Genomic DNA, 144,179 nt, shown 5'->3' with positions numbered 1-144,179 from the left:
CCTGCCGATCGGACCCCAGGACAGATCTTGGTAGAAAATCAGCTATTCAACGATATGGGGGGGGGGGGGGAGATTATGGGTACAGACTCTCTTTAAGTTGGGCCTCTATCATGACTGAATAGCCTAGCTGTAAATTTCAACACTGGTCTATAGGCTGCATTATTTATAATTATGTTTAATTCATTGATTAATTAATTAATTAATAATTAATTAACTATAGAAATGAATGCTTGTGTATTATATTGTATTAAACCGAATGTATCAATTCGCTTAGTGATTTTGTTTTTCTTACATTACCTAGTCAGTGCCGGCACGGGTAGCACGCTCCCTTTTTCTAAACGCCACCTAGTTTCCATGTTTTCTTCATGTGCACCGGCCCGCGCTATGCACTGAAGACGAGCCCGGGACCAGTGTAACAATATCCCCTTCCTTCTGTAAAGTGGCCAGACTTGATTCTAATGGAGGCGCCAAATAGGTCATGTTAAAAAAAAAATATTGGTACATTCGCTTTTAAATAGTTGGCAACATTTCAATGGAATAAGATACACTACAATTTTAGATACATACTGAAGGAATCTTACAATAGCCCCCATTTAGCTAAGATCCAGATTTAAATAAATGATACAGTGCATATATATGTATATATATATATATATATATATATATATATATATATATATATATATCTTCAGGCAGCAATATCAGTCTGGGTTCTTTTATATCGAATAGCAGCTAGTATGCAAAATGTAAAAGCCTGTTAAACTGAAATTGGAAATCTTTTATTTTGGCATAGAGCCTTCTAAGTTTGATGCCAGAGGATGTAAAAATGTGTGATAATTTCTAATTTTGAAAGTATGAAGTACAATGATAATCTTGGCCGGCAACAAAAACAAGTGAGTCACTTCTGACAGACAGAAGATGTCGATTGCAATTGCTTTGCTTGTTAGCTGTATAGTTCTCATCCATTCCGTTCTCCCTCCTCTGTGCTTCTCGCTGCAGCTATACATATAAAGTCTAATTCCTTCATTGTTTCACTGCTGTAAGCTGTGTTATACCAGCTTGGCTAGGGGAATAATAACTAGGTGGTCTATTTAATAGTGTTTTTGTGGAACCGGAGGCTTATATGCAGTAGGAATATAAACCGCCAATCCAATGAGGTTCGGTGTAATAAAGGACTAGTCGTGCAATCACCCTGTGACACTTGTAGAAAATCAGATTGTTTCTTAGGTTTGAGTACTGACTGCTGCTGCACACAATAGGTTAGCACTCAATTTCAGAGTGAATTTTCTTTTCAACAACTTCCCTGTGGATTGAGGATAACATCACCTGGTTTGCACTATGACACTATAACAACTTCAAATAATTTAATGCTGTAATACTGAATGATATACCACAGTACCAAATATAGGATAGAATTAATATACACTATAACATATTTTTATATAGAACTTGGCATAAGCAGGATTATGCTATTTAGGAGAAGATAAGCAGTAAAGATTTCTCTGACCTCTTGAATCGCTGTCCCCAATTTTGAGTGTAGGGGGATAATGTCAATTAATTTTATAGTGCAACGATATATTTCATTGGTAGGTATAAAATGGGAGAGAATCGGCCAAAATAGAAATTTACATAGTACAAAAAAATCAATGCATAACAAGAATATTGCACTGGTCTAAAATAAGGATAATAGTGTTAGGAAAATAGAAAGCGTTCACCCTGAATCTGGCTACCTTGAATACCTACTGTAGATACATCAAATACTTGAATGGATACTAACTTTTTACTCTACTTTAAGGGAACTCGGAAACCTGGATGGAATACAGTGATGGACAGAGTGAGCCCTAACGCTAGCCCCCCCAAGAACTTGTCCACTGGCCAGCCCGACCCCTGGACGTTGGTGACAACTGGGCAATGGTCTCTGAGCTGAGTAAGGTAAACTAAGAAAAACAAGACAGTTCTGGCAGGCCAAACCAGAGATAGCGGAGCAGTACAAAACATCAGGCAAAAACAGAGGTAAGAAGGATAGGCAAAGAGGTCCGAATACCAAGCAATCCAATACAAAACACCAGCTCTAGCTACATAGGACTATCGCAAACAATGTCCAAGAGCACAAGGTTACTTCTTATCATCCAGATCACACAGTACACAGATTAGCAGGGAGGGGAGATGAGTACAGAAGGCAACTGTCCATCTGCCGCCCAGCTAGGGCTAGTAGAAGAAACCAGACAGGTGTGGTGGAACCTGTCAATCATCATACAGCAAGTACTGGAATGAAAGCTTAGACTGGTAGCAAATTTGCACACTGAATCATGACCAAAAGCGTCTCGGAGGTACCTTATGGGCAGAGGACTCCCCTGAGGTCTGAACAGGCACTTCTAAGATATGCCTAAAAATTTGCCCACTAGGGTTCACGCTTCCACTGAATTTGCTGCTTACTGCCTATTTTTTAGACTTTGTCTCTAGCAATAAATAGAGACACCAAACTGGATTTCGGGATGTGGGGCAATTGTTATCACAGGCTGCTCCTGTCTACTCATTTAGACAGTGCCTCAGCTATATATTATAGGCCATTTTTTTAGCTGGAAGTCAATTAGATCTTACTTTATTGTTGTCACATAGCTTTTTGAATAGTTAGGTACATTTATCCATGCTCATTTACTTTGTGCTCTGGACAAAATGGAGTTTCTGTGGAGAATACAAACTGCATTCTATCTAGACCTCTCAGAGCTAATTATAGAAAGTGAAAAGAGGTGGAAGCTAGAAAAAAACACAACAGAACAACTCTACGGCCCTAGACTCTTGACTATGGTCACTTATGTAGTGGTAGGTATGCTGGATATTTGTCCTTCACTGACATGGATTGTGGGATCTGATCACATAGCACTGAGGCTTGAGCATCCTTTGTCTGGCAGTGTACAGAGTTTATATTAAGGAGAATCCCCTTGAAAAAAATCTCTATACAGTACAGCATGGTACAGTGTAGGCACCATATTATGGATCCATACAATGTATGTAGTCTTCATAAAGACTGCATAGATGAGTTAACAGTATCTAAAAGAGACATCTTCTGCTCTTATTATAGGGCTCGGTTATATAATTTTTAGTGTGTGAAGTCAGCAAAATTTTGATGGTCAATGAAAATGGGCATATTATTTTTACATGATCTAACCTTTAGCACTGTAGATTATTAAAGGCAGATAAATTATTAAATTCAAGGCTGACATCACACCAGCAGTCTTTTTTGTTGTTGAATAAGCTATTGGGTGGCACTGGCAGACAGGTTTAAGTTTTCGGAAGTACTGCAGAAACTTTAGATTTTAGAAACCAAGTGAGCTGACTGACAAGTTATATTTGTCCCTATGTAGGTGTGGATGAAAGCTTTTTGTGAAAAGTATGTAGGACTGAATAATGCAAGAAACGATAAATCTTGCATAGCGGGAGACATACAACATAAAACAGGGATAACATTTTATACTTATAGACAACTAGTCTAATTGGTTATATTTTATTAAGTATGCTGCAATTCAAAATGGCAGAATTATTGAATTTCTCTGTAAATGGGAGTTGTGTGCTGTATCTAGCCTAGGTGTTAAGATAGGCTCACTTCTAAGGAGTAAGGGCCCTATTACAAAAATCGATTATCTTCCCACTCGACCAAGACGACGATCATCGGCTTATCATTGTCTTTTAACGTTTAAAAATAATTGGCCACAGATCTTCTATTGCTATGTCTAAAAGCGTTGCCCGGCCAGCGGTTGATGACACGGTAAAGTAATATAATAAAGATCATACTTACCTGTCCACACTTACTGCAGTCCTCCTGGCTGCAGTTGCCCCTGAAGCTCATGAGTCCACCTGTGCAGTGACAGGCCGCTAAGCCAATCACTGGCCATGGTGTTGTCTCATCTTGGCCGGTGATTGGCGGAACCTGTCATTTCAGAGACAGATTCGGTACATATAAAACTTTATTACTTTCTATATACAGTAAGGGCTGCACAGACATCGCTAACGATGGGGCAGTCCCAGATCTAAGTTTTAGCAATCATGCTAAAAATAAAAAAATAATAATTTAAGAAGCTGCAGCCAAATACCATTACAATATCACAGCAAGGGCCCTATTACACGGAGCGATGATTGGCTGAATTGTCCCAATTCGTCTGATTATCGCTCAGTGTAATAGACACAACAATCAGCCAATAAAACAATCATCGAGTGAGGAGCAAACTGATAGCAAATGTATCACCTTTTTTTTTAATGATCCGTTTGCATTTTGGCTTTAAAAAACTGATTTTGTACCTTCATTTGCTTCAGTTGTCATCTGTTTGCATATCACTCTTCTGCTTAGTGAAAAAAACTGTTGATGTCGGATAACTTGGAAATACTTTTTGTTTAGATCCATCATCACTAACTATAATGTTAAAAAAAAAAACCACTGGGCTCCGGGATCTCGGGTGCCGACAGGTTATAACCTTGGTGATGGACAAGCCGCTCAGCCAGTCAGTGACTGGGGTGGAATGTCACTCCAGTCACTGATTGGCTGAGTGGCCAGACCATCAGCTGGGAGAGGCCTTTCCCCCAAATCGTGACTGTATCACTACTTGGTGGAAAATGCCTTCCAGTAGGGGTCCCAAGGCCGGTCCTGCCGCTCACTGCGGGCATGAAGAGAGGTAAGTTCGTACTCCTGATCAATTTCCCCCCTGCCCCTGCTGGCTGCCAGATTTTAAAAATGGCCGACTTCTCCTTTAATGGAAAGTATGATGAATCCGCTAGGTTCTGTTTCTCTTTTATCGAAACGGAAATGAGAAAAAGAATTGTGGTGGAGGGTAAAACGCTGATGTGAACCTCATTGGATGAAATGACACACTTTATCATTGAGCTCACCATCCATATACACAAAGTCCTTGTTCTGAACCACCTTGTTTTCTCTTATACTTCTTCAACAAGTAAGGGAAGGTGACAATGACATCAGGCTTGTGTTACAGCCATTCATTTGTAGACTTATAGATCGGTAATACCAAAGCAACACAGTTGACAGTGATCAGTACTGAAGCATGATACAAAACTTTTCCCTAAGGTGCAGTGGAATATCTACTGTATGAGACATATTTTGCTTCTATGGCTCATTATTGAGATGTACGTTGTTTGGAACAGGGGCCATCCACCTTTTTCTCGAGTATTATATAATTATCTGTGTGTTTGATGGGCACACATTATGCATGAGGAGTTCATCTCTTATTCAGCATATCTGACAGGGTGGCAGTAGACTTGTGATATTAGGTTTGACGGGAATGGTACAAAATAAGTGCAGTAGCCCAGCAAAGATTTACCACAAATGAGAATCTTGTAGCTGATGATAGAGAGTGACTGATCAGCCACACTCACAGAGGAGAAGCCTTTTCAGCAATTCAGTTTACCTAGAGCAGTAATTCAGCCTCTGATATAGAATTTTGTGTTTATTTGTCACATCTATCAGGTTTAAAATAAACACGGTTTTTGGTTTCTTTATATTTTATCATCGTATTTCAAAACTTTGTTTTCAAACTTTTGCTGTAAATACAATAAGGATAAAAATTTCATATACAAATGTATACAGAACCACCCAGTACATATGAACACAGAAAGAGAGATAGAGAAAACACAGAGGATAAATAAATGAGGACAAGCTAACAGCATCATAATAATTTTTAATAAACTTCTTCCCATCCATCCTATTAATTCTTATACATTTTCCACTTTTTCAGGACCAGTCCACTGTCACGACTGAGGTCACAGAGAGATGCAGGAGAGACATGGACAGTGGACTATAAGCTCAGCCCCACCCACTTGCTGCTCTCTGCCCTAAGCAGCAGTGGGCAACTGGGCGGTGGTCCCTGGCCTTAATACGTGAAACAGAAGACAAGATGCACAAACACACTAGAGCTGAGTGGACAATTTGGGTTCTCAACAGCGGGCAGCAAAAATACCAAATCATAAGTCAGAGAGTGTTCAAAAGTCAAGCAGAAGGTCAAAGGCAGGCGGAAAACACTGATAGTCAGGGTACAGGCAATAGGTCAGAATCAGATAGGGAATAGCAGTGGTAAAGCAGCAGACAAGAGACTAACGCTTAATAAACGACAAGGTAGTGGCATACACAGAGACCTTAAATGGAAACCAGGAACCCAGTCAAGAAGGCGACTGTACCACAGACAGAACAGAAACACAAAGGGAATGGAGACAACAAATGTCAATCAAAACCAAAACAGCGGTTAACCATAAGGTGGCCAGAAGGGAACTCAGCAGAGCAGAGACAGGTGAGGCAAGGAAAACAATTAGCAGAACAGAAGGAGTAAAGGCCCTATTACACAAAGCGATTATTGGCCGTATCCGGCCGATACCAACCATTATGGCCCATATTTGTTTAGTGTAATAGAAGACAACGATCAGCAGACATGCACAATGTCAGCTGATTGTTGTCTTTCAACAGGCTGAATCGGCAACAATCAGCCTGTTAACGTGTAATAGGAGCGGCAGCAGCAGACCACTGCTGTCTCCTATGGGCTGCCCGGACAATTTGACGATCGCTTGGGCAGCGGGTGAGGGAACAAGAAGCAAGCGAGCTCTGACCTGACAGCTCTACACATCGCCCTGTGTAATAAGGGCTTAACACAGAGTTCAGACACAGCTCAGAATGTAAAGACAAAATTAACACAATTTATGACCAAAAGTAGATTTCTACCGTATGCCCCAAGATCTGCATCAATATCCCGACAGGTGTAGTTACTACATACAACTTCTCATAAGTCTGTACTTTTTTGACAAATTAATCCATTGTTATATCGGGGATGGGGGATAAAGGCGTGACCCCCAGATCTAAGTATCATCAGTCTTGCTAAAAATAACAATTTAAGGTTATGTTCACACAACATCAAAAGAAGAGAAAAAGGCATCCACCTTTTCTATTATAAAAGACGTTTGCTATTGCCGCAATTGACTGAAATGCAACACATTGAAGTCAATGGAATGACGGATATCCAATGCACACATTGTATAAAATCATGGATTTTGTCTGCGCAGACGTCAAAATAATAATTAATGATGAGCCAATAGTGAAATATTCGAATATTCGATATTCGTACCAATATCTCCCTGATATTCTACTATTCGATCGAATATTCGATCCCATTAAAGTCTATGGGAACAAGTATTTGATTATTGAAAAACATCTATTCGACCACTTGGAGGTTCACCAAGTCCACAATGACACCTCAGGAAATGATGCCAACACCACTGGAATGCAACTGGGACGACAGGGGAAGCATCTACCACCCCAAAATCTCAGTGAGCCCCCCAAAAAATTGCATGTAGGTGCATTAGGTGAATTACCTGGTTATTAAAGGGTGTATGAATATTTTATAGGTACAGCTGGAAGGCTGTATTATGTAGCACGTAGCACTTGGTAAACAGAGTGCCTTTTAGTAGCACAGCAGCCTGCTTGTACCACCCAGTGTATTTATGTATGACGTAGCAGCACGTAGCACTGGAGGAACACACGTACTACTCTTTTTTTCAGATCTAGCACTCTAGCACCTATGAGCAGCACAAAGCACTTGGTGAGCAGAGTGCCTTATAGTAGCAAAGCAGCATGCTTTTGTATTTATGTATGACGTAGCAGAACGTAGCACTGGATGAACACTGGATGTGTATATATGTTAGTGGGTCATGTGACTATGCCATCTAATCATTGTTATTCTCGTTTCTTGCGATGCTACGTACACCAAGGGGCTTTGAACGCTTATGGAATATTTATCGAATATTTTATCGTACTATTCGATAATATTCGATACTATCGAATACCTTACTATTTGATCGAATATCTATTCGATCGAACAGTATTCACTCATCACTAATATTGATCATGGTAATTATTTTTGGAAGTCTGTTGTTTTTTTATTTTTCACACACAGTTTTTCTTTTTACACAGTCCTATCATCATTTAATTATTAAATTCAGTGGACTTTTCAATTAAAGGCTAATTAGTCCACCTAAACTAGAATAATGTACCAACAACCGTGATTGACTTAATTTTGAAATCAAAATGGTGGACATCATTTTTTCTTTTCTAAAACAGAGAAGAAAAAAAGGTAGTGGGAACGTAGCCTAAGAATGGTCATTGACTCATTTTATTTTTTTTTATATTTTTCCAAATTAGTTGCACAGCCCAAGACTACAGATACTTCACTATATGGAATAATAATCCCTAACTTTGTTCTGGAAGCTCACAGGCTCTAGGCCTGAAGCAGCCATGTGAATGAAGCAATGAACTGCCCTACCATTATGTACGGCTGCATCTGCAGATCGCGTTAGGAGTGGCAGTTGCCTGGAGATCTGGCTTGTGTACCGAATTCCTGTTTGAATAGAACTTATTGACAATGGAATCCCTATAGCTCTGTATATAGGCAGTCCGTATGCTCCCGTACAGTGATTTCACACAACATTACAGAACTATCTCTATAATAGAGCCTTCCACATTTTTCTTTTTTATACTTAACCCATCTTTATTCCTCTATATGAAATTAGAAGCATGCAGAGGTACAGTATGATTCTATAGATTTGTATGGTTTCTATATTACAGGGTTCGTATTTAAAGCCATGGGGTTTCTTTTTCTCTTTAGGAGAAGAATTAGTGCACTTGAGCCCCGGGGTGTGAAAAGGAGTAGGCCAATTAGGTGGATGCCCAGGGCGACATTGAGAGAGAAGGTGCAATTCTTAGATAAAAAAAACTAAAAAAAAAAAAAAACAACAAACAACAAAAATAAACCCCAGTGCATTAATGCCGTATAAAGAAAAGAGGAAAAGTTGAACAAATCGGGACTTGTTTTTATATACAAACAGAAGATTGTCAGCAGAAAAAGAACACCTGGTCCATCTAGTCCAACTTTTTATAATTTCCTTTCTTATTATCTCAGGAGAAATGTATATAATAGCTCCAAAAAATAAAAGGAACACTAAACGACCACATCTTAAATCTCAATGAATTAAATATTCTAGTTGCAAATCTTTATTAATTACATAGAGGAATGTGTTGAGAGCAGTAAAACCTTAAAAGGATCAATGTAAATCAGAATGAATGTCCCATGAAGGTCCTTCCTTTAGAGATGATGATCGAACAGGGCCGAGGTTCAGGTTCATACGAACCTGAACCATCGGCATTTGACTTTAAATGTTTTTATTAATGAATAGTGAGAAACAGACGGCTACAGAAATAAATGCAAAAATGTTTTCGGGACACAGCCTATGTAAACGGTCAGGTACAGTCAACAAGCCAATCATGATAACAATTGTGGCATATATAGCGATAAAAGAAGAGGAATCCAATACCCACGAGCCATGTAGCCATAACATGTTGACCTTGTTAATACAATTTCCAGGAAAACCTGATAAGTGAAACAAGAGAGATAATAGGTAAAAAGGAGAAGGAATAAAATATGGCAACAAGAGGAGAGAAAAAAGAAGGGGGGGGGGATGGGGGTGAAGAGGAAGGGGAGGCATGGGGGGACAGGTAACGGGAAAAGTGTTTGAATCCTTGTGGCACTGGAATGACACAGCTTCACATCTGCTTTATTACAGTTCCACAGAGATTCAAAAACTTCCCCCATTACCGACATCATATTACTACATTATGCTGGGTGGAGAAGAGTCCACTACAAGGCTTCCCTATCTGTAGGGTCTGTGTTATATGGAACATGGGATTAAAGGAAAGCTTTCACCACGGCACCCCAGGCTGTGCCCACCTGCCCCCAGGTAGAGCCCCAAGTCCTACTCTAGAAGCCGGTTACACCTCACCCAACGGTCTGTGTGCGCGATATGTAAATGACAAGGGCTCAGTCTGATAGGAATTTATGGACTCATCTCTTGTCATTTACATATCGCACATGCAGACTGTCGGACAGCGATTTCTCCTGGAGCGGAACTTGCAGGACGGGGTATCTGGGGCTCCACCAGGGGGTCGGGCAGGCTCTACTCCAAGTGCCAGGGTGAAAGGTATCCTTAAAGTTCTTGATATTTTTTTTTTACAAACCCTTCTATATCTTCATGTACTTACCATGTTCTCCAGTACTTTGTGCAGCCAGGCAGCTGGATGTGTCTTCTCACTCACTGCAATCATCTCTTGATTTTTGTACAAACGTCTTTAAATCACTCTTTATCTTATATTGTTGGTTTAGTAAATATCTCGCTCTCCAGGACGTTGGTAAGTAATGTAAGCATAGACGCGATACATTCACACTTTGGCAACCAGATTACTGAATCCATAATAATCAATGATATATGAGTAGCTTGTTGTGATGCCTGAGGATACAGTCAGACGCAGATCCAGCAGCGAGTTGGTATTAATGTAATTTCAGATTGATTGCTCCTAACTATGTAATAGAATGAGGAAAAACAAACATTTGTTAGTAGAGTTTTTGTATAAATGGGATTTATGTCAACAACTGATGTTTTTTAAAGCTGTGAAATTGACTACCGCACAATGGTTGCTTAGTTCTTTGTCCGTATATGCATTATTGAAGCTGTTCACTAAGTTTTTTCCACTGTTGACCTTTATGGCATGCCAATCAAACATATCATAAAAGTTAAATTGGTTGGATCAGACAGGTATGACCCCTACCGGTCTTGATAACAGATAGGCCCTGGGCCTTTTATTATTTGACAGTTGCGCAGAGCTCTGTGAATAGAACATATTGACAATGGAATCCCTATAGCTCTGTATATAGGCAGTCCGTGTGCTTCCGTACAGTGATTTTGCACAACATTACAGAACTATCTCTATAATAGAGCCTTCCACATTTTTCTCTTTCATACCTAACCCATCTTTATTCCTCCATATAAAATGAGAAGCATGCAGAGGTACACTATGATTCTATAGATTTGTATGGTTTCTATATTGCAGTATTCATACTTGAAGCCATGGGGTTTCTTTCTCTCTTCAGGAGAAGAATTAGTGCACTTGAGCCCCGGGGTGTGAAAGGGAGTCGAAAGATTAGGTGGTTGCCCAGGGCGACATTGAGAGAGAAGGCGCAATTCTTAGATAAAAAAACAAACAGGAAAAAAAAAAACTGTGCATTCATAGAATATAAAGAAAAGAGGACAAGTTGAACAAATCGACAAATCGGGACTTGTTTTTATATACAAACAGAAGATTGTCAGCAGAGAAAGAACAGCGGGTCCATCTAATCCAACCTTATATAATTTCCTCTCTCATTATCTTAGGATATATATATATATATATATATATATATATATATATATATATATATAAAATAGCTCCAAAAAATAAAAGGAACACTAAAAGACCACATCCTGGATCTCAATGAATGAAACATTCTAGTTGCAAATCTTTATTAATTACATAGAGGAATGTGTTGAAAGCAGTAAAACATAAAAATGATCAATGTAAATCAAAATGAATGTCCCATGAAGGTCTGGATTTGGAAAGAAAAATCAAAGTGAAAAATCTATTTATAGGCTGATCCAACTTCAGTGGAAATGCCTCAAGGCATGCTTCTGATGAGGTGGTGGATGGTCTCCTGTGGGATCGCCTCCCAGACCTGAATGAAAACATCAGTCAACTCCTGGACAGTCTGTGGGGCAACGAGGTGTTGGTGGATGGAACGAGACAATCCATAGCATCAATGCCTTCATCATGCAGGAACTTCTGACAAGCTTCAGAGACTAGAGATGATAGAACATCGGAAAATCTTAGGTTCTATAGAACTCGAACCTTGTCGAACCTTCCGCATTTGATTCCTGATGCCTTCTTGGTCCGTGGAGTAGGAGGAGACAGCCCGGGTACCACCTTAGTAATAGGCTGAATCCTTCTGCCTGCAACAACCTCGAGCAGTGGGTCAGTAATGGTGTGGGGTGGCATTTCTATGGAATAACGCACAACCCTTCATTTGCTCGCCAGAGGCAGCCTGACTGCCATTAGCTATTGAGATGAGATCTTCAGACCCACATTTGATTCCCGATGCCTTCCCGATACGTGGGGAAGGAGGAGACAACCCCGATACCGCCTGAAATTTCGGGATTCAGCCTATTACTAAGGCGGTACCCGGGCTGTCTCCTCCTTCCCCACGTACCGGGAAGGCATCAGGAATCAAAGTGGAAGGTTCAACAAGGTTCGAGTTATAGCTATAGAACCGAAGATTTTCCGATGTTCGATCATCTCTATCAGCCACATGAGGCCTGGCATTGTCATGCATCAAAAGGAACCCAGGGCCAACTGCACCAGCATATGGTCTCATAATGGGTCTGGAGATCTCATCTCAATAGCTAATGGCAGTCAGGCTGCCTCTGGCGAGCAAATGAAGGGTTGTGCGTTACTCCATAGAAATGCCACTCCACACCATTACTGACCCACTGCTCGAGGTTGTTGCAGGCAGAAGAACATTCTTCTTGGTGTCTCCAGACTCTGTCATGTCTGTTACATGTGCTCAGTGTGAACCTGCTCTTATCAGTGAAAAGCAAAGGGCACCATTGTCGAATCTAAAAGGCAAATCGTCCTGCACAGTGTTGGGCTGTAAGCACAACACCAACTTGTCAGGCCCTCATACCACTCTCATGGGGTCTGTTCCCGACAGTTTGAGCAGACACATGGAGATTAGTGTCCTGCTGGAGGTCATTTTGCAGGGCTCTGGCACCTATTTCTCCTTGCACAAAGGAGGAGGTGACAGACCTGCTGCTGGTCCTACCTTCTATGACCTCCTTCACGTCTCCTGGGGTACTGACCTGTCTCCTGGTATGTCCTGCTCCATGAACTGGACACTGTGCTGACAGACACAGCTTACCTTCTTGCCACAGCTTGCATTGATGTGCCATGCTGGATGAGCTGCACTACCCGAGCAACTTCTCATGCTACCTTTAGGGGTGAGATTATTGACTTTGTAAAATATGTGATTGTATTGACTGATGGTGGTCTTTCAGGAAGACCTTTTCCTTCTACAATGCTAAAGGCGTTATCTGGTTAGGTAAAATACATGCTGAATGACCTCCACCCTCCTGGACACTAACAATTCATTCCATACTTATTATTATCTTTTCAGTCTCCTTCCCCCAGTTTTCAGGCTTTCTTCTAAAGACACAGAAAACTGTGTGTTAGCTGTTCAATCCATCTCCTCTCTGAACTGCCCCCTCCCTCCTTTTCGGGCTGGATGGCTGTCTCTGCACTCAGTAATGCTGGGAGGGTTAATCACAGTGAGGTCTTTAGCAACTTGATCGCAGATTAACCCTCCCGTCATTACAAGTTGCAGAGACAGACAACCAGGGGATCTGTTTATTTAAGCTGTCTCAGAAGGGAGGGGGTAAGAGGAGTTCAGTTTTCTGTGTCTTCAGCACAAAACAATAGACTCAGAGGTGGAGGAAGGAGACTGAAAAGGTAAAAACAAATATGGCACGAATTGTTAGTCTCCAGAACAGGGGATGATTCAACATGTATTTAACTTACTGGAATACACCATTAATTTATTTACCGAAAGCTTCTGCCGCTTGTCAGTGGAGGTAATAGCTACATGTACCATTGATTGTACATTCAATAAGCTTGGTGGTTTTTCCCTTCGAGTGATAGAGTAGATCTGGCTTTATATTTATACACCAGAAAGCTAGGGATGTATGATCCTGACATATAAGTGTAGATGTAAAGTGCAACGAATTGTGAATGTAAAGTGTACACTAAACACCTGATTATTTTCTGCCACTACAACCTACGTCCCTTTAAGTACAAGTCTATAATAAAATTACACTTTCCTTGTCAGATAATTTATCTATTTCACAGCCCTTGCAATTTCGATAAAATTGTAAACTGTTTATATGTGTTCCAGAGTATAGAGAGTCACAACATTGCTGACTGGAACAGTTACATTGATGTACAAGTGCTGCAGCATCACCATAGAAACACATCCATCACACAAATGATACTAGTTACAGGCTCCTCATAATGGACCTTGTTTAGTCTTACAGTCACACACACATTTCTGGGATAGAATCCATCGTTCCATACTGTTGCGTATTATTTTTGCGTATACAGAGAGGAATTGTTGTAATATACAATTTGTAGAATTCTTGCATATAAAATCCATCCTCATATTATCTATCTATCTATCTATCTATCTATCTATCTATCTATCTATCCATATTCTATCTATATTCTATCTATCTATCTCCTATCTATCTATCTATCTATCTATCTATCTATCTATCTATCTATCTATCTATCCATATTCTATCTATTTTATATCTATCTATCTATCTATCTATCTATCTATCTATCTATCTATCTATCATCTATCCATCCATCCATATTCTATCTATCTATCTATCTATCTATCTATCTATCTATCTATCTATCTATCTCCTATCTATCTAAAAAAAAGGTGCAACAGCAACCTACAAATACAAGTGCTTAATGTAGATACTCCCCCCGGCATACACATGAAAAAAACCCTGCTCTATAGATATTAAAAACTGAGGATCTTAGAAAACCATTTGATCAAACAGAGTGTACCATGTCACCATGTTAAGGTGTGGAGGGTGTGGCTGCCTCTTGTTGGCTTGCACTCCACCCATGGCCTGTGGGTGCTATAAATAGAGATTAGAGATCCTATCTGCCCAGTTTGTAGGCTTAAAGTGTCACTGTCGTTATAACTTTCAAAATCTAAATCAACAGTAGATATGATATAAGGCAAGTTTGCAATGTACATTCAACATTTTTTGTTGTTGTTATCATGCTGTAAAACAAAGCTGTACTTACCAGAAATCCAGGTCCAGTCTCCTGAAGGAAGATTTTTAGACTTGTGCTGGTTGAAAAAAAACAAACTAAACACAGGAAAAAAAGAGTCAGAAAACAGGAAGTGCCGTGTTCTCCATTATAACTAAAAAAAAAAAAAAATAATGAATGTTAATTGCAAACTTGCTTTATGTCACATCTACTGTTGATTTAGATTTTGAAAGTTATAACGACAGTGATGCTTAAAGCCTACAAATGGGGCAGGTAGGATCCAACTAATCTCTATAGCACCCACTGGACATGGGTGGAGTGCAAGCCAACCAGAGGAAGCCACACCCGACACACCTCAGGTAGAGGTAAAAAAAAATGAACCTTCTGCAGACGCATATAGCATTACTTACCTATTTATCCCAGTTTTGAGACTACCAAAAATCCATTTGTTTTTGTTTTTTTTTGGTCTGGATTGTGTTTCTGTACTTCCTGGTTGAGCAGTTCTACAAAGTACTACTGTCAGGATCGGGCAATACAGACAGGACAAGACAGTGGGCCCTAGGTCTGAACCCACCCACTGTCACCTGCCTACTTGCCTCAATCGGCCCTAGGCGGCCGTGGACAACCACGAAGACGTTCCCTACACTGATAAAGTGCACACAGAACGAGACGGACGAACAAACATAAAAGAATGGTGAACAAGCTGGGTCAAATCCACACAGGCAGCGCAGTAAAAAATCAGCAGGCAAAGGGATCGTCAAATAGGCAGGCAGAAGGTCAGATAACAAGTCGAGCAACACAGAGGGATTAGGAGAGGGGTTCGCAGGAATAGACAGGGGAGTTGGGACCAGGAGTTAACCTAATTAGCCAGCGCTGGGACTCTGCTTTGCTTTTATGCTGACCAAGAGCTCGGTCTGGATCCTCATTGGACCGGCGCTCTGATCTTCCAGGTACAGACAGGCAGAGAAACCTGTCAATCACAGCAACAACACAGGTGTAAAATCAAGTCCAGGAGCTTCTCAGCTTAACTCCTGCATAGCCAGAAGCTGAGAAGCAATCGGGTGTGGCACACAAAAGCAAAACACCAGGTCCAGTTCACACAGGATACTGCAGATTCCTGACAACTACAAGTTCCAGAGTGCAATGCTTTCCCTCAGCTGTTCATCACAGTCCCCCACCCTGCCCCTCCCGACCAAATCTGTTGCAGAACATCTAGGCGGTGTTCACACATTGCAGTTTTACTGAATTATTTGCAGTACTTTATCATTTCATTGGGGTCTGATATTATCTTACATGGGATATACTGTTTATGCCTCGTTTTTTGTGCAGGTGGGATTGGCAGTGCCGGTTTCTATCTTCTGTGCCGTTTAGCATAATTAAATTGTGTTACTGCATCATTTATGTGACTACTCTGCAGTACTGCAATGAAACTCCAGCATGTGTGAACATAGCCCTAATGTCACGGCAGAGTTTTGCAGTGAAGTTTCAGCAGCTGCTTCTGGCCGGTCAGACATGGTGAATCACTCAGGGGATTGGGTGATCCAGCCAAGCCTCCTGTGAGAGCACGTTTGTTCCGCTGTCTGCATCATCAGCCTGTGCTCAGCAAACACACAAAATGTGAGACAGAGGCATGTAATCTTTGTCTCCTAAGGTGGGAGAGCAGTGGGAGCAGGAGACAATGTGGATTTGCACAGAGGCCATTTTTCTTCACTTCCTGGATTTCAATCAGCTACCAGTGTGGCAGAAATGTACAGATGTGGTAATACTTTGTATAGACACATCTATGTAACTTTTAATCTACTTTTAATAGAAAGCAAGTTTTTCTTATGTGGAGTTCCCCTTTAACCCCTTAGTGACCGCCATGCTGCCTTTTTACGGCGGCCACTAATGGGCTTTATTCCGATGCGTACGCCTTTTAACGGCGGGCGCAACGTAATAAATTACCGCCCGCCGGCGGCTGCAGGACGGGTGATCAGCGGTCAGTGTGACCGCTGACACCCTCCTGTAACTGCCCGGAGCGTGAACATGACAGCGGCATCTAACGGGTCCCGGTGGATCCCGGACGGCGCCGTGGGTCACTTACGTGATCGCGATGTCCCGCGGCGCCGTCCGGTCCTCCGATGTCTCCATGGTGATCCCGGGGTCCTAATGAAGGTCCCCGGGGTCACCATGGAGATGCCTGATGCTGACAGGGGTGGCCGCGGCTATTGCCTGTCAGCATGAGGCATGATACAATACACTGCAGTACATTAGGTACTGCAGTGTATTGTATCAGTGATCAAAGTATTTTACACTAGTGTACAGTAATGTACACTAGTGTAAAAGTAAAAAAAAGTGAAAAAAATGTGCACCAAACACAACACAGCCCCCCCCCCAGCCCCCCCAATAATAAAGATGCATTATATTCCCTATACCCAATAAAACATGACATAAAAGTGATCAAAAACACAAATCATATACATATTTGGTATCGTTACGTCCATAACGACCCAATCTATAAAACTATATCAATAATTATATCGCACGACACACGCTGTAAAAAAAAAATAAAAAAAACAGTACCAGAATAGCTGTATTTTATCAATCCACTTTAGAAAATACATCATAAAAGAGATCAAAAAGTCATATACATATAAAACTTGGTATCAATAGAAACTACAGATCTTCCCGCAGAAAATAAGCCCAAAACCAGCTCTGTCGCGCAAAAGATGAGAACGCTATGGATCTTGCAATGCGGCGACAGGTTTTGTGGGTTTTTGCTAGGAAGAGAGTTTCTATTGCGCCAAAGCGGTAATAGTTAAAAAAACCTACACAAATGTGGTATCACCGTAACCGTAGCGACCCAGAGAATACGTGTATTATGTTATTAGTGACCGCCGATACGGATTTTTACGGCGATCACTAATGGGCTCTATTCTACTGCCATCAGCTCTTTATGGCGATGGTGCAGAATAGTGCAGCGGCGCCGGTAATGCCCGCAGCCCCCTCCTCTCAGCTACCGGAGGTAGCTGAGGGGTTGGGGCAGAGTGTGGGGTCAGTCCCGGCAAGTCCCCTCACAGGCGATCGCCGTTATTACCAGTATAACAGCGGCCACCGGTAACGGGCATTGCCAGCTCAGCTGAACGCTTTCATCTCTTCTCACCGTGCATCCACGGTGAGAGGAGATGAGAACATGTCCCCCCCTTCCCCAGAATTAACCCTAGTGACCTGGTCACTGACCCCCCCCCCTCCCATGGCGGCCATCTGATCCAAGATGGCCGCCGCCATCTCTGTGAACAGACTCTGTTCACAGTGATGGATTCCTAAAAATGATCAAAGCTTCATTCTCTCCACCACCGGAGGTGACGGAGAGCATGGGGCAATGATCGGTGTCCACCCGGTGGGGTCCCAGTACAAGTGATCAGCGGTTTATACTATATACCACTGATCGCTTGTTCCAAATGGTGCCGGCACTTTTTTACGCCTGTCACCAAAGTCAAGTGCCCAGATTGCCCGTAACCACCCTGGATTACCTGTAACCACCCCAGATTACCTGTCACCACCCCAGATTGCCCGTCACCACCCTAGATTGCCTGTAATCTCCCCAGATTGCCCGTATACACCCCAGATTGCCCGTATACACCCCAGATTGCCCGTATACACCCCAGATTGCCCGTATACATCCCAGATAGCCCATAACCATCCCAGACAGCCCATAACCACCCCAGATTGCCCGTAACCACCCCAGATTGCCACAGACTGCCTGTAACTACCCCAAAATGCCTGTAACCACCCCAGATTGCTCGCAACCACCCCAGATTGCTCGCAACCACCAGATTGCCCGTCACCACCCCAGATTTCCCGTCACCACCCCAGATTACCCCCATAACCCCAGATAGTCAGTGAACACCACCAGATTGCCCGTCACCACCCCAGAAAGCCAGTGAACACCCCCAGATTGCCCATCACCACCCCAGATAGCCAGTAAACACCCTTAGATTGCCCATAACCATCCAATATAGCCAGTAAACACCCCAAGATTGCCCATAACCACCCCATACAGCCAGTAAACACCCCCAGATTATCCGTAACCACCCCAGATTGCCCGTGACCACCCCAGATTGACCGTAACCACCCCAGATTGGCACAGACTGCTCGTAACCACCCCAGATTGCCCATACCCCACCAGATTGCCTGTTGCCACCTCAGATAGCCAGTAAACACCCCAAGATTGTCCATTACCACCCCAGATAACCAGTAAACACCCACATAATGCCTGTAACTAAAATGACACTCCTTCTCTTCTGAGCCCTGCTGTGTGCCCATACAGTGGTTTATGCCCACATATGGGGTACCATTTTACTCAGGAGAACCTCCGTTACAAATTTTGGGGTGCTTTTTCTCCCCTGTTCCTAGTGAAATTGAGAAATTTTAAACTAAACAAACATGTTATTGGAAAAATTCAATTTTTTTCATTTTTACGGTCTAGTTTTGAATACTTTCCTCCAATACCTGTGGGGTCAAAATGCTCACTGCACCCCAAGATGAATTCCTTGAGGGGTGTACTTTCCAAAATGGGGTGACTTTTGGAGGAAGGTTATTCTGCTGACACTACAGGGGCACTGCAAACGCACCTGGCCCTCAGAAACTTCTTCAGAAAAATCATGCACTGAAAATGCTAATTGGCACTCCCTTCCTTCCGAGGCCCGCTGTGTGCCCACACAGTGGTTTATAACCATGTTTGGGGTACCGTTCTACTCAGGAGAACCTGCGTTACATATATTGGGGTGAGTTTTCTCCCCTGTTCCTCGTGAAATTGAGAAATTTCAAACTAAACAAACATGTTATTGGAAAAATTCTATTTTTTCATTTTTACTGTCTTCTTTTGAATACTTTCCTCTAATACCTGTGGGGTCAAAATGCTCACCACACCCCAAGATGAATTCCTTGAGGGGTGTACTTTCCAAAATGGGGTGACTTTTGGAGGGGGGTTATTCTGCTGACACTACAGGGGCACTGCAAACGCACCTGGCCCTCAGAAAATTCTTCAAAAAAATCATGCACTGAAAATGCTAATTGGCGCTCCCTTCCTTCTGAGGCCGGCTGTGTGCCCATACAGTGGTTTATACCCATGTTTGGGGTACCGTTCTACTCAGGAGAACCTGCTTTACATATATTGGGGTGAGTTTTCTCCCCTGTTCCTCTTGAAAATGAGAAATTTCAAACTAAACAAACATGTTATTGGAAAAATTCTATTTTTTCATTTTTACTGTCTTCTTTTGAATACTTTCCTCTAATACCTGTGGGGTCAAAATGGTCACCAAACCCCAAGATGAATTCTTTGAGGGGTGCACTTTCCAAAATGGGGTGACTTTTGGGGGAGTTCTATTCTGCGGACACTACAGGGGCTCTGCAAACGCACCTGGCGCTCAGAAACTTCTTCAGAAAAATCTGCACTGAAAATGCTAATTGGCGCTCCTTCCCTTCTGAGCCCCGCTGTGTGCCTATACAGTGGTTTACGCCCCCATATGGGGTACCGTTCTACTCAGGAGAACCTGCATTACAAAATTTGGGGTGCATTTTCTCTCATGTTTATTATGAAAATGAGATACTCTAATCTTAACAAATATATTATTGGAAAATTTCTATTTTCCATTTTTTTCCGGCCTAATTGTGATTACTTTCCTCCAGCCCGTGTAGGGTTAAAATGCTCATTATACCCCTAGATTAATTCTTTAAGGTGTCTAGTTTCCAAAATGGGGTCACTTATGGGGGTTTCCAGTATACAAGCCTCCTAATTCAACTTAAAAAAAGAACTGGTCCCTAAAAAAATCAGTTTTGGAAATTTCATGAAAATGTGATAATTTGCTGATACATTTCTAAGCCCCGTAACACCCTATAAAATTTAAACATGTTTACAAAATGATGCCAGAATAAAGAGGACATATTGATAATGTGACTTACTAACTAATTTTTGTCATGTGACTTTCTTTTTTTAGAAGCAAAGAATTTAAAAGTTCGTAAAGTGCAAAATTTTCAAATTTTTCATGATATTTTGATGTTTTTCACAAAAAACACACAAGACAGTGACCAAATTTTGCCACTAACATAAAGTGCCATATGTTAAAAAAAAACAATCTCAGAATCGCTAGCATACATTAAAGCATCACTGAGCTATAAGCGCATAAAGTGAGACAGGTCAGATTTTTAAAAATGAGCCTGGTCATTAAGGCTCAAATAGGCTTGGTCCCTAAGGGGTTAACATAGTGACATGGTACACTCTGTTTGATCAAATGGTTTGCTAAGATCCTAATTTTTTAATATCTATAGAGCAGGTTTATATCGTGTGTACGCCGGGGAGGAGTATGTACGGTAAGTACTGGTACCTGTAGGTTGCTGTTGCACTTTTAGTTTTTTTGTCTGTATTTTAGCCACATGTGGTGAGCAACCTAGAGTGTGAACAGGGGCATAGGAGTGCTACTATTTTTAGTTTTTTATCTATCTATCTATCTAAGTAGAATCACTGCGGCACTCCGATGGAAAGTCAAACGTGAATTTATTTTTCCCACATCAAGCAAGCAACGTTTCAGTCCTACGTTAGGACCTTTTCCAAGCTAAAGGTAATGTAGGACTGAAACATTGCTTGCTGGATGTGGGAACAATAGGTTCACGTTTGACTTTCCATCAGAGTGCTTGGTTGATTCTACTTCTATATCTATATTGCTTTGCAACTGTGGTTCTAAACTGCACGTCGCTGGCACCCATCTTTATTTGATTCCTGAGTGCTGTTCCCGTTCCACAATATCTATCTATCTATCTATCTATCTATCTATCTATCTATCTATCTATCTATCTATCTATCTTTCATCTCTTATTCCCTTTTTATGTCTGTTACCCACCCATCAGTCTGCCTACCCATTGTATCCATCCATTTTTCCTCCCCACGCATAGCAGTTCTAAAATCCCCAGTGTAGCGACTTTCACCTATTTTTAAAGTGCTGGATTTTCCTTCCACTGTGATGCATGACAGGCCATCACAACTAATGAACTCAGCAGCAGGATTAAGGCAAGAATTTAACAGCATTGGTAGATTCATGATATCATCACAGGTTTCTTGTCACTTCATAAAGCCTACCGCTTGATAAATTGTAATGTCACTACAAAAACATCTCCAGTGTATGGGTGTTAGTACAGTCACTCAGGGCATTATTAAAGTGCCTGCCAGTGGCAAATATTTAAGATTTTATTATTATGGTTTAGCTAAAATAAAAAAAAAGAGGGGAAGAGTCCCTGTAAATGTGTAAGGCTTAGAGGAGTTCTGTACAGAGGAAAATGTCAGAAAATGTGAACTATATCAGGCATTCCGAATAATACCTGCGGGAAAGTGAGTAAAAAAAATAAATTATATATATATGTCACAAAAAGTCAGAACAGAATAAGCTTTAGAATAGGGTCTAGTAATAGGCTTTCTTGAGAAACGTGTTTTTGTAACATGTTTTTTTTGCCCTTCAAATATACCACAAAAAAGGTACTTTCCTGTTACTCCATTATTCAGCTTACTCGGTATTTGATTAGCTGGGGCTGCTGAACTTGGATACAGCTCTAAGGTTGTCTGGAAAACATGGATACAGCCAATGACTATATCCATGTTTTCCACATAGCCATAGGGCTTTATCCAACTTCAGCAGCCACCGCTAATCAAATGCCGAAAGTTCGGGTTCGGATCGACTCGAGCATGCTCCAGGTTCGCTCATCTGTAGTTGCAAGTCATATGATTTTCTTTTAATTCAGTCATTGTCACTCTAGGATTTCTATTGAAGAATGGGAGGAAAAATGCCAGGAAAACTGCACACTTTTTAATTTTTTTTATTTTTTTTATTTAATTTAATTTTTTACCTATAGGTCCATGGGAGGAAAAACACCACTGACTATGTTTAAGAAAAACTTTACTTGACCCAAAAAGACAAAGATGCATTGAAGATGTAGTGTTCTACAACCCTATTTAAAATATAAAGAAATGGGTGGGCACTACTACTGAAGTGACAGTCTTTATGTAGAAACAAACCTACTACAACACCCAGGCACATAGAATTAGACACATCCATTATCATCATTTCATTAATGCAAAAGTCAATAGACGATAAAGAAGACGAAAAGGGCAAACACTGCACACATATTATACAAATATATAAATGGAAAAAAAATTACCCAACACAATTCATCTATGGAGAGTGTGGGGTGGGTTGGCAAACTGAGGGATAAAGGTGATAAAAACACAGATACAGAGACTGCTTTCTCACTGTAGTTCTGGATTAGACTGCTTAAGTACTACTTTATAATGTCCTCCATGCTGTTGCTACTTCTGAGGGTTTGTTAGAGAGGTAAAAGAGCAGGAACCCATTTTCTGTGTGTAATGTATTCAAGCCGTTTTAGAAGTTAGACCCCATTCACTCTGCAGCTGACACTTACAGATGGCACCTGGGGGAACCTTTACCCTAAACAAGTTATATAATTACCAGAAATAGTACTGCTCTTCATGTACATACACTTGACAGTGTATCTGAAAGGTCACCTAAAACAACTAGTACTTATTGCAGATCCATACGGAGCCTTTATGTTGCCAAACCTGGAGCAGCAGTTCTACAGAACCAGAGAAATACACTGGTGATCGATTGATCCCCACATTTAGGCCAAGGTAACCTCTTTACTGATGACTTCTGGTGTTTGATAATAGATGGAAGCTCATTTAGCAGTGCAGTAGTTTTACACATTGTCACCAGATATTCAGTGATGGCCAAAGAACTGGTAATGAGCCTCAGGAGACAATTTATTTTCAGTGTTCAAAACACAGAACCTTGTTGATAGAGTATGTTCCTAGTGAGTGCAATGTTACTGCTGGCTGCCTGCATCATTTTCACTGGCAGACAAAAAGACGACATGTTCTCCCGCTGGGCCGTGCTATCCTGGTAATTTAAGCTCTTTCAAAGCCATTTGCTGACAAATTATTTATTTTTAGTCCAATATTTTTTGTTACAATGAAAGATGAGAAAAGACGCCAAAATTCAGAGGCACTACCGCATTAATTGTCATTTATTATGGTTATCTCATCAACGTACATGCAGGATGAATTGAGAATTATTAGCTACAGTGCATACAGTATACTCTGTGTATTCCATTTTTACTAGCTACTATACCTAAATGTGATATATATATATATATATACTGTATATATATATATATATATACACATAATGGGAACCAGCCCTCAAGATCCTATTAATTTCTTTCATCTCCTTCTTAATTGTTAATCATTAATCATCTCCTATGGAAGTGGACATGCACTTATGATGATGATGCAAGACTCAAACACAAAGGGGGGATTTATCAAGACCGGAGCACTTGTATGCCAGTCTTAAATTAGACCCTACCCCCTTTCCCCAGCTAAATTTGTAAGAGGCGCTCACCTCTTGGTGAGGCCAGGCGCTGGACCCTGTGCCCTCCATTCCCAATGTACACCTGGCTGGCATAAATCATGACAAATGGCCCGCGGGATGTGGCCACGCCTCCTCTCTGCCTTACCGCACCCCCCCCCCCAGTTCCCCCTGTCCATCCATCAGACAAGTGGAGGATACTGCAGGCATACACCAGGGAAAAGGGGTGAATCTGCACCTTCTCCCTGGCGTACGCCCCTGCCGCCACATTGATAAATGTCCCCCAGAGAGTAAATGCAGAACAATAAACTTTACTTGAAAGTGTGTGTGCAATACACAATAGAGGAGTAGCTTGGGATTAGGTCTGTCAGTAGCTCCCCTCTGAAGAATACTTTGGTCTTTGCAGGTACTGCGGATCACAGAACGCGACTGAAGACTTCAGAAAATGACTCTTTCAGCGTGTACAGGCTCGATCCCTCTGACGGTAGTCGCACCTCTGGTGACTTAGCAATCCATGCACAGCAGACACAGGAACATGTGAGCTGGAGCAGTCAGTACAGCAGTTCAGACTATTATGAGTGCTAATTTTGATATTCTACCATCCATCTCATTGCTCCTTTAAAAGTGAAGTTGTGTCCCTTAGCTACTTGGCCCCATAGTGTGTGCTATGCTTTTATATACACACATATACACTTTCAACTTTGCTTATAAAGGATAAATGGAAATATATGGGCACAATACAAGTATGGTATATTGCTATTATTGGTCGATCCAAATGTTGTAAAGGATTTGTGGAAGATGGATGTATTCTGGTAGAGCTTTGCTGCAGTGCGGGTTCCTTTACTCTAATAACATGCTAGTGCTCAGTACTAGTTGTTTGTCACACATCGGTACCTACACTGTGTCATCATCTCATTCTTTGGCTAATAACAGAGAATAAAGTCCTAGATTTCTCTCATCATCTATCATAACCTATCTCTTTGACCCTATACACAGTAATCTACTGCAGACCTCAGTATAATGAGCTTAGAATGGATTCTTTATATGCCCTCAGCCCTTTTCATATAAATACACAATCATTTTCATTCACACTCTATCCTCTCTTGACCTAATGGTGTCCTCTGATCAGTTTATCTTTTTGTTAGATCTATATTGATGAGATTTCCGTCTACCTTAAAGGAGAAGTCCCACCAAAATTCAAATAAAGCAGGCAGGCAAGCAGGCAGGCAGTGGGGTGCGGGAAATTAGTAAACAAGTAAACTTACCCATCCCCATGCCTCTGTAGCACTACTTCTGGTTCCCACTTATGGTCGCTAGATGTAATTTTCTGCAGGAAGTAGTGTATTCTTTCTGGTCTGACACAGTCCTGTCTGCTGCCACCTCTTTCCACGACAGGAACTGTCTAAAGCAGTAGCAAATCCCTAAAGAAAACCTCTCCTGCTATGGACAGTTCCTGACATGGACAGAGGTGGCAGCAGATAGTACTGTGTCAGACTGGAAAGAAAACACCACTTCCTGCAGGACATACAGCAGCTGATAGGTACTGGAATACTTAAGATTTTTTAAATAGAAGTAAATTACAAATCTATATAACTTTCTCACACCAGTTAAATTGAAAGAAGGAAAGAAATTGTCAAAGTACCCCTTTAAAGCAACTCTGTACTCACAATCTGTCCCCCCCCAAACCACTTGTACCTTTGGATAGCTGCTTTTAATCCAAGATCTGTCCTGGGGTCCGGTCGGCAGGTGATGCAGTTATTGTCCTAAAAAACTACTTTTAAACTTGTAGCCCTGTGCCAAACTGACGTGGCCTAGAGTATCTGTGCCCTTACTTTGCACCACCCCTCCGTCCCTCCTCCCCACCCTCCTTATTATTAGGAATGCCACCGGCAGGATTTTTTCTATTCCTCTGCGGTGAAAACTGCACAGGTGCCTTAACGATCCAGCCTATGCACCCGGTTCACACAGCTGATGAATAGGAAAATACCTGCGTGGAGCACTCCTAATGATGAAGAGGGCGGGGAGGAGGGATGGAGAGGGTGTGCCAGCCCAATGCATAGTCACTGTAGGCCACGGCAGTTTAGCACAGGGCTGCAAGTTTAAAAGTTGTTTTTTAGGACAATAACTGCATCACCTGCCGAACGGACCCCAGGACAGATCTTGGATTAAAAGCAGCTATCTGATGGTACAAGCGGTTTGGGGGGTCAGATTGTGGGTACAGAGTGGCTTTAAGGAAATATTCCTAGAATACAATTGGAGCATGTCTGACTGCTATATTACACAGATGAAGGGGCTCTGTTTTTCTGGACACAGTTTCACAACTCAGCTTTGTGTATTGGACATGGACACACAAAAGAAAGTGAATCTAATCTATGGAGGGAGATTTATCAACCATGGTGTAAAGTGAAACTGGCTCAGTTGCCCCTAGCAACCAATCAGATTCCAACTTTCATTCCTCACAGACTCTTTAGAAAATGAAAGGTGGAATCTGATTGGTTGCTAGGGGAAACTGAGCCAGTCTCACTTTACACCATGTTTGATAAATCTCCCCCTAGGTCTGGTTTAGTTCATGTGATTGGTAGGAATGCCACTGGCCAGATCCACATCCATCACATAATAACGGCTTCTCTTAGGAATAGGCCATTCATCTTAAACGTATAGAACCAGTCTAATGTTCATTTTTCTTGCCAAGGTATAGACAAGGGTTACTTTTCAATTATACCATTGCTCAATATTTCCACTAATTTTCCCCATGAATTGTGAAGACCCATCGCTAAAAAACCGTCCTATTTAGGCACATAGAATATACTGTACTGATAATATACTGCACAACGCCTTTAAGTTCAAAGCACAAGAAACACAAAAAGAAAAAATAACAAAAGAAAAAAAGAATTATCTGTATTTGTGCTGACTTTCCTTATCGACACCGTCAGCAGTTTGTAGGCGCAAAAAAAAAAAAGGCAGAGCATAAACAATCATACAGTGAGTTAAATATTATGTGATGAATATCTCTGTTGAATCAGTAAGATTCAATAAATACACAGTCGTAATATATTTTGTTTTGGAACTTTCATTTCTTTCTTGGATATAACAGAAGCAGCAATATGCATTAAATCAAGCTTCTCGGCTGTTATATACCGGAGCCCAATATTTAAGGACATACACAAAGACGAGGTATGTAAAAGTACAACCTAAAACGTACATAGACTATAAAGGCGCAAAGGGCTTCACAGTAATAGTAACACAAAACAAATCATGGACGTAAAGATTTTGAATGTAACCTTTATTTTCAGCCCAATGTAATGCGTAGCGGGGAATATGTGGTCCCCAAAGATGTCTGCTCTCGTCGGAGAAGCGAATTAAATTGGACACATTTCAAGGGCAAATGCGGGTCTATAAATGAAAGTGTTTCAAAGTGAATAGGCGCCTACTATAGACAGCAAAATTCCCATCTTTCTTTATACATCCTTGAATATATGCACTTTGTTTTCATTCTAGATGTACTACATCTACATTGTTATGGAGAAAGTCATCCTGGTACATCCTTGGGGATGTACGGTCTAGTGTCAGAGTATTTAAAGGGGTTATTCAAGAGAAAAAAAAAGGAAAAACAGCTGCTTTCTTTCAGAAACAGCACCACCCCTCAATTTGGCTATGTTCACACAATGTCAAAAATAGAGAAAAGGCAGCCAATTTTCACATTTTTTAAAAAAACGTCCGTTTTTGCTGAGAATTAACTGACTGAAATGATAATGGGAAGATGGACGGCCAATGTACAGTGTATTGAACAACGGGCGTTTTTGTGGCGGGCGTCAAAATAATGAACATGATCATTATTTTCGGACTTCTTTTGCAAATGGCGGACGTCTTTTATTTGTAGCTCACACACTGTTTTTCTTTTGTCACCGTTCTTTCTCCGTTTTTATTATTAAATTCGATGGGCTTTTTTAATTAAGCCGCAGCCAAAGGCCAATTAATAATCCCAAACTAAAATAATGTGCAAACACCAGGGGAGACCAGACAACTAAATGACGTCTGTTTTTTTGGACTCAAAATAACGGACGTCATTTTAAACAGAGCTGAAAAAACGGGTGAACATAGCCTTTGTGTGTGGTATTGCAGCTCGGTCTCATTCAAGGGAATGGAGCCAAGTTGTAATACCATAAACATTACAACTCGAGGACAGGTGTAGGGCTGTTTTTGGAAGAAATCGGGTATGTGTTTTTTTTTTTTTTTTTTTTTTTAATCCTAGATAACCATTAAATGCTGAGCATCTGTAGAAGTATAGGGTAATAAAAGGGTTAACACTGATACTCATCCATTATAGTCGAGAGTTGACAAATAATATCCTTGGAGTTCGATGGAGAGCTGGAGGTTAATATAGTACATACAACGGCCAAGTCAAGTGGCACCAGAAGTGTCTGTCATGCGCTCCACTTGACTCTCCTCTAAAAGTTAATATGCAGGTTTGTGCACGCATGGGTGGAATAATTGCCACACATAACTGTAGGCTAAGCAATTTTATGGATATAATCCTTCCAATATGCTTTTAGCAAAAATCATACACAATTTTTTTTTTTAAATAAAATACATTTATTTAGTATACAATTATATTTAAAGTATTCACTTTAATACATTAATATAAGAATTTGAAAGCATTAAACCTTTGGTAGCCTAAACTCGGCCCAAGCACCCAAACCAGCTGCTTTTCCTTCATTTGTGAAATTGATTTTGCAAAAAACAAAAAAAAAAAAAAAAACTACAACAAACATTATAGTTTCAAAAACATTGAAAAGCAAAAGAAAAAGTATCTGCTTCTTAGCTTAGACATTGTACAGACATAGGCTATGTTTCCACACTCTCTTTTTTATAAAAATAACGGCCGTTTTCAGTCTTCAAAGACTTCCATCGACGTCTATGGAATCAATGTCTATTACTTCACACAATGCATAGAACAAAGGGTGTTGTTCGCTGCAGCAGCTATCAAATTAAAGGGGTTATCCAGCGCTACAAAAACATGGCCACTTTTCCCCTACTGTTGTCTCCAGTTTGGGTGGGGTTTTGAAACTCAGTTCCATTGAAGTAAATGGAGCTTAATTGCAAATCGCACCTGAACTGGAGACAACAGTAGGGTGAAAAGTGGCCATGTTTTTGTAGCGCTGGATAACCCCTTTAATGTTCAGGACATGTATTGGCAGCTATTATTTAGTGAACAACGGCCGTTATGTTAAGTTGTTAACACAGTTATTGTTTGCACCGTCCTTTCAATGTTATTTATGTAACATTAAATGTGTGTTGTTTTCAGGTAACACTTTTGTAAGAATTTTTTTCAATTTGTGTGAAAATAGAATTTTAGAAATGTTTACAAATTAATTAAGAAGAAAACTTTAATATGTCACATGGACATATGTATCCAGATACTTTTTCCTATGACACTTAAATGGTACAAAAAAAAATTCTGCCTCACTGAAAGTTTTCAAGAACAAAGTGGCCTCCATAATTCTTGAATGGAAGATGTTTAGAAAAATCAGAACTCATCCCACCAAACTATAGGCCCTATTCCACGGGCCAACGGAGAGGAGCAAACAAGAGCTATTCCACGCGGCAGTAGTTAGCGGGTGAGTCCGGGGGGGGGCTGCCTGGGTGATCGCTAGATCGTCCGGGCAGCCCATAGAGCATAGCGGCGGTCTGCTGCCGCTCCTGTTCCACAGAGTGACTGCAGCAGATCGCTGCTATATCAGTCACTTGTTTTTCAACATTTTTGAAAAACAAGCAACGCAACGATCAGCCGACGTGAACGATGTCGGCTGATCATTGCCCTCTATTCCACGGGACAATTATCGGCTGCAACGGCCGATAGCGGCCGAATACGGCTGATAATCGTTCTGTGGAATGGGGCCTTAAGTAACCAGGGAAGAATGGCTGGGGTAAGAAAGGTGACCAAGAATCCAATAGTCTCTCTGGCTCCAATGATCCTTGTGCAGATGGAAGAAGGTTGTAGAAAGTCAACCATGACTGTCGCATTCCATCAATCTGAGCTTTATGGCAAAGTGGTTAGAAAGAAGCCTGCAAAACAGCTCGAAAGGTCGCTCAGACAGTAAGAAATAACATTCTCTTATTTCAGGAAACCAAGGCTAAACTATTCGGCCATAATTATAAGCACTATGGGGGAGATTTATCAATCATGGTGTAAACCAGCGCTTCTCAAACTGTGAGGCACGCTCTTCCTCCAGCCGCCCGCTCAGCCCACCTCGCAGCTATTTTTTTTTTCAATCTGGTGCACTGAGGCTCCGTACAGCCTCAGCGCACCGCTGCTCGTGATTGGCCTGCCCACCTGTCCATCACTGCAGGCGCCCTTCCGGCTCCTATCCTCCTGTCACTGTGACTGTTCGTCACTCGGAACCCAGGGGGAGAGCGCGGCGTCGGTGGTGATGGACAGGTGGTCAGGCCAATCATGAGCTGTGGTGCGCTGAGGTCGTATGGAGCCTCAGTGCACCAGATTAAAGCGGGCGGCTGGAGGAAGAACGCGGGGCCTCCCTGTCAACTAAGTGGCCGAAGGTTAGGGGACATGTGTGTGGAAAATGGAGAGGGGGACATGTGTATGGAAAACAGGGGGAGAGGGGGACATATGGAAAACAGAGGGAGAGGGGGACATATGGAAAACAGAGGGAGAGGGGGACATATGGAAAACAGAGGGAGAGGGGGACATATGGAAAACAGAGGGAGAGGGGGACATATGGAAAACAGAGGGAGAGGGGGACATGTGTATAGAAAACAGAGGGAGAGGGGGACATATGGAAAACGAGGATTCCCCTGAGGATACACTACAGTCATGGCCAAAAGTTTTGAGAATGACGCAAATATTTTATTTTCACATGATTTGCTGCGCTCTGGTTTTTATGTGTGTTTGTCAGATGTTTTTTTTATCACATACAGAAATATAATTGCAATCATATTATGAGTAATAAAAGCTTATATTGACAGAATGAGTTAATGCAGCAAGTCAATATTTGCAGTGTTGACCCTTTTACTTCAGGACCTCTGCAATTCTCCCTGGCATGCGATCAATCAACTTCTGGACCAAATCCTGACTGATAGCAGTCCATTCTTGCACAATCAAGGCTTGCATTTTGTCAGAATTTGTTGGTTTTTGTTTGTCCACCCGCCGCTTGATGATTGACCACAAGTTCTCAATGGGATTAAGATCTGGGAAGTTTCCAGGCCATGGACCCAAAATCTCTATGTTTTGTTTCCTGAGCCATTTAGTTATCACCTTTGCTTTATGGCGCTTTAAGGTGCTCCATCATGCTGGAAAATACACTGTTGATCGCCAAACTTCTCTTGGACGGTTGGGAGAAGTTGCTCTTGGAGGACATTCTGGTACTATTCTTTATTCATTACTGGGTTTTTAGGCAAGACTGTGAGAGAGCCGATTCCCTTAGCTGAGAAGCAACCCCACACATGAATGGTTTCAGGATGCTTTACAGTTGGCATGAGACAAGACTGGTGGTAGCTCTTACCTCGTCTTCTCCGAATAAGCTGTTTTCCAGATGTCCCAAACAATCGAAAAAGGGGATTCATCACAGTAAATTACTTTACCCCAGTTCTCAGCAGTCCACTCTCTGTACCTTTTGCAGAATATTAGTCTGTCCCTGATGTTTTTTCTGGAGAGAAGTGGCTTCTTTGCTGCCCTCCTTGAGACCAGGCCTTGCTCCAAGAGTCTTCGCCTCACAGTGCATGCAGATGCACTCACACCGGCCTGCTGCCATTGCCGAGCAAGCTCTGCACTGCTGGTAGCCCAATCCCGCAGCTGAAACACTTTTAAGAGACGGTCCTGGCGATTGCTGGTCTTTCTTGGGCGCTCTGGAGCCTTTTTGGCAACAATAGAACCTCTGTCCTTGAAGTTCTTGATGATACGATAGATTGTTGACTGAGGTTCAATCTTTCTAGCTGCGATACTCTTCCCTGTTAGGCCATTTTTGTGCAGTGCAATGATGACTGCACATGTTTCTTTAGAGATAACCATGGTTTACAGAAGAGAAACAATGATGCCAAGCACCAGCCTCCTTTTAAAGTGTCCAGTGGTGTCAATCTTACTTAATCATGATAGATTGATCTCCAACCCTGTCCTCATCAACACCACCTGTGTTAAGCTGTGTGGAGCAATCACTGAAACAATGTTAGCTGGTCATTTTAAGGCAGGGCTGCAATGATGTTGAAATGTGTTTTGGGGGATAAAGTTAATTTTCTAGGCAAATATTGACTTTGCAAAGTAATTGCTGTTAAGCTGATCACTCTTTATAACATTCTGGAGTATATGCAAATTGCCATTTTAAAAACTGAAGCAGTAGACTTTGTAAAAATTAATATTTGCATAATTCTTAAAACTTTTGGCCATGACTGTACGTGTGAAGCTACCCTTATGCAATATTTTTTTTTTCTAAAGCGATTTATATAATTCATTTTTTACTTTTGGCCTGAAAGTGATGACTTTCAGAATGCATTGTAAACATTTTGTAGTAATGAACCTATATGGAGTATAGTACTAGATAGGCATTTTGCAGCCATGAACATTTTGGGCTCCATAGGGAGCTCTATATTGATTAAATGTACAGGTAAATGTAAGACAGTTTGTTGTTTTTTTTTTTTTTTTATAAATTATCCTTTATTTGTTCAGTCCCTTAGGTGGTAACAAATAAACCAGCATGGATATCTCCCTACTTCAGAAATTTGAAAGGGGAATAAGGGACGTTCCTATATCTCTTATTGATATTTTGAGCATCTGGGATTTTTTTTTTTATTAACAGAAAAAAGAAGAAAAAAAACAAAAAAACATATTGGCGTTATTAAGAACGATCTATAAGTAAGTTCTCACAGTTACTATGTACTAAGTAATTTTATGTAATGAACATGTAACAAAATGGCTCATTAGGAAAATATAATTTTTCAGAATTTGGGCACCGATTCTAAAAAAGCCACTTGTTAAAAAAAAAAGAAAAACAACAACTAAAAGATTTTTCAAACGTTGCACCCAACGTCACTTTGGAGACAAATGACCAATTTTACAAAAATCGGATTCTTCTTGCTGTGGTTAATCAATTACAATCTCATTACTGATGCAGTGGCTCGAGGAGAGATGAAATCTCTTCTAATTTAGATGAGGCTTTCCATTGCAATCAGTTTGGATTCTGGCAGAGGCGTTGCCAAGGATACAAATCCGAGGGAAATAGGGACATTGGGGGCAGATCAGCTTTTCTGAATTTGGAGGCTTTAATGTGGTTAGACAACTAGTGAAATTATATGATAAAGGTTTGTCACAGTCTTGCAGACGAGATTAGTATATGTGAGGCGGTGTGCGTGCTTGTACTATGATACCGAAAATCAAGCAATCTGCTTGCCTAACGTGATCATAGCTAACAATGAGAAAATGAAAAGAAATTAAGAAGTATAGTGTAGGCTTATCAGTCACAGCTGAACTCCCGGGCTAAACGTGCTCTATAGAAAAACAGGTTATGTTGATAACATGATGACACCGATCCAGGATTTTTTTCTTTTTTTATTGTCCAGGGAGAGGAAATGCAGCTAGGAAAATGTGCAATATTTTTTATTTCACACGACTGTATATAAAAGAAATATAGCTGATATTTATTACTGGGACTGTGAACAGAAATAGGTTTTACACAGTACAATATCTTTATTTCCCAACATTACAAATGGCTAAAATAAGGTGAGTATATACAGAGAGGGCACAAACTGAACATATTGCAAATACATCAATATACAGTATATATATATATATATATATATATATATATATGGCACTGCTACCTATTAAAGTATACTACAGAAAAAATAATGAGAATGATAGGCAGCGCAACTCAAGTCTATATCCACAACCTCATAATTGAGAGAAAAAAGTAGGTGTTTAAAAGTGCCAAGAAATTACGACCTATCCCTCCCGAATCAGTGATATACATCAGACAGTAACAGTAAACACTATTGGGCCATGTTCACACTATGTATTTTTGCAATAAACAATGGCCGATGTTGTAGGTTGCAACAGTGGCTGCTGTTTATTGACACTAGTCTGGAACAGCAGCCGTAGTGTATACATGCCTTATACACTGTGGCTGTTGTTCCACGTGGCAGCACAAAATAATTGACAATTCTATTTTGTGCTCCCAGACGTACTTTACGTTGTGCTCTATGGCTTACTGGAGTGTGGGCACACAAGAATATGCCCTCATTGCAATTAAAATGAAGTGTTGTTAACCGGGCCAATACTGCAGTATCGGCCGGCTGAACATCTGAGACATCTGCCATTGGTTGACACATTGAACACCAGCTGTGTCAAACAGAGACCGATGTTCGTACAGCATGTGAACATGGCCTAAGGTGCTTTAAAAGCAGTACAGTTAACCCTTAGGGCCTATATATTCATCTCTTGTCTGTAACTGCATACTCGCAACTATGGGCAGAAATTGTGTGTATATCTATCCCAGTATGCATTTACACTGACCGATTGATTATAATGGGTGTTCCATGCCACAACTACGGCCTGTAAAATGGCTTGCCAGTATTTTCTTGTGGCATGGATCGCAAGTCCTCTTATGGATCCGTAGCAAGAACAGATGTGCAAAAGGGTCCATTCTAATCAATAGGTATTATACTATGCACATTTACTGATCTGTAATTGCAGACAGTCTAAGGCTATGTTCACACTGCATATATTTCAGGCCGTAATGCGAACCGCGAATATACGCACGTAGTTTTGAGGTTGATGGGTTTGCTTGAAAGTCTACGATATACGGTCGCACAATGCACACTAAGCATGAACTTACAGGTGGATCGTATACGGCGCCGTGAAAAATCACAACCATTGTTTGAGGATGGAAATGTTCAAATTCACGGCCGTGGATTTCCATGCGGTCCCGTACGAAGTACTTATTTCAGCCAAATTGAACTTGATTTTTCGATCCAAAAGGTTCTGTGAGTTTTATTGGGCTGGGCGAAGATTTCCAAGTAAATGACCTGCTTCAGATCGCTTTGAAACAAGCTAGGGAAGCATAACTGTACTACGGGCGTATGTTCGCGGTTCGTACGCATCTGGCCGCATGTTGATTTTTCCCACGCCCATAGTTTCAGCCGCACATGTACGGCGGCGTACGAAATGCGGCCGGAATCGTACGCAGTGTGAACATAGCCTTATACTGATTCGTGAAAGGGGCCCTTATCTATAAGGGTTTAACAGGCAAGTAATGTTTGGGGATGCCACCACCCTCGAGGATGGTATCTAGAGTAGACGTTGAGGAGAAGAGGATAACCCAGACAACAGGGCATAACTGGATATTTTTAAGAAACAAACACCAGCATTAAAAATGGTAGCAAAATTCTGAGCAGGATGCAAATCTGGGATGATGTTTATTGAGATGTCATTCCAAAGCTCTATTGAATATATGGGGGCTGGAAGAGGCTCACATACATGAGCCCTATGAAGTTTGACTAACCATGGAAATCCTTGAAAGTTACCCAGTTACTTGAAGACTCTCTGAAGTCAGAAAAAGAGGCGAGAAATGACACAACTGGACCGTTTTACTCCGTTAATTGCGCAGTTGCGTACGTTTTTGTCTAGAGTTACGCACATGCGTACAGATCATCAGGTGCAAAGCGTAAATTGCGCTGTTGCGTACATTGCGAGATAAACGCCCGCAAGTTCGAACATGTTTGAAAAAGATCGTTATAACCATTCTGATCATCGAACAAATTGTTTGTGATTGTTGAACATGAACAATTAGCGTCATGTTCGTAAGAATGTACGAACATTTACGAACATGTTCGCTCATCCCTAGTTGTATCCTTTACCGCCATGTGTTTAAAATCCAAGCCAATAGATTATACAATATATCGTTGGATAAAAAAGGAAAAAAAGAGGTTGGAAGAATAACGACATACAGTAATATAACAATAAGAAGACCTCTGTCCATAGTTGACTTATTCGATGTGTTATGTTAGATAAGATACCTACAAAGCCACACTCTTGTTACCCTGGGGAAGAGTCAGGTTCTCCTGCTTAGTCTATCATATAGGAGGTGGTAGGAAGTGGTCCTTAGGTTAATCCTAACACCACAATTATTCTACCATTGAGCGAGGTTAGGTTAACTGACTAGATTCACACTCAGGCATAATGATATCTATTTTGAGCAAACCACTATAAGAAGCATCGGTGGTTTATCATTGGGGTGAGCGGTGAAATGATAGATTTCCAATTTTTGAAAGCAAACAACACATCTAACTCTCATTATATTCGACTGGGATGTGACCTTGTGTTTGAATTGCTTACTACTGAAGCAATAAAAAATAACCTGGAACAAAGATCCAATGACTTGGTAATGCACGGTAGAGATACTGACCTCGGAATAACTAAGGAAAAACTCCAAACCCCTCTAAACCCTTTCTCAAATCTCCTACCAGCTCTAGGGAAATATTGTACAATTTATGACTTTCCATTTGACATGAATGGATGTTTCTAGAACATCCGAGAGATTCTAGGCTGATTACTTTTTATCCCTTTTCATCTGAAATTGGCCATTAGGAAATGGAGCTAGCTTTCCTAAATGTACACATGACAGCATACTTACAGATATATTCACCTATTATAATCACAGTGGATCTGAGCGGAAAGAGGAGGTAACTGCATTATCTTGAATTTTCATTTTTATTGTATTCATCTGAGTTGGTTCCATACAGTATGATAGATTTGATCCAACAAATGAATACCCAGAGGGTGTTACTTATTGTTGTCCATTATATCTTAGGAAATGGCACATAATACAATACTGAATAAAAGGCCCAGGGTACTGTAATTTACAGAACGTGGTATTTGTGTGTCATTCACTTATTTAGATTTTTTTAAACAAGTCCTTCCAATCCCATGAATGTGTGTTTAACATGTGACATACCTTTAAAGGGAACCTGTCACCCCTGGATACCCCCCCAAACACACCCTACCCCTGGATATGGCCCTTTATACTTACCCCATCCTACCAGTCCAGAGTAAGTATGAGGGGCTGTATCCAGGGGTAGGGTGGGTTCAGGGAGTCGTCCAGGGGTGACAGGTTCCCTTTAAAGGGATCCAGTCGGCTCGACTGTGCTGATATGGTTTCCAGCTGCACACTAAAGATCTAGTGTGCAGCTCCCTGAGGCTACAAGCCGCGTCTTCAGGGGTAGCTTTACATTGGGGAAAAAGGTGTTTTATATCAGCGCACAACGCCGGGAGAGTGGCGGCAACTAGTCATCTGGATGGGGAACCAAAACACAGCTTTCCCCCATGTAAAGTTACCGCTGCAGACACAGCTGATTTGTTAGGAGAGCTGCACACTTCATTGGACGCTGTCATAAAGTAATTTTTGACATGTCATAAAGTGCTGATCGTGTCAGGTTTCACTCCTGGGACCCATTGCAATCCCAAGATCTAGCTGAGGGGAGTGAATGGCAGCATATCTTTTCCCACCTGTCAATCAGGTCAAACTCTTTCACTTTTTTACTGTCTATGAAGCCAAAGAGTCAGATGTTTGGCAGACTGGGGAGAGGAGTACACTGTCACGCATTGCCCCGGACTGTATCTTGGGATTGTAGCTGGTCTCAGGCATGAGACTGCATTAGTAATGCAAATGGCTCAATTTTTCGGGCACATGGTTAAATTAACACCCCCAAATTTATTATTTTTAGTAACTGGATAAAAATTGGTAATACCTAAAAAAGTCTGATTGAGCTCACAGAGATTCACAAAAAGTAGAGGATAACCCATCTCAATGGTTTGTATCCACCTTACAATGCATTCAGAATTAATTTCCACATAAGACCTCATAATGATGAAGTGAAATCAGCATATTAGAAATGTTTGCTAATTTTTCAAAAATGGAAAAACTAAAATCTTGCTTTGGCAGACCCTTTACAGACCCTTTACTCAGTGCTTAGATGACAGACCTCTGGAAGTGATTAAATCCATCAGTCTTCTTGAGTATGAGGTTGCAAGGTTTGTACACCTGGATTATGGGATTTTTTACCATTGTCACCTGTAGATCTTCTCAAGCTCTGTCAGCTCTAACCGAGCCAGAGGGACCATTGGCTTCTTGGTCTTCCCCTTTCTTACCAATGCCCTTATGCCTTCATTACTTACTGTAGTCTGATGGGACAGCCTGGATGTCCTAAACTTCTTTCATATAAGAATTATGGAGGCCTCTTTGGAGCTTTCAGTGCAGCTGAAATGTATTCTACTCTTCCTAAGATCTGTGCCTCCATTGTGTCCTCTGAGCTTTACAGGCAGTTCTTCTCCCCTTATAGGCTTGCTTTTTTGCTCTGATATGTATTGTCAGCTGTCAACTGAATTGTAGTGATTCCAATCAAGGTGTAGAAACATCTTGAAGACCATGAAGAGAAATTAGGAAAATGTCATAGCTAAGGGCCTGAAAAAGTTCATGGAAATTTTAGTTTTTTTTCTTTTAAATAAAAGCTGACAATCGTGAAGTAGCAGGGGTACTATGCGGTACTAGGCTATGTTCACACTGCGTAACAGACTGGCCGTTCTGTGACCCCGGCTGGGTCAGGGAACAGCCGGTCTGTGCCGGGATCATCGTGGCCGGTACTTAAGTACCGGCCGGATGATCTGTTCGGCCGCAGAGCTATGATGCGGGCGCATCAGCGCGCACCCGCATCAGAGCTTCCCATTGCCCACAGTGAAGCAAGCGGCTGGAGCCGCTTGCTTCACTGTGTGAACTCACAGGTCTTTCTGCGGCTGGAATTCACTGAATCTACGAGAACTAGCGAGAACTACGGCTGTAGTTTTACGTAGTGTGAACATAGCGCTATAGCGGGGGAATGAGGTAATGAAGAATGGGAGCTGAGTTGCAGATACCTGGCCAATCACCCCCTGGCCCAATGAACCAGGCAGAGCTTCTAGTCAATTTCACTGTGTAGTGCGACGTACCAATCATCTTGTAGATAGGCCATCAATCATAGAAGCCCAGTCTCTTTTAAGGCTGTAGTCTCCAGCCTTGTGATGTTTCATTATAGCTAAAAAAAGTCGTATGTGGGACTCTGCTATTGTAAGATGTAGGCAGTCAACGTGTTTGGCAATCACTTGACTTTATGACCCCAGTTTCAGTACAGATAACATAGGCCAGGTACTTGTGCTGTAAAGTTTCTTATTTTTTTATTCTATATAAATGAATATATGAATACATTGTTCTAGTAATTATATCATTTTAGGAAAAATCAAACAATCATTGAAATACTGCAGGGACGAAGCAGTTTGTATGTTATGTCCTACTCTAGTACTAGAAATGAGGATTGAAGAGGAATATTTTGTAAAACTGGAGGGCATGAAAAGCAAGTACTGTATGTGTTTAAGACATGACCTTTCCTGGTAGTATACAAGGAACTCGAAATAGTATTCTCAGTATCAGTAGGGTTGGTAGTCCCCATAGTGCCACCCATATTCTGTACTTTTATTAAAGACTAGGTGGTCTTATGGTCTCTTACCTTCTTATATAATACAAGGCTTCTAGACTAGCTAAGCTAATAGTAATGAACAACTTTTCCATGGGAGCCCTGTGGGTATACAGTATGTCATGTCTGCCCTGATTTTTCAATGCTCATGGCCTGAATGCCTTTGGACTAGAAGCCATGTTTCTAGGCATCTCAGTTTAAAAATGTAAATCTCCTACTATTCACTTGTACTTTACAGAACAGTGATCTTTAAAGCCCATCAGCAATCTGCAACCCTGTCAGCAATGTCCATTTTCAATAATCTTATTCCCTCCAGGAACGGCTAAAGATATGTTTCATTGCCGGACAGCGAATAAATGAGACCGCCTCAGTGATTTTCTGTCACACTGTAAATGAACAGATATTACTACATTTAGCAGCACCTACCTTACCCCGCCATCTGAAGATGTTAGAGTCTGACAAATTTTCTCATTCCTCCGTTCTCCTCTTCCAAATGCAGAATGTGCTACATCTATGGCTTTTGAAAGATACTGTAGGCTATCTATACTTCTGTTCAGGTGGGATACTTCTCTGTATGTGCACATTTAAATAATTCCTGGTAAATAGTCTGATAAGCTATCTATAGGATAAGACATCAGTCACTGATCGGTGGGGTGCCAACACCCAGTGCCCCCTGATGATCAGCTGATCAGTACCCGCACTACACAGTTATTATATATTTATGTTTTTCTTTATGGCCTCATGCCAGCTTTTTTTAAGGGTTTCCATGATCCTATGGCCGCCACTCTGACAATACACAGTAATCCTACACTATCTAGCTGTGTATTACCAAGTGTTCCTATTATAAAAGTTTGTGTCCCTTACTGTATTTATAAAGATACAGACTACCTTTGCAGTCTGTATCTAATACTTCACCTATTTCTCTCCAATCCACCGCCATCAACAACACCAAGATGATGGCGCCCAATGTTACAGCATCGGGAGAGAGAAATAGGTGAAGTATAAGATACAGACGGCAAAGGTAGTCTTTATTTTTATAAATGCACATAAACCTTTATAATAGGGACACATAAAATGAGATGATAGGTTTTCTTTAAGGTTTTTTTTAGGAGTTGATATGCCTTCTTCATTAAAACTGAAAATAGAGGTCACCGGCACTACTCTTTATTAATGGCTTGTGTGTATTATGCCGCCATTCATTGAGGACTATGATGGAATTGCCTATGGGGTGCTCCTTTACATAGATATATGAGTAATCCAAGTGTGCAAGAAGGGAAAAAAAGATGAGGGCACTCACCCATGTATGGCAAAATTCTTCTTTATTCAAAAGATGTGCAATTTAAATGTCCGTGCAGACATCTCTCATGCGGGCAGACGCCAAACCACCCTCACGGCGTTGGATTCTTCATTAAAACCTCCATTAAGATTTTTCAGCTGGTTTATATGGTCATTATTAGGATTTATAATTAGAGATGAGCGAACCGGGTTCGGGTTCGAGTCCATCCGAACCCGAACGATCGACATTTGATTAGCGGCGGCTGCTGAACTTGGATAAAGCTCTAAGGTTGTCTGGAAAACATGGATACAGCCAATGACTATATCCATGTTTTCCACATAGCCTTAGGGCTTTATCCACCGCTAATCAAATGCCAAAAGTTCGGGTTCGGATGGACTCGAGCATGCTCCAGGTTCGCTCATCTCTATTTATAATGCTTTCCCAATAGACATACCAAACTGTTTAAGAGAATATAGTGCTCTGGGTGACACCTACCATACCTAGTTTGGTATATGACTATCCAATAGCACAATTTAAGTTACTTTAAGGGTGCATTCACACGTACAGGATCCGCAGCAGATGTGATGGCGCAGATTTGAAGTTGGAGATTCAAAGCAAAACAAATCTGGGCCATCAAATCTGCTGCAGATCCTGTACATGTAAACATACCCTAAAGGGGTTATCCAGTGTTAGAAAAATATGTCCACTTTCTTCCAGAAACAACCAGACTCTTGTCTCCAGTTCAGGTGCGGTTTGCTATTAAGCTCCATTCACTTCAATGAAATTGAGTTGCAAAACCTGCACCCAAACTGGAGACAAGAGTGGTGTTGTCTCTGGAAGAAAGTGGCCATGTTTTTTCTAATGCTGGATAACCCCTTTAAGTTATGAGGAAAACAAACACCACATCTGTCCCATATTAAGTTTTTTATGTAGCCGCCATACTACGTGATAAGTCCAACATACAGATTCTGGATAGTCAGCAGAAAAATCCTTCTCTGACCACCACTTATAGATATTCACCAATAAAGATGGAAATTTCTTTCTAATCATATTAACAATTCTGAATGTACTTTTCTATTAGGATGCAGGATGAGATTATATGTTTGCAGTTCTTTGGTTGTATGATACATAATCTACCAGAAACAGGCCTGGGACTATTCATGCAATCGGTACTTGCTCACTTTCAGCAGATAACTGACTTCACAATGACATGTATTGACTTTTAAGCTGAGACTGATTTAAATCAGGTTGCTTTGTAATATATGTCAATGACTTAATTAGCTCAGCGAGTGCTGGAAAGCCGCTTATGGTTTGCAATGTAAATGAGAATAATTACTTACATATTTTAATATTATAACGGCCTTTAACACTTTCAGGTATTTTATTTGCGAGTCTAATTTGTTCTAATGTAAACAATAATAAAGTTTTTACCCCATATTGCAGTATTATAAGATCATGAAAAGCAAGGTCCTCATTCTCCTGATGAGCGCCATTCATAGCAGTAAAACCTACACCTTCAGCATTTATGGATTCTGTGGATGGGAAATACTTCAGATCTTTACTTGTCCAACACAGTAGTATACTCACCGTGAAGGCAGACCACTCCATCACTATGGGGGCCTTAAAGGGGTATTCCACCCAAGAGTTAAAAAATGAACTGCTCCCAAACTTAGCTGGTCAAGTCTTCCTCAGTATTTTGAGCCACCTCCCGTCTTTCTAGCTGCTGCCATTCCTGGGTTTCAACGTTTTTATAAAAGCTGGTCTATATCCAAGATGAAGCCATCTGGGAAACTACATCTCCCAGCATGCATTGCACCTTAGAGCCAACTGCCATGTATCCACCTCATCTTGGAGTATCTGCTGGCTCAATCTGCTTCTGCTTTATACCGTACACAAATTATCTATCTACATAGATTAGAAAAAGAGAGATAGATGAAACAAACGTGTTTCCTTTTCCCTACACTGCTCAGCAGGCTGCCACGGTTTTGTTGTTTCCCCTTGCGCACCGGACACCTTTTCATTGGCTGGATCGCATCACATGGCTTCAAGCTTTCTCAGCCAATCAGGGCTGAGCAATCTTGAAGCCATGTGATGCGCTCCAGCCAATGAAAAGGCTGCTGTAGTCACACCAGTAGCCTTCTCTCTCCCATTTACTTTACTGGAAGACGCTGAAGAGGAAGAAGATCAGACCCCCCTCCTCGGTCTGACGACACCGACACAAGATGGCGCTGGGTGAAGAGGACGTGGTTCATAGTTATTAGGCATGTATTCTCTCACTTCTGGGATTGGGGGGAGGGGGGGGCAGATAGCTTATTAACATACATTACAAAGTTATATAACTATGTAATGTGTGTAAATTATACAAAGAACACTGAACGCTGGAGTTGTCCTTTAATACAGTTAAACCTTACAGTATTTCAACATGGTAGCTTTCTTCATACAGTAAGAAACTGCATTCATCATAAGAAAACCACTTGCCCTCTTCCAGTCCCCGACATTCAATCTAAGCCAATTTCTGCAATGAAAGCGTTAAGGTCCTGACATAAATACCTGAATAACTACAGCAGATTAATGATCAAAGCCTTTATGCAGAGGTTATAAACTCCGAGAATACAAAGTAACACAGAAAATGGAGGTAGATGAAAAGAATCCAGAAGACAATATGTCAGGGTGATATTTTAATGATAGCTCAATTAAGTCCTGCTATTTAGATAATAAAATGAGTACATTTTTTTAGAATTATCTTAAAGGGCAGCTTCTGTGGCATAGCTAAAAATAAATACCAAAAAGTTATGCTCCATTAATTTATATGTGAACAGGTCAATATTCTTATAAATCTCCTTCCTCCAGTGTAGAAGATAAATCATAGACTGTCAGGAGTGGATGCAGCCCCGGAGAAATAGTAACAATAACTGTTATTTCCTACACCCCGCTGACAAAGCAGTAACCGATTCCACTGTTGGTGTCAGTGCTCTTAAAACATTATGATGTAAATATGGGATGGATGCGAGCTCCAAATTCTGGGGTCTTGACCAATTGATGCCATTCAAAACGCGTTATTTCGAGACCCTCTACTTTTTCAAGGACTTTAAAAATAGCTATTTGTGAAGGACATATATATATATATATATATATAATAGAAGCAGATCTTGAAGCTCATAGGCCTAGTATGAATTATAGGGGGCAATATTACAGGGTTTCCTACCTAATATGTGTGTATTATTTATAACATCAAGGTTATAAGGTTAGGCTATGTTTATACATAGTAAGATACTGGCCGTTCCGTGACCCAGCCTGGTCACGGAACAACCGGTCTCTGAAAAGATCATCCCGGCCAGTACTGCAGTACGGGCCAGATGATCTTAAGGGCCACAGGGTTCTGATGCAGGCGCATCTGTGCGCACCCGCATCAGAACTCCCCACGGCACACTATGGAGCAGCCAAAGCCGCTCGCTCCATAGTGTGCACTGACAGGGTTTTCTGCGGCCGCTATTCACTGAATAGCGGCTGCAGAAAACTGACATGTCAGTTGTTTGCGGCACCGCTAGGGATCCCGGTCGGAGCATAGACTATGGGGGACATTTATGAAGTCTGACGTTTTTTTACATCGGGCTTACAAATGTCCCCGCAGTTCAGGGAATTTATGTAGAGGCGCATTGTCTCTACATAAATCCCGATCCCACGGGAATGCAGATGTAGGGAATTGTGAAATCAGGAGTCAGAGAGTTGGATCCAGATGATCAAAATGAGTAGCTAACATAACGTGTTAGTAAGAATTTCCTATAGGGAAACATATTCTTATATTTAAATCAGGGTTGTGTGGAGACCCCCAAGTTTTGCACCTATAAGTCATTCTCTAGAGATCTTGACTTCTCTGTTGGCTCAGTTGTAGCTTTCTGCACTTTTTTTCCCCCCTCCAAAGGGAACCAAGTACAAGAAAAGAGACCAAACCACAGAATATACTTCTACAGCTATTCCCCAGCAAGTCTAATTTATTAAAGAAAATCATATTTTTTTTATTCAAATGCAGTACATCTTCCCAATTAAGGTGCCTTTTCACTGGGTCCTTCCATTAATCTATGCACTGTAGCTGTCCTCCATCAGAGCGCTACCTATATTAGCATTAAACTTCATGGTTTATGAATCTATTGCCATAACTAGCCTGGCACTTACACCACACAAACAGCAGGAAAAATGGAACATGGGGGAGTATAACGGCTCAGCAATTCAACTTTATATGTCATTTAAGGTATGGGAAAAGCTTGGTGACAACCCCGATGGGTGCCGTAAAAGTTGTGATTAGTGGAAATCCAACATCTGTTATAGTTCAAGATAGCACTAAATTGCCGAATAAAATAAAAAAGGGATTCACTGAAGTATCTATTTCAAACAACAACTTATGTTTCTAGGTATTTTATTTCCTTATTTTATCATGGGTAACAAAAATGTTAATGCAAACACCAGCGCTGTCTTTCTTCTTCTATGTAAATATGTCCAATACACTATATACTATATATATTCCTTAGAATGTCCTGTATCGCATTGTAACCAAAACTCTTCCACTATAGCGTTGGATAGCATATTAAAGGAGAAGTCCGGTGAAAATTTTTATTAAAGTATTGTATTGCTCCCCAAAAGTTATACAAATTCCCAATATACACTTATTACGGGAAATGCTTTTAAAGTGCTTTTTTCCCTGCACTTACTACTGCATCAAGGCTTCACTTCCTGGATAACATGGTGATGTCACTTCCTGGATAATATGGTGATGTCACTTCCTGGATAATATGGTGATGTCACTTTCTGGATAACATGGTGATGTCACTTCCTCGATAAAATGGTGATGTCAGGACCCGACTCCCAGAGCTGTGCGGGCTGTGGCGGCTGGAGAGGATGAGGGCAGGGGGATGCTCAGTGTCCCTCCACTGCCCTGTTTCCCTCAGTGTCCCTCTGCCATCATCCTCTCCAGCAGCAACAGCCCGCACAGCTCTGGTAGTTGGGTCGTGACTAGAGATGAGCGAAGCAGCCGGATTTCTGGTTCGTATAAATCAGAAATCTCGGCGGCTGACTCCAGCTGCCTCCTTCCTCCGTGCAGCAGGTGGATACATCGTAAGGAACGCCTGGAAAAATGTGATACAGCTATTGGCATTGGCTGTATCCCAGTTTTCCAAGCGTTCCTTACGATGTATCCACCCGCTGCATGGAGGGAGCAGGCAGCTGGAGTCAGCCGCCTAGATTTCTGATTTATACGAACCAGAAATCTGGCTGGTTCGCTCATCTCTAGTCGTGACATCACCATTTTATCCAGGAAGTGAAGCCTTGATGCAGTAGTAAGTGCAGGCAAAAAAGCACTTTATAAGCATTTCCCGTAATAAGTGTATATTGGGGATTTGTGTAACTTTTGGGGGGAAATACAATAATTCAATAAAAGTTTTCGACGGACTTCTCCTTTAAGGTATATAGACTTATCACCTTCCAACTATAAGAAGAACTTTTTAGCAAGAAGTATCTGCATCTTATAATGCACAGTCAGGGCGCTCCAATAGTTTTAAACCGCCATGCCTGACTGCTTCCAAAGTGATCGGTGAAGCGCTAATTTATCCTTACACCAAGCACTGGAGAAGAGTGCAGCCATTCATAGCTGTACAGTTTTCCCCCTTATTCTGCCGTAGATTTACTGCGGAATATTTGTTGCAGATTTTGTTTCCTTTTGACTTGAATGGGTCTGCAGCATATCCTCAAATACACTACAGTGCCAGATTTGTTGAGACCCATTGAAGTCAACGGGGGAGATTTATGAAACCTAGGGGGAGATTTATCAAACATGGTGTAAAGTGAAACTGGCTCAGTTGCCCCTATCAACCAATCAGATTCCACCTTTCATTTTCCAAAGAGTCTGTGAGGAATGAAAGGTGGAATCTGATTGGTTGATAGGGGCAACTGAGCCAGTTTCACTTTACACCATGTTTGATAAATTTTCCCCTATAGTGTAAAGTAAAACTGGTTCAGTTGCCCCTAGCAACCAATCAGATTCCACTTTTCATTCCTCACAGACTCTTTGGAAAATGAAAGGTGGAATCTGATTGGTTGCTAGGGGCAACTAAGCCAGTTTCACTTTACACCATGTTTGCTAAATCTTCCCATAGAGTTTATGCTTGACAGAGACCCTATGGCATGGGTCTCCAAACTGCGGCCCTCCAGCTGTTGCGAAACCACAACTCCCATCATGCCCGGACAGCTAAAGTTTTGGATTTGGCTGTCCAGGCATGATGGGAAATGTAGTTTTGCAACAGCTGCAGGGCCGCAATTTGGAGACCCATTACCTATGGGTTGAAATGTTACTGTGGTATGCTCAATTATGGAATAAAAATATAACACCCTTGAAGTATATTGATGCTTTTTCACTCCTTTTCCTTTATATAATAGAGATAGGTCAAAAATTTTGATCAGTTGAGGTCTGGGTTATGAGACCCCCCGCACCCCCCCCCCCCCCAACCACCACCAATTTCTAGACCGACTAAAGAAATCGGCTTTCCTCATCTTTCTTTTGGAGCAGATGGATTCTATATAAAGTTTAAGAAGCCTGTGTCCTGCAGTAAGGAATGAGATGGAGAGAGAAGTGCTTAGGAAAGCTCTTCTCCCTGTTTATTTTAGGGATCAGTTGGGGACCTAAGGGCCCTATTCCACAGGTCGATTATCGTTTAGATTATCGTTAAGTCGTTCGAATCTAAACGATAATCGTTCGTTTGAATAGCAGTTAACGAATAACGACCGAATGAGAAATTGTTGATCGTTTAATAAGACCTGGACTTATTTTTATCGTTGCTTGTTCCAAATCGTTCGCATTGAATAAGAAGTCGTTTGGTCGTTCGCAGTATTGACGAATGCAATAGCGACGACAAGACGACCCCAAGAACGATCATAAGTAACGATTATCTTTCCATGTAAATGGGCGAACGATTTCAGGTCTTTCGTAATAGCGGTCGTTTGGATCGTTTATCGTTAACGATTATGCGAACGATAATCGTCCGGTGGAATAGGGCCCTAAGGGTCCATTTATACAGAATGATTATCTGACAGATTATCTGTCAAAGATTTGAAGCCAAAGCCAGAAACAGACTATAAATAGAGATCAGGTGATAAAGGAAAGCCTGAGATTTCTCCTCTTTTCAAATCCATTCCTGGCTTTGGCTTCAAATCTTTGGCTGATAATCTGTCAGATAATCTTTATTTCTAAAAGGACCCTTAGTAATACATTATAAATATGTTTAATTTCAATGAATCAATTTAGACCTAGTTTTCTTAATAACACAATCCCTTTAAGGAAGATGCATTTTCTTTTACTGTCACTATCTACTAATTTAGCATAAGAAGACCTTGTCATTATCTGATCTATAGAGCCCATTTGCCTTCTGTCTTTGGAAAGTTCAAGTTACCACATTGCCCATGTAAGAAAGGAAAAAAAAAAAAGGAAATGACTGCTATGCCCTGAAGCTTATGCAGACTAATGCATGTCCTCCTTTATTGCTGTCTATAGTTATAGCAGATGTGGTGACGAATAACACAGAGTCTATGTGCTGTAGGTTGGTGATAAACACAGTTACTTATATGGCTTTAATGAGGTCAGAGTTCACATGAAAAATTAATAATGCTCACCACTTCACATATGTTTTTCAGAAATACAGCTGTGTTTTAAGAACCTCATGTATGTGCAGGCCAGAATGAGTCTGTTGGGACACAATATTTTGTATTTGTATACATAAGTACACTACAGTGTGTACCAGGGATGGGGAACTTTCGGCTCTTACAGCTGTTGCAAAACCACAATTTCCATCATGCTTGGACAGCCAAAGCTAAAACTTTGGCTGTCCAGGCATGATGGGAATTGTAGTTTTGCAACAGTTGTATGCCGAGGGTTCCCGATCTCTGGTATTAAAAAAACCTATATTAAAAATTTGTGATGAGCAAACATCCCGATGTTTGGTTCGGATCCCAAACAAAAACAGAAAAAAAAATTATCATGATCGGTTCGTGTTGGCCGAAAATTCACAAACAAATAACAAATAGTACAGTAGAAACTTATGTTTTGGTCTACACACATGCGTACAGTATGTCAGGTGCAAAGTGTAAATTGCGCAGTTGCGTACGTTTTGGTCTAGAGTTACGAATATGCGTACAGATTATGGCTATGTTCACACAACATCAAAAATAGAGAAAATGCTGACTATTTTGCTATTTAAAATAACGTCCATTTTTGCCGCGATTTAACTGACTGCAATGGTAATATATTAAAGTCAATGGAAAGAAGGACGCCCAATGTACACAATGTATTGAATAATAAACGTTCTTACCACGGACGTCAAAATAATGAACATGATCATTATTTTCTGAGGTCTTTTGCAAACAGCGGACGTTTTTTATTAGCTGTTTACACGCAGTTTTTCTTTTGTCACCGTTCTTTCTCCGTTTTACTATTACATTTTTAGATACAAAATTTCGCTCATCATTATTAAAAATACAGGTTATGCTACAAATTAGTATATAGCGAGACCGACTATTGGTTTACTACCTGTCTAATATTTATTTTATAAAAAATGAATACAAATAAACTCCATACTCAAAGTAAACATTTCTATATATGATAATGTCTTTTCTATGGGAGGCAGTAAATATAATGTGTTACCTGCAGCTGCACATAATATTGATTAAATGTCGAAAAGAATTATTTTTTATAAAGCATCACTCGAGAGTAATCCCATATGCTCGGCTGCAGACAATCATTGTCATATACTAGTTATTTAAAAAACCTGTCATTTGCTGGAGGAAAACACAACACATAAACCAATGGCTTTGTCTACAACGTACGTGTTGGTTCAGCTGTTAGAACGAATTACGTGATGATCTCAAAATGTTATTCCTGATTAATAGAATGCTTAGAGTAAGGCTATGTTCACACAACGTATTTTTTTATGACAAGAACAGCCGTTGTTTACAATGAAAAAAAAAAAACGGCCTTCCTTGTCGTACAGAAATGCGCTGCATTAAAAGCAGCAACGGCTGTTGATTGCTACGGCCGTGGAAATAATTGACGTGTAAGTTATTTCCGGCCGTTGTGCATGGATTTCAATGCAATTTTTAGTGCAACAACAGCCATATAATCACTAAGGACCCTATTACATGGAATGATAATCGGGCCAATTTGGCTGATTATTGCTCCGTGCAATAGAGACAATAATCAGCCAATGAAAACGATCATCGGCTGATCATTGGTTTAGGTTTGGACCTAAAATCATCGCGCGCCAAAGTGGCATCGCTACGAGCAGTGGCGATATGCAGCCGATGGCTGAAAATTGCCCAAGCACCTGATCCCTTACGTCTCCCCACTTCTGGTCTTCTCTCCTGTGCTCCACAGCTTCCCAGTCCCGGTGGCTGCAGCCTCTGAGCGGCCTGTCGGCTGACAGGCCACTCAGCCAATCACAGGCTGCCGGCGGTCCCGACCTGCTAACGATGTCCATGCAGCTCTTACTGCCCAATTATCGGGCCGTCTAATAGATCCAGTAAACGAGCACCTATCTAGCAGATCCATGCTTGCTTACTAAAATGATTGGGTCATAGTTGGCCATGTAATAGAACCCTAACAAAAATGGCCATTACACAGTGAAAGGAGCCAACTCCTTCCAGTCCCCTCTAAGGTGTAGTGCCGATGCTGTGGCTGTGGCGAGTAGTCAATCCTATGAATAGGCCATTATTCAATTTTGCACACAAAGCTCTTTAAAGTATACATGTAAGAATATAGATTTCAGCTATAGGGCGGTTAATGGGCTATGAATAGGGCAAAATGAGGAAAATACTTGTGGCCTTCATTATTGGGGGCATCCAACCACCAGACACCTAACTTAAAGAGGATGTCCAGGAAAAATGAATGCTTGACCAGGCTGTTGGGGCTGCGGGAGACATGTCGGTAATACATACTTACTTGTCCCATTCCTGTCAGATCCCGGGTTACACGCTCTGCAACATTTCCTGTGTTTTCATACCACCAGATAACGTTGCGTTCCCGACGGAAATGGCCGCTTAGCATACACCCTATACTAAGTGGCCATTTCCTATGGGAGAGCAACATCATCGGATGTTCTAAAAAAAGTGGTGGAGACAGGATGGACCGGAATCTGGCAGCGGCAGGGGAATGGGACAAGTAAGTATGCATTACCGGCATGTCCCCCAGCAGCCTGGCCAAATATAAATTATAACTGTACAAACTCTTTAAGCACGCTTATAGTTTCATTAATTTTTTAAATATTTTTATAGAGCACCAAGATATACTACAGTGCTGTCCAAAGGCTGTCAATTTCCCATGAATCCCTTTCCCAATAAGGGTCCTAACCTAAATTTCAATGTAATCTAAGGCTATGTTCACACTACGTATATGTTTGGCCGCGGCCGGACATATACGTGTGAAACTCCGGCTGGGGATTTACGTAAGTTGCCGCCGGCTACGTACGGTCAGCGAACTTACTCCCGTAGTCTACTTTCACTTCAGAGCGCCGTACATAGCGATCTGACAGCGGTCTTTTACTTAGATATCTTTGGCTAGCCCCGGACACCCCACAGAACCTTTTGGATTGGCAAATCAAAGTGCAAAAATGAAGAAATCACCACTCTGCACGGGACCGCATGTAACGCTACGGGCGTAAGTTACAGCATTTCCGTCCTGAAACAATGGTCTGGTTCATTTTTTACGGCGCCGCATACGATCCTGGTGTAAGTTCTTATGTAGTGTGAACTGGGCAGCCGTAGATCATATACTTTCCATTGTACGCAAACTTCGTAAATCTCCGGCTGCTTATTCACGGAACGCGGTAGGGCTGGAAACTTACGTAGTGTGAACATAGCCTTATAGTGTATATGTACTTGTGTGCTGTATGGTGGTAATTTATGGTATTTTGTTCTGTAATGCAGGAAACTGTTAGGTTGGGTTCAGAGGTAATGAGAACAGCACTGTTTTTGTCTCAACAGTATGGAATGGGACCAGGACTAGGAACTTTTTTTTTCCCAAGGGCTTCATAGCAGCCACCTGATTTACCGCTATAGTATGTATTAGTGTGTACTATCAATTTGCACATTGATATTATTAAGGTGTTGTGTGATCATTTTTAAGAAATCATTAAATCAAAAGAAATCAAAGAAATCAAAGAAATCAAAAAATCAAAAGAAATCAAAGAAATCAAAAGGGGTTGTCCTACCCCCCCCCCCCCCTTTCAGCTTAGCACTGCGGCAGGGGTTGGGGAAAGGGTAGGATGGGATACAGCTGTGCTGAGCTGAATGAGTTCAACACTGCTGTGTCTCCCCCTGACATTACACATTTCTCCAGCTATGGAGACATGTGGGATCTCAGAGGGAGACATATAAGAAGTAAACTCATACTTACCAGTTCATACTTACCAGTTCATACTTACTAGTTCCCAACCACCCAAGTCCCGTCGCTGCTAGAAGAGCGGTTGTCAGGATGCTAGGCAACCCCTGCCAATAAGACAGAGAAAAAGGGGCCAAACTTCAGGAGAAAGCAATTTTGCATTTACAAAATTGCTTTCTTTCTCATTTTCTGTCACCTAACAAAAGTTTAGATGATGGGAATACCCCTTAAACTGTATTTTCTTTATTTTGCAATCTTTTCAAGTTTTACTTACAGCTTTCTTTTTCTAAGCTTTCTCTCTCCCCATAAAAAGGGGGACAGAACCCCACAGAATGTTTTGACCTTTATTCGATCTTCTATATGACAAATCTACCCAATCTGTTTTAACAGGGGAAGCATTGATTTTTCTGTAGGAGGATATGACTGCTAAAACACTATAACATTTCCTTTGCTTAGCTTATTGAATTTTAAATGTACTATGAAATAATATACTATCAGGTAGTATAGCGGTAATTAATATGGCTGGTATTCTGATAATAAGCCAGCAGGACTGTGGTGAGATTAAACTCACTGCTTATTCCATTTTAAAGGGGTACTCCAGCAAAAAGTATTTTTCTTTCAAATCAACTGGTTTCAGAAAATTATACAGATTTTTTGTTTACTTCTATTTAAAAATCTCAAGTACTTATCAGCTGCTGTATGTCCTGCAGAAAGTGGGGTATTGTTTCCTGTCTGATGCAGTGTCAAACAACTGACGATGTTTCAGATGTTCACCCGGCCGATACTATAGTGGGCACGTTCGGGTGTGCCCGCTCTCTAATTAGCCATAGAGTACGTCCGGGAGCCGTACTTTACATTGTGAGGGCAGGCCTTCAAAACAGTAAGGTCAGTTTTTCTGTGTGGCTGCAGTGTATACAGAGTGTATACACTACGGCCGTTGTTCAATACACACCAATTTAAACGGTCGCTGTCAATAAACAACGGCTGTTGTTGCAACCTGCCTAACCACAACTGTGCTACTTAGCCACACCCACAGCACCACCGTAGGCCCTTTCCCTCTGTGACATCTTTGCCCCCTCGATGCCCATTGGTATGGGCTGAACTAGAGGGGGTGGGGCCTAGACCTTTAGGCCAGCGTGCAATGGTCGACGAGGGGGCGCCTACTTGGCACAATCTGCAGATGATAAAAGATGACTTTTTTCTGGAACAAGCACCATGATGTATGATATAAAATAAGGTATGAAAACAACAAAATTTACAGTGTCACTGTCAAGTTCCTCCAAATTAGACTTTCACATACTATTAGGTAAACAGTTAATAATAAGTTAATTAATAAGAAGACATCTAAGATAAATTAAAGAATTTCAGTGTAGACATTAGCTGAAGGTGCTTACAAAGATTTGATTATACTCCTAGGGAAATAAAAAGCCCATCCATTAGCCTACCTTCATGCATGTGTGCTAATTTATAGATAGTTCCGGTTCCGTCGATGGAAAATACCTGAGAATAAACAGGTTGATTCAGGATTCGAAACAAACATGTCAACCCTGCTAATCTCCAAAAAAAAGCGTGGTTATCTCCATCAGCTGTTTGCTGGAAGTGCAAGTTATTGCTCATGTTCAGGGCTTGCCTACATAGTGTGAAATTTTGGCAGGAGGCAGGATGTAAAAAAAAAAAAAACTGCCAAATTCACAGTGTTCTAAAAAGAAAATTTCACAAATAGATATTTCTATGTCATCCAACATAAAAAAAAACACGTAACATTTGAATAGCATTGCATGCGTATATAGCAGGGGTAGGGAACCTTGGCTCTCAAGCTGTTGCAAAACTAGAACTCCCATCATTGACGTAGCTACCATAGAGGCAGGGTAGGCAGCTGCTATGGGGCCCGTGGGGGAGGGGGCCTAGGGATGCACAGAGAAGATAAGAGTCTCCTGTGTCCTTCTGCTTAACCCCTTATGTACTGCAGTGTGTAACTGACCCAGTATTTACTTACATGCTGCAACATAAAAAAGGGTTAAAAAGCAGAGGACAAGGAGATCTCTGCTTATCATGTCTTTTTGCTATGGGGGGGGGGGGGTTGTACAGTTTTTTTGCTATGGGGCTCCATGAATCCTAGCTACGCCCCTGACTCCCATCATGCCTGGACAGCCAAAGCTAAAGCCAAAGCTAAAGCCAAGGTTCCCCATCCCTGCTATTTTGCCATATCTTTACTCTAACCAAGATACAGTACAGTATTTTCCTATGAGAGTAGCACTTTTAATTATGGCTTAACTTTGTGACTCCTTGATATTTTAATATGGCATTTAGGAGACCTATTCACATTCTGCACCAGTAACAAGTGTTCCATTTATAATGGGAGCCTTTATATGAAAATGATTGAGAAGTTTTCACGGAGCCATTTCTATTACTAACATCGCAGAACAGTAATGCAGCTGTGACCTGTAGCAATATGTGTGTAATTAAAATTCCATTCATTGTACTTCTCTAACAAGGGTTCTGTTCTGAATGAATTTGGGAACACGGCTATGCGCTTATTCGGCTATTATTTGCCTTAAAGGGGTCCTGTCACATCTCCTGACATGTTTTAGTAAATACTTGTATTGCCTATAAAATAACAATTCAGACACATTTTCTTATAACTCCCTGCTGTACGGTTCATTTGTGGTTCCTTCTACAAATGTATGACTAAATTGACAACTGGGTGTTTCCTCTACAGTAATGCCCCCCATACTGTATACCTATCTCCCACTCTGTAGTTGTTCCTCCTATACATCACTCCCCTACAGTAAGGACCCCATATTGTATACTTTTCCCTCCCATCTGTAGTTCTTCCCCATACTGTTTACATCCTTCCTCTACAGTATTCCCCCCCCCCCCCATACTGTATACCTCCCCTCCCTCTGTAGTTGTTCCCCCCAGGGCCCCATATTGTATACTCTGCTCTCACCTCTGTAGTTCTTCCCCATACTGTTTACATCCTTTCTCTACAGTATGCCCCCCCATACTGTATACCCCCCCTCTCTCTGTAGTGGTTCCCCATACTGTATACTTCCCCCTCTGCAGATAGCCCCCAAACTTTATCCTTTCCTCCCCCTCTGTAGTTGCCCCCCATACCCCCCCATATTTAATGTCCCCCACTGTGCATCATTTTACCCCTCCTGCCTCCCCTGCAGCTTGTGTTCAGCAGTTGGAGGCAGAGCATAACAAGTCTGGCACTGATTGGCTGATGCTTAGCCACTCAGTATCAGGGATCTGGTCAGCTGACTTACTAGGGCTTATTTTCGGCATAGGGCTTATATTTCAATCCTACTCCAAAAAGCCCAGGTCTTATTCTCGAGACAGGTTGAGATTGGGGCAAGTTTGCTTACTGAATATTTAACTATGTTAGTTGAGCTGAGACTACCCCTTTAAGAACTATCTTCTACTGATATATTATTTCTATGCTTTCACTTCTTATAAACCTTGGCTAGTCAGGTATGAAGTAGACCATGATAAAATGACATCTTCAAAGGGTTTTCCTGTAATCTATATTCAGTCTGGCCGATATTCTGCGAAGAAAACACAGCATCAACACAAATCTCCCGTTCTTGGCTGACAGATTATATACACACTAATACACATAACAATCACCTAATTGTGGCGGCAGAATTAGGGCATGGTGGCTTTCTAGCTCGCGATTGTAACCAAAAATAGCTTCATTCATACCCAGAAAGCCGAAGCCTCGACTACTTTGAGGAATTAAAATGCAAAGCGTATATGCTTTTTCTTTACATAAAACTTGCCGACTCTATTAGGGAACTGTTATAATAAAGTTTTAGCGAGACTATGTCACTTCGTACCGAATAAAACAAGCTGTACGTGTTCCCTAGCCCAGACAATGAGAAAGCGCTTACTGTGCAGTAAGAATTCCATTTGACATAGATGTTAGATGTCAGAAGTGCCACTAGAGTATTGATCAGGCAAGTTTAAGTTGGAAGACTTTACCGATGCTGATTTTACAATATGCAGGGCTTAAGTAGTCGCAGAAAAAAAAAAAAAAACTACCACCGGAAAAAAAAAAGTACAAAAATAACAGCATCCGACCCTTATTCACGCATATCAGAAGTGACTGGGAGGACTATGCATGGTTGCTGCTTTCTAAAATAAATTTAATGGCTCTGACCCTGGAGTCAGAACTAAATTACATTCTTGTTTTTCAAACAATTTAATTAAACATGTTTTTTTTCGGCATTATTCTCCGCCATTGAAATTATTGAGATAATAGTGAGGCAAGTGAAATGGCATGCTTCTCGGAATACAAAAGAAGAAAAGTAAAATGGAAACATGGCAGGCCGTCCCTTCACAAAAGCACTTATCAACGCAAGCATAATGGCTTATTCTGCATATCACATCTGAGACCAAAACTTTTATACGTTGCCATTGTGCTACATTTATTATGTATATAGATTCGACTAAATGGATTAATGCTTCAATTACATTTCCGGTTTTATGGTTTATTTCTATAGGATGAGATTTGACTTGTAGATACAGATGGCAGAGGACAAGCGGGTTGTCCCTTTTCTCTCCGACTGTTAATCTTCCAGCACATATACCACTAGGTACATTGCTTTGTGGTTTTTCACATGAATAGGCCGCCACCGGCTTGGGGATGCCACTGCCACGGTCCTTTTTTTGAGACCCCGCTTTGTTCCTGTTCATGACGTTGGTCTATTCTCAAGCACTGGCCTGGCATGAAGCACTCTTTGTTGCACTCTCCTCTTTGACGTGGCTCCATTAGAAGAAATGGAGCCACATTACACAGGGGAGGGGAGATTAACAAACTGGAGCCGACGATCTCCCCTGTGCGACGTGGCTCCATTGATTCTAATGGAGCCACGTCAAAGAGGAGAGGGGGTTTAGTCACACTGGGGGCAAGTGAGCCAGCCCCCAGTGCTTCAAGCCAGGCCAGTGCTTGGGAATAAATTGGCGCCATACGCAGTAACTGGGCGGCAGTACAATAAAAGGACCACGGCATTGGCAACCATAAACCATCTAGTGGTACATTCACTTCAAATATCCACTGTCTTTCCAACAACACTTCTCCATTCGATAGCCTATGTGATCTGTAAAATATTTCTGATGTTATCCAGATTCTTCCTGATGTGTGCCTTCTGGTCCTCTTCTAAACTCAAGGAAATGATTGTTGACCCAATCAATGACTGAAGCGGCTCATCAATGTCGTCAGTGGTTGGTTATAGCCATTTCCCATGTATTGAGTAGGTGATCTAAGAAGTATAGAATAGCAGAAACATGGGTACCATTGAAACAGCAGGATGGGGGAGGTAAGTATTACTTTTTATTTTTCCCCCTGGCTTGTTCCCTTGTATACCCTTTTAAAAAGTTATACTGCCAGATAATCCCTTTGACTAACACAGTAGTTACAGTAGCAATACTAACCATTTGGATGAGTTACCAACATGGTAGAACAAGAATTTTCCTGCTTCTTTATTGACAAATAGAGATGAGCGAACCGGGTTCGGGTTCGAGTCCATTCGAACCCGATCGTTCGGCATTTGATAAGCGGTGGCTGCTGAAGTTGGATAAAGCCCTAAGGCTATGTGGAAAACATGGATATAGTCATTGGCTGTATCCATGTTTTCCAGAGAACCTTAGAGCTTTATCCAAGTTCTGCAGCCCCCGCTAATCAAATGCCGAACGCTCAGGTTCGGATGGACTCGAACCCGAACCTGGTTCGCTCATCTCTAATATCCATGTTTTCCACATAGACATATCTAGAGTAGACTTGGAAATATCAAAGCTAGTCTTCTCTGTAGCATTTTACTTGGATTAGTCCCATATTTTTCTGTGGCCATGGTGAATATTAGAAATAAATGAAAATGAATCAAACCCGTCCAACCCACATTTGGTCCAAACTCTGCTAAAAGTTGGGTTTGGTACATATGCAGGTGGTCAAATCTGCTAAAATGGTGTCAGCAGAATAGAGAAAGAATCTCATGACCCCCAGGTAACAGATCCCTAGCCAGTTATGAGGCAACATAAGGGTGATGTCAGAGCCACTCTAAATGCTAGGGATAGCAGGTGTTAGACAAGATGTCTGGGATTAGACAACACAGATAGGAGTCGGATTACACTTACACAATAATTGTAGCGAAAAACACAGTGCAGAGAATGTTCTGTATCTGTTCTGCAAAGTCTCAAGTTTCATTGCACATGTGCAGTATCGTTTTTTTTTTTTTTTTTTTTCGTGGTACACTAATTGTTGGTGTTTAGGTGTGACGCTTGTTATAATAGGCTGTAGTAGAATTTAGTCTATTGTATCTAAATCCTACAATTCCACATACAGCTCCCCCCTTGTGTGTGTGCAATTTGTTTTTGTGGAAAATTCTTCAGACAGGTGGTGGCTGGTAGAAATCTCAATGGCAATCTGGGCGGGATGGAAGGATATTACCAATAAGTCATTGGATGTGCTGTACTGAACTTGCTTATCCAGTCTGCAGAGCACCTGTGTACAGCTAATATCTGTTACTATACAGTCAGTGTAAAGGTCCTATTACACTGAACGATTTTTAACGACTAACGATAAACGATCACAAACAAGATTGTTTATCGTTAACCTGAAATCGTTCGCCATATTATACAGAACAATAGTTGTTAGTTACGATCGTTACTATGATCGTTATTGCGATCGTTACTATGATCGTTTACTCCATCTGATCCCAGCAAAACAATGAACAATGTGCAATTACACTGAACGATTAGTGAACAAATGCGGAACTTGAGCAATAATTTTAGGTTCAGATTTAAATCAACGATGAACGACATAGGAACGATTTTCCGATCGTTGCCTGCAATTACACAGAACGATTATCGTTTTAAATTCGAATGATATAACGATTTTTTGCACGATAATCGTCCCGTGTAATATGGAGGGACTGTTTTTCTGTGCCTAGTGGTTTTTATTCAATAATAGCATTGGGGGTCATGTGTGGTCGTGATGTAGGGGTATTATATGTTTTGATTATATGTGGCAGCAATATTTGTCTCCTGTATAGTGTATTGGTAATTTTGCTCTTGGTATGTGGCGGGTTTCATTCAGTCACAGTACCACAGTAATATGTATAGTGATAATATTTATTCCTTGTGTACTGTTATTATTCGTTAATATTAGTTCTTGTGTTCAGTAACAGTATTAGGGTGCGTTCACACCTACCGCATCCGCAGCTTATTTTTCCGCGGAAATCCGCAGGTCTGGTAGTGCAGATTTTAACCTGCGAGAAATCCGCGTATGTGTGCGTTTTGCGGTTTTTCTGCAGCAAGTTTATCGCAACTGAAATGTCCGTTTAGAATGAGAGACATTTTAAATGGACATTTCAGTTGCGATAAACTTGCTGCGGAAAAACCGCAAAACGCACACATACGCGGATTTCTCGCAGGTTAAAATCTGCACTACCAGACCTGCGGATTTCCGCGGAAAAATAAGCTGCGGATGCGGTAGGTGTGAACGCACCCTTATGGTGCTATGTACTGTGGTAATATTTGTTCCTTGTATGCTGATATTATTTGGTGGTTGTATGACACTATTATCCGTATGCAGTACTATCATATGCAGACAATTGTCTTTGACTACAGTTATTATTTTACGTTGGTAGGCCCAAAGTACTGAAACCCAATCAGGTGGACTGCAACCCAATCCATCAGACCTGTCATTTTAACCCCTAGACAATGACACGTCTTTGTACTTTCCTCATGGGCAGAGAAATGATGTTACAATGAGCTTCTTCAGTGGTTTCCCCTACATAGAGAAGTGCCTTAGGGCTGGAGTGCAAAACTACGTTAACTTAAAAGGGAACAATTTTATTTTCTTTCAAATCAACCGGTGTCAGAAAGTTATACAGATTTGTAATTTACTTTTATTTCAAAGTCTCAAGTCTTCCAGTACTTATCAGCTGCTGTGTGTCCTGCAAGAAGTGGACTATTATTTCCAGTCTAACACAATGCTCTCTGTCCATGACAAAAACTGTCAGAGCAGAAGCAAATCTCCATAGAAATCCTCTCCTGCTCTGGACAGTTCCTGCCATGGACAGAGGGGGCAGCAGAGAGCACCTGCTGTCCAGACCAAAAAGAATACACCACTTCCTACAGGACATACAGCAGCTGATAAGTACTGGAAGACAGGAGATTTTTAAATAGAAGTAAAAGAATATATTTAAATGTAGCCTTGGGACCTTTTGGGGGATATTGCTGTTTGTGTGGCCTACCTTACTGATTACTGAAAACACATAATCAAGTGTAGAAGAAGAATTCCATGAATATGCATATAACATACTAGGATGCAAATAAGCATGTCATTTTCCCATACATCATTCTTATATCTTATTTAGCCTACATAACGTACATCTTCAGGCCGGGTTCACATAACATATTTTTTTAATTACTAATGGCTGTTGCTGCAGATTGCAACACCGGACGCTACTTATTGAAAAATACATTGCATTGTTTTCTATGGAATCCCGGCTGAAGTGAATACACTCTGGGGGGGATTTATGAAGACTGGCGTACAAGTACGCCAGTCTTATATTAGTCCTCACCCCCTTTACCCGGCAGGATTCACTAAGAGGCACACGACTCTTAGTCAATCTGGCCTGGTACCCGAACCTGCACCCGGCGTACTAAATCTACACCTGCTTCCAGCAGGTGTAGGCTTGGATTATGATTTAATAATTAGGTGGAGATCATGATAAATGAGGCGCTGGAGAAGACCACGCCACCTTCCTGCCTTGTGACGCCCCCTCAAGCTCCCCCAGCCCGCCTATCGGACGAGCGGGGTATACGGCAGGCATACGCCAGGGAGAAGGGGTGAATCTGGACCTACTCCCTGGCATACACCGTGGGCGGACGTTTCATAAATGTCCCCCTTTGTATACACTCCAGCCGGGAATCCATTCAGTCGAACAGAAAACTGACATGTCAAAACTGACAGTGCAGACAATGTAAAGTGTAGCTCCGGACGCACTTTACATTGTCTGCCATGGCCAATTGGAATGCGGGCACACCTGTATGTACCTGCATTGCAATACGAAAGAAATGAAGTTGGTCATCCGGCTGGTACTGCATTACCTGCCAGGTTTTACTTCACAGACAGCAGCCGCTCTGTCATACATTGTGTGAACTTAACCTTATTTTGCAATGATTCAAGATATACTAAATATAAAAAGTAGGCTATATTACCTGTCAGTATAACACTCTATTTTATTTTTCTTACAGAACCAGCAGTAATACAACATAAGGAGTGGCTAAACAGTTGCTGTATGCTGACATATGTTTAAATATATAATCCGCCATTATAAAATAACAGAAAAAAAAAAACATCCGTTATTTCACTTAAAAAGACATAGTGGGAACATAGCCTAAATGATGTTCCACACTTTAACCGATAAAATAGTTAAAACCACATTAAATCTCCCTTATTTTTTAACACGTTACATTAATAACGTCTAATTATTGAAATTGATGTTTTACCAAAACCTAACCGCATGTTTACAGCCATACGATTACAATTTAAATAGACATAATTGCCATTTGAAGAGATACAAAACCCCTTTCCATTCCTTTTATAGGGGGGTAAATAAAGTAAATAAGTAAAAAAAATAAAAAAAAATAAAGGCAGATTGATTGGGACTAATATCTGTACAGTTTTTTTTTTTTTTTTCCCCCTCTTAAAAAATTCATCCCTACTATCCCTGGATGTAAACGGCCATGTTGCTATGGTAGCACAGATGGTACTTAACTCTAGGCTCCAGCAGAAGGTGAATAATAGACATGCATTCTTTGTTGAATAAGCAAGCAGCTGGTTTTCGACACAGCCCATTCAACAAAGTACAGATGGGTTGATTATTCGGAGCTTTTCAGTGGTCCCCCTTTATTCACGTAGACACTAATTACTTTGGATTGTCATGCAATGACCTGCGCTCATTCTGAGAGAAAACAGCACACTGGATTCGGCACACGCCGCAGCAGCAGCTCCTCGGGTAAAAACAGCCAAGCAAAGAACAAACGATTTTATAGATCGGGCCCTCGCGAAGGTGACTTGGATATATTTTGGCATTAAAATTTAATAGTATCTGCAGCAGATTTTTTTCTCTCCTCTTCTTCTTCTTCTTCCTCCCTCTCTCTCTCTCTTCCTTCTGCTTTCTCTATGGGTTGTGCTTATAAGGAGATCCGTTTACTGAAAAGTGGGAGGAGATTGACAGACAAAATCTCCCCTGTCTTTTTTTTTTTTTCCCCTCTCTCCTTCTTCTTAAGAGCTAAGCTTCAGCACAAAGGAAAGATCCGTGTATTTCGACAGACATCACACGCTTGGCCGCTGCACAAGCTGTCAGTGGAGGAAGATTTGCCAATATTCAGGTAAGACCGAGGAATCTTACTCCATGCACTTTAACTAACAGGTATAATATTAGTCGGTAATTAGAAAGGATCACCTGCACATTACGCTACGGCTCGGTGAATTTTTACGGATCTACGGAGAGCTCGGAGGATGTTTATTTAAGCAGGAATGACTACCGTTCATCTCAGGTCTCTGTCTCAAGATGGCTTTTTACTTAACATATATATATATATATATATATATATATATATATATATATATATATATATATATCATTGCATCCAGCCCATCTTTATTACAAACAGTCTCAATAGGAAACATGAGGCTTTTTACCCCCAGATATGGTTCCTCTGCAGTATTCAGAATAAGGGGCTGTAGAAAAATTACAAAATCTAAGACAGCTCCATAAGCATTGGAAATGACTGATAGAAACTTATCATAGCTCTATGTCCAATGGAGACAGTATAGGGTATTGCTGTAAGTTATTATGTTTTGCCTTTTTAATAGCCATTCAATATTCATTAAATACTAATATGCATGGTGCTTATGGACTCTATTCCTTTTTTAACAATACGCAGGTTAAAAAACCGTTCAGGTTCTAGACGAACGATAAGACTTAAGATATCGAAACGTTAAAAACTTTTAATTATTGACAAATAATAATGACGCCAGCCGCAACCTTTTTCGCCACTATTTTATCAACCAGTATTAATATCTCATTTTTGGATTTTTTTTGGGTCGGTTTCAGGGCGTCTACAACAGAACGTGAAGAATGAATTCACTAACAGGTAAATATTTCGGAACTTTTTGTTAATAAAATAGTTAAAGTTCTTGATATCTTTTCTATGTGAAGGTGTATCACCATTTTTTTTATACAATTGAGGGATAAAGCTGCTGGTTGAGGGCATTGCAGTGAGCAGCCTATGAAATCTATGAGGATCGCATTGAATGGTCTTGGAATATAGGAATTTTATGTGGATAAATGTTTGTGAATGGGAAATAGGGATCCAGTTGTGTCTGCAAGGTGACTACATAATGAGAACTGGCAAGGTGCTAAATAGAATCAAAGAAATGTACAGTTAATGTATATGATGATAGTTAGATAGGAGATATATGGATCGATAGATAGATAGATAGATAGATAGATAGATAGATAGATAGATAGATAGATAGATAGATAGATAATAGATAGGAGATAGATAGATAGATAGATAGATAGATGATAGATAGGAGATAGATAGATAGATAGATAGATAGATAGATAGATAGATAGATAATAGATAGGAGATAGATAGATAGATAGATAGATAGATAGATAGATAGATAGATAGATAATAGATAGGAGATAGATAGATAGATAGATAGATAGATAGATAGATAGATAGATAGATAGATAATAGGAGATAGATAGATAGATAGATAGATAATAGATAGGAGATAGATAGATAGATAGATAGATAGGCAGATAGATAGATAATAGATAGGAGATAGATAGATAGATAGATAGATAGATAGATAGATAGGCAGATAGATAGATAATAGATAGGAGATAGATAGATAGATAGATAGATAGAAGATAGATAGATAGGAAATAGATAGATGATAGATAGGAGATAGATAGATAGATAGATAGATAGATAGATAGATAGATAGATAGATAGATAATGGATAGATAGGAGACAGACGGACAGAAAGAAAGAAAGATAGATAGATAGATAGATAGATAGATAGGAGACAAATAGATAGATAGATAGATAGAAAATTGCACATATTATTCAAGTTAATGCTATGATTTTAGTGATGGGAATCATTGAGTCTTGACATAATACAGTAATATACAAAAACCGATAAAGTTGATGTTATTTTGTAGTTATCATCAGCAAAGTAATGTGAGCGTGGAGCTCCTTCTTAGCATTTATACTTGTGATGTCCATTATATCAGTGCTGCCTCTTAGTATTGGCATCTGTGCGATTAGCTGCTGCTTTGGGATGGGATTTTTAAGATGAAAGTACACAACAGCTTTTCTTTGGTTTTTTTTGTTCCCCCCCCCCCCCCCTCTTCTTTCTCATTTAGTCTACTATAGCTTGGAGGCGTTTCTGACTATACACTTGTCCAACTCCTCATTAGAGCATTGGGGGTCGGTAATTACACATAATGGCATGTTACTATACTATACAGCGTTTGGAGATTTACATATGTTAAACAAAGGTAGATGCAAGTCATATGGTTGATAAAAAAAATAAAATAAAAAATTGTGCACTTCAGCTAAGTTTACTATAGCTGCTCCTGGGCTTGATGCTGACTCATGTGGAGGCTTAGTAGTGAATGATATGTAAGTCCATCCAATGTCTAGGTGTGAAAATTATTGGCTTTGCATTTTACAATTCTCCTATTTTATCGCGTTTCTGGCGTTAACTTCTTCATCTCCCCTTTTTTTTTTTTGATTTGGCAGAAATGTAATTTAATTGTCCCACAATCTCTTGGGAGTACAAGATTTGCAGAGCTATCTGCTCCAGATACTCGACAGCTGCTGCATAGAGCCTGTGCTGTACAGAATTTTTATTTCACTGTTTGAACAGATTGTAATAGCCGCACGGAGCACTTACATGCTACTGTAGTTCATCAAACTAGAGATGTTGCGTCAACAAGGGTTCAAATATTTTCGGGTTCACTGCGTAATACCATAACTCATCCTTGTTCAAACACAGTCTGATACAAACGAGAACCATAAAACAAATGGTCGACGTTCCAAGAAGAAAAAAAAAAACCATGATTTACATACGTTGATGTAGCAGAGCTCAACCTCTAGTTTAAGGGACATTTAAAATACATAGGTTTCATTAAAGCCCAATGGACACAAAATCTATCTATCTATCTATCTATCTATCTATCTATCATCTATCTATCTATTATCTATCATCTCTCTCTACTATCTATCTATCTATCTATCTATTTCCTATCTATCATCTATCTATCTATCTCCTATCTAGTATCTATCTATCTATCTATCTATCTATCTATCTCCTATCTATCTATCTATCTATCTATCTATCTATCTATCTATCTATCTATTTCCTATCTGGTATCTATCTATCTATCTATCTATCTATCTCCTATATATCTATCTCCTATCTATCATCTATCTATCTATCTATCTATCTATCTATCTATCTATCTATCTATCTATCTATCTCCTATCTATCTATCTCCTATCTATCTATCTATCTATCTCCTATCTATCTATCTCCTATCTATCTATCTATCTCCTATCTATCTATCTATCTATCTATCTATCTATCTATCTATCTATCTATCTCCTATCTATCTATCTCCTATCTATCTATCTATCTATCTATCTATCTATCTATCTATCTATCTATCTCCTATCTATCTATCTATCTATCTATCTTCTATCTATCTATCTATCTATCTATCTATCTATCTATCTCCTATCTATCTATCTATCTATCTATCTATCTATCTATCTATCTATCTATCTTTCTATCTATCTCTACCCTCTCAAATATAATTTATATATATATACACACAATGTCTCACAGACACAGAATAATTTCAGCCCATTTCATCCTCTCTTTTGCTCAATATAAAAAAATATTAATGTAAGTCCTCCGTAGCCTGTATTTCATCTATTTTATTTGATATTTTAATAGTGTTTCTCAAGGATGTGAGCTGGCAATATTTCAGTAGATTGTAATTTAGTCATTTGCAGATTTATACCCGTTACATCCACCACTTGCTCATCTTATTGAATCGCAGAGCTGCAGCCAAGTGTCAATCAAAAATGTCTATTTTCTAGTCGATTGGATGCATAATAAAAGCTCCAAGAGTGTAACAGAATGCAAATATAGCTGCAAATGACTATTTTTCAACTAAAAAAAAAAAAAGAACCTGAATAAATACAACTCTTAGAATTTCCTAAGAAACCGATTAATTGGACAATTGTCATGTAAATTGCTGACTTTAGATGTGGGTCACGGTCTAAAATCTCTATAATGCTGTGGTGACATTTTTATTTTTGATTCTTTTTCATGGACTATAACACTCCGCAGAGCTATTCTTTACTGTTTTATAATGTCAGGGTCCGGTTTAAGTTAGATTGGGTAACAACTAACTCGGAATATTTTTTTTGCAATATTTAAAAACAAAATAGGTCAAATGTGCCATCATCATATAGTATAAAGATAAGCATAAAAGACTTAATAAATGTGCTTGTTAAAACAAAAAAATCTGCAAAGAATCCCAGAGCTTCTGATAGACGCTTCAACACAAATGACTGAATTTTATTTATGCTATTAAAAAAAAAAGTGGTTACATATTCAACATGTATTAACAACTAATCTTTAGGAGGAGGAGTTTAGGAGAAGCTTCCAATGGAATCTAATAGACAGTCTTTAGGCTGGAGCCAATGGAGGCAGCATAGAAGTCAAAAGGGTGTAAAGTGACGCCATATTGCTAGGATACAGTATGCCATCACTAGGCTTGGTAGGAGTCCAACCTCAGGGACCCTCAATGATCTTGAAATTAAAGGAGCAGTGGATTGCCATTTCTTATATTTTCCATGCCTACCCAGCTGTGGGGGGAATAATACAGTGGCTCCATTGAGTTGAATGGAGCTGTGCCTGTGCAGTAAGTGGCCAGGGTGTTGCTGTGAGGCTGTGTAGTTCTTTCCAATCCAACAGAGTGCTCTCTGCTGCCCCCTCTGTCCATGCTGAGAAGGAGAAGTTTGTTATAGGGATTTTCTCCTGCTCTGGACAGTTCCTGGCATGGGCGGAGGAAGGGACATTGTATCAGATTAAAAAAAGAAGAACATAAGTTCCTCTGAGGCAGACATTAGCGGATAAGTACTGGGGGGGCTTAATTTTTTTTTTTTTCAAATTTGCTAACTTTATTGATTTAAAAACAACAGGGGAGATTTATCAAACATGGTGTAAAGTGAAATTGGCTCAGTTGCCCCTAGCAACCAATCAGATTCCACCTTTCATTTTCCAAAGAGTCTGTGAGGAATGAAAGGTGGAATCTGGTTGGTTGCTAGGGGCAACTGAGCCAGTTTCACTTTACACCATGTTTGATAAATCCCCCCCCAGTATTTTTTATTTGGAATGCCCCTTTAATACTGGAAGGAACTGTACCAGATTTGACATAATGTAAAATAAACAGCAATTTTTATTTATTTTTTGGTGGGGGTGGGGTGGGGTCATCTCCTGGGAATGGAATGATTTTTTAAAAATAAAACTTCTGGATGCTTTCCCCGATGATTCTACCTCAACTATAGTTAGTTCCATCCCCAAAATTTACGTGCATCAAATATTTTACGAAACTGTGAAGAAACGGAACTCCATAGAATCATAGTACAAAGTATTATAAAAACCTAAAATGACATCAACAGAAGTGTGACATCAAATGTAAGATAATCCTATATAGTCAACATTACTCCTAGGTAGGAGGCACTATAGCCAGTAAGACAACTACATAGCTTTTGCAACGGTATAAAAAAAAAACTAGTTAAAATTTTAACGAATCCATATACATTCCTAAAACATTACCAAATTCATTATTTCCGGAGGACTAGACTATTCTTTAGAGGTTTCAGCTACATACCAAAATCCAAACAAATAAGCAAATGTTGACCCAGCTCAATGGAGCGAATGATCTGAAGGAGATGAAGCTAGTGACAGATTTGTTGGAGGTGATTGTTTTTTTTTTTTTACAATGGACAGGCCACATTCGAGTACAATAGGGATGTATAAATAATGGTGCATGAGACATTCACTCAGCCATCATCTGTGCAAGCATAGATATAAAACGCACTAAGGGAAAAACAATGTGGTAAATATAAAGGACAAGAAAATTAGAGATTACTGCTTCTGAGAGAAGATGTGTTGGGGAACAAGAAGACATAACATATGAAGGCTTGTGGTGCCAATGTATTGCAGTTTGGAGAATAATGCCTGAGGTGATACTGACATGCAGTACGAGGATTACTAATACCACCGTTGGCACAGAAAAAATTCTACACACCTAACATTGTATTTCCATTGTATAGTCAACTATATAGTGTATAATTTTATAATCATACATTTAGGTACATACTCATATACTGCCAATATTATTATTATTACTATTATAAATATACTTATAATAATAATAATAATAATAATAATAATAATAATAATAATAATAATAAAATATGTGTCACTCATTCTTTATATATATATATATATATATATATGATTGCTTTATTTGCCTTACAGGATAGAGTGACACTTGGCTATGGCCATGACCACCCAACATCCCCTCTAATTAAGACACTGACACTGAAAGTGGTGAAAGGCCATAGCAGTCATATTAATTAAGCATAATTAAACATATACTTGCATAAATGATAACTACCATAAGTATAATGATAAAACATTAAAACAAAAAAGGAGTATTTCCATCCCAACTAGCATAATTTAACTTGTAGGTTTCGTCAGGTTACATATTTTTTTCAAATATATTTATTTAGCTGTTGTTGCCAGCTCATTGTTTAGGTTACCAACCACCACTCTGCTCTAAAAGCAGTGATCTGACTGGTGTGTGTATATATATATATATATATATATATATATATATATATATATATATATATATATCTTTATTTATAGTTATAGTATATATATATATATATATATATTTATTTATTTATAGTTATAGTATATATATATATATATATATCTCCATACATCTACATTATGGCGGTATATACATCAGCCAGACCGCTGCTTTTAGAGCAGAGCTGTTTTGTACCCTAGACAAAGAGCTATCAAAAATGGAAGGATAAGAGCGGGCATATTGGGGGTAGGAGACAAATTTGATAAATGAAGGTATTTGTAAAAATATGTAACTTGACAAACCATACAAGTTTATCAATGCTAGTTGGGATGGAAATACTCCTTTAAATGTAAATATTGGTACTGGAAGGGAGGTCCTGCAGCACCACTCCTTTAGCACAGATTGTTGTTGCGGCACACCTGTTACTCTCAGCCACACTGAGTGACACAAGGGCATCAGAGCTTATTCAATTAAAGGGGTAGTTCAGTTAAAAAAAAAGGGATTGCCAGGGATTTATATTTACTTCTATTAAAAAATATATTCTTATCAGTCCTGCAGGAAGTGTTGTATTCTTTCCAGTCTGACGAGCAGAAGAGGTTCTGTATGGGGATTTATTTGCTATTGATCTGGACAGTTCCTGACATGGACAGAGGTGGAAGCAGAGACTACTGGAGTCAGACTGGAAAGAATACACCACTTCCTGCAGGACATACAGCAGCTGATAAGTACTGTAAGACTTGAGATTTTTGAATACAAGTAAATCTCTAGCACTTTCTGGCATCAGAACTTTTTTTTTTGTTGAACTACCCCTTTAAACGAGTTTTACACCCACACCTTACACCTACTTTTTGCCTCTAGCCCAGCCCCCCCCCCCCCCATTACCTCCATATAACAGAAAAACAGAACAAAAAAACAATCTAGGGGGGATGGGGGCTAGCAGGAAACATGCTATCCCCATCCTTGATAGTACATTATACATTCTCCTCTCTTCCACAGACTTTTGTTAACCTCTCCCCACAAATTTAACCCTTTTCTGCCTAAAACCCAGACACCCAGCTTTCCTATCTACCCGGTTACTTACCATTTAAGGGAAGGACATGTAGATGTATTTCCTATTAGCAATGGCTTTGAAATATTGTACTTTAAGAGCCAGAATTATTATGGGTAGTGGCAGGTAAAGCTATCGTTAAAAGGGAGTAGAAGGTCAGAGAGCGGAGTTAACCTGCCCCTCCCTCAAGTACAGATTAGGTTGGCTTTATGCTTTTTTAATAGCACTGTGGGTGTTAAGTAATTCTAGACAACCTGCAATGTGCAATTGATCCCAAGGAAGGGTGGATCAGAATGTGTAATCTTCCAGGGGATTTCAAGCTTTCATCCATTTGTAGAACTCTGCCCTTTATAGGTTTGTCTTATAACTTTATGTCATTGATGTTTTCAAGAATCTTTGTAGGTAAAATATGCTGTGTGCATTTGGTCCCTTATAGAAGCTTAACACCAAGGTCTTCATATGTTTATTCCTATATGAACATATGTACAGGTTGGGTAGATACAATGACTGAAGTAACTTAATATATAATATTATATATTGTATAATAATAATAATAATAATAATAATAATAATAACAACAATAATAAATAGGCACGAAGTGGCCCTGTTTGAACTATACCGTCTAATCCCTGGACTTGAAATTTTTTCAAGACATGGAAGGATGGGGCTAAGTCGTGACTCGTGATCATTGCATGAAGAAGAAAAATCAACACGCAATGTCCAATAGTTGCACAGTGTCTCTGCAATATCGGAAGCATTGTGCAGCTATTAGACATCACCTATGGACGTAGTTTTCACCCAGACTTGATGAATTTTACTTAGTCCTGCCCCTCCATGGCTCAAAAGGCTTAAAGAAGCATTTCACAAAAAATTACTATTGCCCCCCCCCCTCCCCGGTAAGTGCTGGCACGTATCCCTAATGCGGCTTCATTCCGGTCCCGCGGCGCCGTTCAAATCTTCAGCCTCTGCAGTGACTTCTCTTCTCTGTCCTGTGATTGACCTCCGGAAGTCACGCGCTTCCATAGAGAATGCACTGAAGCACGTGAGTTCCGGCGTATAATCGCAGGACAGAGAGGAGGACTCACAGCAGAGGTGGATGTGAGCACGCACCGGATTTGAATGGTGCCGTGGAACCGGAACAAAGCCGCGTCGTAGGACACCGATCAGCTGTGGTGAGTCTACATGCCAGAGCCTACCGGGGGGGCCATAATAATTTTTTGTGAACTGCTTCTTTAAGGATGATATCGTATTCGAATGATATCAGCCGTTATGGCCGATAAGTGTCTTGTGTAATAGAAGGCAACGATCAACCAACATGAACGATGTCGGCTGATCGTTGCAGTCGTTTGTCTTTCGACATGTTGAAAGAAAAACTACTAATATAGTAACGATATGCTGCCATTGCTCCGTGGAATAGGAGCGGTGGCAGCAGACCGCAGCTATCTGCTAGGGGCTGCCCGGATGATCTAGCGATCATCCCCCATAGCTCCCCGCACTCCCCCTGTACTTACCCACTTGTTGCCGACGAGTGTAAAAGCTCTAATCCCTGGAGCTGAAATAGTAATAGGGGCTTTACTTCCAACATGTGGAATCTCAGAAAGCAAGAGTTGGGGAGCAGAAGGCTTCAGTTGTCTTCTGCTCCTGTGAAAACCCTTTTAAAGCCTTTTATAAATTGTTAATGTACCGTGTATGTTTACACAGTTAATGAAAAACCAAGGAACAGCTGTATCAAGGTCTGTGCCTAGAGAAGACCAGCAAAAAATTGCAAATGCTTGCTCAAGGCCACTCCCTCGTGCAATTTTGTGCGGGGAGGGGGTACAGCATTTCATATAAGGTGTGTTCTCCCCATGCGCAAAATTTATTACGATTTTCACCTAGATTTGGCAAAAATTAGGCTTAAGATCTACGCCAGCTGGACGAACCCGGGAAATTTTAAAAATTAAAAAAAAAAAAAAACATGTTTTATTAATGCACCTGTGTATAAACAGCTTTTAAAACAACTTGCAAATTACTGTGGTTTTTACACATGGTTTCTTATAGCAAAGGCATTTTTGGATGGTGATTTTCTGGCATTTCTAAAGCTCCCTTTGTTTTCAATGTGACCTGCCAAGCAGATCTGCTCTTAAAAAGTAACATGTAATTTCCTTTGTTCAGTGCTGTTTTCATGCTGTTTTGAGCAGTTTCCATTAAATTCAATAGGAGCTGAAACTTTTGCATTTTTAGAGCAATTTGAAGTTTGAGTTTTTTTTTTTTTTTGCCCATACTGTACCCTAGAACATATAAACCAAAAAAACAAACAAGCAAAAAAGAATCTGTTGGTGCTATACATATAAATAGTATTATTATTATTATTATTATTATTATTATTATTATTATTATTGTTGTTGTTGTTGTTGTGATTATTATTATTATTATATATAATATGTTGCAAAACACATAATGAAACTCCTGTAGTCCACTACAAGTAGTCCCCTAAATTGCCCCAATCTTAGTTTGAGTCTTTACTGGCCCAGTGGTCTAAGAACCAAACATTTAAGTAAAAAACATCAGACCAATACCCCCAGGACATTGAGTTTAGCGGCAGGAAAACTTTGTAACTCTACATAGGAGGCTTGAGATGACCTGTAGCAAATGTAAGAGGAGTCTGTGACCCAGGTCAGGTCGCCATATTTCCTCTTTGTGGACCTGTTGATGTTTTGGCCAAGACAGCAGCTTATTTACCTGAAAACAAAAGGTTTGGGCAGTTACATTTTAACATGCTCAGCCCTTCTCTCCCCCAACATCATCTGTCAGGTCTTTTTGGGTGGGTTAAGCTGACATTCGACAAATGTGTATGCCCCCCTATACCCCACCCCAATCTACACTAAGTATTTTAGCTTTTATTTAACGAGGACATCTAGTATAGAAGATGCTATAAACTACTATACTTGACTTTATACCACATAATCCTGTAAAAGGGATCTGTGATTCTAACGGACATACATCATGGAAAGGTGGGGATTTCCTCCCACTGGGGGCGGAGCGGCCCGCCTCCAGTGCTTCAGTGCTGATGGTACATTCTCTTTAGGCTATGTTCACACAATGATTGTTTTGCGGCCATCTTTTTGGAAGGCCGCCATTTTAATGTTAATAGACCATAATCATTATTTATGGCAATCTCTATAAAAATGATGGCTATGTAAACATGGCCTAAAATTGTTTCCTTGTTTTCAGATGATCAGAAGCCAATAGATTATGACCTTACTGACACATGAACATTATTTGTGACCGACATTACTTACAGATGGCTGTCATTTGGCACTACAGTACCATCTGTCCGGAAAGATGACTGTAATTTTCCCGTTGTGGGAACATAGCCTAAAATGGATATATTGATACAAGGTTGTTATGTGGTTACTGTAAAATTGTATATGTGAAACATTAGACTTCACTTCGTCAAAGGAAATGTATCTCACCTTGCTATTTGCACGTTGATCACTTCATTTCTGTCGTGTTCTGATGGTCAGAGTATAATAACATGCTGCCCCATATAATCTAGTATAAAAATTAGGGTCAAAGGCTATGTTCCCATGACGTTTTTTCCTCTCCGTTTTTTAAACGAGTTCAAAATGGCGTCCGTCATTTCGCTGTTTGGCCACCCATTAGCATTGACAGCTGTTGGTAAATTATTCTAGTTTTTGTGGACTAATTGGCCTTTCGGTGTGTCTTTATTGAAAAGTCCATTAAATTTAATAGTAAAAACGGTGAAAGGAAGATGAAAAAAGAAAAACTGTGTGCGAAAAACTAAACGTCCAGTGTTTGCAAAAGACGTCCGAAAATAATTGTCATGATCATTATCTTGTTATCTGCACTCACAACATCCGTTATTTAATACACTGTGTGCATAGGATGTCCGTCATTCCATTGACTTCAATAAATTGGACTGAAGTCAATTAAATTGCGGCAAAAACTGACTTTTTTCTAATAGAAAAAGGGTGCGCCTTTTCAGTTCTTTAACATAGTGTGAACATAGTGTGAAAGTTATCGTAACAGAACCAGCAGATCAGTATAATGGATCATTTTGGATCAGCCAATTCATTCATGGACCCTGCAAAATCAGAAACCTTGACAGAAATAAGATACATATTTTGTCATAAAATGATCGAACATGTTTATTGTTTCCATGATATTCTAACTGTGGATGTTGTAAGCGTGTTGTCGAGAGAGTTCCAGTAGGAAATGACCTCAGATCATTTACTTTCTACTATACCATGAATTCAGTGCTTCTTAGTGTGGAGTCATATATATGTCTGTAACTGATGCTTGTCTAGGACTCAATGGTCTTTTAACCCCTTAAAGTGTCACTTTCAAAATCTAAATAAACAGGGCATGAGAAATAAGATATGTTTGCAATTTCCATTTATTACTTTATTAGTATCATACTTAAAACAAAGTCATACTTACTTGTATTCAGGACCAATGTCCAGAAGGCAGATTTTTGGTCTTGTGCTGGTTGAAAAAAAGAGACCAAATGCAGGAAGTCCTGGCCAATACAGAGAGTCATGGCTCAATGTGTCCATCAATCACATGACTGCCTCTCTGTGAGCGCAGATGACAGGGTTTTTCTGCATTTGGTCTCTTTTTTTTAAACCAGCACAAGACCAAAAAGCAACCTTCTGGAGATTGGTCCTGGATACAAGTAAGTATGGCTTTGTTTTAAAGCATGATAACAAAAAAAATCATAATTAATATAAATTTAATTAATATTTTAGATCACATCCCCTGTTGATTTAGATTTGGAAACAGTGCCCATGTAAGGGTCTTGCCTAGTATAGTACTAGGCTATGATGACACTACATAAAAATGATGGCTACGATCATGATCATTATTGTTGTCTATCATTACCAATAAACGTCCGTCATTTCAGGCTAAAATCCCAGGCATTGTTTTTAAAAATAATAACGGCTATTGTTTTACAATGACAGCTGTAAATAATAATTATGATCATTATTAACTGACGTCATTGTAAATGAATGGCAGTAATTTCACCTAAAAAAGATGTTTTTTTTTTTATTTTTTATATCATCACATTCTATTATTTATCTTTTTCCAGCCAACAATATTTACTTTTTTTTTTTTAATCACTAGAGCTGTGTTAAAGCTCGTTTTTTCATGGGGCAAACCGTTTACAATTATCACTGTGGTATGTAACATGGAAAATAAAAGAAGGTGACTGACCTGCAATAACAACAGCATATAAACAAGAGTGTGTGTGTGTGTGTGTGTATGGGGGGGGGACTTTGTTTTAATATAAGTTCTAGTTTTAGATTTCAGTGGAAGGGGTACGAGATATATTTGTTCTTATTCCACCTTCTAGAATGACTGTAGAATAAACCTTCGACCTTTTATATTTTCTCTCTTTAGTGAAGAAGCTGTAGTGTAATTCAGAAAGCATCCTTTCAAATTACACGACTGTCTAAAATGTCTTCAGGTGGTCTGATCTGTGATTCAGTCTATTACTGTCAGATTGGAAAGCTTAAGAAGCTAAAAAACAAGCCAGCCAACAATTTAATGGGACAGGGAACTACAGCTTCACTTTAGAAAGCTTCTGCCATAGAAATGCTGTTTTTATCGGGATTTCTACAAATTGTTTTAGACTCACATGACAAATAGAAAATATTTTGTGTTTGGTACAGATAATTATCTTCTACTTATATTTCAATCCTTCTGAACTAGTCATCATTTGTTTTTTATTTATCGAAGTGGTGAATATACAGTATATGAATGGGGAATGTATATGGAACCTTTGAAAAATAGAAAAATATACTGTACTTACCTAGCCCTGTACCCCCACTGGTCCCACCTCAGCCCTGTTTTTTCTTTCCCTCTTGTCCCTTGTGGCTTGTCTCCCTATGGCTTAGAATAGAATCTGCTGGCTTAGCCAATTACTGCATATAGGTCCTGCTTTGAGCACTTGTTGCCATGGCATTTCGTGGTATAATGGTTATTGGTTCAACTTACATAGAGTATATTATTTAGAAAAACAGTGGCAAAAAAAAAAAAAGCTAAATAAGTTTTATGTTTTACAAAAAAAATATTTTCAAGCAAATTGGTCCAGGAACTGTGTCTCTTGTCAAATAAAAGGAGTCCCTGCTGCTGTACTTAGAGACTTTTAAATGAGGCTCCACGGGCTCTTCTTTTGTAGAGATGATCGAACAGCGGAAAATCTTAGGTTCTATAGAACTCGAACCTTGTTGAACCTTCCGTATTTGATTCCCGATGCCGTGGGGAAGGAGGAGACAATAGGCTGTATCCCAGAATTCCAGGCGGTACCCGGGCTGTCTCCTCCTTCCCCATGGACCGGGAAGGCATCGGGAATCAAATACTGAAGGTTCAACAAGGTTCAGGCTCTATAGAACCTACGGTTTTCCGCTGTTCGATCATCTCTATTCTTTTGCTGTACTTAGCATTGTATACCTGCTGCTCAGATCACATTCACTGGCCCTTCAAATGCCACTGGGCCCAGTGAATACTTAGTTTCTGCCAGTGTCTTCTTCTTCAAAGCTTCCACTGATGTGACATGTGGAGGGCAATGGCCACTTGGAATAGATCTCTCTTTGCAGTCTTTGCTGAGTGGTCATTTCCTGTCTGCATAGCATGTCAGTGGATGTTTTTAAAAATACAGACACCAGGGGGGCTTGGAAACGGACAGCAGCTTCTAACATAACACTACAGGGCAATGTTCCCACAATGTCTCTTTTACCTTAAAAACGTCCGTCTTTTGATGATTAATGATTATGATCAAACGGACGACATTGTGAAAGCATAGTCCTGTTATGTTCCCTGCAGAACTAGCAGTCTCTTTAATTATGACTAATGACCAGACAACCTTTAGGCTATGTTCACACAACAATTTCCAGCTACCGTTATTTGATACTCAAAATAACAGCCGTTTTTGAGTATGGAAAAAGCGGGCGTTATATAACATATTTTAACAAATTATTTGTACATTATTTAAAGGGGTTGTCCAGCAAAAATATTTTTCTTTAAAATCAACTGGTGTCAGAAGTCTTCCCATATTTATCGGCTGCTGTATGTCCTGCAGGAAGTGTTGTTTGATTTATTTACGTTCAGACACAGTACTCTCTGCTGACATCGCTGGCCGAGACAGGAACTGTCCTGAGCAAGAAAGGTTTACTATGGGGATTTGCTGCTGCTCTGGACAGTTTCTGACATGCACAGAGGTGGCAGCAGAGAGCACTGTTTCTGAATGTGAATAAAACATTTCCTGTAGAACATACAGCAGCTGATAAGTATGGGAAGACTTGAGATTTTTAAATAGAAATAAATTACAAATCTATATAACTTTCTAACACCAGTTAATTTGAAAGAATTTTTTTTCCCCGTTGGACAACCCCTTAAAGTTCAGGCTGAATGGTGTCCACTTTCAACACCCTTTTGGGTGGGGCTATTTTTAAAGATCATTTGAGTTTCGTTTAAAGATCGTGAAAGTATGCCCCCCCCCCCCAAAAAAAAAAAGAAAAAAAAAATTGTACGTGAACAACTCAAAATACCGTCCGGCAATAAAAGTCCTGAACATTAATTTGATGGCCGCTGCAAACAACAGATGTTATTCTATGCATTGTGTGAACTAATGGCCCATGTTTTCATAGACTCCGATCAAAATTATTAAAGATTGAAAATAACAGCCGTTATATTTTACTGTAAATATGACCTAAAAGGGTCGTCTGGGGAGCAGAAAACAACCAAAGCATTATGCTCCCTGGCCCTGAAAGTTTTTTCTGCCCCTCCCCCCTTCCTTTTTTGAGAAGTTGAGGGGATCTCAATCCCGATCATTGAGAGCAGTTGCATACACAATTTGAATCCTAAAACAAGTCAATTTAGCACTGTCATCTTTACTAACAACTACAACTATGTCTTGTGTGACTTTTATATTTCATACAATTGAATGTAGGATTTATTCTAAATGTTCCCAAAAATTTATGGGACCTTAAACTAAAAATTCATATGATTATAGCTGCTGCAATAAAATTGCTCAATGTCTTTTTTCTACTTGCACACCCTTCAGCTCAATTTATACTGTTGTATTTTATTTTTTTTCTCTGTTTGCATCCATTTTTACTTTGTTTTTTTGCAGTCATTTACAGGTGGATTCACACTTGTAAAACAGTTCTATACCCATAGGAGTTGTTAGCTTAAAACAGTAGACCTAGGCAAGTGTCTGCCAAAGTTTCCAAGCACATTTAGTTCTGCTTATACTTAATAGAGATTATTTACAGGTAGAGAGTACGTATAAAATGCTAATTTATAAACAACCATGAAAACATTGGGGGAGATTTATCGAACATGGTGCAAAGTGAAACTGGCTCAGTTGCCCCTAGCAACCAATCAGATTTTTTTTAACTTAAACTTCAGTAAACTTCTTCTCTCTCATATACCGTAATTCCTTGGTTTGTATACTCAGTAATAAGCTATGTTCACACAATGTCCAAAAAAGGCAAAAGGCGTCCGCTTTTTGTGTTTAAAAAGACGTCCGTTATTGCAACATTTTAATATGCTTGACTAAAATGCATTGAAGTCTATGGAATAACGGACGTCTGATTCACACATCTTATTAAATGCGTCAGCCGCAAAAGACGTTCGTTATTCAATACACCGTGTAAAAAAGAGGTCCGTTATTCCATAGACATTAATGCATTTTAGACAAGCATATTAAAATGATGCAATAACGGACGTCTTTTTAAACACAAAAAGGGGAAGCCTTTTGCCTTTTTAGGACGTTGTGTAAACGAAGCCATATACTGACAGTCAATTTATTAAAGGCCTTATAGGAATTTTTTAGGCCCTTGGGAACTGGCCCTAATAGTGTGCTGCTGTTGTGTTACAGGGTATCTAAGGGGTGACAGGGAGAATTCCTAATCATCTAATGTCACACCTGCTATTGACCATGGCATCTAGGGGGCTATCAAGTAATACTGTTAGGTCTTCCCATGATATATCCAATACAGTATTTGGAAAATCGTTGTGAGAGCCCTTGAGGGTTCAGGGTTAAACCTAAAGACTGACTCTTTATTCCATAAAGCAGTGGTGGAAAAGTGTACCCAATTTCTCACCCTTACATGAAAGTGCCTACCAGATGGTATTCTAAACAGGATAGATAGCTCTTCAGTTCAGGGAATTGTGACCTTAAAGGGGAACTATCAGCAGGTTAGAGTATTCTAACCTGCTGATAGCCCCCTACTGCGCATGGAGTGCCGAAGAGGAAGGTATGTCTTACCTTCCTCCTCGGCGCCGTTCCAGTGCAGTTAGTAGTTGAATCCATGGCCTGGAGCACCTCTATGAGCACTGCCATGCCCCCATCATGCCGAGCTAGCCCATCCGCTCCATTGATAATCATTAGAAGGAGCATGTTGGCTTAGCGTGATGGGGGCAGGGCAGTGCTCCTAACGGTGCTCCAGGATGTGGATTCAACTACTAGCTGCACGGGAACGGCCCCGAGGAGGAAGGTAAGAGGCATACCTTACTCCCGTGCACATTAGGGAGGTATTAGCAGGTTAGATTTGTTTCCCTTTAAGACAGAACAGACTGAGATGCAGAGAACTGTACTTAGCAGCTAACTGTCTGACCAATGGGAATAATTCACAGACTATGACAGTGTGGTCCTGAGTGAAAAAGTGGAGGTGGAGAAGAAGCACCTGTGAAGATGTCAAAATTCTAAATCCATTGTAAAACTATGAATACTGGCCCCCTTTTTGTATTATTTTTCTTGTAACATATGAGATTGCACAACTTTGTGTGGAAATAACTGTTAAGCATATATGCCCCTCATAAAAACTTCAGCCTTTTCAATATCATATTGTGGGGGGGGGGAGGCCAATAAGCAGCCTCTGTATTACTGAGATACATTTAGAGATTGGGTTTTGGTGGTACAGTACAATGCCAAAAATGAAGAACAGCATAAATGAAATGGGCACAGCCATAAAAAAAAGTGACATGTTACAAGGACATAGAGATTTGAGATATGTCCAACATTCTTTTCGATAAGGCAGCACATCTAATTGTAAAGGGATAAAAGTATTTTGCAAGACATAAACTTGGCCTTTCTTATTGTATTATAAGGATGTTTTTAAAAAATGTGAGTGGAACACCTCTTCTAAGATTATATTTGGTATATATAAAAAATAATAAAACATGTTTAATAGCATCATTATTAAACAATGCGAAATAAATAATAGCGGAAATTATAATTTTTTATTTTTTTATTTTTGCAAATACGCTAGGTGATGCTGCCATTTTGAATACAGAAACAACGTCTAGGGTTTCCAGAATCCTGGTGTTCTAATGCCATAGGGAGCATAGATTTTAAGCTATCTTAGACTAAATTACCAAGGTCAAAGCTCATTATCTTGTGACAGCTGAAGAACACATTACTAATGTAGAGAAGCCCGCTATTTCAGTGTTTTTCTCTTCTCGTTCCTCTAGAATATTTGATGTCAGCATTCTGCCCTAATTAAAACTAACTGTTTGGAACACATGCCTTTCCAGACGCCCATTTGTTATGTATATACCGTATATACATAAATTTATAAGAACATTTCATGTATTGTTCCTTATAAACCGACAATGGTTTCCATAGGAATGGTTTATTAATTGGCACGTTATTTACTATAATATGTTATAGTATGTGTACATAGGAATTTTCAACCTGAATTATTATTCTATTTTTCATATCAAGAACAAAACACGACAAATGACGGCTGAAAGAAAAGTGTAATATAAATTGACACTGTTCCCTGCGCGGCATAAATAACATTACCTTTATTGTAGGTCAGTACAATTATACTATATGTCAGTTGAGACCCTTTTAGATGATGATAATAAGATCTGATCTCAGCGATCAGCGCTCGTCTGCTGGGCTGTTACAAGGCTCGATCATTGAAATTCATTGCTAGTAGCCATGCACCACCTATTGACACAGGGTGATATGTGGCTGATAATGAGAATATAAATGGACCACAAAAGATGCAATCACCTGACAAACCAGTTCATCGTTCATCGGCTGATCACTCATCCTTTAACTTCGGCCAATAATTGGGAAGTTGGATTCCTAGGTGCAATTTTTCAGCCCCTAATCGGCCTGTGTAAATGGGCCTATAGTTTATAATATCCTTTATGGTTAGTGGTACAGCACAATAAATTACATTACATAGCAAATTTCCAGTACAAACGAAGCGAAAAGCTTTGTTAGCTCGGCAATCTGCTTATCAGCCTGCTGCTTTTGAAGTCCGTGCCACTCCCCTCTGGGTGGCTGGAAAGCTGTATCCAGTCCTGGGAAACTTCTGCCAGGACTGGATCAAGCTTTTTCAGCCACCCATTGCGGAGCAGCACAGACTTCAAATGCAGCAGGCTGATAAGCAGATTGCCGAGCTAATGAAGCAGTTTGCTTTGTTTGTACAGGAAATTTGCTCATTTCTAATAAACAAATATTATGAAAAAATTAATTCTCAGTGTGATCGACGTTACTAGAAACACAAGTGGCTATTGTCTTATCTGTGTACTAGTTGCTCCTTTGACTCTTATCCTGTCTGTAATGTTAAGTGGAAGAAATGCGGAAAATTGCCAAAATGGTCTTTTTGTGACTCTTATAACGGTTTTAGTTTTTCACCTACGGGGCTGTATGGGATGTCATGTTTTTTTGTGCCATGATCTCTTCTTTTTATTAATACCATGTTTGTGTAGAAGGGATGTTTTAATCACTTAATTTATATATGTATATATATATATATATATATATATATATATATATAATGTAACAAAAAATTCGGTACTCCTGGCACTTTTCCCCCTTTTTGCTTTGTCGTTTGCAATGATGCTTGTTATATTTTAATAGATTGGACAATTACGCACGCTTCGATATATAATATGTTTATTTAGTTAATTGTTTTTATATGTTTTGTTTATCAAATGGCAAAGGGGGGTGATTTTAACTTTTATTGGGGGAGGGGCTTTGGGGTATTGTAAAAAAACATTTTTTTCTTTTTTTTTTTTTACACTTTTTAAGTCCCCTTGGGCGACTTTTACATATAATACTTAGATTGCATACACTGATCTGTGCTATGCCTTAGGCATAGCATTGATCAGTGTAATGGGCGTTCTGCTGATTGAGCCTGCCTGTGGCAGAGCGCTGATTGGACCACACGGAGGGAGGTAAAAGAGCTCTGGCGGTCCGTTAAAGCGATCGGGACCCCCTGTCACTTACACTTAAATGCTGCAGCCACGGCGTTTAAGGGGTTAATGACAGGACGCAGTGCGCTCGCTACTGTCTGTCATTAAAAAAAATCTGCAAAGTATATTTAACATGATGATACATTCCCTTTAACTCCTTAGTCACAGCCGATACGGTGGTCACTAATGAGCCTTATTCTAATCTTACAGCTTTTTACATCGGGATCAGAATAAGTGTATGCCACACTTCGGCCTCACAGGCGTGACTGAAACTGTAATCCTCCGTTCTGGGTAGTTTAACTCATAAAATGCAGCTGTCAAATCATAACAGCGGCATGTAATGGGTTCCTGTGAAGATATACTTAACAATAGGAAGTCCAATGGGGGGATCTGGGGTCCGATACATTTCCATAGCAGTCCCGGGGGTCTTCTGAAGGTTCCTGGGCCTGCCATGGATATGGCTGTGTAGATTGCCTATTAGCATAATGCTGACATATACAATACACTGCACTAGTGCGGTATATTGTATCAGTGATCAGAAAATCACTAGTTAACATTCCCAATTGTACACTAATGTGCACTAGTAAAGATGAATAAAGTGTGCAATGAAACATAATTAAAAAAAATATCTTATGGTGCGTTTACATGTAACGATTATCGTGCGAATTTGCGCGATAACGATCCGAATTCAAACGATAATCGTACGTGTAAACGCAGCGAACGATCAAACGACGAGCGAGAAATCGTTCATTTTGATCTTTGAACATGTTCTCAAATCGTCGTTGATCGTTCGCAAAAAATTCGCAGATCGTTCCGTGTGAACAGTCGTTCACCGATTTAACCAGTGTGTAAGTTAGGCTTAAGCGATCGCAAAACTAATCTTCTGTACGATATATTGTACCGTCTAAACGCTGACCGCTATGAAAAAAAAAATCGTTACTCCGACATCATTAATCGTACGATCGGGCCAATTATCGTTTCGTGTAAACGCAGCATTACTCTTAATAATTAAATATAATCTATTCCATATACTAAATAAATTGTTACATAAAAAATAAAAAAATATATAAGTTTGGTATCAGGGTACATTCAGTAATGCTTTACAATTATTTCAAGGGGACAGACTCTCTATTAAGGAACAAGGTAGATTCAACAGCACCAGTAGTCCCAATCAACAGCATTCAAGTGGAGTATTCTTCAAAACTTTATTGAAGGATCAAGGATACAATTTTAATATTGTATTGTATCCTCGATCCTTTAGAAAAGTTTTGAGGAATACTCCATTTGGATGCTGTTGGACTCCTTGCTAGCAGACTTTCTCTATTGTCATCTATGTCCATGAGCCTTGCTGTAAAGCACGTCACTAAATACTGTTAAAAACAGCTCAGGCAAGATGGCAGCCCCCACAACAATGTATAAAAAGTGAAACAAAAACAAAAAATGAAAGGCAAAAAATAGAAAGAGATTGGTATAAAATAACAACTTTCAGTATCTGGCTCTAATCTGTAAGAAAAAATTCTAAGTGATACATTCCCTTTAATTTCCCCACTGCTTCAGTGTTGATGCTCAAGTTATACCCACCAGTATTTCTTTATAGACTGATATAGATAGGTGTATCTGTGATCCCTATTTATTAAAGATACATAATAGTTCATAGGTACCTTTTCAACCTCAATGTGTCCCCACTTTTTTTTTTGTTGTAAATACTTAAAGGTTTTTTTTCTTGTGGTTTAAAACTGAATACTGTAGCACAGAGGAATATGCAGTAACCACGCAGAGTCTGTACTGCAATTCCCTGCTGCAGTGTCCATTTGCAACATGTGCATAAGGTTTTGCTAAAGTAGACTAATAATATAGAAGCCAAATTCTGCCAGCATTAGTGTTTGTGGGTGTATATTTGGCCACAAGGCATGTTGGGATATGCAATTTCAGCAGAATTTAGAATTTTACATGAATGAGAGAACAGGATTCATTATACACTATAATCCGCTCTACAGTACATAGCAGTCCAAACGTATTACATATTACAACCGACCTCCTTTCCCCCCTGCTTACATTGCATATGGACTACGTTGCAAAAAAAAAAAAAAAAAAGAAGATGTTATTCCTAAAATGAAGCTAAATATAAAGTTATGCTCTTTGAGATTTATGGTAATTTTTTGGTTGGTATTTACATTGTATTGTTGTATTGAACTGTATTGCCACATGATGAACAATACTGCCCTCTAGAGGTCATGAGATACTTACAGACAGATATGGTGCGTTACTGTTAGCAAAGTTATTTTATGAAAACTTTGACTTATAATTTACCTTTTTCTATTTCTGATTTTGGCGTTCACATGTAGACGCACCATCTCACTAACTGCGTAAATATTATCGCAATGATGTGTCCATACTTGTACTTGGAAAACATGGGCATCTTTGTCCTATTGTCGTTAATTGAATGTGAACCTATAGAATAGAAGGGAAGTGTTATTTTAATTTAAAGTTATTTATTAATGTATCCAACTTTTAAAATTGATGGCCAATCCTCAGGATTGACAATAAATATTAAATTGTAGGTCCCCCACCTGGCATGCCTGCCAATCAGCTATTTGAAGGGGCTATAACAAGAGTGCTGCAACCTCTTCAGTTGCAATTCACAATCCAAACTGCTGACACTGTTAGATATCAGTTAGGTGAGGGAGACACAGGGTACCTTTCATATATCTGTCTGTGATTCCAGAATGTAGAAAAATGCTTTTGTTCTACGGTAAGAAGGGTCAAAGAGGCTTTTCTGAATTCCTGAAGTGCAGCTAGCTGTAACACCTCCTTACTCTCCCCTCCCATACCTGACCCTACTTGGGACTCAGCTTCCAGGTGTCAATCAAGCAGAGAGAGAGAGAGAGGCGACATTCCAGATACCAGCTATTCAGGAGCTTGTGAAAGCCTCTTTGACTCCTTGTAACAAAGAATAAAAACATTTTTCCACACCGGGGAAGCGCGGACAGGTAAGTATAGATTTCTTAAGTTCGGTCATATATATATATATATATATATATATATATATATATATATATATATATATATATATATCCTTTTAAAAATTGCTTTATGCTCATTGAGTATGTATTCAAAGAGAAGTCACACTAAACTGAAAATCAGCAGGCAGACAGGTGGTGGTGAGAAAATAACAAACAAGTAAACTCACCCATCCTTGTGCCTCCCCGTCCTGCTCCCGGGTCCCGTTCTCTGCTGTCAGATGACACCTGCAGCTGGAAAATGGGTACCTAATGACTCGGCTTTGCTAGCTGCAACGCAATGGCCTGGCTGAGCGATTGCCCAGTTAGCCAGTCAGTGACTGGGGTTTTGTCCCACTCCAGTCACTGATTGGCTGAGCGGGCAGTCACTCAGCCAGGGATGTAACTTTGCAGCTGGAAGAGCTGCAGGTCACCGGCAACTGGGAACCAGACCCCGGAGCAGCACTACAAGGCACAAGGATGGGTAGGTTAACATGGTTTATAATTTCTCTCCACTCCCCTGCCTGTCTGTTTTTTGTCTCTTGCTTGGGGGACTTCCATAATTTTATGCCTACCACTAATATATGTAGCTTTCTGATACACTACTATATAAATGCATGGCTTTTCTCAGGTTGGACTCTTTACATAACCCCTTGTATATTGTATATTATGTTGATTGACCTCAGGGAGATCAACCAAAAACACCACAGAGACACCATCACAGGTCTCGAAGTTAGTGTATTCTAGGACATTGCCCCTTGGGAAATCAAATATGCAAAAGAAGACTCCAGAGACACCATCACAGGTCTCAACGTAGTGAGCTACTCCACACTGATGAGGGGCAAATACCCCGAAACAGTTGTCTGTGGATGGATACCTTGCATGGGTGGTTTCCTTGACTGGAGACATTCCTTGTCTTGGTTCTTCCTTTCCAGAGGAAGGTCTGGCTAGCTCACTACGTTGAGACCTGTGATGGTGTCTCTGGAGTCTTCTTTTGCGTATGTTATGTCATGACAGTTTTTTTTAATGTTATGTCCTTATGTTTATTTTCCCTTTCATATTATTGACTACATTTATCGTAATTAACAGACTATTTACAAAGTAGCTGTTTTTTCTTATCCTTTTATGTGTAACTACAAGTAGAAATGATCTCAGAGTCCTTAGACAAATTACATATGCAAAAGGCTGATTCTGAATCCACCTAATTTCACAAGATCCCACTGTTTTTAATAAGCTTCTTCAAAGATAGAACTAAATGTTCTGTTTCTTCGGCGTTATCCTCTTGAGCTTCACAGTCGGGGCTTTTTTTAACAGAATAGGCTAGAATACACCTATTTCATACAAACAATGTATAATGTGTTTTTTTTTGTTTTTTTTTGATGACACAACAGCAAAGAAAAATTTGCAGAATCCCTTGATTCAATGCTCACATGCTAGTCAGCTATCTGCCAGCCAAAATCTCCTTGTTAGTTTGATTTCCAGAGGCCTCTTTGAAATCTTCTGAACAACGTGAACCCTTGGCAGTGATGTTAAATGGATCTAATGAGTTACGGAGTATCTGAGAAGCTTGAGCAGAAATTAAAATCATTTACGAGTCTTGTTTACAAATACGACAACAATGTGTTTTCCGTTACTTCTGTTTAATTGAATTTGGGGAAGAATCGTGGCAAGATATGAGAATGTTCTTTGTTCTCACGCACCTGAGCAGATTAGCGATCTGTATATATTTCATCTAGAAAAAGGGCCTTAAACGTGCAGATGTTATGGCTTCATGTACACTATTGTTTGTACAGTTCATATGGTAAAAAAAAAAAAATAACACACTCAATTAGATACCATATGCAGGTGAAATATTTCCTATTTCAAACATACGCAGACCATACAAGTCCTTTAGGCTATGTTCACATGCTGTATAAACAACGGCCGTTCCGCTTGAGTAGGCGTTGTTTAATGCTATCTACGATTATGTTCATTAATTATGGCCATAGATAACATTAAACAATGGCCGTACATGTGGAACAACTGTTGTTGATATAGCGTGTGAACATAGCCTCAAAATGCCCATGATGGTCTTACTGAGTCAATTAGACTTTGTTCACACACAGTAAAATAATACCAAAATACAGCCGTAATGTTGATGCTGAAAATCGGAACCATAATTGAACCTGAAGTAAAGTAAAAACTTGGCTGTATTTTCAACTTTATAAGGCGCTCCATTAAAGTGAATGGTAAATGTTAGCTCTATTAACATGTACTATATGGCTATGTTCACACAACGTTTTTTCAACTCTGTTTAAAATTATGTCCGTTAGTTTGAGTCTAAAATAACGGACGTCATTTAGTTGTCTGGCCTCCCCTAAGTGCAATAACAGCTGGTGGCACATTATTCTAGTTTGGGTTAGTAATTGGCCTTTGGGTGCGGCTTAATTGAAAAGTCCACTGAATTTAATAGTAAAAACAGAGAAAGAACGGTAATAAAAGAAAAACTGGGTGTGAACAACTTATAAAAAACGTCAGTTATTCAATGCATTGTGTGCATTGGACGTCTGTCTTTCCATTGACTTCAATGTATTGCCATTGCAGTCAGGTAAATCTTTGCACTCTCCGCAGTTGCGAGGGAAAAATATTTGCGAACGCTTTATGAATGTTTACGGCATAGTTCACACATTTCCTTCATATTTCGTGTGCAGCGTTACATACATGATTCCAATGTGCATCCGTAGAGCGTCACGCTATTCGCGCGTATCACAAATTACGCTGTACGAACGCTAGGTTGCAGCAGAGCAGAGATTAGGCAACTGGCACAATAGGTATCACGTGCCTTTTACTGGGCAACTGGCACAATAAGTATCACTTGCCTTTTACTAGGCCACTGGCACAATAGGTATCACATGCCTTTTACTGGGCAACTTGCACAATATGTATAACGTTTACGTGCCCTTAGTGGGCTAAACCAGGGACACTATAAGTCACTTGTACACACAGGGTACTGGAATGAATACAGCTGCTGATGTGCTGCTGTTATATCATCTATGTCTTAGCACTGAGAAGTGCTTTGGATTCAAAGATGACCTTTTTCGCTGGATATTAGCCCTGAAAAGGACTTTTGGGTTCAGTAGTAATCCTGCCTAACCAAAACGCTACTAAAACCTATCTCTCCCTGCTGCAAGATCTCTCCCTGGCTAGGTTGAAAGCGCATCTGTGGTAGAGAGGCGGAAGTAAATTATTAAATATTCGAGGTCATGTGTTTCAGCCAACCAATGAGGGTAGACTCCGTTTTCCCGCTGCGTGCGTACTCCCAGGGTCCCTCACGGCCTCCCTGCATGGTGATTGGATTTAAAAAAGTGCCAAGTGCGATGGGAGGGCTTTTGAATGGTTCCCGCGTATTCCTCACACTACTTGATTGAGTTCGAATCTTTCAAATACCGCAATATTCGATCGAATACCATCTCGATCGAATTATATTCGCTCATCTCTAAAAGTTATACAACTTTGTAATGTGTGTTATTTAAATGAATGGCCCCCTTCCCCGTGTTTCCCCCACTCTGGAAGTGGGGTGCATTATACTTACGTATTCGCTGTCGACCCGGGCCCCTATCTTGGGTCAACGTCATCTTTGGGAGGCTGGCTGGACCGATCCAGCTGTCCCTCATGGCGGCCCCCCTCTGCCGCGTCATCAGCTGCTCAGCCGCCATTGCCGCCCATTCTGTGATCTGGACGGACCACGGAACGCCAGGTCTCTTACCTTGTGTGAACATAGCCTTAGGCTGTTAAGAACATTATTTACCTGAACCAAGACATGATGCGATCTTTTTTTTTTACTTTCCTGATTAAGAAAACAGTAATATGTAGTAGATTTGTTTATCTGTATTAATACAAGGGCTTAAAGTTTATTTTTTTTTAACATGAGAATCATTAAACTGGCGGACATATTTCCATACCATTATGATTATGTTTGCCCAGATGAATACATTACTGATGATTCACCCCCTTGATCGCACCCCCATCCTTGCCATCCTGATGCAATCCTATAATGACATGGCACATTTGCAGGGGCATGTGACCATTACGTCACTCGAGATCCAGGACATGTTGTCAGAGTAGGCTAGGGCTGCAGCACCAGAGCTATGAGATCATCTCTGTATACCCTGCAGTTCCGCCTCTGGACACTAGGTGCGTAAAGAAACAGGCAGAACAGTATGTAAACAAACAGTCAAGATGTAAACAAGACTGTATCATAGCAGGAGAAGCTGATAGAGGAGAAACAGGTATATGGGGAGGTTTGGCGAGGCTTTGGCAATACAGTTTTTGGACTGTGTTATCGATCTTGGAAACACTCTTTAAGCCACCTCATTTTTTTTAAGTTTTACTGAAGATGTAAAACTGACATAAATAACATAAGGCTATGTTCATACAATGAAAAAGACCGGCTGTTCCGTGACTCGGCCAGGTCACGGATTGGCCGATCTAAAAAAAAAAGTCTAAAAAAAAAAAGATCATCCCAGTACTGGCCAGAAGATCTTTAGTGCCGCAGAGTTCTGTTGCGGGCGCATCCATGTGCGTCCGCATCAGAACTCCCCACTGCACACTATAGAGCGTGCGGCCGGAGCCACTCGCTCCATTGTGTGCACTGACAGGGTTTTCTGTGGCCACTATTCAATGAATAGTGGCCACAGAAAACTGACATGTCAGTTTCTCGCAACGCCGCTAGGGATCCCAGACGGAGTGTATACACATAGTATACACTCCAGCCGTGATTCCATAGACGGCAATGTAACGTACATTTTCGTAATAATCACGGCCTTTGTTTTAATCGGCAACAACGGGCGTAGTTTTACGAAAAGATACGTAGTAGGAACATAGCCTAAGTCTAGCAAAAATGCCTAACAAACATCTATTTTTTGTTCTTTGCTCTTTCTTAGATGTGAAGAGAGAAATAATAAAGTCCCATTTTCCTAAAGTTTATTGCTCTTCCTGTCACCGTGACAAAATCCACAGGATTCGAAAAGTTTCTGAAGGATAACTAGAAGGTGAGTCATGGGAAGATCTGTGATAGAAAGTATGTCATAAGTTACAGGTTCATAAAAGCCCATTATAAGCCTGATGTAGAACAAAGTAAAGGTTTCACAATGACCTTTTAAAGTGTGACACATGCATTTCCCCTTGTCACTTTGCACTAGTGTCAAATGTCCAATGCATTTTATATGAGGCTGGCGCTGATCTCTTAAACATACTTGTAACACTGGAACCAGGTCGCCACCAAGGACAAAACTGGAAAAGAGAATACACACACTTTATATGCTGCCGGCACTATTGTAGAATTCATCATATTGAAGTCGGTTGACTCCAGATGACATCTTTTAGGATGTCAGTTATTTATAGAAACACCTTACATTTCAATACGAAGAAACCGCACATGCAGTTACCGTACTGATGTCATTCATAACTGCTACACAGGTACTTTCCAGATGGAAGGTAGAAGATCAGAGGTGTCGGATTGAAGATTTTGCATCAGAGGTGTTGGATTGAAGATTTAGCATGTAGGGTAGCTAAGCAATAAAATTGCTAAAACTTTGTAATATACTTCTGTTCAAATTCAGCCCCAAGCTGAGAATTGCTGAGAATCGGAGCCTGACTGCACATACACATTCATAGAGTGAAACTTCGAGACATATTGGGTTATTTTTCAATGCATTTATATAAAGTGTTAGGCGGGGGCGTGGCCTAGCAATGGAGGAGTGAGGACGCACCTCAGCAGCGCTCCCGCCGCGAAGCCTCACAGCACCGCTTAACCCCGCTCTCCTCAGACCGATTGCCCGGCCATATGAGAGGGAAAAGCCGCCAGGCACAGTCCGGTACCCGGAGTCAGCGTTCGGTCCCCCGGCAGAGCCGCCTGGACGAGTTCGTCAGTGCCGGGACGCGGCCTAGCGTCCTGCCGCCGGAGGAGACGGCGGCGCACACAGGAACACAGCGCGCCCGTCACCGGAGCCTGAGGTCTGTACCGTCCAGGGCGGGAGTGGAGGAGACCCTGCATACAATCCCCGCACGGACCGGAGGTAAAAGCCAGCGCCTTGGGGGCCTCGCAGCTACCGGCGCACTCACTCCCAGCTCCCTCTCGGCCGCGGCGCCGCCATTTTCCCCAGAGCACATGGCGTCCCCTGCCTCCTCACAGCACAGCATCACTGGCTCTCAGCCTGATCCCTTACAGGCCACAACAGACTCACAGGCATGGGACTGGCAGGAGCATGTAAAACAATTGCCCACCCGCCAGGAAATGGAGCACTTTGTACAACGCTTAGAACTATCATATAAACAGGAGCTTACTTCCATTAAGGCTGCCATTCAGTCTGCAGAGACAAAGTTGATGAAATGGCCGCTGATCAGGCCGCTATGTCAGCCCAGCTTGAAGAAACAGTGGCTAGAGTGGACACACATGATTTTCACATAGCCCAACTATACCGCATGCACGATGATAATGAAAACAGGAGCAGGCGCAATAATATACGGATACGGGGCCTGCCTGAGGCTACCAAAACAGTGGATTTGATTCCAACCCTACAAGGGGTGTTCAGCTCCATTTTGCAGCGTCCTGTATCCAAAGACTTGGAGATTGATCGAGCTCATAGAGCTCTGGGCCCTGTCAGCTCTGACCCCAACCGGCCACGTGATGTTATATGCAGGCTGCACTATTACTCGATTAAAGAGGAGATTATGCGCGCAGCTAGAAAGGAGGAATTCATAGACTTTGATGGCGCGTCCCTGACACTTCTACAAGATCTGTCGCGCCATACTCTTGCTCAGCGCCGTGCACTGCGCCCTCTGCTGGAGATGCTTCGCGAGAAAGAGATCCCCTATATGTGGGGTTTCCCATTCCAGTTGGTCGTGCGACAGGGAAACAAGCGACATACCCTCAAAGATCCATCTGAACTGTCCTCTTTTCTGCAGGTCCTAGGACTACCATTGGTCCGACTTCCTGGATGGTCGCTGACTCCCACCGTGCCTGAAATGGGCAACTCTGCACGGCCCACACCTGGCGATGCTATCACAGGGGACTGATACACTACTTCCTGACCTTTGCTGTAGTCATGTGCCTTATAGCCACGGGCGACGGAAATGTATCCTCGCTCTTGGTTCGATAGCCTGGAGCCCAAGGGGTGGGCTCGATGCTGATAATACTTATTTCTATATGTGTGCCGCAGTTCTGTTTTTCTCTTTAACATTGGTTGCTCCCTAAGTGTACATTTTGTTTCATTGCTGCCTTGGGTACTGGGTTCATTACAGTCCTTCGAAGATATCGTTCAACATGTTTGCTTAGTCTGTCTTGCTTGCCTAATATTGGCCGAGATGCTGTATACTACCTGAGGGGGGGTATATGTCTTAGGATCCTTATATCACAGGCGTCACGGCTTATACCCACCCTTAGATAGAGGGGAGGGGGAGAGGGCTTCTCTATTGGTAGGGGTTATTTACGGTATTCAGAATTCGCATTAATGTTTACTTCGCGGCGGGAGCCGCTACTCTTAGTGTTAGTCAGGTTCCACTGTTAGGGAAGCGCTATACGCGCTGGTTGTTACGTTTCTCTTTTTCTGTGGAGTGTAGATCTCCACAGTTACAGGACTTCACCTGTGAGTCCTTGTTCTTATGGTGTCTTGTCTGTTAGTGTTCGTGTGTGTTTTTTTGTTCTGGTGTGTGTTTGTCAATCCCTCTTGTGTCTTCCCTCCCACCCCCCGCACCCCATTGGCACACATGGCGCCTACATCTCTTAAGGTGGCGTCCCTGAATGTGCGCGGCTTTAATGAGCCGTCAAAGAGATCGTACATCACTTACGCTATGCATAAACAACGTGTGCATGTTCTTCTTTTACAGGAAACGCATTTTCGTGCGGATCATGTACCTCGGCTGCAGACTCGCCATTTCTCTTACTGGTTGCATAGCACCAACCCTGAGGTGAAAGCCAAAGGGGTGTCCATCGCCCTACACAGATCTCTTCCTCATGACCTGTTGGATACGATGGTGGACCCACATGGACGGTATGCCTTTCTCAAACTGAAGGTGGCCACCACTACCTACACTATAGGAAATGTGTATCTCCCTAATACAGATCAGGGCAGGGCTTTGAGAGACATTTTGTTGGAAGCGGACGCTTTCATGGAAGGTACGCTGATAATAGGGGGTGATTGTAACTTAACTCTCGACCCCTCTATTGACACTTCCACTGGTCGTTCGGTGGTTCCCAGGTCGGCGGTGACAATGGTCAAGGAGGCTCTTCGTGTCCACAGGTTGGTGGATATCTGGAGGGTGCTGCACCCCACGGATCGAGATTATACGTATTTTTCGCCAGCTCATGGATCATACAGCAGGATCGATATGATATTTCTATCGCATAATGCGCTGATCCAAACGCCTCATGCTACCATTGGCACCGCTCTCTGGTCTGACCACTGCCCGACGTTTCTTACAATTGGGGTCCCTGGACTTGGCGCCTCAACGAATCTCTGTTGAAGGACCTGGTCTGCAAGACTGAGATAGAAAAGGCAGTTACCGAATTCCTGGCCATTCACACCCATGATCCTACGCCTCTTCCTGTGCAGTGGGAAGCTTTAAAGTGTGTAATTAGGGGGATATGTGTCCAACAAGGCGCTCGCTTAAAAAGGGAACGTGGTGCCAAAATTAAGGCATTACTGTCGGAACTAGAGGATCTCTCCCGAAGGCATAAACAAACCCAGGACCCTCCCCTTCTACCGCTGATAACTAACGTGAGAGAACAGCTTAGATCACGTATCTCTGCCATAGATAACAACCTGAGGACCCGCTTTAGGGGTTATCTATATGCAAATGCTAACAAGTGTGGTAGAGCTCTTGCTCGATACATCAATCCCAGAACCTCCCCAACTTATGTTCCTCACGTTAGAGATCACACGGGGAAGGTAATCCATGACCCGCGGTTGATAGCTGGGGAATTTCGGAGATATTATGGCTCCTTATATTCCATAGCTGGACATTATGCTGACCTCTCATCCCGACAGCTTGATGCAAAGATCCGAGCTTATGTTGATGCCACGGCATTGCCCCCCATTGACCTGGACGTCAGGGAACGCATGGAGGAGCCCTTTGCGGAGGGGGAACTGGCCTTAGCAGTGTCCTCTCTGAAAAATGGCAAAAGCCCTGGCCCTGACGGGTTTACAGCTCTGTTCTTCAAAACATTCAAGGAACAGTTGCTCCCCTTCATGGCCAGGGTTTTTAATTCAGTCTCAGAGTCTAACCCTTTCACCAAACAGTCACTGGAGGCTCATGTGGTGGTCCTGCCAAAGCCCGGGAAAGACCTTTCGCAGTGTGGCAGTTATAGACCTATTTCTTTAATAAATTGCGACATCAAGCTATACTCCAAAATGCTAGCCACTAGATTGAATGGGGTTATCCCTCACGTTATTCACTTTGACCAGGTTGGGTTTGTCCCGGGGAGAGAGGCGAGGGACAACACAATCCGTACCATCACTTTACTAGCACATGCACGTTCTTCTGCTGCTGGGTTGTGCCTTTTGTCCGTTGATGCGGAGAAGGCCTTCGACAGGGTTCACTGGAAGTTCTTGATGGCATCACTGGCGCAGATTGGGCTTGGCCCTGCCTTCGTTTCTAGGGTGATGGCCCTCTATTCACTCCCTTCAGCTAGAGTGAGAGTTAATGGAATCCTGTCGGAGGCCTTCTTGATCAAAAATGGTACGAGACAGGGCTGCCCTTTATCCCCGTTATTGTACATTCTCACTATGGAACACCTTGCGGTTGCGCTTCGGGCCAACGCGGATGTGGGGGGTATGGAGGTCGGAGGGGACCATCATAAGATCGCGTTATACGCAGATGATCTGCTTCTGTACGTCACCCGTCCTCTCGTGTCCCTCCCATCGGTGTTGCAGGAATTTGAACAGTTTGGCAGGCTTAGCAACTTCAGGGTCAACTTGTCCAAAACGGAAGGCCTTAACATTTCTCTGCCCCCCCAGGAGCTACAGCTTGTGAAAACCAATTTCTCCTTCCACTGGCAGGAGGAGAGCCTTACATATTTAGGGGTGCAGATTCCTGCCCGTTTGGAATTGCTCTATTCATTGAACTACTCCCCACTGCACAGGAAGACGCTGGATCTTTTACAGGCCTATCAACGTAGATGTCTCTCTTGGTTTGGACGTATGAACGTCCTCAAGATGGATGTGCTACCGCGCTTCCTTTACATTTTCCAGACAATCCCCATCACTGTTCCCGCTAGTTATTTCAAGCAACTACAGCGCGCTTTTACCAGATATGTGTGGGGAACCAGTAGGGCCAGAGTTAGCGCCAGGGTGCTCACAAAATCTAAATCTCAGGGGGGTACGGGCCTTCCAGATCTGAGGATTTATCACGAGGCAGCCGTGCTCACTAGAATTATTGACTGGTCTCACCACTCAGACGCAAAACGATGGGTGGCCCTAGAAGCTACTATCTCCCCGAAGGCTCTGACCTCATCTCCTTGGCTTCTCAAGCCTGACAGGGATGCGCTTGCGGGCTGGCCGTATTTGGCCAAGCACACGTTTTGTGTATGGGAGGTATGGCTGCATAAATTCGGGCTCTCATGTAGACCTGGTCCCATGACTCCCCTTTTCTCCAACCCGGCCTTTGAGCCCGGACTGTCCTCTTCATCTTTCCTGATTTGGAGCCGTGCGGAGGCGCCCAGGCTTCACCACTTATTGGTCGCGGCAGGGATCCCGTCTTTGCCAGAGCTCCAGGCGGGGTGCCCTGATAGGATCCTATCCTGGTTCACCTATAACCAACTTGTCTCTTTTATGCGTGCCTCACAGGTGGGTACACCTTCTAGCCCTGTTCTCACAGACTTTGATGCTTGGGTCTTGTCGTCGGAGAGAGAGTCCGGGACATTGTCTAGATTGTACTCCATGCTCCTGTCACTGAGTAATACTGACAGGCCCCCCTTTTTCTCAGCTTGGGAAAAGGACCTGTGTGTTACCTTCTCCCCTGAAGATGAACTTAAAATTTGCACTAATTCGCACAGCTTGTCCATTGACTCTCACTCCAAGGAGAAGAATTACAAGCTTCTGTCCCGCTGGTATAGGAGTCCAACTCTGCTGCACCGCATATATCCTGAGGTATCGGACCGATGCTGGCGCTGTCTCACCGAAGAGGGCTCGCTACTACATGTTTGGTGGGGGTGCCCCTTGATTCAGCGCTTCTGGGAGGGGGTATTTGCGGTATATGAAAAATACTCTGGCAAGACGATCCCACATGCTCCGCAAATAGCTCTTCTCTCTCTCTTGCCTGGCTCCCTGGCGACCCAAAAGAAAAGCATACTGAGGCATATGTTAGCTGCTGCACGGTCGGTAGTACCGCGTCATTGGAAATCAGTGGTGGCCCCTTCTATGTCTGAGTGGCATGGCGAACTCAAAGCGATACAGAGGTCTGAGGAACTAGTGGCGGAGGTACATGACCGCACGGAGAAGTGCTCTAAACTGTGGACACCTTGGATCCTCTTTGAGAGCTCCACGGACTTTCCACCCTTATTGTCTCCTTAGGTGAGAGAAGTTTTTTTGCACCCCCGGCGGGGGGTGGTCCTGCCCTTTCTTTAAGTCTGTAAGTGTTGTTTGTCTTCCCTGTCGTGATGTGTCATTGCTCTCTAGTACTGTCCTTCCCCCCCCCACCCCCCCCTCCCTTCCTTGTCTCCCCCCCCTTTCCCTGTATGCCTTCAATTGTATTGTTTTCTGGCGCCTATATGCCTTGTATTTGAAGTCGGCCACGACGCCTTGTCACTACATGTGCCACACAATATTGGTCCTCATGTGTATTGGACTTTAAAGCATCTATGGTTTTACTGTATGCAATACTATGCTCTACATACAAGGGTGGGGCCTCCTTGTCCTACTCTCACTCTGCTTGGTGACAGGCTTATTATCTGTTATGCTATGAGGTTTCATGGACGGACTTGTATTCGCTGATTTTATGTTGATATTTGTAACTTTTGCGTGGTCCTTATTTGTTACCATGTGCTTTTTGTTTTCCTGTCTTTATCGAAAATCTTTAATAAAATAAGAGTTAAAATATAAAGTGTTAGGCATACATACATTTCAGCTATCGCTGTTCAGCCCATCAATTGCAACTTGAATTTATTGACTGTATTTTCTGGCGTATAAGACTACTCTTTAAGCCAGGAAAATCTTGTAAAAAATCAGGGGTTGTCTTATATGCCGGGTGTCGTCTTATAGGGTAGATCCTGAAAAACTTCAAAACCGGACTGGAGAATGTGGGGTCGCCTAAAAAATGGCCGCATCTCCGGTGTATGCAGAAACCATATGAGGGGCAGAGCAAGCTGCAGGTGTCTGGAGTATGGGAAAAAGAGATATGGTAGAGTGGCGCTGTGCCCAGAAAAACACACCTCTTTCACCCATCTGGCGCGCCCTTGTATCCTACCGGCATTATTGTACCTCCTTCTGTGCTTCTCAGATTTTGCCCGTTTTTTAAAAAAAAATTTATTCTGTGTGCGTTGGGAAAGGGGTGGTCTTATAACGCGAGTATATCCCAAACTCTATATTTTTACTGGAAAAGTTGTAGATAGTCTTAAAGTCCCAGTTGTCTTGTATTCCGGAAAATACGGTAAACTTTTTCAACATTTTTCTTCTTAGAAGTTAGAAAAATTCCAGCTCTATCTTGACATTTTTTCCCCCTTTGGCAGATACATTATCAGGGTATGCATGTACAGTATAATATAAGCCATTCACATTAGATTTATGTCAGCCAAATCTACTTATTTCGATGGGATTGGCTGACTGGGAGGGTGTCCAATTTTTTTTACTAAATAGCAGATGTTGGGAGAAAGAAGGATCACTTGTTCCCATTAGAAATCGGAGTACTTAGTGAGGAGTCCGGCGATGGTTTATTCCATTCTCCCCACTGAAAACACATGTATACTCAGCAGAGCCTCGAATATTTATGTAGGGGGAATTTGCTATTGGGCAATATTAGTTACCATTAATTATAAGTCTAAGGGTCCTATTAGATGAAGCGATTTTTAACATTTACCGATTAATTATAAACCATTGCAAACAAGATGTTTATTGTTAACCTAAACTCATTCACCATATTACACAGAACGATAGTCATTAGTTACAATTGTTACAACGATCATTTACTCAATCTGATCCTAACAAAAGAAGAGACGATTTGCAATTACACTGTTAGGCTATGTTCACACTGCGTATGATTCCGTCCGTAGTGCGAACCACGAATATACGCACGTTAGAAAAAGGTTAGATAACAATGCTAGGACAATATATATATATATATATATATATATATATATATATATATATATAATTTTTTTCCCTTTGTTTTGTTTCCCCTTCTTTTAACGGCACTGCACTTTTTGACATCTAGTACACCCAGATAAATGCCTTCCCTATATATACCTACCCGCTTTGTCAACAATTTCTGCATTTTGTGCAATGTAATAGGTTATTTTTGCCTGTAAAGTAGACCGGTAAATGTCATTATACATCCCTGTAGATATATTCCAGCATAGCCGGCACCATATTGTAATTAGGCCTGTACTGTCACATAGCAGGCGCATTGCTATCACTTCCTAATTATCTTTTCACACTAAATCTGCTGATGCTACACGGTTGAGAACAACACGGCCTTATTGTTTGAAAGGATGAATCACTGTATGCCTGTCTATCCTGCATAAACCTTGTTTCACAGCATTATTATAATACTGCCTATATTCTGGCTTATAAATAGGTATTATTCCACTTGTGTCAGTTTTTTTTTTACGTTAAAAAGTTACAAACCTAATCTATGCTATAGTGTGCAACTTTTTACTACTTTATTTCTCAAAAATGGTAAAATTACCATGTGGGGTTTGGCAAAAAGGGCATGGTCAATAACAGCTCAACAAATCTATTAAGTTATAAAGGTCTTAAAATCTATAGCTGCTTATGACAAGTGTATATCCCTTTATAAATATAAGAACCCGATGACACAGGAAATGCCCCTTTACAGTGGTCCTTCAAGTTTCAATGGCCTCAAGTTACAATATTTTCAACATACTGTACCATGGTCTTTCCAGGAACATTGTAACTGGAGACCAGACTCAACATACATTGTTACAGACACTAAAAATTTACGAAACCTGTTAATAACTAGATCTGACCAATAGAAGTGGGCATTTTACTGATAAAACTCCTGTTTTACTGAAGTGAGTGCACTCATTGGTTGTCCTTTAGCGCTACTCTACAGTACAGTGTGATACTACATGTCCTGTACTGCTCTCTGTCTGTGCCAGAATGAGTTGCTCCTTTGGACACCAGTGAGGTCTGCCATCTTTGTTCTAGGATCCTGAGTGAACTGTAGGGATCCTGAGACAGATTCTATCCTCTACGTAGAAAGTAATTTACAGTTTTCTAGTACCTCCTTCTGACTGTTGTATGTAAGGACTTGCTTAATTTATATTAGTTACCTAATTTTCTTTTAAAAAGGGGAACTTCTATTATCTGCATCCCACCTGCCTCAGTGTGACACTGTTTCTCTATGGGAGGGCTTGCGTGACTCCGCTTTCTGCGGCTGTCCGCTCAAAGAATTCTCCCATAGAAAAACAGTGTCGGAAACAGACGGAAATCCGCGGCAGAGAGTTCCGCCACAAAATTCGGCCGATTTTAGGACTAGGAAGCAAAACAAATCAGTGGAGACTTTTGACTTGGAGTACTTCATTGGAATTTTTCACTGATCTCCTTGAGTTCAGCGATTACTTTGTTTTGTTGGTTGATTTGTCATTGCCCCAACTAGCCAGAATCCTGCTCCACACTGACGAGGGGCAAATACCCCAAAACGTCCGTCTGTGGATGGATGCCTGCCTTGGCAAGCCCTTGTCATGTCGCAATACTCGCACCTTGAGTTAGACTTTGACACAAAGAGGCCACCCTATTTATGTTGCAATACTCGCAACCAAGTGGGATTTAAGGAGCTATCTAACAGGGTGGTGTGATGCTCTCCCCATCATGATGGCCCCCTGTAGCAATAGGCTAGTGATATCTGGCTATTCCCGTGTTTGAGATTCGCAACCGAGGCTCCACGGGCTCTTGTTCTGCATATTTAAGCTAGGAAGCAGAAGCAAGTTGAATATAAGAAGTGCATGCCCACACAGAGGGCTCTGAGTGCTATAGTTTGCCATCACTGCTCTATGACATTATGGGAGCACGAATAGGATGGTTTGCACAGGATGTAATCTATTGTAAGAGCTTCTCTGCTATCTATAGGCTCTAGAAAGTAAGGAATGAAACAACATAGCATATGAATAAGTAAAAAAAATTTCTGTCTGTGCACTAAAAGGCTATGTTCACATGTTTTATTCTCTCAGGTTTTAAAGAGAAAAATTACGCTCGTCATTTCACTGTTTGCCCACCCGTCAGTGTGTACATTATTCTAGTGGAGGTGGATTAATTGCCCTTTGGAAGTTAACCCACTTGGGTTCAGATTGTGCTTTGTTGAGGGTGGCTTTCAAAAACCTTCTTTGTATTTCTACCACCCAAGCAGCACACGGTACTTGGTCATTAAGGTCGATCGAGAATCCCCGATGCTTGATTGAGCACCATGCTCAACTGCGCATCGGGCCCAACTCTAGTGATGACCCACAATTATATAGTTAGTTTTTCTGCCCCAAACCAGTTGCAACCTTTCCATAAAGTGTGACTCAATGGGGGGGGGGGGGGGGAATCCTGCACTTTTGCATCCCTTTTACAACAATCACTTTGGCAGACAGGCAGAACATCTGTAGTCATTTCAAATATATCTGTCTGTGCACTAAAAGGCTATGTTCTCACTACATTTTTTCTCTCCGGTTTTAAAGAGAAAAATTACACTCTTCATTTGACTGTTTGCCCGCCCAACAGTATGTACATTATTCTAGTGTAGGTGGAGTAATTGCCCTTTGGATGTGTCTTTAATTGAAAAGTCCATTGCATTTAAAAGTAAAACCGGTGAAACGACAGTGAAAAAAGAAAAACTGTGCGTGAACAACTAAAAAACATCATTATTTTGACGTCTACGCAGACAACGTTCCTCATTTTATACACCGTGTGCATTGTACTGTACGTCCATCATTCCATTGACTTCAATGCATTGCATTGGAGTCAACTACATTGCGGCAATAACAGACGTCTTTTCTAGTGATGAGCAAATACTGTACGATCGAATAGATATTCGGTCGAATAGTGAGATATTCGAATATGCAAATATTCGATATATATTCGATAAGCGCTCAAATTCCCCAGCTTCCGGTTTTACCCTCCAAATGGTCAAATAGATGTTTTCCCTAATCGAATACTTGTTCCCATAGACTTTAACGGGATCGAATATTCGATCGAATATTCGAATATTCGCGGGATATTCGTACGAATATCGAATATTCGAATATCTCACTATTCGCTCATCACTAGTCTTTTCTCTTTTTTGACGTGTGAACATAGCGTAAAATGACTGAAAACAGATAATAGAAGTAGTCGTTGAGTATGGAAGGAAAAACAGATAAAAAAATACGCTTTATTTATCAACATAAGAAAACAAGAAGTAATTAGAGCTTATAAATGTCATTATAGATTGTGATAATTCTTTGCAATTAAAAGGTTTTTTTTTTTTTTAATCTTAGCATCAAATTGTATTGCATTGGCGGCCTCTACAAGATCGTAAACAAGGAAACAGATGTCATCCTATTTCCTTCCAGTAAGGCACTTACTTTAATAAGCAAGGCAATACAGTATCTATCTATCTATCTCCTATCTATCTATCTATCTATCTATCTATCTCCTATCTATCTATCTATCTATCTCCTATCTATCTATTATCTATCTATCTATCTATCTATCTATCTATCTATCTATCTATCTATCTATCTATCATGAAACTCATATATGTATTATGGTTTGATTAGGTACCCAGGAATCCCCATCTCTGAAGCTAGTCTACCCTCATCCTTCAAGTTACCATGTACTGTATGTACTTTGTGACTACATTAGCAAATTAATGGATTGTTAAGGTCAGTGTTCTTTCTTTTTTTAAATTCAGTGCAATTTCTTAATTAAAGTATTTGAAATATCCACACACCTATCAATATGTACACGATTTTATATCCCTAGATCAAAGATTAATCTTAATAGTTCAACCGTAATTAAACTGCGCTAATGTGTTTATGAGCCACTAATATGTGATGCTTCCGATACCATAATCACCTATGGGATTACACATTTAACCCACTAGACAACCCATTGGCTTAATTCCATTGCATGTCTTTTCTCTATGCTGCGTTGGTTGCTTTTTTCTCTTTTTCTTCTAGGACTTGTTGACTGGCGACCCGTTTTTAGGCAGTTTTGTCCTGTTACACATACATGGGTTTTGTCGCAGATTGGTGTCATCATCACAGCCTCCTATTATTGCAAGGTTAGCGATTTAGGGTTTTAATTTTTCATAAGAATTAACATCACATTTGTTTACAGGAAATTTTAGCTTCTATGAACAGATGGTGCCGGTTCTGCAGCCAAAATAGAAAACTCAAAGAAATGAATAACATGTTATGAATTGTGCGCCATGCCTCTCGGTATTTTAAGTAAAGATCAGAATATATCCCATTGGTGATGACAAGTGTTGAGCAACTGAAATAGTTGAGTGCTTGACTGGAGTAACGAGCCCCATTGAAAACAATGGGGGACTCGAGCATCTAACCATGCTCTACGCTCAGCAGAGTGGAGGGTAAATGGTTAACCTGAAATGTTACAAAGTGACAGTTTGGCCCCCAAGTGACAGTTAACCCCCCCTTGGGGTCAGGTTGTGCTCTGTTGGGGGGTGGGGGGCTTTCAACAAACTTTTTTGTATTTCTAGCACCCGAGCAACACAATTTGCTCGATCAATCATTAAGCTCAATCCAGCACCCCGATGCTCAACCGTGCATCGAGCTCCACTCTAGTGATGACCCACAATTATATAGTTAGTTTGTCTACCCAGAGGCAGTTTAAACTTTTCCATAAAGTGTGAAACAATAGGGGGGTCCTGCACTTCCGCATCCCTTTACAACAATCACATTGGCAGACAGCCAGAACATCTGTAGTCATTTCAAATATATAAATAAAGAGGGGGTTTAGACAGTTATGGCTAATGGGCTTAAGTATGCCAGTAGTTGTCCATTCATCCCGCCACTTTATCCTGTGGCTACCCCAGGGTGGCCTTTGCTAGTATGACCTCTGTTAGCGACGTGCTTCTTACCCTCAGTATGAGCTCCTGTCTACATGGTTCACTACTTTTCTTTTCCCTTCATACTTCCATGGGTATAGGAGTGAGGATATACGTAGTTTTGTTGCTGTAGTGTTTTATCAATAGGGATGGGCACGGAGTCTATCTATATATATATATATATATATATATATATATATGAGAGAGATTATTTTGTTTTAGAGTTTTGCTACTGTTTGTCACACTCTGTTGGCAGTGACAGTAGTTTTTCTAGAAATATGACAGCAAGAGTCTTTTGTAGCAGGTGTCCCAAAGGTGGTACCTTCACATTTATGACGTATCTGTTATATCTTGTAGCGAGAATATTCTGTAAATATGCCATACATTTGTATATGGTAAATTCTCTTTCTGAACAATATTTTACACTTGACATATCTTCTCTATCACTGTTGTGATAATGTCTAGGCGTTTGGTAAAAGCCAGCAGCCTGCAGGGGTAGGGGAGGAGTTGATTTCAAGTAACAACTTATTTCTTCCCATGTCCGTGGTGAGCAGCGTGAGTGGCTGTGGAACCTCTGCCTGGCTCAACGATCTCTGGTTTGTCCACGACATGACCCGGCTGATGGACTGGCCTCTCTGCACCAGTCACTGATTGGCTGAGTGGCCAGTCCATCAGCTGAGGCTGGTATTTTTCCTTGGAAGTTATCGCCCCCCCCCCCCCGAGTTGTGATGATGTCATGAGTCGGGGGTAAAAAACTTCTGGTGGGGGGTCCCAAGGCCGCTTCAGCCGCTCAATGCGGGCACGGGGAGAGGTAAGTGCGTACTTGAAATCAATTTTCCCTTTCCCCTGCTGGCTGACAGCTTTAACAAAAACCAGAATTCTCCTCGAAAGTTATACAAATCGCCAAAATACACTTATTATGGGAAATGCTTAAAAGGTGCTTTTTCCCTGCACTTACTACTGCATCAAGGCTTCACTTCCTGGATAAAATGGTGATGTCACTTCCTGGATAACATGGTGATGTCACGACCCGATTCCAAGAGCTGTGCGGGCTGTGGCTGCTGGAGAGGAACTGCCATCATCCTCTCCAGCAGCCTTTACTGTAGAGCATCTTATACTATACATAAAAATGACCTTCTGAAGTGATAATCATTGGGCTGAGAAATAGCTTGCCCGGTATAAATCTAGTTAATGGGCCTGTTCATCCGCTTAGTAGAGCTGTTGGGGGTGCACGCTTCCTCACCTTGACTAGCGATATAAAGGGGAACATATATACATCATAATCAACCATAACATTAAAGCCAATGATACTGGAAGGGAAAAATTGATTATCTTGTGACAATGGAACCTGTCATGTGGGATAATGTATTAGGCCTCAATCAGTTCTCAAAGCTAATATCTTGGAAGCAGAAAAACAGGCAAGGATGTTTGACAGGGACCATGACAGAATATAGTGCAATACAGCTTGCTGCCTATGGGCTATGGAGCAGCAGACGGGCCAGAGGTCCCATGTAGACCCCTGTCCACTGCTAACATTGCCTATATTGGGCTCTTGAACATAAAAAGTTGACTATATAGCATAAAAAGAAGGTTTCCTGGTCTGATGAGTACACATTTTGTTTTATATCACATGGATGGCCAGGTGTATGTGCATTGCTTACCCGGTTAAGGATAGCACCATGTGGCATTCTGAGCAATCTTCTGATGGTAACCTGTAGGTCCTGGCAATAATGTTGATCATGCTTTGACATGTAACAATCTCAATTCCTCCTACTCGGAGGGCAGGGGGCCAATATGACCACTAACACATAAAGAGCCTGGGGAATAGAGCCCTCTTAGGGACCTGACTAAAGGCCCTATAACACGAAACGATTATCGGCCAATATTGGCCATTATGGCCTATAATAATCTCGTGTAATAGAAGACAACGATCAGCCAACATGAATGATGTCGGCTGATCGTTGTCTGGCGTTGTCTTTCAATATGTTGGAAGACAAACTACTAAGATAGCAGCGACCGCTGCTATCTTCCATGGGCTACCCACACAATCCAGTGATCACCCGGGCAGCCCCCTCGCAGCTTCCCGTGCCCCCCCCCCCCAGCTCTTACCTGCTTGCTGCCGACGCGTGTAATAGTGCCAGCAGCAAGCGGGGAACGAGGAGCAAGTGATCGCTGACAGCATCGCCCCGTGTTATAGGGGCTTAAGACTTGTACTCAATTCTTTAAAATAAAACGGTATGAGTATAACAAAAAATTTTAGAACACACCCCTGTGGATAGCATTGCTTCCTGAGGATGATGCATCCAGCAGTAAAACAGTTGGACTATGAGAATAATATGCACTGTATGAGCATACGGGCACAGAAGTATGTGTTTTTAATATCTTTTGTTATACTCACCATTTCATTTTAAAGAATTGAGTAAAAGTTGTTAAATCAAGTCGTTTAGAGGGCTCTATTCTCCAGGGCTCTTTAGTCCATGGGACAGGTGTTAGTACTACTTTGACCTGTACCATCTACCTAAACATTGTTCTTACAGCATACAACTTTGTCCATTTAGCAGGATAATGCATCCTGTCACTTAGCAAAGATTGACCAAAAAGTGAGAGTTCAAGGTGCTGATTTGGCCTCCAAATTCTGCAAATCTTAATCCAATTGAGCTTGCTCGAAAACAAAAAGTCAGACTAGTGGAAGTTTCACATTAGAAGTTACAGGGCTAAAAGAATCTTCTGGTACTATGTTCATGCCAGATTCCTTAGGACACCCTCAGAGTCCTTCTCCATGCCATGCCAAGTCTAAGCTGTTTTGGTACTTGGTAGCACAATAGGGGACTTACAGTATATACACATGGGGTGGAACAAAATAACTAAAACACCCGTATTTTACATAGTCAAGTTAAACTATTCCTTACACATACGCCAAAAATATATCTTTGTGCAGGTAACACCTGATGTTTTTTTTCCTGATACTACTGTTTGTAACCTTGCAATAGTTTGAGGGGTTGTAGTTTTGTGTTTTTTTTGGCTATAATTTGGCCAAGTCTTTTCTGTTGCTTGTGTTCTAACACATCAACTTCAAGATTAGACTATTAAGAATCGGATTAAGAGTTCCCTGGGCCCCCGGGTTGTTCAGAAATCCTGGTCCCCTTCTAACCACGCCCCAACTCCACTAAACACACCCCAACTAACCAAACCCGCTAACCCACTCCCCTCAAGTGCACTGAAATAGTTCATTAGAATAAGTAAAAATGGTGGAGCAGCCAGGGGCGGCATTGATGGATAATTTTGACCCTTCCAATGGCAATTCTTGGGCATTCTGGCTGCCAGCACCCTCTATGACCGTAGTGGTCCCATATAACTAAGGCTGGCCATGAGCAGAGGTGAGTGCAGTGGCAGCAGCAGTGTTATTATGGGGGCAATCTCACTGGGCCCCCTGGAGCTCGTGGCACCAGCAGTAGTCTGGATTGCCCTCATTATAATCCGCCTATTACTGTTTGTATACATATTTCTCAAGCTACTGCTCTATTTTCCAGCACACCAGCTTCTGCAGTGGTTACAGCTTATAGATATGTAGGCAAAATATTCCACCAACATGTATGGCTATAAATGGGACTAAAGCGTTAACTAAATGCCTTCATTTGACTAATCAGCTAAAGATCATCTGCTTGTCAGCTTTAAATTGCACCAGATAGCATGTTTAATGGTAATTTACAAAGTGTCAGTTCATCACGACGAAAAGCTAAATTTAAACCTGCAGTCATAAGTCACACCTTCTTTGTGTCAAGGAAATGAACCAAAAGGTACGATAATCTGCAGAACCAATTATTTTTTCTTCTGTCTGAATGTCAACAAGCGCTAATCAATATCATCCTTTAAGCCTTGAAGACCCAAGTGTATACAATTTGTGACAATGATCTGCCACCTACTTTGCCAATCAGCATGAATTTAAGATGCGAGTTGAGGCCAGATGTAATTAGGAGGCAGCAGAATTGAATTACTGGTACATAACGTTGCAGGCACAACTGAACGGCATTTGATGGTGTATTTATTTCAATTCTTTTCAGATAAGTGCTTTGTCTGGTGGAGTGCTGTTTCCAGAAATCAATGTGTTGCTGCATGCAGAGAAGAAGCCATGATCCGTTACTCTGCACGTACAGTACACCTCAACTGTGTGATCACATCACCAGAGTGATATTTTATTTTAAGGACCTACACAGATGGTTTTCTTGTACATGATTGGAAACTGGAATACCAATTTCAGCTCAGGAAAAGGAAGGAAATGAAGAACAGAGATTTAAATTGTTGTATTATGTAGGCCAACAAATATGTTTGATGTATGCTCGGAAATACCCAATGCCTTCCAGATAATACGGTAGAAATGGATGTTTCGTTGATAGATTGCAGAAGGGTTTCATGTGTTTACTCAGATAATTCCATATAGTAACCTACAGTACATGCATTTCCAAGCTTTAAAGATTTGTGGCCTAATGCTAACTTTATAATAGCCCCATTCAACCTCCAATCCCCTTGTCCCATGTAGCAGAGGGGTCTCAGAGCTGTTGTTTCCTCACCTACCACAGTTATACCTACTGTATCATCATATTCAGATAGGGCTGCTATTTGGATGTATCTGTGTAATATTCCCTAATGCTGCACTTGAGTTCAGCGCTCAGGACTAGAGATGAGCACGCTTGGGTTCGGGATTACCAGTGGCTGAAGAAGTTGGGTGCCACCCTATTGGGTCCTGGAAGACATGGAGACAGCCTATGGCCTATGGCTGTATCCATGTTTTCCAGACAGCCTTAGGGCTGTATCCAACTTCTAAAACCATCGGTAATCAAATGCTGCTCATTAGGGTTTGGACGATACCAATCATGCTCAAGGTTCGACCATCTCTACTTAGAACCAATTTTCAATATGCACTATGTTACGAAGTCTGGGCACTAATAACATTAAGATATACCTTTATTTTCCCATACTTTTAGCTTTTAGTAGGGGGTATCTATTTCTAGGTTGTCCGCCATACTGCAAATTTAGACAAAAAATCTACATGAACATTTGCTTACCCTATCGTAAGCTATAACCTATACAGCTTTTACTGTTATAACATAATGCAGATTTTTTTTTTTAAATTGAACCTTGAATATATAAGTTCCAGATATATGTAGGAGTTCAGAAATTTGCCACAACACTTCGCCCCTTTTATTTGCTACTATAAGAATAGCCTTAATCCTGTTTTATCGCGCAGGCTTCCTTTTGTTAACATTCCTTGGGAACGTTTAGCATTTAGTCTCTAACCTTCTCTTCTTAACCTTGAACGCACAATATATTTGTTGTAGAATGAGTAGAAAAAAATAATTTCCTATCATGCATATTTCCCCCCTTTTTACTTTCCAAGGTGCTTTGCGGCTTTCCGAAACCTTTGTGTGTTTCCACATGATCTGCAGATGTTTTTGTTTGAACAGATTATCTTGGAGAATGCAGTTTTCTTTATGGGAATAATTAGCAGCTAGGAGTCGGAATGCATATTCCTTTTCCGAAATAAGCTTTCACACTTCTTTGATGCTTAAAGACAATTACGCTAATTACCTCTCCAATGTCATCTGCTCTTATTTGATTGTTTATTTTTTATTATGCTTGAATTAGTAGATTACTCATCTGCCGCGTACAATAAAAAGTAGTTAGCTGTACTTAGTTTCCTGTGAGGTTGGATGGAGATGCTTTCTCCATAGTGATTATTAAAGGAAGGTCCTTGGCCATTGTATGTTAATGCCAAAGCACTTTAAAACATATCAAAGAATATCTAATGGAGGATTCGGGCAAGGGATAATTACATCCAATGACTGGATGTGGCTTATTAGTATCTGACTTTAATGTTACATTTATATCGAGAGCTTTAATACTGTGTAAGGGAAAGAGAGAGTAGAGAGCGCATAGGAAATGAGATATCTAAGACCGAGTATTGTTTGTATTCCCCGTGTGCTGGAAGGAAATATGTTGCTGCCTTCTAATCTCATATCACACCGTTGTAGTCTAGGTGTTTAAGTCGGAGATAGACAAGCAATCATCTCTACCCATTGCTTCTGCTTATTGTCTCGTAGTTTATGGATGGAATTGGAGTTTGAACGTTTGTGTCAGAAAAAGCGTTTAATAGCGAGGGATTGTGTTCTTCTCGAACGAGGAGAAAAATAAGTAATATAAGTCGGATAGCGACAGGCTCTATAAATAGAAACCAGCCTATTACTTATTGGGCAACGTTGGCTTGACACCAACAAAATGGTGTCTCTGGAATATTGACGTATGGAAATATAATGTTGTATTAATCTATTAATCACGGGAGGTCAATTTCTTGAGGTGGCTATAATAAGCAATATATTTACCATAGGCCATAGTGCCAATGACATATCTCTTCACTGCTGATGTTAATTATCCTCTAGTACCCGGAGGTTATTTAAAAAAAAAAAAAAAATTGTCAACAATCACGCGGTGAATATGGCAATTATGGGTCAAAGCCTAATATGCCGTCTCTCAGGGCACTATTCCTTTGCACTTTCAACCCTCTATCTTGTGGGTGGATGTCATTTGTAAGAATGTGCTCGAACAATGACATTTTCAAGGAAGTATTAAAGAAAAAAAGAGGAAAAAAAAAAAAAAAAGCCATTACCTCTGGATTTTTGCTCTTGAGCACTTTTAACACTCTTCAATGTACAAGGAATGTCATTAGGAGATATACAAGTTCCTTACCACTATAATCTCTGCAGTGATAAGTATGGTGAATTACACATTTGAAAATAATTGCCACTTATGGCTCTAGTAATCTATTCGGTACTACGACTCATTACTTCAGGGTATATTGTGTTTGAATTTCAAATGACGAGTTATTTTTAAACAGTTAATAATGGATGAAGGAGCGAAACGGAGCAACTGGAATCAAGGTTGTGGAAATGTGATGAGATGATACATACAGTAGATGTGCGGGATATAGGTCACTTCCATGCTGATTTTAAACTGATACGGTTTGCAGATCTTGAGTTCATATGGCGACATATTTATATACTAGGATCATTGCTCCAATTAATATCTACTATTCTATTTTTACCACTGATGGCCATGTAGAGAGTCAACTCTTTGATGGTATAGCCCCTTTGTGTATTGACTAACATGTTCTTTCCTCCTTGTCTGAATCTCTTTTTTACTTTAACCTAAGTATTGCTTTGTCCTCATGAAGAAGATACAAATGATTAAGGCCAAATCAATGATACACGTGTGCGCACTGTAGTCCTTGAATCTAGGAATGACACAGTGATATAAAAACAAAGCAAGCGTTAGTAATAGTAAACTATTTAAAGGGGTTGGCCAATTTATAGAAAAAAATTGTTCATTGTACTGTATTAATAGGTATACTCACTGCAATTACTGACAGCAGCTCCCTGTGTACCTAATAGACAATCACACTCCCCTCCTCCAGGCTGTGCTACCCTGCTCTGTGGTGAGTCTGTCCATAAGATGGCCGATTGGAGGGGCCATGCCCCGCCCCCCAGTGTCCACCACTGAGCTCCTGCTCCTCCATGTCGGCCATCTTATGGACAGACTCACCACAGAGCAGGACAGCCCAGCCTGGAGGAAGGAAGTCTGATTTTAGCTTTATGAGGTACAAAGGGTGCTGCAATCAGTATATACAGTGAGTACACCTACTAATACTGTACACTGTACAATTTTACTATAAAGTGGTAAACCCCTTTAAGAATGTTTTTTTTATTTTACTGTGTTTATTCAGGAACTCTTATGCTGTATGTGAACGTGTTCTTCATCTGTTCATGTTTAGCGCATTTATGATATATAGGGAATGGCAGGCCAATAAGGGAAATATGGGAAGGATAATTGTATAGAAGATGTTTTGAGACTTGATGCAATTTTCCAGAGAATCTGTAAAAAAAAAAAAAAAAAAATGTCAATCAAATGACTTTAATATCTGTTGTATCCAGTCTATGTGTGCATCCCAGTCGTATTATTGGTGAACAAATGCATGTGTATTAACATACTAACAACTGCAGACACACAGTAAATGCAATAACTGAGTCTACAGCTTTGGTTAAAACTAACACCAGTTAATATTAACTAACAAAACTAACCAGGAAATAAAGCATGCTATACTAACCTCACTTTCTACTAACCATGCAGAGACACAGCAAACTGTTCCAGTTACTGACTCTGCCCGTTTTTTCTCTTTTTTACTACTAACTTGTAAATAGTAAAACTCACTAACATCAACTGCCTGTCCTGTCTTCTCAATTGTCTGGTGATGTGATTCAACTGAGTGTGACAACTCAGAGGAAATGATCTGGAGTCTGCAATGCTCATTTACTAACATTTTCTACTACTAACAACACTAACGATACTAAACACACTAATGTACTGAAACAGTTCTGTGCTGTTCACGCTGACCATAGACATGGTTTCAGTTAACCGAGAAACCAAGTAAAGTGCAACGTTAAAGAGAAACTGTCACCAGGATAGGTTCCTTTTAGATTGGGGCACCTACAGGATGCCCTGTGAAATCGAACAAGCATGTGCAATTGTACCAACTAAATGACCCAAAAAAGTAGCAAAAAGTAAGTGACCACCACCACATGACTCTTAAGGCATGTTTACACTGAGCAAAAGCGACAGAATCCCATCTGCCTCAGTGCCTCGCAGTGTCTCTATGGAAAGGCTCCCGTGCCACTCCCGCCACTCTCCGCGCAAAGGATTGAAATGTCAATTCTTTGAGCGGAGAGTGAAGGAAGAGGAGGCCCACGAGCCATCCCATAGAGAGACTGTGAGACAAAGAGGAAGGCAGGATTTGGTGGCATAGAGAACCACCACAGAATTTCCATCGCTTTTCTCAGTGTGAACATACCCTTAAGGAGTAAGATACCTTAGAAGTAGGGGTGAGCGAAATTACAGTGATTCGCTAAGCTCAACTGCCAACTTGTCAGCTGGCTGCTTTTAAACTTTGTGCCACTCCGGCTGCCTTTGCTGCCTTTGCTAACACTGTAAATTCGCTCGTCCCTACTCAGCAGTCATGGCTGCTGGGAAGTGTGCCAAAAATAAATGGCAACATCTACGTTTTAGTGGGTACAATTGTGGCTTATAGTTTAGCTTCATTAAGGCTTCTTATGAATTAAATAAATGTAAAGGGGCCTGTCCTGGTGACAGGTACCCTTTAACATACTCCCAAAATTATTGACCAGGGTCCTTATACAGTACATGTTTTCTCTGAGTGGGGCTATGTATGAAGTTTTTTTTTTTTTTTAAATCAGCTTTAGTACCTAAGCAGAACTAATATATCGAAGGACCCAAACTTCACAAAATAGGCATGTCCACTTTAAATTGCTAGCCACAAAAAAATCCATAATCTTAGTGGGTGATTTGTGATCTACCTCAAATAGGTAATAAATATCAGTAACAAGTGAGCTGCCTAACCGACAGCCTTACTTCACACCAAAGTTGCCCAAGCTCGCCGCCCGCGGGTTCACTGATTGTCTAAGTTATTTGGTGTCCTCCCAAGTCCACCGACAAACGATTCCGACTTGGATTTTCACCTCCAACTGTTGGCATATGCATTACTTTTACATTTATCACATATATTTTGTTATATAGAGTATATAAACTTATCTTTATGTTAAGTATGTACATAGAAATATTTTTATGTATCCTATGTTTAATTTACCCGTTTTCTTTTATATTCTTCTTATTACATGAAGAATATAACCCGTAAGTATAGGATCTTTTCAATCACACAGCTTCATACATAGCCTCCTACATACCTACCTTGGGGTAATGGAAGCAAAGTCTTTTGCTTTGCTATATGTTTATTGCCGTAGGCAATATCTACAGTTTATACACTGACGATAAAAGAACATAAATCATGTTAGCTCTATTCTTCTATAGGATTGGCAAAGAACTTGTGAACCATTACCCCTAGGAAGTCATTTCACCTATATGTTATTGAAACCCATCAAGATTTATTATAGTAATTCTGATTCTATCTTCCAGAAATCATCTTTCCTCTGACTGCAAACAAATGTTTAGTGACTAGAGTAGCTTGCCATGATGTTCAACTGTCTTGTGGAAAACAGTATTTTGCTTTAGTGCACCTTAGACGCTAAATTTTTTTCCAATTGTGCTTTCTAATTCTTTGTGGAACCAATTATTTCTCTCCCATTCAAATCAAAAATCTTGCATGTTTTCCGTTTTTTTTTTTTTTTTTGACAGATTTAATGCATGCAAAAATAGCGAACTATTCAAAGTGTCCGACTAAGTAGTTCCAACTTTTTGTGACAATAATACTAACGCAAAATGCACGCATAACGCTTCATAACATAAAAAGGCAATGCTTAAAAGTCTCGTACAGAAAATAACTAATACTTACTAACTTCCAATGCATGCCGAAGGCTCAACTGAGAGCGATTGCAATTAACCTATCAATTGATCTACTAATCTACAGCATGACACACCTGATATACTATCAGTGTATTACCCTGTCTGACTCTAACCATAAATTGCTTTGCTAATGGTTGTTGTACAATCTCATTTTAAAATGTAAAGTTGTGTTTATTCAATGCGATTGGAATAAATCTCCAGTTCAAAACCAATATGGAGATTTATACCGGTCAATTCTGGACTTTTTGGGTCATTCTAAATAACGTCTATTGTAAATTTCCTCTTGTTTAAGGTGTGGTATGCTTCCAGGTACTTTGCCGAAATATCATGTCCTCTAGTGTATATCCTTGTAAATCCTCAGTACATCTTAAAACATCATCTGGGATATACAATGATTAACATAGTGCATGCTTATGTATACACTAACATTGGTTTTCATGTGCAATTCTTAGCTTCTGAGCAAAGAAAGTGTTTATAGTATGATGCCATTCATTGGACCAACCTAGCATGTAAGAGTATATGAAGAATTATAATAGTTCAATTTATGTACAAAATTAAAATTTCCTTTTATAGTAGACGTTAGTGATGAGCGAACAAGTTCGGAAATGTTCGTGTGAACATGACACTAATTGTTCGTGTTCACCAATCACAAACAATTTGTTCAATGAGCGGAATGGTTATAATGATCATTTTCGAACATATTTGAACTTGTGAATGGACGCAACGGCGTAGTTGGCGCTTTGCGCCTTATAATCTGTACGCATGTGCATAGGCCAAAACATACACTTCTACTGTATGTGCGTTGTTTGTTCGTGATCGTGAATGTTCAGCGAACACGAACAGATCACAATAATTTTCTGTTATGTTCGTGTTCGGGATCTGAACCGAACATCGGGATGTTCGCTCATTACTAGTAGACATAACACGGCCTTAATATTTTTTTAAACTGCATAGAAGTGAAACCGTAAATGATAAGTTGCCTGGAAGGGCCTTTCAATGATTGGCATTTTACTGGTTATAACTGCGGTATTTGTTGATCCAAGAAGTTATCATACTATTCTTCTGTTGTCCTTTCTTTGTAAAGAATATACTGACACAGTATAGATATAGTCAACCTCATATATCAAACTGGGTCAGACAAAAAAAAAGTGTTCTTGTTGCCTATTAGCACCAACCAGAGCTCAGCTCTCTGGAGTCTTGGTGTATTGGTCATAATGGGCACAACACACACATTTTCTTTGAGACAGATACCAGAGGCCCACTATAAATAGGAGCTTGTCCACAGGTGTGCTTTCTCAAGCTATGGAACATAAGACGCATTGAGTTTAATGCCAAACCAATTCTGTTGGCCACATGGGCAGTGGAGATGTACCCAACTCAAAGATTTATATGCAACCATACATTAGCGATACAATGTAATAGTATACTATGTTAGATGAGAATTAGCCCCCTTCAAATGTCCCTTATATTCTATCCCTTATATTCTATATATTCTATTCTGTCCACAAATGAGGACAGAATAAGGACCCATTAAATTCTTGAGCCCCATACATTTGGGTCCTTGTTGGGGCATGGATTGCCTATTCTCAATGATTGGGTCAGTGCTAATGTGGACAGTATGGGATGCACATTCGTAGTGCTGTCTGAAGCTGCAGGTCCGCGGCTGCGGCCAGCTCTATGGATGCGTGAAGCGGGCCATACTAGCGTTTCATTCCTCTATGGTCATATATTGAGCAAATACTCCTGTGACTGAGGTTATGGAGCTCATCCAGATGACTGCCTTTTCACTGTTAAGCCCAGAGTATCTTCTGCTCTTATAGGCTAAGTTCACACAACAGTGTTATTCGGCCGTCATTGCCAAAAAGATGTCCGATATTTACTAATGACTGCGGTTTCTAATGATAATGATCATTATAGACAGCCATCACTAGCACATATCGGACGTCTTTTTTGACAGCCATCGGCAATGACGGCCACAAATCCCGTAGTGTGATCTCGTAGTTGACTCCTAATACAGATTGTTAGTTATTTAGAAACTCGCAAATGATCTTGCCCTTCCATCTAGTAAATCTTGTAACAACTGTACTTCTACCATGAACGCATTTTTGATCTCCATTAAAAGGGCTCTTGATCTGAATGAGTCTAAACATTCTTATTTCACCTCTTTTCCCGAAATTGTGACTCTTAGATACTTTTGTGCATGTTTATATACTCTACAAAGTAAACATGTACTCGTTTTATGCCGCCCCTAAGGACGAATCTAATTTTTTTTCCAAATGCATGCATATTACTTAGATAAACAGCAGCTGTAATCCTGTTATATTGCGCAGTACCTGGATGAAAGGCATTGTCACCGAGCCGCAATGCATCTACAAAGATTAATGGAAAGCACATTAATAGCTTTTAAATAAACAGAAATCTTCTCACGCAGCTGATGAAGGATGAAAAGAAAACCTTTTTATATCGGTATCATGTAAGTCCTTTGAAAAAATCTTTCATTTCAGTCCTGTTATGTACAGTGCAGGTGAAAGGTAGTAGAACGGCAACGGGTCTCTATATACCCTTTAGTGTTTGCTTTTGTTTGAAGCCTTTTATTACAATTACTACCTCAATTGTATGGTGGCGATGCAAGATGGAGAATGATGTGGTATAGGCAATTACCCCCGTTTAGTTGTTGAGTGGTCAACACTGGATAGATGTAATAAGAGGAAAGTTAGGGACAATCCCTCCAATGCTATATTATACTATGCCCAATGGCTCTTGTTAGTGTCTTCATGCATGAGACATATCTACAGTATGTATTACCAAGGACAGAGTTCATGGAGAGAGATCATGAAAGCCTTTCCCAATGCCATTTTTTATTATTATTATTATTATTTAGAAAGCCTTTGCTGACAATGATTTTGTCATTGTCACAAAATATACAGCTCTTACACAGGTATAATCTAATGGTGTGAATGAGGTTTTATTGTATGTATGTATATATATATATATATATATATATATATATATATATATATATATATTATTAATATTATTTTATTGTTTTTGTATTGAATTTGTGTAATTTTTTTTTTACCTTTAATCACATAATGATTTTGTAGGAATGAACATTTACTTCTTTTACAAAGATTAAAGGAGTATTCCACTCAAACATAACTGCCCATGGTGCAACTAACAATTCATTTCATACTTGTTATTATATATTCAGTCTCCTTCACCCAGTTCCCAGCTGCTGCTTTCTGCTGAAGACACAAAAAACTGTGTGTGAACTTTTCTCTTTGTCTCCCCCTCCTCCCCCTCCCTTCTGAGACACTTTTAAAAACAAGTCCCTTACTGGCTTTATCTGCAACATTGTAGCTTCTTTGTAATGCTGGGAGGGTTAATCTGAGGTCAAGTTGTTAATGAACTCACTGTGATAAATCCTCTCGGCATTACATAGAAGCTACAATGTTGCAGATACAGCCTGCCATCAGCTCTTTTAAAAGGGAGGGGGAGAGAGAAAAACTTATACACAGGTTTTTGTGTCTTCTGCAGAAATCAGCAGCTCAGAACTGGGAGAAGGAGACTGAATAGATAATAACAAGTATGAAATGAATTGTTAGTCTCACCATGGGCAGCAACATATTAAAAGTTATGTTTGAGCGGAATACCCCTTTAAAGTATTTTACATACATTTACGTATGAACACTACTTTTAAGGAATGACTAAACCTACAATACAAGCACCTTCCCAAAAAGAGCTGTCTCGATAACATTCACTTAAAAAAGTTACCAGTGCATGAGAATGGAATACATTTTATATTTTTTTTTATATCATGAATGATGTAAACTCTTATGGGGACCACAACCAATTTGTTGAAAGGTGAACACATTTTAAATGATGGCAATGACTATTTTGCCTGGCAGGGAACAATTGGGATATGAAATGGCTCTGTAATAAACCAAACAGAACAACTGAGATTTTAAGTACAGGGTGTCAATCATTTCCAGTTTGGGTGATTTCATTATTTACGAAAACATTTTGAAGCCAAAACAATATAATTAAAATTGGGAACAATGTGTAGAATAAAACGGAGAACATAGCTCATATTTATTGTTGTAGAAATGTCAGTACGGGGATCAATTATATTATAAAGGAGGCATTCAAATATGTGAATGTTTCAAGAAGCCTTTTTGTATTGCATTATAGGTTTAGCCAGCTCATGTGCTTGAATTTGAATATCCTCATTTCCCCTCTTTTTGGAAAACTTTGGGCAAAATGGATACATTGTACTTTGCCGACCACAGAGCCCGAAGAGTGATGCATGACACAGAGGTTAAGACCACATGCTAGAAAGAATATCTGTGCCGTGTACCATATCTTCCTGCTGCATTAATAGGAATCTGTCAGGTCCATACTAGGTACAGAGCTGCAGACACAAGAAGATAGGTGATAGGGATACACAACAAATGATGGCTTTGAATTAGATGAACAATTATACAATTGCATTTTTCCTTGGATGCCTAAGTGCCATAGAAGTGATGCTAAGTCAAAGCATACACGCCTCCTCTTTCCCACACCATCCCTCTCTTGAGTGATTGACGTGCAGGTCTGAGTCTCTAGCCCTTTATATCAATTAGTCAAAAAAAAGAGAGAGAAGTGGGGGGAGGTATGCATGCTGTGGCTCGGCTTCATTTCAGCTTCCAAGGAGAAATGCATTTTTATAAGTCTGCAAATGTCCATCAGCAAATACAAAGACATTTCTCACCTATGTGCCTGTGTATGCAGCTCTGTACTTGGTATGGACCCAATGGATTTTCTCTAGGCATATCACAGAGTATAGGTTTTGCCCTGAGAATTCTTTGTAAGGCTGTGTTCACATCTATGTTGTGGTACCCATGATACAGTTGCAATGCATCAAATGATAGATACAACTGGTGCCCTATAGACATCATTAAATTATCATGGGGTCTATTTGGTCCAATTGTTGAACATAGCTATTGATTCCATCACATCAGATGGAGTTAGTGGCCATGTTTCCTGGGTCTCCAACACATAGGTAAACAAAGTCTAATTCTAATATTCTAAAAAACCAATATGAAGGGCAAAAAAACTTCCTTAAGGTATGATAATGTATTGTTCTATTTATAATGGTAAAGCAAGTCATGTAACTTTTTAGGATTTTCTCTTTGTTTTTGTTTTTTTGTTTTTTTTTGTGCCTGAGGTTTTACAAATTCCAGATTTGCTGACTATAATGCTCACACCATCTTCTGGTCTCATCTCTTTAGAGTTATACATTGAGTTGGCCTTAATCATGACGTACTAAGCTATAAAGCATTGTAACAAAGGTAAACCATTGCCGAAAAAGAACCAAAAACTTTCGGATTTTGATGTTACAACTTATTGTATTTTGGCCTTGTCTTTGTGTCATAGAAACTATCTTTGAAAATAATCAGAATGTGATTTTTTTTTCTATTATATTCTATGGGGTTATAGTCATTTCTCCGTTCAAGTCAACGTTCATGCCACTTCATTGGCTATGTTCACACAACATCCTTTTATTCAAAATTTTACAATATTGGCGTCAAAAATGTTCACAAAGGCCGCATTTTCAAACAACGACCGTTATTTTGCTTAAAAAAGACGTTGTGTGAACATAGCTGTATCTTTCACTCATAGAAAATAGTAGAAATGGTTGAATCATTGGTGAAACAGATCAAATTTGAGTGGTTTAAAATAACAGGCCAAGTTTACTGGTAAAATCCAGCACTTAACAGAAAGAAATAAATAAATAACTGAGCATGGGGACTGAGCTGTATTTAGGGAAAGGTGAAAAGAGTTTATCAGAAGGAAAAAACAGAAAACATGCACAGCAGCGCACTATATATAATACCGCTCAATGCCATTTTCATTTACTTGAGTAGTGTTGCCAGCAGGGGCAGATGGCAGCAGCTTTCTAGCTTACATGCTATTACTTGTCTGCGTGCTGAGAAAGAGCAGGTTGAGGAAATCACATGACTTTTTATTGTGCAGAAAGAACAAGACGGAAAGACTAATACACTCTAATTGCCACAAATAGCTATTTCTTAGAATTGAGCGATCCGTCCAAAATTTTACTAATTTAAATGAATTTGCCTATGAAAGAACTTCCTTATTATTACTACTTCTGTCTTGCCACATGTTCTGTGCAAGGAATATTCTGATAAAAAAAGGTGCATATGTCTAGAAACGTTGACCTCTGTAACATCTGCTCAGTAGTGTCTCGGGGCTGCGATCCCTTGCAGTGTGTAAATCTGTGTACTCTTGGCTCTCACTAACTCATCCATGCTTCTTGCATATGATAGGCTTTAGACAGATGTTGTTGACAGATTCCTTTTTAGATTAGCTTCTTGTTTCAAGAACACGTAAGTATTTACCCCTCCCCCCAATTTTTTTTTTTACATGTATATGATTGTGGAATACTAGGTTTGTATGAGCAAAATTTGAAGTCATAGAGTTTCAGTGGTTTTTTAGATATTTTAATGTAGATGAAAAATGTAAAAAAAAAAATACTTATATAATATTGATCGACTATTAATATTTGTCAAGGTAAAATCATAATCGGATAATTGACGAAAACATTGTGTGTTTTACCAGTTGAAATGCTTCCAATACTAACTGATTTCTAACAATTATTGCTGGTGATTATAGTGTCGTTTTAACATACAGCAAACTTCTGTCATGGCTTAATTTCATGCGTAAAGTGAAAAAAAAAAATTATAAATTTTGATATAGAATGAAGCAACCCTTTATGGTATGGTTACTCTGTTAGCACATGAGAAGTATACTTTGCTGCATGGCCTTTTATTTGGCTAGATACCATGACAGAATTGTGTCTGTAAGCATGACTAACCTTTTTAACTATGTTTTGTTCTAATTCTGCGATGAATGTATCTGATTAATATTACTGACCAATAAAGAACTAATAATACAACATTCTAACAAATCTCTATTAACTTACTAAAGCCCTAATCTTTTATTAACCTTTATACTAACCGTGTGCTATTCTAACCTGATCTGTCATGGGTGCAACCAATAAGGAAGATCATTTATCTTATTTAGTAATGCGTATGCTTCTAGGCATTGAATAATTTTCTTATGTATCATTAACTTGATTTATACCTCTCTTATCAATTGGTAGATGCCCAATATACTGTATGTAGAATTTTCCTAGCTACCATCTTAAGGCTTTGTTCCCATGACAGGAATTTAACCTGAAATGTTGGTCTTCTATGGATAATGATGGCCGCAAATAATGTTCATAATTAGAGATGAGCGAACTTGGATAAAGCTCTAAGGTTGTCTGGAAAACATGGATATAGCCAATGACTATATCCATGTTTTCCACATAGCCTTAGGGCTTTATCCAAGTTCAGCAGCCACCGCTAATCAAATGCCGAAAGTTTGGGTTCGGATCGACTCGAGCATGCTCGAAGTTCGCTCATCTCTATTCATAATCTTTATTTGCGGCTGTCATTATCAATAGACGGCCGCCTTTTGCCATTAAATAACGTCTCGCTCCTGTAGTAGAAACATAGCCTGGAAGGGGGGAAACCGGGATGGTTTTAGTTACAATAGTGAGAATCTAAGAGAAGAGACCATCTTTAATCTTAAAACCCATTCGCTATGAAATTTTTGTGTTCTGCCAACCAAGATTATCAATGTCCAATATTAAATATGGCTTTAATTGTATTCCAAGTCATATTAAATGTGTCACGTCTTCCTTGTGGTTGCTCCAGTGACGAGATCATCGTCTTGTACCATTGGGCTCTGAGGAGCATATCTCTGTGTTAGAGTTCTCTAAACCTAAACTATAAGTTTATTTAATGTAAAATAAGGGCTTCAGAAATATATATGTAAACATAAAGTATTGCTATTAACAAAATGAAGGTTCCAATGCCTTTACTCTTCATGTTGAAGGTCCATGTTGATCCTGGGATTATCCATAATTAAATCATCTATACTGAATGGCAATAAGCCGTGTCCTAATGCTATTATGATGTAAGCCCAAGTAGTCTGATTAAACACATTTTTCCCCTTTAAAATATTGACTCTATAGCTCTCGGAACATATAAAAGGATTACGAGAGAAGGGAGGGAATACACATGTGCCTTTATGGACAAGACCCTTGATTTATAATGTTATTACATCTTTATCCCTTTAAGAGCCCTTACAAAGCTGTGATTAGTCACTTTTCAGGAACATTTTATGTGTACATATATATTTTTTATATGTTTTATCATCCATTTTATATAAATGAACTTATATTTAAGGTTTACTGCTCTTTTAACGCTAATGCCGGACAATGAAAGAGTCCATAATGGGGAAAGAAGACAATAGTAAAAACAAATGTGAAGAGTAGTGATTTTTTTTATTTCACTACCTTGTCCGGTGAACCCGGTGGTGCAGTCCATTTTTTAAAATGCCCGGTTACCATGCTTGGCGCCATTTTCTTCAGCCCACTTCATGCACTGGTGGCAGGCCGAGCAACCCTAGTGTAATGATATTTGCCCCCTTGGGTGAAGCGCCCAGGCTTGATTCTAATGGAGTAGCGTCACGGAGGAGAGGAGATATCAAATATACTGGGCACTGGGCCCACCTCCTTTAGGGTATACAAGAAGAAAATGGTGCTGAATTCATGAGCTGGGCAGTGTTTCAAAAAAGGACCACGCCACTAGGATCACCGTGTGCGCTGACAATGTAGTGAAAAAATTAAATATCACTACTATGGTAGCAAATAGTGCATAGAAAGGGTTTTTACTTTATAAATGCGGATTATCCTCTATAGATATAGATGAAAAGATAATAAAAACCGGTAGGTAAAGACTAATCTAAAAGCGGTCACAGAAATGTTGACTTTGATGGTGTCTGAGTCTTACCTGTAATGATCTTCATAGACATTGAAAGACACCACGTTACACATGACCAGAATAATAAAGTAGCTAGACCCTGCTGTAATCTACGTAGGAGACCTCTACTCAACCAAGTACTTCTTATGTCACTGTACCTAATGATGACATAATATATAGCAATGAAAGTCTACGCTTGGCTTTACAGCTTGTTTAATAGATTCAACGTGCTGCTGATGCTAAAACAATCGGTGCAGGCATACCAATTTCCTATAGTTGAACAATGTGATAATTTTTTAGAAAAAAATATAAATAATACTTACATGTAGAAGAATAAACATGAATTGTCTTCTTTTTCCAAAACAACAAAAATTTAAAAAAGAAGGAACAAAAATTCTCAGTCAGAGCTAAGCAACCTTGTTTGTTGTGGAGCTGTTTTTATAACATACTACATTCGCAGCACAAGATCCTAGCCTTGGGCTGAATGGAAGACAATATTGAAAGTGTTCTCTATCCGTCAGCCAACTGTTGAAAATTTTACAGGGAATGAAGGATCATATGTTGCTTACCTCTGGCCTAACATTTCCCTCGACACACGTGCTGTCTTTTTGGCAGAACAAACACATTGCATGTTTGTCCTTATTATTGTGGGTTAATGTAATACTTGCCTTGCCTTAACTATGTATATATCTGTCTTATGGACTAAATGTTTCTAACATATCAAACAAGCAAGCTATTTAAGGACTTGTACATAATCCAAATCGTTCCCGGTATCAAGGACTTGACAAGAGCTTGACTATGTTGATTCTTCTAACTGTAATGGTCTACAGCATGCAATTCACTAACATACTAACACCTGACCTGGGATGTGCATGCTTTGTAGTATTACACAAAAGCTGTAATCTGTAGTAGCAGAAACAAAACAAAGCTCACATAAATATCTTTAAAGGGGTTATCCAGCGTTACAACAACATGGCCACTTTCTTCCAGAGAAAGCACCACTCTTGTCTCCAATTCAGGTGTGGTTTGCAATTAAGCTCCATTCACTTTAATAGAACTGAGTCACAAAACCTGCACCTAAACTGGAGACAAGAGTGGTGCTGTCTCTGGAAGAAAGTGGCCATGTTTTTGTAGCGTTGGATAACCCCTTTAAACTATGCCATTGTCATGAGGTATAGATATGAGTATCTATAAGAATAAGGGTAGATAGAATGGAGGGTGGTGAGCTAATGTGAGTGGGTAGACTGTTCATCTGCAGGAGATTCCTAGCATTTAGCATGTCTTCTCTAATAAACGGTGCCACGCTATTTTAGCAACTAACAGGGATTGTCAGGAGACTGGTTGAGTGTTTTTCACCTTTCCTGGTCTCAGGAGAGCTGTGCAGAGGGCACTCTGTTTGCTTTACTCTAACTACCCCTAGTTTGCAGTCTGCTCCCCGCTCTGTCAGTAAGAACAGTCAGGCTCATAGAGTTACATCATAAGCCCAACTGATCACATGATAAAGAGCTGGAGAAGAATGTGCTGCGGGTGGACTCCTCCGGCTCCTTCCCCCGATCAGTCAGGGCCTGAACACTCAGACCCGGACCGATCAAAACTTTTGACGTGCTTCTCTGACATATCAAAAGTTTTTTAAAAGTACAGTGACATAAAGATTGAAATAAAGCTGTAACCATTAAGCAGTAGCAATACAATCTTACATGATCTAATATAAAAACTTCTACTTCTACTACTATACTACTACTACTACTATACTACAATACAATCTTACATGATCTAATATAAAAACTTCTACTTCTACTACTATACTACTACTATACTACTACTACTACTACTATACTATACTACTACTACTACTACTAAACTACTACTATACTACTACTACTACTACTACTACTACTACTACTACTATACTACAATACAATCTTACATGTTCTAATATAAAAACTTGTACTACTACTACTACTACTACTACTACTACTATACTACTACTACTACTATACTATACTACTACTATACTACAATACAATTTTACATGTTCTAATATAAAAACTTGTACTACTACTACTACTACTATACTACTACTATACTACTATACTACTACTACTATACTATACCACTACTACTACTACTACTACTACTAAACTACTACTATACTACTACTACTACTAAACTACTACTACTACTAAACTACTACTACTACTATACTACTACTACTATACTACTACTACTACTACTATACTACTACTATACTACTACACTACTACTACTACTACTACTACTACTACTACTACTACTACTACTTTTACTACTACTACTTTTACTACTACTGTTAAAACTACCACTACTACTACTACTACTACTACTACTACTACTGCTACTATACTACTAATACTGCTGCTCCTACTAATACTACTACTATTTGTTATTTGGTAAAATGTATGTAAGAGACTCTAACATGTATACAATGTAATCGATATACATTATATGCTATGTTATATTGTGTATGTAAATAATAAAATGTTAACATGCTACTAAATGACAGTGTTTCTCTGTGGAAATATGTATAGTGATAATAACAAACTAAAGGCTACAAAGTAGTGTTAAAGTACTCCTGATAAAGAAACGGTGTATAAACACATAAATGGTCTTCAGAATATTTACTCCGAGTGAAGCTCCAACGACTTCATACAAGATCCTTGTAGTGCTAAGCTGTAATATGTCACCCATAAAATTTCACGAAGAACTACTATACGTAAATTTGCCCCCCATATTGTATTGAGGAATATAAAGTTATTCCCCCCCCCCTCTTTATACAGGATTCTAAATATGAGTTCATTCTGAAATGCTTGACAACCTGTTCATAAGATGCCCTTTAATATGGTTTAGATCGACTAAATATATATCTATATATATTCTTGTGAGAAAGAAATGATTTGACAAAAATACTGCTGATATTATAATTCCTACTCATATTGTATATATGTATGTATATATATATATATATATATATATATATATATATATATATATGTTTTTTGTATGGTAATTTTGTCTATAACTTGTATGCAATAAATATTTTTGTTTATTAAATGACTTCTTTGTAGTCACTTCAACATCCATGTATGCTTTATGCTCTAAATGTTTAATAAATATAATCTTCAAATGTTAGGCAAATGGTGTCTCTCTTCATTGCTAATAATATATTATTCTAATTTTGAAAGTAAACAAGCACTGTGATTTTATCAAACTTTGCAAAAATGAATAAAACAAGCAAATATAAAAATGTAATATATCTTATCAGTGAAAAATACATCTTTCTCCATTTAGCATGTTTTTTTTTTTTTTTTTAACCTGCCACCTCATACACTTTATTTTCACTCTAAAAATTATCTCAGGTCTGTGTTGTCTTTACAAGACTAACATATGAGTCAATAGAAAAGAAGGGAATGGCTGGCGGGAGCCAGAGGGACATGGGGAGACAGCAGAATTTTGCTGGTTTTAGTTTACATCCTCTTTGTATAAATTTCCTGAACATTGGATTAATTTCTCACTAATCTCTGAAACCCCTGCAAAACATTATATTTTTTCTGCACATTTATCAGCTGTGCATCACTATTAGATATATCAATGTTCAGTTGGTAGACAATGATTTTAGGCAGGACCAAAAGACACGATCAGCTGATTGTTGTCATCGGCTGATTGTTGTCTTTATTAAACGGAGCCATAATCTGCTGAATTCAGCTGATTTTCACTTCATGTAATGCAACTCTAGGCTGCCTGTAGAATATGAATACAGCCATTGGCCGAGTTCACACTATACGGGTGTGCCCGTGTTCCAATTCACCATAGCCGACAATGTAAAGTGTGTCTGGAGCCGCACTTTACATTGTCGGCATTGTCAGCTTTGTGCGGCCGCTATTCAATTAAGTTTTTTTGTCAGTTTTTTGTGCGGCCGCAAGGAATCTTGGCTGGAGTGTATACTGTATATATATATATACTCCGGCCAGGATTCGATTGAAATCAATGCAATTTATTTTTTCATTTAATAACGGACGGTGCTCCAATCTGCACCAACGGCCGTTATTATATGAAAAAATATGTTGTGTGAACTTAGCCATAGACTGTCTACGTATTTTCCAGGATTCCCTAGGGCTGCATCCAACTCCTTCAGCCCCTGGTAATCCAATGCAGAGCCTTTGGCTTCAGACAAACCCGAGCATGCTCAAGGGTTGCTCAAGTCTAGTGTGTGCACAAAGAAAAAACGAACTATGACATATAAAAATGGTGCATGGAACAAAGTGCCTGTGAAACCTAAGAATTCAGGGCATTTTAAGCCTTTGACTTGGTTTTCTGCTTATCCTAATATTTCTTTAAAAGTCCATTAACTAATAGACATAATTATGGACATATGTTATAATATACTGTAGGGTATAATTTACATACTGTACATTAAGGTACTGTAGTAGGCCCCATTTATCAATAAAGAAAATCTTGATATACATTCCATGCAGCCAATCAGAAGTTCACTTTTACTCCCTTAAATTTAAGCTCATTGGGGGATATTTACTAACAAATCTAAAAACACCATTAAGTCAAAGATGTTTTGGCATAATTTCCAATCTAATGTGTTTAGTCAAATTTATGTAAATTGTCTAATAGCATAGTAAATGTGTCTTAAAAATAATGGTCTTTTAATTAGTCTAATAAATTCACCTGCTTCGAAGCAGACGTAGCGATGCGCCAATATATGCGACTTTTTAAAAAATTGCGCAGTTAATAAATTTAGATAAAAAAGAATTCTGGCGCACTTTCGATCTAGTTAACAACAAAAAATCTAATTCAAAAAGTCACATCTAATTTGGATAGTCTTGTCTAAAAAAGCTTTATAAATTCATATTAGATTTATTTTGAGCGCAAACTAGATATATTAGACTAAATAGGCGCAATTAGTTTGATAAATGTCCCCCAATGTGCTTGGCTGATATGGGCAAAAAGACCAGTGTTTCTACTGGACAGCCTTGATAAATGAACCCCTATATTATTGTTTGCACTCACTTAACAATGCAATGAAAATGTTTGTTCTAATCTGTATAATGATACGACTGAACAGAGAGAAGAGCGTCAACGGCCATTAAAAATGATCAACAGTAACCAGATGGTAGCTGTAAAAACAAATAGCTGTATAAAGTCAGCCATCATAATGTTAACTAAGGTTATTTTCTATAGTACAACATAAAGACAATGACCTGCATGTAGAGCATGCTTTTCTGGCAAAATCAACGTAAAAGGCACAAAAGCCTGCTGAATTTACATTATGCAAAATGGTGCTGAGTCCAGGTGTTCTTAAGTTAAAGTTGCCTTCAGGACTGCTATAATGGCTATTGCTGTAGTTTATGAGGCTATTTGTACAAGAATGACAGAGTGACTTTCATTAGCTGAGGAGCTGTAATAAAACTTTCCTGAGGTCTAGCAAAAAAAAAAAGTAAGACATACTTTTCAGAAGTAAGTGCCCATGATTATTGCACAGCTTTAACGCGACTCCGTACCCACAATCTGCCCCCCCCCCCCCCCCGAACCACTTGCACTTTCAGATAGCTACTTTTAATCCAAGATCTGTCCTGGGGTCCGTTCGGCAGGTGATACAGTTATTGTCCTAAAAAACTACTTTTAAACTTGCAGCTGTGTGCCCTATGGGCGTGGCTTACAATATCTGTGCCCTAACTTTGCACCACCCCTCCGTCCCTCCTCCTCACCCTCTTCATCATTAGGAATGCCACTGGAACATTTTCTCCATGCTGAACATTGCACAGGTGTCTTAACGATCCAGCCCATGTGCCGGGCTGATACAGGTGGGGAATAGGAGGCAATCTGCCTGGAGCATTCCTAATGATGAGGAGGTACAGAGAGGGTGTGCCAGCCTAATGCATATACAACCTAGGCCACTCCTGTAGGGCACGAGGCTGCAAGTTTAAAAGTTGTTTTTTAGGACAATACCTGCATCACCTGCCGAACGGACCCCAGGAAAGATCTTGGATTTAAAGCAGCTATCCGAAGGTACAAGTGGTTTGGGGGGTCAGATTGCGGCTACAGAGTCGCTTTAAAAAAAGTTTGATCTCTGGAAATAAATTGTCAGTGTATAGAGTACAATATCAGCAAAATAAATGTAGAAGGTCTGTTGTATTGGTCTACTTCAGCCTCCTTCACATTCATTCGGCGTTCCGGCTCAGTAGTAAAGCATTTGAATGGGACAGTAGAAATTATCCATCGCTTCGATCTGGATGCCAGATCACTGGACATGGAGGACGCAAGAACTCGTCTTGCAGCGTTCTTGCGCCCAGTGTCGCCAACATTTTTGTAGCATCAGTTGTCATGAGTTTCTGTTAAAAGAAGGACGCTGGACCACCTGATGTATGTGAACCCGGTCTTAATTTTTCAACAGTATTTAAAACATACAACAAGATACATAAACGTAAAAAAAATTGAATTAGGTACTGAGTATGAGCAGAGGAGGAGCATGGAGAGGGCATGGAAGTGTACAAAAATACAACAGGTAGGTATTAAGATTTTCAATACTGAACAATGAAATAATAAAAAATTTGTGTATAGCACATATTAGGCGTATTCAGCTATACGCATGTCACTTATTTCGGCGGATAGCGGAATACGCCGGCCCATAGAGTGGTGTCTATGGAGCCGGCTGAAAGGCGCACGGAGGACAGCCGACGGAATTCCGCAGAGTTTATCCGCGAGAATTCTGTAGTGTGAACCCACCCTAACACAGTGCTCTCTGCTGACATCTCTGGCCGAAACAGGAACGTTCCAGAGCACGAGTTTTTCTATGGGCATTCATAGAAAACTGAAACAAAGTTCCTGTCTCGGCCAGAGATGTCAGCAGAGAGCACTGTGTCAGACTGAAAATAAAACAACATTTCCTGCAGGACATATAGCCGCTAATAAGTATGGGAAGACTTGAGATTTTTTAATAGAAGTAAATTACAAATCTATATAACTTTCTGATATCAGTTGATTTGAATGAAAACATTTTTCGCTAAAAATTTGCGAACCCCCTGATCCGAACTTTGAAAAGTTTACTTTTCTCTGATGAGAGACTTTAGGGAAATTCAAATGGGCAACTAATCTCTGTCGCTGCCCATGATTGTTTGTTCTTTGTTCTTTCATCATTAGCATTTTCCTGTGTGTTCAGCGTTCCTGACTTTTTTGTACTTCACTTGTGTTTGGCCCTGTTAACTGGTATTAATGTTACCTTGGCCTGTTTACTGGTATTAATTCTGCTTCTCATTTTGTCTATGAGTTCTGACTACAGATGAGCAAAGCGAATCCAGCAAATTTCTCTTTGATTAGTTCACAAATTCACGTAACATGGCGGCCATGAAGGCAGATGCACATGTTTAGTAACAGTACTGTCACTGGGCGGGTTCAAGGGATTACCCATAATATAAATATTAAAAACGCTTTTAAGAAACTCTGTAATAGGTTTTAAAAAGAAAAAAAAGTTTCCTTTTGTACTCAAAAAGTTGTTTTCCTACGTCCATCTCTCACTTCAAAAGAAGCAGGATTTCGGTGTCTATTATCCTCTATGGAGAGGGGAGGGGTTGAGGGGGGTAAGAGAGTACACGGAGGAGAAAAGGCAGCCCTGCAAAACACTACCTCCTGCAATCTTCTCTCACCAAGCTCCCAGATAAGCATTGACGTTTCTGACCTCTGAATAAAGGCATATTACGTGAACATGGCCTAATTCAATATAGGACCTCCTTCCTCACAAATAGATTAAGGCATAATCCATGGATGAATGAGGACCATATGAACACACTGTACTTAATGAATGGGAAGTATCAAAATATCCATAAATATCCATATAGTAAAGCAACTAGATAAAATACATATAGATGTAAACAATAAGAAATGAAAAAAGTGCATAAAGAATCACAGTAATTGATAACCATCAAATTTAGTTTACCATACTATATACTATACTATAAAACACATGTAAACCTCACCACCCAAGTTGTAAAATACACACAGGGAAGGAAGAGGGATCCTGGCACCTACTAGCCTTTCACACACTCTCCATTAGCTCACAGCTTACTTCCTCAGGGGTATATACAGTACTCTACAGATTGATATGTTTACGTTGCTGTGGTACTGACATGCCCATACATACCGACTGCATCAAACCACTGGGATTGGCGCTCTTTTTACATAACACAGTGGAAGTCACTGGGTGCTGGGTGTGCATTATAGGAAGTCACTGGGTGCTGGATGTGCATTATAGGAAGTCACTGGGTGCTGGATGTGCATTATAGGATGTCACTGGGTGCTGGGTGTGCATTATAGGAAGTCACTGGGTGCAGGGTGTGCATTACAGAAGTCACTGGGTGCTGGATGTGCATTATAGAAAGTCACTGGGTGCTGGGTGCATTATAGGAAGTCATTGGGTGCTGGGTGTGCATTATAGGAAGTCACTGGGTGCTGGGGGTGCATTATAGGAAGTCACTGGGTGCTGGGTGCATTATAGGAAGTCACTGGGTGCTGGATGTGCATTATAGAAAGTCACTAGGTACTGGGTGTGCATTATAGGAAGTCACTGGGTGCTGGGTGTGCATTATAGGAAGTCCCTGGGTGCTGGGTATGCATTATAGGAAGTCACTGGGTGCTGGGTGTGCATTATAGGAAGTCACTGGGTGCTGGGTGTGCATTATAGGAAGTCACTGGGTGCTGGATGTGCATTATAGGAAGTCACTGGGTGCTGGGTGTGCATTATAGGAAGTCACTGGGTGCAGGGTGTGCATTACAGAAGTCACTGGGTGCTGGATGTGCATTATAGAAAGTCACTGGGTGCTGGGTGCATTATAGGAAGTCATTGGGTGCTGGGTGCATTATAGGAAGTCACTGGGTGCTGGGTGTGCATTATAGGAAGTCACTGGGTGCTGGGGGTGCATTATAGGAAGTCACTGGGTGCTGGGTGCATTATAGGAAGTCACTGGGTGCTGGATGTGCATTATAGAAAGTCACTGGGTGCTGGGTATGCATTATAGGAAGTCACTGGGTGCTGTGTGTGCATTATAGGAAGTCACTGGGTGCTGGGTGCATTATAGGAAGTCACTGGGTGCTGGGTGCATTATAGGAAGTCACTGGGTGCTGGGTGTGCATTATAGGAAGTCACTGGGTGCTGGGTGCATTATAGGAAGTCACTGGGTGCTGGGTGTGCATTATAGGAAGTCGCTGGGTGCATTATAGGAAGTCACTGGGTGCTGGGTGCATTATAGGAAGTCACTGGGTGCTGGGTGTGCATTATAGGAAGTCACTGGGTGCTGGATGTGCATTATAGGAAGTCACAGTGAACACAGTGTCCATCTTAATACCTCACTGGGTGCTCATTTACCAATGTCCACTGCTGTCCTGGGAGAAAATTGATATTACGCAGCTTATCCACCAACGTCTCATAGAGATCAATGCAGTTCAAATGATCTGCAACCCATAGTAATCGAGTGCCGAACCGGGATTAGCTTCAATGCAGCACTGAAGCCCGGCCTAGCCAGAAGCAGGGATCGACCCTTTGCGATCCACCCACAGCGGCTAATAGACACAATCCCTGGCTGCTGCTGATGACCCCTATCTGAATCCCCTTAATGGTGCCATGATGTAAGGTTATATCATGGGTTGTCAAGGGGTTAATAAACTTGTTGACAGAAACACGTCTTACGGTTTTGCAAAACACCTATTATACAATGCTGTCTGCTGTACTGCCTAATGTAAAAGCTTCTTCCAATACACAAGTAACCAAAGCCAACCTTGAATTGACTAGAAGAAAGGTAAATTATGTTGTCAGGAATTGCTATTACACAGGCATCATCTTAGTATAAGTGCATAATGAATAATTTACAGTAATACATTGGCAAAGTTACTCAACTTTATATGTAGAATACGTATTGTAGGTATCCATTAAAGGAGTATTCAACTCAGTCTGAATGTAAAGCATACAATCAAATAATACAATACAAATGGAAGAAGGTTGATCGCCTCAACTCTCAGCTGTGTGATACAGCTCTGCCCTATATGAGGGTGGGTTCACGTGCAGTGTCCCAAAGCAAAAGGTTCCACTGCTGTCTAGCATGTACTGTATGTAGGTTGGTACTATTAAGTGTATGTTCTGGGATGAAAGTCACTTTCTGCACACTCACTACTAGATGTCTCCCTGTATTCCATGTACTATATGGTACAGCTGAAGGAAGGTCTACTAAGCGGTTAACTGTGTATGTGACTTAATGCATGTAGTGTTGACCCTACTAAAAATCTTTGCCAGGGCCTGGTCTGGTGGCCAGGATCCAACCGTGGGGCCTATGTTGCTTTGGAGTAGTATTTCTAAAACAGTTACAGCACCAGTCATGCTGGGCTAGTAACAACTGCAGTGAAGCTACTTAGACGGGAAGAAATGTATCCACGTTGGGGCTATCATTTTCTTCTATTTCAAGCCCTGATAACTGAGGCAGGAGCTTAAGGGTCAGCAGTTATGTAAGAGCAGAGAACTCTGCTGCAAACATGCTAGGTTTCCTAAGGCGTCTCCTCGACAGATAGCCACAAGGTGGGGCCTGTGTTCCTGGATTTGTGTCACTCTATGCACTTGACCAACAATAGGCGGATATTCATAGCCATGGATACAGGTACTTTATACTCAAGTTATACTCAAATTTATCGCCACTGACTCAAGATGGTTAGAGTCCCCTACAGCTGGGAACCCAAGGGTCTTCATAGGTTCCCCTTAAGGTAGCCCACTGTCTGCTAAGTCAAATCTATGACAAGTAACCAGAGACTTTCTCAAGTATATTTCAAGTGAGTTAACTATAGCTGTCCAATTTAGTCTACCTGCTACAGCAGTGATTTTATGTATTCCACTTATCTCCAGTCTCAAGTATTATTCTCCAGTATATCTGCTTGTTGCAGTGATTAAAACTCTAAAGTATTTCAAGTACCCAGCATATTACAAGGGATTAGTCAGCAATACTCACACTTCTTGCACCTTGATTGAAAGAGCTGTGATTTAAGTTTTCTACAGTTTTTTCAGAAAAGTATACAAACCTCAATAAGGAGGGGAATGGAGAAAGCCTTTGTTACCAGTGTTGGACTGGGCCTCCGGAGTTTAGAGTTTCATAACGTCTACACAGCCTTGAGTGCTGGATTGTACACAATGGGGGAGATTCATCAAACATGGTGTAAAGTGAAACTGGCTCAGTGAAACCAATCAGATTCCACCTTTCATTTTCCAAAGAATCTGTGAGGAATGAAAAGTGGAATCTGGTTGCTAGGGACAACTGAGCCAGTTTCACTTTACACCATGTTTGATACATTTCCCCTAATATGTCTTCTACTTTCAAATCAACCCAGTTTTACACACAGTAAATGCAACGCACCTGAGGTCCAGTAGATGGCGGCATTTAACTGACTTTTATAAGCTAACTACTCACATCCAAAATATATGTCTTCAAATTAGCTCTGCTGTAAAATCTATACAATGCAATGCATTTAACTTCTTATTTACAGCATTATGCAAGCATTTACTTAGTTCAATTAACAAAATTGCAGCTGAATGTTTGTTATAGGAATTAGATTTCACTTGATAGTTTGCACGTTACATGTCACTACATCAATTGTGGAGAATACACAGAAGCATATGAGGGTACTTCTATATGAGCTGTATTACACATTTTGGAGGTTGTATAGAGCCATAATAGGGTGTTTACCTAACTCCTAATAAAAGGGAAGCACGGTATTTGCTGTTATATTAGCTCCAGTAGAGATACATTTTAGGGACAAAATGTATAGACATTTACACTTTACACCTATGGGAACCTTTACTACATACCAATCTAAATCCATACTCATTGATATGGAGTAGGTCCCTCTTATGCAGTTATAAGTGTCTAGTGTCTTCTGGAAAGACTTTCAAGATTTTGGATTACCACGATACAGAGAAGGCCAGGGCACCATCCCGGCAACTACTGGAACGACGCAGGGGGCAGACAACTGTCTTGCCCTCTGACGCTGCACCTGCACAGCGAATCAGCGGCCTGGGATCTTGTTTCAGAAGCTGGTTTTTCTGACACTGAGACTTGGACCTCTGACCTTTCTCCTTTACTTGACAAATAGTTGCCAACTGTCCAGGTTTTGTACAGAGAGTCCCGTTCAAATTTGCAAGCTCCACCCCTTGTGATGTCAAATTCCCTGGCCCCAGGGCCTGCAGCTATACTTTTAACTATAAGCACTTATAATGAGGATTATAGTTAAAAGCAAACTGCTCTGACAGTAACTCTTTTGGCTGCAGACAGCATTCCGTCTACAGCCACTAGAGGCCGCTCTCCTCCCAGCTCCACTGCAAGGATGATGCTCACGAAAGAGAAGATATACTGCCTGTGAGCCAGGTAAGTATGTGTGTTTTGTTGTTGTTTTTGCTAAGGTGGTGGATGCTCACAAGAGGGGGATTATTCTAAAGCACCAGAGAGGAGAGAGAACATTCCTGTCTCTTCTCCTATTCTGTCCATTCTGCAGAGAAATGCTATGTGTTAGTAGCTACCTCGTCCTCAGTGCCGTTCCTACGCTATTAGTTGTACCCAGTAAATGCTGGGGGCATGGCTAATGCCCTCCTGAGCACCAATACCGATCCACTCCCTACCAGCCCCCTTGTCCCTTTTAGGATGCCTGTTTCCCCTATCCAGATCTCTCTGACCTCTCTTCAGACACCACTATCCTTCTCTAGGTCCCTATATCTTTCTTCAGACTTCACTATTCTCCAACAGACTCCTCAGTCCTCCTCCAGGCCCCTCTGTCCCCTCCAGACCCCTTTGTATCTTCAAAAATATCTGAATATTCAAAATTCTCCTGAATACGCCTGTGTTGACCTATTTGTTGTTACAGTCTAATTGTCGCAGGCCAGGTTTCTACACTTTGCTCTACTTAGAAAAAAAAAATAACACTATGTCATGTACAAGTCACTGCCATACTTGAAAGGAGCTATTTCTCCTGAAAACGCCTGTGTTGACCTAATCATTGTTAGATTCTAATTGTCATAGGACAAGTTATTGTGATCTGCGCTACTTTAAAAATAAAAATTAGGAGCACAGAGTTTCACGTACAAGCCATTGCCGTACATGAAAGGTGCTAATTCTCCTGAATAGGCCTGTGTTGACCTATTTTCTGTTACATTTTAATTGGAGCGGGGCAAGTTTTGGTGCTCCCCTTAATGACATCTGGCGTAAGTGTACACCCCCGCAGGGTGGGCTTTAACGCAAACGGGCGTACAATTACGCCCGATGTTTCCCCGATCGCTGTGTGTTCACACACAGCGGTCGGGGAAGATGGCCTGCTATGATTTATAGCAGGCCATCCCTGCTTGTCGGCACGGGGGGTGATTAACCCCCCCCATTCCTACGATCGCTGCTATATGCTGTTCAATACAGATCAGCATATAGCAGCTAAATTCAGCTTTCAGTGACCCAGAAAGCAATGGCGATTGGTGCTGTCCGAGACAGCACCAATCGCCATCAGTGTCCTGGGGAAAGATGGCACCGATGCCACCCCCACGATCGCTGTGACAGGCCGTCCAGTACCGGCTGGCCCATCACGGCGATCAAACTGTTAAAAAACAGTGTCGCCAGGTTCTGCACCCCTCAGCTAGGTAGCTGAGGGGTGCAGAACAGGTGAGTGTGGTGCAGGTGTACCATACTCACCTGATCTGGGCGTCCGGAGCGAAGATCTGCGGTCCGCGCCGTCCTCGCGTCTTCGTCGCTTTCGGGTTTCGTCGGGTCCAGCGTCGTCTAACTTCGGAAATGTTCGGCTCTTCGGGTTCGGCAGGCCTCGGAAGTCTTCGGAAGCGTCGCTCTACTGCCCCCTAGCGGCTGATCAGTGAATATTATTCACTGGCGTAGGGGCGTTTTTCCCTCATATATACTACCGCCACTGGCTGCTGATGAGTGCCGCACATAATTGCGACATTTATCAGCAGCTCCTTTCTTGGCGTAGGGATATTTTTTTCTTACTATCAAAAAAAACTTAAAAAACACTACACTACACCACACTACATGAAATAAAGTTTTACACTACACTACATTACACATTTACATACCCCATATACCATTCCCCGTATAAAGATGGCCCCAGGGTGTTTTCATTGTCAGACGCATACGCTATTATTGCCTCCGACACCGAAACAGCCAGTGAGGATGAATGGGGGGATCCTTTTTCCCTCCATTCATCCTCATCCTCATCATCCAGTGACGTGTCTGCTCAGTCAGCACCCCTGGTTTTATCAGTCGGTTAAGCAGGGGGCGGGGTCTGCATAATTTTCTGTGATGTCATTGTTGACTTGATGACCTCCAAGTGGTCGAATTTAGGTTTCCAAGAAACGAGCATGCATCTCCTTTTGACTTCAATGGGACTTGATCAAATTTTTTAGCATTAGGGAGTATTCAAATTGAATATCGAGCCTTCGAGTATTTTACTACTCGCTCATCTTTACTTCAGTACATACTGAACGGTGCACACTGTATGTTGTGGAAAAGTTATACAAGGATCTATAGTTGGGGTTAACCTGGTTACAAACGCCCAATCCTGTGTTTGATTGGGATTTGGGGGAACTAATCAAATGGAGTCTGAAATCTTTTGGCAGATATATTTCTTTAACCCTAAGTAATCTAGAAGTGGAAAAGATCCCTGCCTTTAATCGAGATTTTGATGATATTTTTTATTCTAAAGTTCTACTTCCTCATATAGGTCATATGATTGGGCCATCAATTTGTTGCCTTAGGTCAAATATTCTAAATGGAGAATTTATCATTTGTCTGGTCCCAAGAGGAAGGCTATGAAAGCATACATAGCAGAATGTCTACAGATAGGATATATCCGACTTTCTATCTTTCCTACGGGTATTGGCTTCTTCTTTGTCAGGAAGAAAGATGGTGGACTCCCATCCTGTATTCTTTATAGGGAGCTAAACAAAATAACTGATAAAAACCTTGCCTCTGATTGCTGACTTTTTAAGGAATGGAATATTGAATATGCAGTCATGCCTTTTAGGTTGTGTAACGCTCTGGCGGTCTTCCAGAACCCGGTTAATGATATCTTCCGTAACTACAGTATATTGCTAGATTCATGGTGATTTCCATGGATAATATCTTAACTTATTCAGAAAACTGGTCTGTTCATGTCCAGCAGGTTCATCAAGTTTTGCAATTGTTGAGTGAAAACCATCTGTTTGTCAAACTGGAGAAGTGATTTTTTGGGGTTAAGGAGCGACCATTTTTGGGGTACCCATTGATGTCTCTATCATTTCATATGGATCCAGCTAAGGTCCACACTTTGTTGATTGGGTCCGTCCCATCTCCTTGAATGTCTTGCAATGCTTTCTGGAGTTTACAGACTACTATCACAAATCTATCCAGAATTTCTTAGCTATTGTTTGTCTACTTAGTGATCTGACAAGGAAAGGAGTGGACCTCAACAATTGGCAGTCAGAGGCACCTAAATCCTTTTAAAACCTGAGCTATGGGAGTGGTTCTAACACTAGGTTCTGCTGCACTGACCCACCTCTGCCCTTGTGCCAACTTTTACAGAAATTTCTCCTCTGCGGAGAAAACTTATGATGTGGGAAACCATGGGCTATTGACTATTAAGATTGCCTTCAAGGAATGGCATCACATCCTTGAGGGTGCCTAGCATTGAGTTCTCACTGATCAAAAGAATCTAACCTTTCTTGAGAATGCTATTATGTTGAACCTACGACAGGGCACTGTTCTTCACATGGTTTAACTTTATTGTCACTTATAAACCAAGGTCCAAATGCTTTCACTAGGCATTTTTGTGCTAGTCACTCTAAACAGGTAAAAAAACAAAGTCCACCTTGCCCAAAGAGACAATTGTCTTCACTATCGCTTTTGATCTTACCTCTCAAATTAAAGTACACTAAGACTTGGCAGCAAATAAGACACTTTGTGTACCTCAAATTTTGATATCAGCACTACTGGGCACACAGGGTGGAACTGTTAGTAAGTACAGTGCATACAAATATTAAGAGTACACTGAACAATTTTATTATAAAGTGGCAAACCCCTTTAATTCATATGTTATTTTTAATTGTTAACAGATCTTGATAAAGGAAGGAGAAGGAAAACTGCTTATTACTCCCTCCAAAATTTGATCTATATCCAACACTTCAAAGATATCCCTGTGCCCCCCTCCCTTTACCATCCTAAAAAAATACTATAAAATGGGAGGTGACCTCTATGTCATAACGTCATATAGCTTTGTAATTTCATAGACACAAAATGCCAAACCTCCTTTCCTCTCTAGTAAGGCCAGATCTTTATACCTAAGAGAGAGTGTACAAAAGTGCGTTCCTGCTAAGGAGATTTTCCAGGGCCTAGCCTAGTTGCCAGGACCCACTCATGGGGACGTTATATTCCAAAGGCTATTTTTTACTTTAAATATCCTCCAACCTAGCCTTGTCCAGCTTGTACAACTCCAGTGAGGCTACTGCATATGGGGTAGAAACATATGTACACTGGGGGACTATGTTCTCTTCTCATTCTGATAACTGAGACAGGAGTCCAGTCAGCAGTTAGGTAAGAGCAGTTAAAGCCAAGAACTTTGCAACAATGTTCTAGGTTTCCTTAGGGGTCTCCCCGATGACTAACTTTACCCACTAGGTGGGGCCTGTGCTCTTGAATCTTTGTCACTCAGTGCCCACGGACAACATTAGGCGGGTTGTCATAGGTGCAGTTGCAGGTACATTTTTCTAAAGTCCCCACAGCTAAGTACCAAGTGTCTAGATAGGACCTTCCATCAGGTAGCCCACTATCACCATCATCAGTCAAGTCAAGGTCAAGTCTGTCAAGTCTCATTCAAGTCTTATAGTATTTGTCAAGCAGTGATTTAACTCAAGTCCTCTACATAGTATACGTACATAAGGCAGTAATTTCAAGTATTCTATTCCCAGCACTCAGCTCACTACAAGGGATCTCAATCAGTTACTTTAAACAGTTTTTTCTGCACCTTATTCAAAAGGACTGTGATTTATTGTCCTGTGCCTTCAAGATGTTGACAAGTAAAAGTTGCACCTGATTAAGTCTAAGCTGGACTCTGTAGTTTCTTGTATAACACCTCCACCTACATTGTTCTACTTTATCGGGTGTGTGTCTGGGACCCAGTAAAAAAGCATATCTCTCAGGCTCTGTGACAAGAGCTGAAGAGGTAAATCACATGCCCTAGCTAAAACCACCTGGCCGGCCTGGGTTACCACAATATGAGCTTTAGTTACCCTTGATAAGGCACAGAGGGGAATAAGGTCTGTATATAGAGGCATCATGGGCATAAGTGCATGGATCAGCATGGCCATGCATTGAAGTTGCATATATATACAGGGGCAAAGAAAGAATAACTTATTGGATAGCACTTTTCATTTAAAGCACTTGGTTTTGGGGTTGTATCTGTGCAAAGACAACATTTGCATAGAGTTTGCAATTTCTCACAATGTTTATGTGGGTTTCCATTGAGCACTGTGAATTCCTCCAACACTCCAAAATTATACTGGTAGGTTAATGTAGAATTTAAAAAATATGTTGGTGCTTACTAAGTAATAATAATAATAATAATAATAATAATATTAATCAATATTGAATAATGAAGAATGTGAATTTGAGAGGGGTGACGATGTGATAGTTGGAAATCATATCCATGTACAACACCTATATTTCTGCTTGAATGGTGCTTGCTTACATTCATTAGCAAAGCTGATATAGTAAAATACAAATGAACAAACAGACAAAAAAAAAACGCTTCTTTAATCCTTCCTTATTTGAAAAATTTTGGTTAGTTTTGTATTCTCTTTAGTTTGTAAACACAGTATTAACAATTAAAGACTATACAAAATATTCCACAGAGAATGTGCCGCTATTATGTTTTGATTACTATTATTATGCGTTTTGGAAAACATCACAATCTCAGAGGATCATATCTATAGTTTAAGTATACACAGGGGGAAACATCATGCTCAATCATTAAAACTATATATATAAAACCAATCCTGTAAGTACAGGAGACTCTCAGCTCACATTCCGATTACTTGTTTGCAGTTCGCACCCTTTTAAATGCCTTCTCATTCGTCTATTTCTAATGTGAGATATTTGTCATTGTTTAGTTGTTTTATTGTCCTGGTAGCTTGTAAGTACTCAATAAACAAGGAATACATCAATGCCAGACATGTTTATTGTGCTGGGAATCTACTACTATTACATTTTGATCACCATGATTATATGTAGTTAGTACATTATTTCCTCAGAGGGACAAATATGTAGTGTAAGTATAACCACAGGTATTATTAGCTTATTCAATAAAACAGTAAAATGTAAAATCAATCTCCCTACATTTCTCTTCTTTACCTCTTGGAATGTCTTGCGTTCAATTTGGCTCCATTCTAATGTTCTTGTTTTTCTTTTTTTTCTTTCTTTTTTTTTCTTTTAGATTTATGTCGTTTATTGACTCGTTTTATGTTACCTCTTAGATAGCAGAAAACACAGCAATGTCACTGATGCGATGTTCATTGTACAAGGAATATGATCGCCAACATCATTTGAAGCTAAAATATTACCTTCTCCGAGAATCGCATGTACTGTATATGAGACAGCGATTTACCTGTTTGGACAATGTATTATTCTACAAACCTGCAAACCTCACAGCTACAATAATAATAAACCAAACAACTCTAACATGTAACAGGAACATTAGTACCAAGTCGTTTTAATGTAAATGGAAACAAAATATTGAATTTCATTATTTTTTCACTAATTTATACTGAATAAATTTAAACAATGGAGAGTGTATTCTCTAATAATACAACCGACTTTATATTGCTTGGATTCCCAGTGTTCTACACATGGCAATGGAGCGTGTTTGGAATCATTTTCACCATGTACATCTTAACTCTCACAGGAAATATCATCATTATAACCATAACTTGCACTGATGTCCGCCTCCACAGTCCCATGTACTTTTTCATCAGCAACCTCTCTTTTATTGAAATTTTATACACGTCTGTAACAATTCCGCAAATCCTCGTCCTCTTATCTGGGAGGAACAGATCCATATCCTTTAGAAATTGTATTAGCCAGTTTTATTTTTTCTTCTGCTTAGGGTCCACTGAGTGTTTTCTTCTATCTGTTATGTCTTATGATCGATATTGTGCAGTCTGCAACCCACTGCGCTATAAGCTAATTATGAGTGGCTCTGTATGTCGCAACCTAGTTCTGTCATGTTGGATAATGGGTTTTTTTCCAAACCTAATTGCTACTTTCATAATAGCCAATTTAAAGTTTTGTGGTAGGATTATTCAGCATTTCTTTTGTGATCTTTCACCTTTGCTGCAACTATCATGTCAAAATACAAATAAGCTGCAGACCTTGAATTTCTTCTCTGCTTCTTCAATAGTCTTGTTTTCATTTGCTCTGACCCTGGGAACTTATGTTCGAATTATAATGACAATCTCAACAATTCCCTCCTTTTCTGGGAAATTCAAGGCTTTCTCGACTTGTGCTTCACACCTTACCGTTGTACTAATATTCTTTGGGGCAGTGGCCTTTGTTTATGTTCGCCCAAGAGCCAGCACAAATTATGAATTAAATAAAGTCCTGTCTATTGTTTACATTGTAGTGACCCCTGTGCTAAACCCTCTTATATATAGCTTTCGGAACAAAGATGTAAAAATGGCCATTAAGAAACTGCTTTCTAGAAAAATAATATCCAGTATATAACCATACAGTACCTCTAAAATAAAGGGTTTACAGATGATAGTATAAGGTGACAATAAATAGTTGTTGTTATTATTATTAGTATTATTAATATTATTACTACTACTACTACTACTACTACTATTAATAATAATAATAATAATAATAATAATAATAATAATAATAATAATAATAATAATAATAATAATAATAATAATAATATTTTTTTAGCTGCAATGCCTGACATAATCCATGGGGCAAGTGAGTACTACATTCTGATGCAAACTCCAAGAAGTGGGTGTCCTTTCTCCTATGATTATCCTTAGCTATCGGCCCTTTTTCCCAATAAAAACAGCAAAACAAATCTGAAGAGTTCATTCCTCTACATACCCCTTCAATAACTAATGGCCGAACAGTCGTTGGGCCATCAGTTATCCCTCACCTGCCTTTCCCCCTTCCTATACACAGTAACGTTTGGCGCGGCCAATTGTAACTCTATTGATAAGAAAGGGGGTTATCTCTGACTGAACAAAAGGGTTGACCCCTATCACCACTGACATCATCTGTGAGTGTTGGTTCTAGATGGCCGAATACACCTCATATTGGTGGCCAAATCAAAGTCTAAAGTGTATGGGGACCTTAAGGCCAGGAAAATGATCCGGTATAACATATCTGTGACATACAAAGTATACCAACCTTTAGGATTAGCAGATAAGTTGAGGCAGGCATTTTCAATCAATTGGATGACAATCCGATGTGAATGATCATTCTTTATTTATTTAAGGAACAGGAAAGGGTATAATGGAATGAGCAGAGGAGATTTCTGAAGACCTCAGTAGGAGAGGTTTTTATTGTCTGGTAAAGGTATCTGGGGGCAGCAGATTTCACGCTGCGAGTTCTGTAGCGAAATGCATTGCGATTCCCAGCACTGTCATTTTTTATGGCGTTACATACTGGCAGGAAATTTTCATTCCGTTTCGAGTATGTAAAGCCCCTTCCCACTTATCCCACCACTGTCAGGCTAATACATTACCTGGCCACACTCCAGCTTGCTTCGCAGGCTCACGGCTTTCTGACATCCTGCTCAGCCAAGCAGCGCACTGTCCCACCACTGAGTGCGGGACACCATGGAGCCGGGAGCCTGAGACGCAAGCAGGAATGTGGCCGGGTAATGTTTCAGCCTGGCAGTGGTGGGTTAACTGGGAAGGGGCTTTACATACTCGCAAC

At 40.3% G+C, this 144,179-nt stretch overlaps 1 long non-coding RNA gene across 1 annotated transcript; it reads left to right on the top strand.

Annotated features, from left to right (window-relative positions):
- Nucleotides 1-62,676: 62,676 nt before the first annotated feature.
- Nucleotides 62,677-111,232, top strand: LOC138787003 (uncharacterized). The gene is made up of 6 exons (XR_011362277.1): nucleotides 62,677-62,762; nucleotides 63,491-63,530; nucleotides 90,550-90,657; nucleotides 102,297-102,370; nucleotides 102,579-103,084; nucleotides 107,932-111,232. It is a non-coding gene; the product is annotated as an uncharacterized lncRNA (long non-coding RNA).
- The last annotated feature ends 32,947 nt before the right edge of the window (nucleotides 111,233-144,179 follow it).

Source organism: Dendropsophus ebraccatus, chromosome 3 (genome assembly GCF_027789765.1).
Source record: "Dendropsophus ebraccatus isolate aDenEbr1 chromosome 3, aDenEbr1.pat, whole genome shotgun sequence".
NCBI classification, from domain to species: domain Eukaryota; kingdom Metazoa; phylum Chordata; class Amphibia; order Anura; family Hylidae; genus Dendropsophus; species Dendropsophus ebraccatus.
Note: the sequence above shows the minus strand (reverse complement) of the source record. Positions and strands in the feature narration are given on the sequence as shown.